We start from the raw sequence: 144,179 nt of genomic DNA on the forward strand, positions 1-144,179 counted from the left end.
TACTAATTTTTTTGATTCGTTTGGTTTTGTTTTTGCCACAGGAAGAGCTAAGCATCTCCCTTGTGTCTTCTGGCTGTGGTGTCACAGGGGGAACAGCAGTGTCTACCCTGAGATTATGCACAGAGTTACTAAAAGGGCTTCATTTTGTGCATCACATCTTTAATCCCCCTGGATATCCCCTGATAATAATAAAAATGCTGTTTCAAGTAAAAACAAACAAAAATCCTCAGCCCCAGCTTAAAACAAGTGGGCAGGGAGGAAAAAATACTTTTTTAAAATTTCATTGGCAGGGAACACCCCGTAGAGGTAAAGACACGCAAAGAGAAAGAGGACTTGGGGTTGTCAGGGCTGTGTGAGGAGGGAGGGGAGTGAGCGCTCTGGATCCAAGGCTTCACTTTGAGGAAATAAATAGTGTGAAACTAGATGGTAGTGATGGTCGCACAACATTCTGAATGCCCCTAATGCTCCTGAATTGCACAATTTAATAGGGGAAAACTCTATATTTTATTACATGAAACTCTGAAAAGAAAAATAAAGCATGTCATAAATGGTGTGAAACAAGCAAAGGAAACTAAAGAAAATGAAACAAAAACATCTCCAGCGGAAGTGATGTGAAGTTTGAGAGGGAAGGGGACTGATGATGGGATTTTGGAGAACATTTTGGAGAAGAAGGTGTGGGTGGGTGCAGAGGGGGCTCTTCCCCAGGTGGTGGTGATGCCTGAACTGGTTCTCCATTGCCCAGCAGTCCAGGTGCAGATGCAGGTTCAGGAGGAGCTGCAGGAGCGGCAGGAGGGAGCTCGGGGTCTCCGGCTGGATCCAGTTCGTCCTATTTTTGGTCTCTGACATCTTCCCCTGCCCCTGCCTCCTCTGTAACTATTGGATGTGGAGAGAGTTTTATGTCTTGTGGAAGAGCTCATGCTTTGAGAGAGGAAAAATTTACGCACCTGCCTCCCTTTCCATGTGCCTCTACAAGGACAGAAATCTTCCCAGAGCTTTCCAGACAGCTCCCACCCAGAAAGTGCCCACAGGATGTGTTCTGTGACTGAATTTTTCCAGACAGGTGGTCTGAGGCCATTCTTTTCTCTGGTCCCAACAGTAGCCTCTAGGGACACCTCCCTGTGTGGCCCAGCCCTCGCCCCTCCCTCACCTACACACATACACCAGCCCTGCCTTTCTGATCTTTGGTCTCTGCTTCGGGGGCTCCTGGTCCTCCACCTGACTTGCAGCGAGGTGGGCACGGTGCTCCAGGTCAGAGCCTGGTGTGCTGAGCTACCCGTCAGCACCGGGCAGCTCCCTGGGGAGAGCCCTGGGTGAAGTCTGGGTCGGAGGCCTGCCCCACTGATCTGTGGGCCATGGTGGTGGGGACACCTCCATATCCAGACACACCTGGAGCCAGTGCTGGCCCTCAGAAGAGTGGCACATCAGCCCTTCAATTTGGGAGGGGGCGTTGGTGTTCTTATTCATCAGCTTCTGTTCAATATGTGGTATCTGACTCTGCAATGATAGTGACCAGCAGCTGACCCAGCATGGAAGTCTCAGAGCCCTGCCCAGCCAGGAACACTCCTGATTCTGTTGACGCTACCCTCTGCTGCTAGATCAGACCGGGACCTTGTTCAGCTCAGACACCCGGGAGAGAAAAGACATACCCAGAGAGCATGGGCTCCACCTCAGGCAGCAGGACCCTTCCCCGGCTCTCCACATACCAGCCAGCCAGCTTTGACCTGGGCTGTCTATGTGACCGGCCCCCCAGGCCTCTGACCTGCTCTTTCTTGAGGCAGAAACCCATCCCCAACATGACTGCTCCACCTCCATCAGCCAGGACGGGGCCGTGTGGCTACCTGAGTGGGATCTGAGCAGTGGCCCAGCCGGGGCGGGCCTGCCCTGGGCCTCCCTGAGTTACCTTTGGGTCTCTGTGGCCAAAAAGCCTGAAGCGCCTTGGGTGAGACCTGACCCAGCGCCGGCAGCGTTGGTACAGCCCCTCGCTGCGGGCTTTCCGGCGGCTGCGGCCTCGGGACATTGGGATGCAGCAGAACATGCCTCTGTCTCCAACCAGGTGAGCTGAGTAGGGGCTTCTCTACAGAGTGGGTGCCTGGTGACTTCGGTTCCAAGTTCTGTTGGGCTCTATTGCCAGGGAAGTGAGGTCACTTCCTGGGGTCCACTTCTCCAAGCTTCCACCTGACACAAAGCTCCTCAAGGGCCTTTCTGGGCTGCCAATCTCTCATTTCTCACTCCATGCCATGTCCACACACAGTGACACCAACTCAGCCCCCCCATAGCCCTGGGGATGCCTGGATGTAGCCAGCACCGTAGCTCTGAAGACACAGCTGGGTTCAGACCTGGCTCCCCCTAGTCAGCAGTGCTATCACCCTGGACAAGCCACGTGCCTCTCAGGGTCTCCCCAATCCCCCATCGGCACAGTGGGGGTCATTCTGGCCCCTGCTTCCTAAAGAAGCCACCCTGTCTCTAGATCTAGAAACACCTACTGCATCTGTCACCCCCACGGGCTGGCATCACAGGGAGCTCGTGCACAGACTCAGCATGGAAGGACCCAACTGAGGGCTGGTGGAGCGCACAGCACATGCCACACATGCCTGGGTCTACCCTGAGGTCTGGAGAAAATCACTTTCCTTGCTGTTTGCTTCCCAGCTCCCAGTCGTGCGACTGAAATTAAATAAAACTCTGACATCGTCCGCTCTGGCATACAACCTCCTAGGTCATTCTGTCATGTTGACATACAGGCCCAGTGTCCCATCTCGGCCTCTGTGGTGGGCTGCGGCACAATGGCTTCCTATTTTTTGCCTTCTGTTCCCACGCCCTTGTGTGGTCCCCACACCCTCCCCTGGAGGGTGGATGGACTTTGAGACCGGGTTCTGACATGCAGACTGACTTGTGAAAACGTGCGTGAGTTCGACTCCTTCCCAGCTCCAGTGTTCCTTCTCTCTGTCCCTGTCTCTCAGTGCCTCTCTCTCTGACTTGTCTCTCTCTCTGTTTCTCTGTCTCCCCCTGCTTCTCTGTGTTTCAGTCTGTCTGTCTCTTTTCCTGTATGTATGTGTGTATATATTTATGTTTATATGTGTGTATTTATGTTTGTGTATTGTTCGGGTCGAGGGCAGGTCACTTCTGAAAATCCCTTGATGACATATTGATTATTTTGAATTCATGTTACTGAAGAAAAATTATCTTTGAAAATTGTGCAAGCACTTTGGTGGGATCTTCTCTAAGGATCAGCAATGCTAGGGAAGGGATGCACCTGTGGTATTTTGATGTATCCTGCACCTTGTTCTGCTGGGAGGAGCGTTCATTTGCTCTTCCCTCCAGGGGACCTCCTGGGGCCTCTGCCTGTTCACGTTGTCACCAGGGCTGGTTGTCACCGGGCTAAAGACCTGCCAGGGTGATGGTGGCCAATGCTGTCTCTGCAGTCTGTCCGTCTGCCTATGTCCTCACCTTACAGGTCGAGCATCTCTAGCGCACACTGGCCACCTGCACTGCCTCTCGTTGGAACTGCCTGTGTGTGTTTTGTTTCTTTTCAGAACACTGGGCGTCAAGACGTTTTTTGGACCACAGGGATGTGAAGCTTTTCTCTGACCTTGGGTCATGAGGAAAGCTTTCTCCAGGCTGTGGTTTGTCTTTCCAGCTGTCTTTCTTGGCCTTTGTTTTCTGCTTTAGTTTGGTTTTATTTTGCCACAGGAAGAGCTAAGCATCTCCCTTCTGGCTCTGCTTTCACACTTAGAAGAGCAGTGCCTACCCCGAGATTATGCACAGAGTTACTTAAAGGGCTTCATTTGGTACGTCTCATCATTAATCCATCTGGATTTTCCTCTCAAAATACAAAAATGCTAATTCACGTGAAAACAAACAAACAAAAAATTCACCCATCGCTACTTAAGATATGTGGGTAGAGAGAAAGAAAAGCCAACTTTTATATGATTTCATTGATAGGGAACCTCCAGGATAGGTAAAGACATAGAGAGAGAAAGGGGATTAGGGCTTCTCATGGGCTGGAGGAGGTAGGATGTGGGGTGCGCTTTGTATATAAGCTTTTAGTTTGAGGAAGGCAATTGTCTAAACCAGTGGTGTTGGTCTCAAAGCATTGTGAATGCACTTAATGCTCCTTAAAATTGCACAATTTAAAATGGGAAAAGGCTAAACTTTATTCTTATTATCTTAAAACAAAAATAGAATATACTATAATAGAAAAGAAAAAAATCTGACTCCATAGAAGATCTGTCATTTTGGCTTTAACCCTGTGCCCTCTTTTCTAGGCTTAGTCTTATTAGATCTGCACCTTTTGTAAAACAATGTTGCCTTTAGCCTGAAATATACGAGAGCCTATTTTCAAGGCTCTTATCTTTAAGGATATTAACACTTTTGCACTTATATAAAGACAACAAGTTGCAGAATAGAAAATAACTTTTGTTTTGTTAGAGGTTTTACAGAGGCACTATGACCTGGTCTATGTAGACAGCTGCAGACGAAGATAATGGCAGACTAATATCTTGGAAAACCATCTTCCCCTAGTCAGACTTCAGGCTCCTTTTCTAGTAAATAGGGGAGAGCCTGTGGTTGGTTGTTGCAAACTTCTTGGTGTAGGATTTCTTTGTTTTTGGAATCCTTTGCAGCTGTCCACGTGGGTCAGATCATGGTGTTCCTGTAAAACCTGCAACAAAACAAACTTTTTCTATTATGCAACTTGTTATCTTTATAGGAGTGCAAAAGTGTTACTATCCTTAAAGGTCAGAGTTTTGAGAATAGGCTCTCCTGTTTATTTCAGGCTAAAGGTAACATTTTATTACAAATGTTGCAGAGATAGCAAGACTAAGCCTAGAAAACACGGCAGAGGGTTAAAGGAAAATGAACAAATCCAATAAGGAGTCAGATTTTTTCTTCTCTATTACAGTGACTTTGGTGAGAGCTAAGAGGATGATTCCTGGGTGGGTCCTCCACTGTCCCAGGCTGGAGTTCAGGCAGGATCCCTGCCAGATTCCCCATGACTTTGGACCTGATCTCCCGCAGAGAAAGTGACAAGTATTGGATTAAAATTACCTTTCAAATTCCCTTCTATTGCCTGGAAACTCTACCACAGCAGGGGATGTCTCATTGGCCAGTCAACTGCCAGTCTCCCTTGATGCAAGGGATCAGCGGCTCAGCGAGATCCATGGTGGCCTGGCCAGTGCACCTTCCTACATTGCTCTAAAGCGTCGGATTCTTCACTTCGAAGCTTTAAAAGCTCCCATCCCTCTTCCTTCTGTACTGGTGTGAATGAACAAGATCCCTGCACCGACCTGGGCTGAGCCCAGGCCACGCACACAGCCCCATGCACACAGCCCACCATCTGCTGTCTACCCCTGGGCTCAAGTGCACCCTCTGAACTCCCCCACCCAAAGGTCCGCGTTCCCAGTGCCTCCGCCCTAGGGGTCCAGATCACGTTCAGGACCATCAACCACCCAAGACCCAAGGCCAGTGGCTTGCAGCCTGGGATCAACCTGTCCCATCGGGTCATTTGAGGCACAGGGTGCGGGGATCAGGGTGCCAGGGCGGGAATTGGAACCGCCTTCAGCCCAGCCTGCCTCGCCCTGTAGCCTCAGACATTAACTATGAAGGTGCACACTAGGCTGCATCCCCCACTGGCGGCAGCAGTCATCATTACTGGAGCACGGATTCCCCCACCCCAACCACAGGGTGAGGGGTGAGGGAGTCAGCTCAGGGTAGGGGTGCACTCAGAGTGAAGTGGATCCCATGGTGAGGGGGTACAGGTTAAGGGGTGTGGGGCCCGCTAAGTGTGGAACTGACCTGGCTGAGAGGTGAGGGGGACAATTTCAGGATGTTGGGGGTCCCGTGCTGAGGCATGAGGGGTAAGCTTGTGGGTGTAGGGGCCATAGGTTCGGACCTAGCAGGATGGAGTGTCAGGGCAGGGACCTCGGTGTGAGGAGAAGGAGCCCTGTCTTCAAGGTCTGGTGGGAGAGTGGGCCGGGCCAGGGGTGGGAGGGCAGCAACAGGGAGGGGAAGGTGAGCAGGGGAAGTGGGGCTGGCGGCGTGTGGCCTGGCCCAAGGCAGTCGTGGTTCAAGTTCAGTGCCAGGACACAGTCGGTGGTGGGGTGAAGGCTCTGGGGATGGAGACCCGGCGGGACGAGCAGGAGGGGCCCCACTTGGCTCCTCCTGGCCCCAGTGGCCAGGGCCGGTAAAGCAGGAGACCCACCCGAGCAGTTTGCACTGCGGGCGGGAGGAGGAGGGGCGCGAACTCGCAGACGGACAAAGGCACGGACGCCGGAACCCGCCCAGAACGCGTGGAAGCTGGCGGCAGCCGGTTGTTCCTGGAAGAGGAACACGGCCTGGGGTCTGGGCCGCCGCTTGCCCGCGGCTCGGCTGCCGCTGCCGGGCTGTTAAGGGGGCGCTGGTGGGGGCGCGCTTCTCGGGAAGCCGGCGGATGACTCCTGGGCTGTGCGGCTTGAGAGGCGCACAGGGAGGGGTGCGGAGGTGAGGTCCTGGCCGCGCTTTCCTTTAGGACCCTGAGGCGGGTCCCAGTCGCCACTGTGGTTCGTGGTAACCCCGCTAATACTAGTTCCTGAACCCCCCGTTTTTGCCGCCGCTTATACCCGTGTTTAGGAGAGCAGGTAGAGCTCCGGGAGGTGGGAGGGCGCTGGACGGCTCCAGAGCATCTCCGACTGGCCCTCAGACCATGGCCTGCTCCTGGGAGGCGGGTGCGGTGCGGTCGCGGGGCCTCGGATGGAATAGGGGCTGCTCCATGAGAGCCCCTGGATTTGCTCCCATCTTCCCCGCGGCCTGACCTTGGGGGTGGCGTCTAAATCCCCAGGTTCTTGTGACTCATGTTACAGGTCAGGCTGCTCCTGGGGGGTGGGCGCAGTGCGATAAGTGTGCTGGGATGGCTGCAGCAGCAGCGGGAAATGGTTGCTACCCCTGCGCTCTCACAAGGCAGCACCAATCACGCCATTGCAGCCGCCGCTGTTCCCAGACAGCACAGCACCCGCCTTCCAGGAGCAGGCTGACCTCTAAAATGAGTTCCACAAACCTGGGGCAGCAGAGGCCAAGCTCAGGCCATGCTCTGGGGAGTTTGAAGCAAATCCACAGGCACCCATGGGCAGACCCCATAGCCAGCCACTGCCTTCGACCACACCGCGCCCTCCTCCCGGGAGCAGGCTGACCTGAGGACCGTGCCAGGAGCAGCAGAGGCCGAGGCCTGGACAGGCTGTGGGGGAAATGGCGGCAAATCGACCAGCTTGCCAGGTCGCTGCGCATCTCCCTGCCGCTGCCCCAGGTTCGTGGATCACTTGTTTTCAAGTGAGTGGGTTCTTGAGAGGCAGGCGCGGTGCAGTCAGGAGGCGGGGGCTGCGGGGAAGGGTGCTGCCCAGTGGGAGCAGGTGGACTTGCTCCCATCTCCCCCAGGCCCAGACCTGGGACGGCCTCTGCTGCCCCAGGCTTGCAGGACGCATGTCACGTCAGCCTGTCCCTGGGAGGAGGGCTTAGTGTACTCGGTGCAGCCTCAGTGGCTGACAAGGGCTTTAGAAGTGGGCTCTAGCCCAGCATAACTAACTCTGCTTTCTTCTCTTGCTTCCTCAGTTGGTGGCTGTATCAGCTTTTTCATTACAGGTTATTGCTGAATAATGAACATAGGTTTCTGTGCTATACAGAAGAAACTTTATTTAAAATCTATTTTTATATATAGTGGCTAAAATTTGTAAATCTCCCAGATTTATCCTTTCACATCCCCTTTCCCTGGTAAACTTAAGATTGTTTACTAAGTCTGCAAGTCTGTTTCTGTTTTGTAGATGAGTTCACAGTGTCTTTTTCTCTCTTTTTTTAGATTGCACATATGAGTGGTATCATTTGGTATTTTTCTGTGTCTGGCTGCTTTCACTTTGACGACCTCTAGCTCCATTCATATTGCTGCAAATGGTTATATTTTGTCCTTTTCATGGTCGAGTAGTGTTCTAGTGTATAAATATACCACAACTTCTTTATCCAGTCATCTGTTGCTACATTTAGTTTGCCTCCATATCTCGGCTATTGTATACAGTGGTGCTATGAATTCTGGGGTGCAGGTATCTTTTCACATTGGAGTTCCTTCCAGTTATATACCCAGAAGTGGGATTGCTGGGTCATAGGGTAAGTCTACTTTTAGTTTTTTGAGGGATTTCCATGCTTTCCATAATGACTACACCAAACTGGATTCCCACCAGCAGTGTAAGAGGGTACCCTACCCTCTTCAGCCTCTCTAGCATTTATCATGGATGAAATTCTGAGTGATGGGTCATTCTGACTGGTGTGAGATGATACCTCATTGTAGTTTTGGTTTGCATTTCTTGGTTTATTAGTGATGCTGAGCATTTTTTCAAGTGTCTATTGGCCATTTGTGTCTTCATTGGAGAAATGCTTGTTTAAGTCTTCTGCCTATTTTTGGATTGAGTTGTTTGTTTTTTTGTTATTAAGTTGTAGGAGCTGTTTATATATTCTGAAAATTAAGCCTTTGTTACTCGTATCATTTGCAAATATTTTCTCCCATTCGTAGGTTGATGTTTTGTTTTACTTATGGTTGCCTTTGCTGTGAGGAAAATTATGAGTTTAATTACGTCCAATTTGTTTATTTTTTTCTCTTATTTCCATTGCCTGGGTAGATTGCCCTAGGAGAACGTTGCTAAGATTTATGTCAGATTATGTTTTGCCTATGTTTTCTTCTAGGAGATTTATCATGTCTTGTCCATCTGAATCTTAAGCCTGTACTCTAGATCTGTGCTTCACTTTTGAATTTTGAGCTTCTTTGAGAACACCTACTCTTAGCTCATATGTCAGATTCAACATGTCTAAAGCTGATTTCATAATCTTTTTCTTGCAGCATCTGCACTTATTCAGTGGGATAATCATTCTTCCCGTCTTCAATACCCAAAGGCTTGGAATGGTCTTTGATTCATCTTTCTCTCACCACCCTCCACATTTTGTCAGCTTCTGGAACTGTATGTTTTTGGTTTCAAGTGTCTATTCTGATTGCTGATACTCTGATGAAGAGCTTTCATACCTGATATATGAATTTTACCTTCTGTTGAATTCTTGGATATTCTCTCCCCGCCTTTCAGTCAACCTACAGTTTTGACGCTCCAACATCTAGAGTCAAGTCAAAGACTTACCACAACCAGATCTCAGCCAGGTAGTCTCGACCCTCCAGCACTTTGGCCTTACCTTATGTGTTCCAATCATTATGTGACTTAGCATCCTAGGGTAACCTGTGCCTTATTAAAAACCAGGAGTCACCAGCCCTTTCCTATCCAGTACTCAGTTAATACAGCTTAGAATTGCCCTGAGAACTAGTTGGAGCCCCATCCCCTTCATAGAGTCTTCCCTATTTACTCCAAATACTTCTAACTCCTCTTTGTATTCCTGCAATAATTATGATCGGTAGCCTGTTATCTTGGCTTAGAGTACTGACTTGGTACCATTCCCGGGTGGTTTCCAATGTGTCTCCTCACTTAGCTCGTAACTGAAGAAGACTCCCTTTTTCAGGCTTCTTTATACCCCACACCCTGCTTAGCATGGGGCAATAGCAGGCAACCAGGCAGTGCTTACCTACTTTATTTATTTCCAGGGGTGGTGGTGTGGCGTAAATCTAATAAGTATTAATTCAGTGTTGCAATTAAAAAAGAAAGCCAAGAAAATCCATAAAACTTTATCTCCATGTTCACTTTAGCGCTTTACCTCAACAGTTATCTTAACTCTGTGTTTACATTCACATTGTGTTCAATGTTTGTACAGTTCCCTGAGGCAAGCAGGTGAGATGTCATTATGTTTGACTTTCACGTTACATTTCATATTGGATATATTTGTGCAATGACAAAACCTTCTGTTATAAGTAAACAGCCGGAAGCCCAGAGAGACTAAGAGCCTAACCCAGGGTCACCTGGGTAGTGTTTGGCACACACCAGGACCGTGGTTCATACCTTCCAGGTGATCCTCTTCCAGTGCCTTTTCATTCCAGTGCTGGGAAATGTAGCCCCATCAGCCAAATGGCCAAGTCACATTGCTGCACCTTTACCTGCCAGTGATGGCAGTGCTACAAAAAGTGGCAAAGGAAAGGTCAGAAAAAGGAGTGATAAAAGACATGGAAGTGCTGGAAATGGATCCTCAGCCGCCTCCTCCCTATATGATCGCCTCAAATGTGTCCCACTCTGACAGTGCTGTTCATTGTTTATAACATAGTCTTTAAAGTCAGACTGATCTTTTATAGGACATGCTTTTATTCTGGTCCCTTTCCTGCTAGTAGTCACCGTCATGGGCAGAAAGAGCCTGACTCTGCTCTGTTTGTCACGTAGGTGGGAGGGAATGTGGGAGAGGGAGCGGGTTGAACTGAAGCCGAGCTTTTACAGCTCTGTTGTTCTCGGACCAGAGCAGTTTCACTCTTGTTTTCATCACCTCTCCACCTCCGAGTCCCAGCCACCCACTCCTGCCTGCTTCCCCACATGCCACGTCCTGGGAAAGGACAGGGTGGTGGGCAGTGCCCCCTCCACCCTCCGCTCTGGGAGGTGCAGGAGTCTGCTTCAACTTTTGAGCTGTTTTGGTAATTGGGTTTTTCCTGCTTTTCTAAACTTCTTTCAAGCTCTGAGAAATTGGAGATGTAACTTAACCATACATGGACTATACTAATATATTCAGTGGCATTAATGTGATGTTGTCTGTAAGGTGTTCTGTGACTGGATAGAATGATTTTATCTCACAGGATACTTCATATCCAATTCTAAAGGCCTACAGGCTGCAGGTGTAATTCAAGTTCTTACATGTCTGTAAGGCAGACATAAACATTATTTGGTAATATGACCATATGTTCATAGATTACAGTTAGTCTGCCGGCTCTGTATCTAATAAAAGTTTAAATTCCAAACGCTTGAAGAAAATTTGTGGAACATATATTTTTGCCTGTAACTAGTTACAAAAACTGATATCACAAGTCTACCACAAGCAACAGTGTTTCCCAGTAGAGAAATCCCTCTACTTTTACAACCCCTAAGTAATGCGGTGGTTCTTTGGGTGAGATGAGGGATGCCAGAGTGTTTTGTTGGGACACTAGAGTGGCATGACAAGTATCCTGGGACTGGTTACAGTTGAATCTCTACTTCCTATATCCTGGACTGATTACAGAGGCAACGTTAGTGCGGTAACCTGCTTCTGAATGCAAGTGTAGCTAGGAAGATAACAGAGAAAACAGAAGGGATATCAAGTAATGGAGGGACTTCAGAGCAGTACAAATGGTGACTTTGACACCACCAGCTGCTGACATGATCTTGGCAGGAATTTGTGAGAAGTGGTGGGTGTCATTGCAAGCAGGAGAGTCCTGCAGCTCTTGGGGTGAACAGGCAAAGGGGAGAGCAGATATGGTGACCACCCGGGGGCTATTTGTGCCCTGAATGTGAAAATGGTCCCCTGTTCAATTTTGCAGCCACAACTTCACATGACTCAGGGCATTATTTCCACCAGAAAGCCATAAAAACATAAACAACCTCTGTTTTCCAAAGTGTTTGTTCTCGATCTGAGATGATTGTCATGTGGTGGGAGGTAAGAGGGTGATGGGGCGTATTACATCACCCCCTTTCACTAAAAGTCGACGTCGCTGCTTTGCAGCCTACTCCTAGAGGTGCTGTCATTCTGTTACACCTAGGCCTCTAAGACGGGCATGCCTGAATCCTCACGTGAAGAGGGACGGTTTTGTGCAATTTTAAAAAATTGCTTGGGTCATGGAATCCTATGTTCCCTCCATTGGAAATCACTGTTCCAGAGCAAATAGTAGGCATCTATAGAAACTATATTGTTGGTAAGATGTCTTCAGAAGTTTTGCAGTAGGTTTAAATATTTTCTTGGTGATGGCATCTTGATTGTTTGAAGGAGGCAACCCTCACTAGGGGCTTTGTGTGCTTTCGGTCTGAGAGTTCCTTCACTGGCAGCAGAGTGTTCGTAGGCAGAGTTAGAAAGTTACCTGGTCTGAGAAGCCGAATTTGCCCGCAGCTGGGAATTGGCAGAAGAGTCAGTTATGGAAAGAAGGCTTTAGGATTATCCGGTAGCAGAGTTCTGGGATCCAAACCCTGGGAAACCTCAGCTTTTGTAGAGTATGTTCTGTAACAATAGGCTATTGGATAATTTTAACACTTGATATGGGATGTAGAGTTGGGGAAAGACTTAAAAGTGCAAGAACCTTAAAAGAGAATCTCCAAATATTTGAAGAAGACAGTTCTCAGAATGAGAGCTTTTCTGGAAAAGACTAGCTCTTCACTTCACAGGGGAAGCAGGGAGCAGGTGTAACTGCACTTACGGTAACTTGAAAGGTAAACCTTACCCTCCCACTTAGCTGTTTCCTGGTGGACGTTCATCTCCCACATCTGTAGTTTTAGACCTGATGTGTCATTTTCTGGTACTCCATTCTGCTTCTGAGTGAGAGACTGACACAAAGTCACATAGCAATTGAAAAATTGCACAAAGGACTTTATTGTTAAAAATGTAGACCTGTGGCAGGGTGCTGCATTTGCAAGTGACTTTCAGTACAGAGAACACTGAAAAGAATGCAGTGTTATTTCTTGTTTTATTCCTTTAAGCCTTTGAATAGAAGGTTTTCTTTGCAGAGTTTCTGGAGTACATCAGAAAAAGCAGGAACCAAAAATAGCTTTAAGAAAGCACCAGTATAGATGTTGCTTATAGTATGGTATCTGTCTTAAAGTTAATTCTTTAAAGCAGGAAGTTGTAACTCTCAATTTCTTAAGCAAATATAAACATTCTTGACCCTTAATGACATTCTTTGTGGGGTGAAGCTGCTTTTTCTTCCATTCTGAGCATGGAAAGGCCTTCTATGATACTTCTGCCAGTCCTCAATATTTTATTTTCCCTCTGTTGTGAACTTGTTATTAAACTTGAAGCAGATATAAATATCATTAACTTGCTACATATGTAGATATTCAGTGTTACATAGTCAGAAAGTTTGTGTACATCTCACGTTTCTACATAATTCCCCCCTTTCCAACTGAGTTTCTGATGAAAGGATGGTGGGAAGTGGCATTATGCGGATATGTCTTACAATACACAGTGTTTCCCCTGTTCCCTCTACCAGATCTGGATGTTCTTTCGTGTTTCAGCTTCTAGACTTACTAGCTGTTTTTCTTAAACCAGGTATAACTCATCCCCTTGCTCACACACACATGTGTACACACACACACACACACACACACATTCTGCCGTAGGGAGTAGCGTGCACCATCCCATTCTTCCACTCCAGCTCTGATCCCACCCCCTGGAGGCAGTGTCTTGCACGAATTCATTTGTAAGTTACTTTTTAAAACTCGAGTGGTCGGGAAATAGGACTGATGTCCACACCTAGTAGGCAGGCTCTCAAGGACAACTTCTATGGTTAATGCCAGGTTATCTTAATGTTTGAGTACCTGGGTTTCATGTCTTCCTCTACCGCCTGTGTGACCCATGATTCCCACATATCTGTCTCCCACTAAACTTTTTCTCTCCAACTCTGGACTCTTACAATCTTCTGCTGATTTGACATCTTCACTTGGAAATCTGGTATCTCAAAACCTACATGTGTAAAAACTGATATCTTGGTCCTCCTACTCACCAAGCTGGTTCTTTCTCAGCCTCCCCCATTCAGTTAGTGAAAACTTAATCCTTCCAGCTGCTTGGGTCAAAAAACTTGGAGTTATTCTGACTTTCACTGACATACCACATGAATTCTGTCAATAGATCTGGTTTAACACTGCCTTTAAACATATCCAGAGCCCAGCCACTTCTCACCATGGCTCCTGCCTCCACTGCTGCTTCCCTGCCCTGAGCCACTGTCCTCTCCTCCTGCAAAGCCCTTCTCAGTGGCTTCCCTCCTTTCATCTCTGACCCGTTTCGACTATTATCACCTGGCAGTCAAGTGAGCCTTGAAAACCTAAGTTAGATTGTGTCGTCCTTCTGCAGTGCCTCCCCATTTCACTCCGGGTAAAAGCCACAGTCCTTACAACGTCCTCCAAGGCCATACAGGATCTGCACTGACCCTTCTACACAGCTCCAGCCGTGCCCCCATTCTGGAACATGCGAGGTGCGCGCTGGCCTTAGTGATGTTTATTCCGTCCACCTGGGACTTCTCACTTCCTAGTCCTAGTGTTAACCTCAGTCCTCAGTGTGGCCTGCTCTGGTATTTAATACAACATCACCCTCATCCCATACCCTCAACTCTCTTTACCTTGCCCTTTTATCTTTTTTCCATGGTTCCTCTTTCCTAGCATTCCACCTCCTCTGCTGCTCTGTTGTGTGACTTGTCATCTCCACCCCCATCCCAGCTAGACTCCAACCAAGCTCCGTGAGGACAGGACTTTTGTTTTGTTTATTGATCTGTTTCAAGTGCCTAGACTAGTCCTGGGTACATAGTAGGAAGTCAAAAATTATTTGCTGAATTAATTAAAAGACTATTTTAAAAATGAATCATCCTTTCAGGAAAGGGTGAGGAAAGGAAGCTGCATGAAGGAAAATGGTGCAGTAAATAATGATATATGCCTCTTGTTCTTTGTGTGATATATATATGTGTGTTTTAGTCTTAATTTGGTATCCCAGTTTCTTAATTTAATAGCTATATGAAGGTGTAATTTACAGTCCATAAAATTCACACATTATAATTGTACAAGTCAGCCATTTTAGCAATTTCTAGAGTTGTGCAACTGTATCCTCAAAAAGTCCCCTTGTGTCTGTCCATATGCAGTTTGCCCTCCCCTCAGTGGCATCCTGATTTTATTTGTTTTAGTTTTTTGGCAATCACATCTCAAAAGAATAATTTACACAGCAGTACTAATATAGCTTTGCACTTTTAGAAATTACACTTAAATATGAAATCAACGATCATTGCTGAATGTAGGTAGCAGTATCAGACATCGGTGAGAAGAATGGGCTTGAGTGTCAGACTGGCTGCAGTCTTACCCAGCTCCACCATTTACCAAGTTACCCAAATTATTTTCTGCCTCAAGCTCTTTATCTGTTATATGGAGGTAATAATAGCAGCTTACAGTTTTGTGAGGATTAAAAAACTGGGAAACAAAATTTAGTACAGTGGCCAGCTTCTGTTATTACCTAAAAAATAGCCTTGCATTTAGAGAGCAAAATTCAAATCAGTTTGTAAAGTATGTCCAAAATATGATCCAGTTCCTGCCTGGTTTGTAAACACATCTGCCTAGTGCAGAATGTAAAAGCAGGCTAATTTCCAGCAGAAAAGATCATTTCTCAGCATTTTTTCAAAGGTAGTTGCAAAATCGTTTTTACTAAATCTTCTGTGCACATCTGTGACAGAGCTTTGACACCAGGGAGGTAATTATCTACTTTTTTGTTAAAATCATACTGACCATCAGAAAGTGTTCTGAATTATATTTTAGCATTTATGTTGGGAAATACTGTGAGACTTTTTCTAAATTAATGGAGGGGCATTCATTGTAGCTCTTGTAGCCTGATAAGCCTGCACTAAATTATGTTTTTTAAACTTTTTATTAAAGTAATTAATTTTTTACAGGGGGTGGTAATTAGGTTTTTATTTATTTTATTTTTAGAAGAAGTACTGGGTATTGTACCCAGGCCCCTGTGCATGTTTAGAATATCATCTTTCACTTGAGCTATACCCTCCCCCCTAAATTATCTTCAATAGGTATTTTTCTCTGTTTTGTTATTTTCTTTTATGTAGAGATGCACAAAGCAGGGTCATCAGAAGCCTCTCAATTCCAAAGATTAAAATAGTGAAAAACATTGCGCAGTGACAGTGAATCCTTGGCATATTTAGAAAGATTGTAAAGTCCTGAATGAATTAAGAAGGTATTGTTACATTAACATACATGTAACCATGGCTCTCTTACCTTTATTTTTCACTTTATAATGAAGATACTCCCCACCCATCAAGGTTGATTTGTTTGATATAGGGAATATCTAAAACCTTTTCTGCAAGATTTTTAAATAAGTAAGAGCAGGTAATTTATCAGAAGTGTGAATGGTGTAATCTGCTCTGTCAAGTATGGTAGCCACCAGCCACATGTGGCTATTGTGATTTGAGATGTTTTATAAGTGGAAAATACGTAATAGATTTTCAAGACTTTGTACAACAAAAATAATGTAAAATATTTATTTATAAGTTTTAAAAGTGTTGATCACACTTTTGAAATTATAGTATATTGGATATTTTCGAATAAAATAATTATTACTGGAATTAATTTCACTTGTTCTTTTTATTTTCTAAATGGGATTACTGGAAAATTGTGACTTGCTCTATGTTTCTATTGGCAGTACTGGCTTCTAAATTATTGCAAATAATAAGAAAAGAAAACGTTGATTAAAACTTTTGTAATTGAGTAGTTGATTTACATCATAGTAGTTTCAGGTGTACAACACAGAGGCTCAAAAGTTTTATAGATTGTATTCCATTTAAAGTCACCATAAAATAATGGCTATATTTCCCTGTGCTGTATGATACAGCCCTATAACCTATCCATTTTATATGTAGTACTTTTTACCTCTCAATCCCCTATCCCCTTCCTGCCTCCCCTCTCCTCCTTCTCCCCATCCATTGGTAACCACCAGTCTGATCTGTGTACCTGTGAGTCTATTTCTGTTTCTTATAGTCATTAATTTGTTTTATTTTTAAGATATACATATAAGTTAATACATAGAATATTTGTTTTTCTTTCTCTGACTTATTTTACTTAGCATAATACACTGTAGGTCCATCCATGTTATTGCAAATGGCATTAATTTATCTTTTATGGCTGAGCAGCATTCCATTGTGTGTGTGTGTGTGTGTGCGTGTGTATATTTGTGTGTGTATATATATGTATATATGTATATATATATATGTATATATGTATATATATACCACACCTTCTTTATCCAGTCATCTGTCAGTGAACATTTGGGTTGTTTCAGTGTCTTGGCTATTGTAAATAGTGCTGCTGTGAACATTGTGGTGCATGTGTCTTTCTGAATTATATTTTTTTCCAGACATATACCCATGAATGGGATTGCTGTATCACACGGAAAACTATTTTTAGTTTTTTAAGGAACCTCTATACTGTCCTCCATAGTGGCTGCACCAATGTACATTCCCACCAACCGAGTAGGAGGGTTCCTTTTTCTCTTAAAAGGTCAAAAATTTTCTGCATTTATATATTTACAGTTTAGGACACAATTTAACAAAAGCCAGATAGACTTTAATAGCAGTTAATACAGTATATTTTTTAACTGGCCATGCATTATGGACAGATATGTTATTGATGAGTTGGTTGTCTATTTTTATAGATGCAGAAGTTTTTATAGCTTCACAGATATTTCAGTGTTGCAGAGAGAAAAATTTCTTTGCCTTTTGCTGAACTTGTCCAGGTGGCTTTATCGAATTTGGTCCAGGCCTCCAGAGGTGAATACACATCCAAACCTGAACCATTTGAATGTCTGCAAGAATTTAAGAGTCTAGAATGTCAGATCTGGACTACAACTCTGGTAAATGACATCAGTGAGTGGACTCAAGAAAACTCCATTTGAGTGCAAAACATTTCATAAGCCAAAAAAGGCCTTGAAATTGTGGCAAAGCCAGAGACTTTTGTGTGCCACATATGGCCACAAACCCATGGGGACAACCACAGGCCTTCTGGAGTGCCAAGGGAATTCCATGTGAGGAGTCCAGCACTCACGGGAATCCAACAAGTCCCTGCCAGCCAGAGCAACTTCATTGCTACTGTGCTGTTTTGAGCAAATGTCTTTTCATCAGGTTCAAATTGGTTTGTTGCTATTTTTTTTGCATAAAAAAATCAAACAACTTCTTGTTCCCTTGGTGAAAGTAAAAGCCTAACATTTTCTGATTTCTTTTGACAGAGAAAACATGAGCCTTTGAATCTGATCTCATCTGTGATGGTCTGCAGCTGGAAGCAACCAGATCAGTGTCAGTCCCTTTGCAGCCACTGGCTGGGAGCCTGCATGTTACCTGGAATGATATTTGAAACATGTCACACTAGCCGTGCCTTCTCTGTGGGCTGGGAGGCGAGTCAGTCAGAATCTGCATTATGGAATGTATGTTTCAGATCCAAAGCTAGGAGATCCTTTTTAATAGCCAGAGAATTCACTCATAAATATATCGATTAATGTATTTATGCAAGAACATTTTTAAAGATTTTTTATTATAAAAATTTACCCCCGAATATTGAGAATGAAAGAACAGTGGAATTAAGAACATCTGTATCTTAATTATACATAAAGAATCTTAAAATCCTTCTAAACATTTTTTTGTTCAAATGGAGATATTTTTCCCTTCCAAAAAGGAAAATTACTATTTCACTTTTTTTGCATTTTCCTTTTAGTATATATTCCATATAAATAAATATAATTCTTTTAAATCCCTTTTAATGGCAGTATAACACTATATTGAACAGATATGTAAATAGTCCTAGGTTTCACCAATTTAAAAAATTGCCATTACAATACCACTGCAAAGAATATTTTGGTGTTTCTATTTTTAGTTACTAATTTGGAGTAAAAACTAACAAGTTTGCATTTCTTCATCTAAAAGATTGATTATTTTATGAATGAACTGTAAGGATTTTAAATAACTTTTCAGTAATTTCTACAAAGAAATTATCTTTAAGGCAAAAATGTATGATGGTTTGTAAATCTATTTTTATTATAACTTCACTTTTACCAGTGTCATATGTGTGTGTGTTTGCCCAAGTGCTTTAACTACCAGCAACATAAGAAAAATCTGAATACTAAAATGTGAAAATAGTTTCCTGGTTTGTGTTTTCATTCTCCCAATATAGGTTTTGGATGACAAGTTTGTATTTGAAAAGTACACACCCTGTTGGAGGTGCTCTGTACATACACTGAGATACTGCACATAAAATTGCCCCTGAAGCCCAATTATCTGAAAACCCGGTCCTCACCCTTTGATAATTTCAGCTGTTTTATGAAAGTCCTCCAAGTGGATGAAAGTATCATCAAGCCGGAGCAAGAGTTTTTCATTGCCCTATTTGAGAAGAGCTGCGTGAATGACTTTTATATTCAGGATAGAGATACATTCTTCAATCCAGCCACCAGAAGCTGCATTGTAAGTCTAAACCGAGTTTAGCTGCTGTCTTGGGGGTGATTTAGAACCTGCTGTTGAATTATCAGTGATTTGGTTTGGGTGGTTTGGTTTGGTTTTTAAAAGATGCCCATAAAAAGGATAAAAGAGAAAGAAAAGAAATATGCCTACAGATTCCTGTTAGGATAGTAAACAGTGACTGGTTAGTTACCCTGTATAAACCACACACTCTCTTAGAATCTTTTTAGGTTTACTTCATCCTTTCTCAGATCAAGTATCAAGTAAGGTACAGTGTTAAAATATTTCGGGATTAACAGGCTTGTGAGCTTCGGGATCTTCAAGGCAGCTTTCCCTCCCCATGGTGTAATCAAATGGCAGAAATGAAATAAAGCACCTCATGTGTCCTCTGGTGTTAACAGGAAAAGGCTAATCTTCTTGACCTTGTTTCTTCCTGGGTAAAATGAAGATAATATGTCAGGAGGCAACAAGCTCATTTAGGGCAGGAACCATGTTGTCTTGTTCACTGCGGAATCACAGGCACCGGGAAGGCTGAGTTTAACGAGTGAATGAATGAACTGTAGTTCCCCCAGAGTTACAATGTGGGACAGTGACGATTAGCAGCTAAGAGCATAGACTCTAGAGGGGAGGGTACAGGTCAAGTGATGGGGCGCATGCTTAGCAAGTATAAGGTCCTGGGTTCAGCCCCCATCTCGTCCTCTAAAATAGACAAATAACCCTAATTACCTCCCCACCCCCCACCAGAATTACCTTATTATCTCCCCACCACCAAAAAAAAAAAAAAAAAAAAGAGAAGAGGCCAAGAGCGTAGACTCAGGCTGGAACACCTGTGCTGGTTTCTCACTGTCGGTCTTGTAAAAGTCATTTAGCCTCTGTGTTTATCAAGTTCCTCCTCAATAAAATGGGGATAACAATAGTGCCCACCTCGTAGAGTTGCTGTGGGGATTAATGAATCTGTGTCAGTGTTAGAACTGCCCTGGCTAATAGTAAGTACTATGCATCTGTCAGCTCTTTTCATAATTACTGACAGATGTTATTATCAACCAAAGGAGTATTAGTTCTTTGTAAGGGAAATACATGTTAGACCATTTCATTTATCATTTTCTGTAATTCAGGCATTCTCCCTCTGAAATACCATTTTCTGTCTGTGCACTAGGAAGCCACAGGGCTTTCCAAATTTCATCTGTCTGGGTTCTTGTCATGATGGCAATACTGCAGAGTGTTGACATTTTTTAAGGACTTCGTCTGAGATGACAGCAACCTCTCAAATTTGGGAGAGCTTCTCTAACTGACAACATCTCGCTTGAAATGAGGTGTTTAAAATATAACAGCTTCAGACGCTTAAAGATGCCATAAATGCAAGGATGTTATATCTAAGCTCTTTAAATAAATCCTGTCATTGAAATAAAGGAAATACTATATTATAGCACTCTATGACTTTGTTATATTTGCTATCCATTTATCTGACTCTCTAAGACCAAAGAAAGCAAAGACTGAGATTGATCATTACTACTGTGTGGTACACGTATTTGTGGATGGAGACAATAATGAAATGCACTGTTTAAGATATTAAAATGAACACTAAACAGCTGCTTGATGCACATGCATGAACAGAAGAGGGAGCTAGGTGCAGGGAGCAGACACTGAGCTTCCTGGATCAGAGACCCAGCATAGCAGTCCAGCTCAGCAGTCCACATGTTTTATATTTATGTCCCAGCAAAATTAACAGTGAGAGACTGAAATGAACTTTGGGGAAGCTTGCAAACAGCTGTCATGATTACTAATGTGGGACATCAGGATTCTACAGTGTTTAGTTGGCATCTGCACACAACCAGTACTTTTCCACTAAAGTCTATTGTAATTGCTGGTCCCACATCCAGGCTGAGGAATCATCTCATGTGGTGTTTGGGAGGGAGTTAAGTAGAGTCAGGACTCATGTTAAGGCTGGGTGGGTAATAATCTGGTTCTAGTACAGGAGAATGGAAAGTAGGTCAGGTGGGAAGGAGAATTACTGGATTTAAATGATGTTTCTTAAGTAAGCTAAATGTATAACATCATGTGAAGTTTCTTGGTTGTTTATATTCCATGTGCTGTCACTGAATAACTACTGAATTGTGGGGACAAAAAAACCTGGGTTTTAGAATTGACACTGTCCCTAACCTGCCAGAGTCCAGGTTCCTCTGGTTGTCCAAGGAGGGGGCTGGACCGTCAGGTGTCCCTCCACTGCATCAGTTTGGGCCCTTGGGTGGCCTAGTTTTTTTGCTGTGGAAGACTGGCCCGATTGTAGGACATTAAGCATCTGCAAAGCTCTCCCCAGGTACCCACGGTGGCCCCAGGACTGTAACATCCAAGCGTTCCTTTCCACCCATATTTGAATATGACCCTCAATGTGTTAGTATTAATTCTGGGTGAGAATTATGAAAAATTATATGGTACCTCCATACATTCTGGCAAGTAAAGGCCCCTTATTTACAAATGACCACAAAGTGATAGCACCACATATTATCAACAGAACATGGGATCACGTGGTGACAGTGACGCTCACCTGTTTGCTTCTGCTTCCCAGTGCAACTTCAGCCTCCGTCAGAGGACCTCAGCTGCCCCCGCGAACAGGGCGTTCTGTACAGGGAATGGGCTCCTCCTCGAAGCATAGACAAGAATCAGCCATTAGATCTCATCAGGTGAGCTGTTGTGGAGAGCACTCCAGTGGGAAGGGCTCAGGGTTGCCCTCATGGCATCTGATGGTGACAGTCCTCCAAGAGTGTTACCAACCAGGAAGCTCACAGGAGCTCTGAGCTTTGTTGCCCCAAGTTTTTACTGGAGGCTTTATTACAAAGACATGGTTTATTGGGTCACTACCGACATGGCGAACCCAAACCCTAACTGTAAGTCAAACCTTTCCTTAGCCCTAACTGCTGAGCCCCTTCCTCTCCTGGTGGTCACTCATTTGTCACAAAGCTCAAAGCCCCACTCCTCTAATCACATGGTTGGTGTCTCTGGCTGGCCAGTCCCCATCCTGAGTCATCTCATGAACACAAGCCATCCAAAGTTCCACCATGAATAGCAAAGTCACTCCTATCTTGGGAAATTTCAAGGCTTTAGGGGTTGCCGTCCAGGAAATGGGACCAAAGTCCTACCAAATTCTTCATTAAACAGGAGTAAATGTTAGATTTCACTTAAATTATAAAATAAGAGAGAAATTCTCACTGCTTTGCTGTATCTGCTGTTCGACACCTGTTCACTACACCACGTGACTATAATGTCGCATTCAGCATGTGTCTTCTCAGAGCACCAGCGCCGCCGGCTGCTCCCCGGGAGTTTATGCTGTTTGGGCAAGGCTGCTGGGGGGAGGGAGGCCAAGGACAACCGAGCAAACAAAAATCATCGGGTGAATAAGAAACAATGTCAGATTGAAAAGAAGGAAATAACACAGTGTTGTGATGGGAGACTTGGGGGGAAATGAATCAATAAAGCTATCTCTGAGTAGGTTACATGTGAGCTGAAATGGAGATAAGGAGGCTGAACTTTGAGGATCTGTGAAAAGTCACCCCAGGAATTGAGGCAGCTTGTCCATTGGCCCCGAGGCACAAATGTGCTCAGCAGGTTTTAAGTGATACTGGAGCCAGCGCTGGTGAGAGGGATGAGACGCGAGATTTAGAAGGGCATCAGGAGCATGGAAAGGAGTGTAGACTCTAAGTGCAGTGAGAAGCAGTCATGACAGTTTAAGCACTATGGTAATTTTCTGTCACTCACATTTTGCAAAGATAATGTGGAGAATGAATGGCAGGGACCCAGGAAGCAGTGAGGCCGGGTCGGAGGCTCTTGGAGTGGGCCAGATGAGAGATGGTGGGAGCCAGGGAGGAATGCGTTTGTGGAGTGGAGCTGACAGGATGCAGTTATGGGCTGGCTGTGGATGGTGAGGAGAAGAGGAGGGTCAAGGTAGCCCCAGGTCGGCCTGGAGCCAGATGCGTGTTCTTTCTCATCACAGTGCCTCATGCAGGTGCCCACCTACTTGGGCAAACATCTTAACCTTCAAAGTGAGGGTTTTAAAACACAGAGGTCTTTTTGTTTGTTTCACATTTTATGGAAAATTTCAAACATGTACAGAAGTAGAGAGAAGACCACAGCCAGCCTGCCGGTATCAGTCAACCAGCTCCAGAATTATATACTCAGAATCACTGCTGTTGCCTCTTTCATCTCCACCTGCTCCCCTCCCTCACTACGGGATCATTTTGAAGACAATCCTACATAGCTTAACCTTTCATTAGTGAAATGACAAGGTCTCTTTCAAATACAATTGGAATATTCCTTTTTTTTTTAGGGTTACAAAATAATTCCCTGATTGTCACAAAAATACACTTTTAAGTAGTTTTGGGGTTGAAATCAGGATCCAGACTTGGTTCAGACATTGCATCTAGCATATCTCTCAAGTGGGTTCTAATCTATAATTTTCCAGTTTCTCATTTTCCTTGAAATTCCTGAGGGGTTTCTCTATTTCCTGTTTGGCTGAATTCTTTCTCCCCTTTGGTGTTAGACTTGTTTCTCCATCCTATGTATTTGCTTTAGCTAAGTGATTTAATCCTCCCCTAAAAGCTTAATCTGATTGAGGTTCAACTTTGTTCAGGAATACTTGTTATGTGAAGTTTTGTACTCCTGTCATAAGGTACATAATGTCCAGTTGGCTCTCTTTTTTTGATGACCGCAGCCAATAATGATTGTCACCCAGGATCATTATTTCATAAGGGATTTTATTTCATGTGGTCGTACTCTAATTTCCTACGTCAATTATCAGCAGGATCACAGTCATGAAGAGGCACTTTCTCATTAACCTGGGTTATCGTGTAGAACATAGTTTTAAAAGAGGATGTTTGTACATATGTAAATATTCAAAGCTGATACATTTTTCTTTTATTTTTAATTTTTTTTTCTAATGGAGGTAGTCAAGAATGAATCTAGGACCTTATGCATGCTGGGCACACACTGTGCCACTGACTGTACCCCATCCCCCTTGAGATTCATATTTATATGATATTTTCCTTATGTTATTTTTGTTTTATGTTATACAGTTTTTGATGGCAGGGCTATGGCTCTTTAATCATTCCTTGTGGGTTTTGGGGTTTGTGTGTGTGTTTGTGTTTGTAAAGAATACATTTTCCCCACTATTTTAAGTATGTTTTGCTAAGGAAAATATGTTGATCTGTTCCCTGCTCCTGGTCCATGTATTCCCATTGTTGCTTCCCACTAGTGGCCCCTTGAGCTCTGTGACAAGAGTAGCATGTCATTAATCCAGGTTGAAGGAGATCTGAAGAGATTTATTCAAGGAGATGAAATTTGTAGACAATGTATTGGAAAGTATTGAGAAAGTTATTCATTCGGAGAAGGCCTGGGGTTGAATTTTTAAGTGCACAGAAATCTAAGCTATGAACCACCAGGACTCCAGGAAAAACAAAGTAGGGAAGGAAAATGTAAGTCTAGCAGACAACTTGCTACAGCTGTGAACAGTCTGTACAGAGTCCTAATAATGTAAAGCAAGGATACTGAGTTGATCAAAATTATAATGTGATTATATCAAAAGGTTGGAAGAATGAAGGTTTGGATGTGTATATGAGATGGGGTTTGAAACAGAGCTTAATCCTCATTTTCCATAATAGATAGTTAAATAGGTGACACATAAAGCTGAAAAAGTCAGTAGGCTGCGTTACAAGGATATTAGTCAGTGATAGGGAGTAATTATTCCAGGAGTCAGCAGTAGGAGCTGAACGTGGTTGCTTCTGGCCAGGAAATGGGGCGTTTGTTGGGAACTGCTCCTTTTTACAATCGATGTTCGAGAACTGTTTGACTCTTTAATGAATGTATGGTATAACTTTGATAAAAAGAAATCAAAGATGAATTTTGAAAAATTCATGTTAAGAATTGGGGTGTTTTTGACAGAGAGAGATAACAATCAGACAAACTACATTTGAAGGGATCCTCATTATTCCTAGCCTTTCAGCAAGGACTAGGAGGCAGACATTTGTTTAAGGTTCAAAAATTCTGTCTGACCTTCTTACCGACATGTAACCTTTGTAAATAATGAACTCCCCGTCACTGTAAATATCCAGGCAGGGGCTGCCTGACCAGCTCTCTAACTAGCAGGGTGTGTTTACCACTGGCCAGTTGGAGCAGGAAACTTCTAACATTCTTTCAGTTTTGAATGTGGCATTGTTTGGATGGACAGTTGATAAGAATGTATTACAAAAAGCTTAACAAGAAAGAGTCCAAGACATCTCAAATCCATTGCCAGGTTTTTCTCTGCCAGACACCATCCTGAGCCTGCCATCTGTGAGCCAGGCCACAAAGCCCAGTCACATGAGAATGAACACACTTTGTCCCTCCTATCTGATTTGGCATCGGGCTCAGCCCTGTTCCCCATGGTCTCTGAACCATGGTCTCTGACTATGGAGCTGGTCTCACAGCAGCCTTGTGAGTGCTGGTCCAGCCGAAGGGGGTTCCTGCGTGAAGTTTCCCAGGACTGCAGGCTGTTCTCAGAGCTGAGTCCCCACTAAGCTAAGCCCACCGAGCTCATCTCAGCTCCAGACTGAGCTAGAAGCCTCAGAGTGAACTCAGAGCTGAGGAAATCCACAGGTTTTACCCAGCACTGCCGAGTCAGCAGTGAGCCAGTTGAGGGAACTATCAGCAACAGCAAGACACAACTGAGCTAACACTCATTTTTCCGCCTCATCCCTAAACCCTCTGTGTCTGCCTGTCTGTGTCTGTCTCCCTTTCAGCACCAGCCTGGCACCGCTTAATGCCCTGCCTCCTTTCTTCTAATCTTGCCTCCCTGGCCTGTTCCATCTACTCCAGATTAACTGAGAAACATTGAAGAGTTTTTAAAACCTAGGGACAACAGACGTGCTAGATACAAACAATACAGGGCATTGCCTTTCTCAGTCACTTCCCTCCTGCCCTCTCCCATTCCCACAATGAATGTTATAAATATTTTGTCAGAGAGACATTGCACTCCCAGTTTTTATCATTATCAGCCATTTCCTTATTATGTGTGATTTATGATGCATTTGCTCCTAGGAAGTTCCCGAGATAAGGCAGGAGCAGATGACTGAGCCAGTTGTTGATGTCCACTTGTGTCAAGCCTGTTAAGAATGATCTTTGGGGGGATTTGTTGAATGTGCCAGACTGTCCAGTGGGTGGTGAAGATCCCCTACATCTGCTCCGGAGTCGAGCTCATCCCCTCCTTTGCTCTGTTCTCATTTATCTCTCTTCAGCAGGTGAACCAGTCATCTGTACTTCTATGATACGTAACATACTTCTTATTTCACGGTACAATATGGGGGCTGCTATGAAAACGCATATGTTTTAAGTGTGAATTGAGTCAGAGGTTTAAACTTAAAGCCCCCTTTATTTAGAATCAGAAATTAATATGATGGAGGGAGGGTGTAGCTCAGTGGTAGAGTGCATGTCTAGCATGCATGAGGTCCTGGGTTCAATCCCCAATGATTCCATTTAAAAAACAAATAAATAAACCTAATTATGACCCCAAAAAACAAAGAAAAAATAAATTAACATGAGGATGAAGCTACAGTGATTGTGTGTCTTCTGAATCTACCTTCTGTCTTTCTGCAGGAAATTCTATGGAGAGACGGTTGGAATCTACTTTGCTTGGCTGGGCTATTACACTCAGACGCTCCTCCTGGCAGCAGTCGTGGGGGTGACTTGCTTTCTGTATGGATATTTTAATCAAAATTACTGTACCTGGAGGTAACTTCTCTTTATTCCTTGTTACCATGCTTAACTTAGAATGGCATTCTCCAGGAACATCCATGTTGCTGCAAATGGCCCTATATTGTCCGTATTTATGGCCGAGTAGTATTCCATTGTATTAATATACCTCTGCCTTAATCAGTCATCCGTTTATGCACATTTAGGCTGTCTCCATATCTTGGCTATTGTAAATAGTGCTGCTATGAATATTGGGGTGCAGGTGTCATCCTAAAGTAGGGTTCCTTCAGGATATGTGCCCAGGAGCTGGATTCCTGGGTCACATGGCAAGTCTTTTCCTAGTCTTTTCAGGAAACTCAATATTGTTTTCCACAGTGGCTGAACCAAATTGCATTCCCACCAGAAGTGTAGGAGGTTCCCCTTTCTCCACAGCCTCCGCAGCATCTGTCATTTGTGGATTTTTGAATGATGGCCATTCTGACTGGTTTGAGTTGATACCTCATTGTAGTTTTGATTTGCATTTCTCTGATAATTAGTGATATTGAGCATTTTTTCTTGTGCCCATTGATCATTTGTATGTCTTCCTTGGAGAATTGCTTTTTTAGGTCTTCTGCCCATTTTTGGATTAGGTTATTTGGTTGTTTCTTATTAAGTCATTTGAGCTGCTTAAATATTCTGGAGATCAAGCCTTCATCAGTTTCATTTGCAAAAATGTTCTCCCATTCTGTAGATTGTCTTTTTGTTTTACTTATGGTGTCCTTTGCTGTGCAGAAGCCTGTAAGTTCATTTGGTCCCGTTTGTTTATTCTTGCTTTTATTTCTATTGCTTGTGTAGACTGCCCTAGGGGAACATTTCTGAGATGTATGTCAGATATTTTGCCTGTATTTTCTTCTAGGAGTTTTATTGTATCTTGTTTTATGTGTAACTTGCTGAAGAGACTGTCTTTATTCCATTGTATATTCTTGCCTCCTTTGTCTAAGACTGGTTGACCAAAAGTTTGTGGGTTTATTTCTGGGCTCTCTATTCTGTTCCGTTGGTCTATATGTCTGTTTTTGTACCAATACCATGCTGTCTTGATGACTGTACCTCTATAGTATTGTCTGAAGTCTGGGAAAGTTATTCCTCCAGCGTCTTTCTTTTTTCTTCAGTAATGCCCTGGAAATTCTATGCCTTTGATGGTTCCATATAAATTTTATTGTGATTTGTTCTAGTTCTATGAAATATGTCAGGGGCAATTTGATAGGGATTGCATTAAATCTCTAGGTTGCCTTGGGCAGTGTGACCATTTTAACAATATTGATTCTTACAATCCAAGAGCATGGGATACCTTTCTATTTCTTAAAATCTTCTTTAATTTCCTTCACCAATGGTTTATAGTTTTCTGTGTATAATTCTCTCACCTTCTTGGTTAGATTTATTCCCAGATATTTTATTACTTTGGGTGCTATTTTAAAGGGGATTGTTTCATTACTTTCTTTTTCTGTTGATTCATCATTAGTGTAAAGAAATGCAACTGATTTTTGAACATTAATCTTGTAACCTGCAACTTTGCTAAATTCTTCGATCAGCTTTAGAAGGTTTGTGTGGACCTTTTAGGGTTTTCTATATTAAGTATCGTGTCATCTGCATATAATGACACTTTTACCCCTTCTTTTCCAATTTAGACCCCTTTTACTTCTCTTACTTGCCTGATTGTTGTGGACAGGATTTCCAAGACTATGTTGAATAGGAGTGGTGATAGTGGGCATCCTTGTCTTGTCCCAGATTTTAGTGGGAATCTTTGGGTTTTTCACTGTTGAGTGCTATGCTGGCTGTAGGTTTGCCATATATAGCTTTTATGATGTTGAGTTATGTTCCCTCAATATCCACATTGGTGAGATTTTTATCATAAATGGGTGTTGAATTTTATCAAAAGCTTTTCTGCATCTTTTGAGATGATCATGTGGTTTTTGTCCTTTTTCTTGTTGATGTGAAGTATTACATTGATTGATTTGCATATGTTGAACCACACTTATGTCCCTGAGATGAACCCCATTTGAGCATGATATATAATCTTTTTTATGTGCTGTTGGATTCTATTTGCTAGTATTTTGGTAAGGACTTTTTGCATCTGTGTTCATCAGTGATATTGGTCTGTAATTCCCTTTTTTGGTGGTGTCTTTGCCTGGTTTGGATATCAGGGTGATTTTGGCTTCATAGAATGAGTTTGGGAATATTCCTGCTTTTCAATCTTCTGGAAGAGTTTGAGAAGGACTTGTATGAGTTCTTCTTTGTATGTGTGGTCGAATTCCCTGGTGAAGCTGTCCAATCCCGGACTTTTATTCCTAGGGAGGTTTTTTTTTTTATTGTTAATTCAATTTCAATCCTAGTGATTGGTTTGTTCAAGTGTCAGTTTCTTCTTGATTCAGTCTTGGTGGACTGTATGTTTGCAGAAACTTGTCCATCTCCTCTAGGTTATCCATTTTTTTTCCATGTAGTTTTCCATGATATCCTCATATGATATTCTGTATTTCTATGTTATTTGTTGTAATTTCTCCATATTCCTTTCTTATTTTGCAAATTTGTGTTCTCTTTTTTCTTCTTTGTGATTTTGCCAGAGGTTTGTCAATCTAGCTTTTGGTTTGATTGATTATTTTCTTAATTTTTTTTTTTTAGTCTCTATTTTATTTATTTCCTCCCTGATCTTTTTTATTTCCTTCCTTCTGCTGACTTTTGGGTGTTTTTGTTCTTCTGTTTCTAGTTCTTTTATTTGGTGGGTTAGATTGTTTATTTGATATTGTTCTTCTTTTTTGAGGAAAGCCTGTATCGCCCTAAACTTTCCTCTTAGCACTGCTTTTGCTGCATCCCATAAGCTTTGTTTGGTTGTGTTTTCATTTCCCTTTGTCTCAAGGTATTCTTTAATTTCAACTTTGATTTCATCATTGACCCATTGGTTTTTTAATAGCATGTTGCTTAATCTCTATGCTTTCCTTTTTTTCTCCTTTGTTTCTCTGTAGTTGATTTCCAGGTTTAATTGCATTGTGGTCAGTAAAGATGCTTGAGATAATTTCTATCTTCTTAAAATTGTTGAGGCTTCTTTTGTGACCAAGTACATGATCAATCCTAGAAAATGTTCGATGCGCACTTGAAAAGAATGTGTATCCTATTTTGGGGGGTTGTAATGCTCTGAAAACATCCACTAGATCTAATTTTTCTATTATATCATGTAATTTCTCTGTTATCATATTTGTTTTCTGTCTGGAAGATCAGTCTAGTGATGTTATTGTGGTGTTAAAATTTCTGACAATGATTGTATTCCCATCAATTTCCACCTTTATCTCTGTTAGTAGTTGTTTCATGTACTTAGGTTCTCATGTTGGGTGCATATACATTATTGATTGTAATATCCTCATCTTGTATTGCTCCTTTAATCATTATAAAATGTCTTTATTTATCTTTCTTTATGGCCCTTGTTTTAAAGTCTATTTTGTCTCAAATCAGTACTGCTACACCTGCTTTTTTGGCATTTCCATTTGTATGGAATATCCTTTTCCATCCATTCACTCTCAATCTATATGTGTCCTTCTCCCTAAAGTGTGCCTCTTGTATGCAGTGTATTGAGGGTTCTTGCTTTATTATCCAATATGCCATTCTGTCTTTTGACTGGAGCATTTAGTCCATTAATATTTACAGTACTTAATGATAAATGAGTGTTTATTGCTATTTTGAACTTATTTTTGCAGTTGATTTGGTATTTCTTCTTTGTTCCTTTCTTCCTCCTTTTGTGGTATGGTAATTTTCCTTTGATTATCTTGGATTGTATTTAGTTTTGTGACTCACTTGTAAGTTTTTGGCTTGTAGTTACACTTTTTTGTAAGTCTGTTAACCAATTACTCTAACTGTGTGTACTAAACAGATTGAAATGTAATCTCAAACCCATCCTACCGAGAACAAAAAATTTAAAAAAAAGAAGAAAGAAAATAATACTCTATATTTTCTTGCTTCCCTCTCCCACTCAATGATTTAGATGTCTTCTTTTACAATTTCATGTTTATTCTATTTGTACTTCATGGTAGTTATCAGCTTTCCAGTTATTAGTTCTCATTTTTGTAGCATCGTGCTTCTTTTCTCTTTAGAATAGACCTTTCAATATTTCTTTTAGCATGGGTTTAATGTTGCTAAAGTCTTTTAGTTTTTGCTTCTCTGTGAAATTCTTTTTTTTTTTTACATTTTTATTGATTCATAATCATTTTACAGTGTTGTGTCAAATTCCAGTGTTCAGTACAATTTTTCAGTCATACATGGACATATACACACTCATTGTCAGGTTTTTTTCTCTGTGATTTATCATAACATTTTGTGTATATTTCCCTGTGCTATACAGTGTAATCTTGTTTATCTGTTCTACAATTTTGAAATCCCAGTCTATCCCTTCCCACCCTCTACCCCGCCCGCCCCGGTAACCACAAGTCTGTATTCTCTGTCCATGAGTCTATTTCTGTCCTGTATTTATGCTTTGTTTTTGTTTGTTTGTTTGTTTTTGTTTTTGTTTTTATTTGATTCCAAATATGAATGATCTCATATGGCATTTTTCTTTCTCTTTCTGGCTTACTTCACTTAGAATGACATTCTCTAGGAGCATCCATGTTGCTGCAAATGGCATTATGTTGTCGGTTTTTATGGCTGAGTAGTATTCCATTGTACAAATATACAACATCTTCTTTATCCAGTCACCTGTTGATGGACATTTAGGTTGTTTGCATGTTTTGGCTATTGTAAATAGTGCTGCTATGAACATTGGGGTGCAGGTGTCATCCTGAAGTAGATTTCCTTCTGGGTACAAGCCCAGGAGTGGGATTCCTGGGTCATATGGTAAGTCTATTCCTAGTCTTTTGAGGAATCGCCACACTGTTTTCCATAGTGGCTGCACCAAACTGCATTCCCACCAGCAGTGTAGGAGGGTTCCCCTTTCTCCACAGCCTCTCCAGCATTTGTCATTTTTGGATTTTTGAATGACGGCCATTCTGACTGGTGTGAGGTGATACCTCATTGTAGTTTTGATTTGCATTTCTCTGATAATTAGTGATATTGAACATTTTTTCATGTGTTTTTTGATCATTTGTATGTCTTCCTTGGAGAATTGGTTGTTTAGGTCTTCTGCCCATTTTTGGATTGGGTTGTTTATTTTTTTCTTATTGAGTCATATGAGCTGCTTATATATTTTGGAGATCAAGCTTTGACGGTTTCGCTTGCAAAAATTTTCTCCCATTCCGTAGGTTTTCTTCTTGTTTTATTTCTGGTTTCCTTTGCTCTGCAGAAGCTTGTAAGTTTCATTAGGTCCCATTTGTTTATTCTTGCTTTTATTTCTTCTAGGAGAAAATTATTGAAATGTATGTCAGATAATGTTTTGCCTATGTTTTCCTCTAGGAGGTTTATTGTATCTTGTCTTATGTTTAAGTCTTTAATACATTTTGAGTTGATTTTTGTATATGGTGTAAGGGTGTGTTCTAGCTTCATTGTTTTACATGCTGCTGTCCAGTTTTCCCAACACCATTTACTGAAGAGACTGTCTTTATTCCATTGTATATTCTTACCTCCTTTGTCGAAGATGAGTTGATCAAAAGTTTGTGGGTTCATTTCTGGGCTCTCTATTCTGTCCCATTGGTCTATATGTCTGTTTTGGTACCAATACCATGCTGTCTTGGTGACTGTAGCTCTATAGTATTGTCTGAAGTCTGGGAGAGTTATTCCTCCAGCCTCTTTCTTTCTCTTCAGTAATGCTTTAGCAATTCTAGGTCTTTGATGGTTCCATATAAATTTTATTATGATTTGTTCTAGTTCTGTGAAATATGTCCTGGGTAATTGGATAGGGATTGCAATAATCTGTAGATTGCCTTGGGCAGTGTGACCATTTTAACAATATTGATTCTTCCAATCCAAGAGCATGGAATATCTTTCCATTTTTTAAAGTCTTCTATAATTTCCTTCATCAATGGTTTATAGTTTTCTGTGTATAATTCTTTCGCCTCCTTGGTTAGATTTATTCCCAGATATTTTATTACTTTGGGTGCTATTTTAAAGGGGATTGTTTCTTTACTTTCTTTTTCTGTTGATTTATCGTTAGTGTAAAGAAAGGCAACTGATTTTTGTACATTAATTTTGTAACCTGCTACCTTGCTGAATTCTTCGATCAGCTCTAGTAGCTTTTTTGTGGACCTTTTAGGGTTTTCTATATATAGTAACATGTCGTCAGCATATAATGACACTTTTACCTATTCTTTTCCAATTTGGATCCCTTTTATTTCTTTCTCTTGCCTGATTGCTGTGGCTAGGACTTCCAGGACTATATTGAATAGGAGTGGTGATAGTGGGCATCCTTGTCCCAGATTTTAGTGGGAAGCTTTTGAGTTTTTCACCGTTGAGAACTATGCTGGCTATAGGTTTGTCATATATAGCTTTTATTATGTTGAGATATGTTCCCTCTATACCCACTTTGGGGAGAGTTTTTATCATAAATGGGTGTTGAATTTTATCAAATGATTTTTCTGCATCGATTGAGATGATCATGTGGTTTTTGTCCTTTCTCTTGTTGATGTGATATATTACATTGCTTGATTTGCGTATGTTGAACCAGCCTTGTGTCCCTGGGTTGAACCCCACTTGGTCATGATGTATAATCTTTTTTATGTGTTGTTGGATTCTATTTGCTAAAATTTTGGTGAGGATTTTGGCGTCTATGTTCATCAGTGATATTGGCCTATAATTCTCTTTTTTTGTAGTGTCTTTGCCTGGTTTTGGTATCAGGGTGATGGTGGCTTCATAGAATGAGTTTGGGAGTATTCCCTCCTTTTCAATCGTCTGGAAGAGTTTGAGAAGGACTGGTATGAGTTCTTTGTATGTTTGGTAGAATTCCACAGTGAAGCTGTCCGGTCCTGGACTTTTATTTGTAGGGAGGTTTTTTAATTGCTATTTGTATTTCCTTTCTAGTGATCGGATTTTTCAAGTGTTCACTTTCTTCTTGATTCAGTTTTGGTGGACAGTATGTTTCCAGAAACTTGTCCATCTCCTCTAGGTTATCCAGTTTGGTTCCATATAGTTTTTCATAAAATTCTCGTATGATATTATGTATTTCTATTTGTTTGTTGTAATTTCTCCATTTTCCTTTCTTATTTTGCTAATTTGTGCTCTCTCTTTTTTCTTCTTTGTGAGTTTGGCCAGAGGTTTGTCGATTTTATTTACTTTTTCAAAAAACCAACTTTTGGTTTGGTTGATTTTTTCTATGGTCTTGTTAATCTCTATTGTATTTAATTCCTCTCTGATCTTTATTATTTCCTTCCTTCTCCTGCTTTTTGGGGCTTTTTGTTCTTCTTTTTCTAATTGATTTAGGTGGTGGGTTAACTTGTTTATTTGAGATTGTTCTTCTTTTTTGAGAAAGGCCTGTATTGCTATAAACTTCCCTCTTAGCACTGCCTTTGCTGTGTCCCATAGGTTTTGAGTGGTTGTGCTTTCATTATCATTTGTCTCAAGGTATTTTTTAATTTCAGCTTTGATTTCCTCATTGATCCATTGTTTTTTCAATAACATATTGTTTAATCTCCATGCTTTTCTTTTATTCTCCTTTGTTTCTCTGTTGTTGATTTCCAGTTTCATGGCATTGTGGTCAGTAAAGATGCTTGAGATAATTTGTATCTTCTTATATTTCTTGAGGTTTCTTTTGTGTCCAAGTACATGATTGATCCTGGAAAATGTTCCATGTGCACTTGAAAAGAATGTATATTCTACTTTTGGGGGTGTAAAGCTCTGAAAATATCCACCAAATCTAGTTTTTCTATTGTAGTATTTAATTTCTCTGTTGCCTTGTTTATTTTCTGTCTGGAAGATCTGTCTAGTGATGTTAATGCAGTGTTAAAATCTCCAACTATGATTGTATTCCCATCAATATCCCCCTTTATCTCTGTTAGTAATTCTTGTATGTACTTAGGTGCTCCTATATTTGGTGCATATATATTAACGAGTGTAATATCTTCATCTTGTATCACTCCTTTAATCATTATAAAATGTCCCTCTTTATCTTTCTTTATGGCCTTTGTTTTAAAGTCTATTTTGTCTGAAATCAGTACTGCAACACCTGCTTTTTTGGCTTTTCCATTTGCATGGAATATCCTTTTCCATCCTTTCACTCTCAATCTATATGTGTCCTTCTCCCTAAAGTGGGTCTCTTGTATGCAGCATATTGAAGGTTCTTGCTTTATTATCCACTCTGCCACTCTATGTCTTTTGACTGGAGCATTTAGTCCATTAACATTTACAGTAATTAATGATAGATGTACATTTATTGCCATTTTGAACTTATCTTTGCAGTTGAATTGGTATATCCTCTTAGTTCCTTTCTTCTTCCTTTTGTGGTTTGGTAATTTTCCTTTGTATTATCATGGATTTTGTTTAATTTTTGTGACTCCCTTGTAAATTTTTGACTTGTGATTACCCTTTTTTGTAAATCTATTTACCTATACCCGTTTCTAATAAACTGATAATAACATGATCTCAAACCCATCCTAATATTAAAAAAATTTAGAAAAGAAAGAAAAAATATTCTATATTTCCCTGCCTCCCTCTCCCACTCTCAGTGATTTGTATGTCTTCTTTTATAATTTCGTGTTTTCTTTATTTGTAATTCATGATTTATCACCTTTCCAGTTGTACGTTTCTCATTTCTGTAGCATCCTGCTGCTTTTCTATTTAGAATAGCATTTTCAATATTTCTTTTAGCATGGGTTTAGTGTTACTAAACTCCTGCAGCTTTTTTTTGGTCTGTGAAACTCTTTTATTTCTCCTTCTATCCTAAAGGATAGCCTTGCTGGATAAAGTATCCTAGGCTGCATCTTTTTTTCATTCAGGGCTTTGAATATATCTTGCCACTCCCTTCTGGCCTGTAGTGTTTGTGTAGAGAAATCAGCTGAGAGCCTTATGGGGGTTCCCTTGTAGTTCACTCTTTGCTTTTCTCTTGCTGCCTTTAGAATCATTTCTTTATCCTTGACTCTGGCCATCTTGATTATGATATGTCTTGGTGTGGGTCTATTTGGGTTCTTCCTGTTTGGGACCCTCTGAGCTTCCTGTACTTGTATATCTGATTCTTTCTTTAAGTTTGGGAAGTTTTCAGTCATGATTTCTTCAAAAACCTTTTCAATTCCCTTTGATCCTTCTTCCCCTTCTGGGACCCCTATTATGCGAAGATTGGGACGCTTTATATTATCCCATAGGTCCCTTATGCTATTATCATTATTTTTTATTTGCTTATCTTGTAGTTCTTCTGAATGGGTGCTTTCTGTTGCCCTGTCTTCTAGATCACTAATTCGTTCCTCTGCATTAACTAGTCGGTTTTGCTCAGCTATTAGATCATTCCTCATCTCTGTCATTGAGTTTTCCCATTTTGCTTGGCTCTTCTTTATATCTTCAATTTCATTTTTGACATATTTTATTTCTCTAAGCATTATCTCTTTTAATTCCTTCAGCAATTTGATCACTCCTTTTTTGAAATCTTGATCTAGTAGGCTATCGATGTCTATTTCATTGAGGTTTCTTTCAGGGGATTCCTCTTGTTCTTTTAATTGGGAAAGGTTTCTCTGCTTCTTCATCTTGCTCATACCTCTCTGGCACTGTGGTTTATGGAGTATCAGTTGTCTATTTTGGATCTTAAGGATTTTATCTACCTAATGTCTATTTAGGAATAGAACTTAGGAAAAAAAAAGAAAAAAGAAAAAAGAAAAAAAAGAGAAAAGAATAAGAGAGAGAGAGAAAGATTTTTAAAAGAAGGGAGAAAGAGGGTTTGAAAACAATGTATAATGAATAATAGATGAGCGGGTTGAAGCAGAGTATTAATCGGGTGGAGACGTCCTTTTAAAACCCTTAAAAAAGATAAAGGGGGGTGGGGAGATGAATATATGTGTTTGAAGCCTGTGTCTAATCAATAACAGGACATCAAAACCCAGGAGAAATAGAAATGAATTAAGAAGTAAAAATTAAAAGAGTAATTGAAAATAGAACAGGTAAAAACAGATTAAAACAAAACAAAACAAAACCAAAAACAGAAAAGAAAAAAACAAAACAAAGCAAAACAAAAACCATAAACCAAAAAATATAAAGGGGGTTGTCGGTGTTCTCCTGGAGTGTGTATGCTTTTAATGTGAAGTCCTTCTGTCTTCGTCTTGTTTTGGAAGCTCAGCTTGTTTTCATAGGCCCTCCGTTGGCGCCCTCTTCTGTGCTGCTCCCAGCACCTGTCGGCAAGCAGATCGCGCCTCCTCCTATCACGGGGTCAGATGCAGCTCTCCTCTGCTGCGGGTGGGCGGGTCACTGCCCCTCCGGATGCCGCAGTCAGATGTTGCAGACTGGCCAGGCAGGAGGCCGGGTCGTGCCCCTTCCCAGCACCTCGGTCAGGGGTTGTGTTCCTGCCCGACAGGCGAGGGGGCAGCTCTCCCCCCGCCTGCGCCGCCGGTAGCTCCGCTGCTCTGTGCGGCTGCGCGCTCTGCGCCGGCGCTCCGCCCTGGTCGCGCTCCGCGGGTGGGCTCGGGGAAGACCTAGGGGCAGCCTCGTCCCTGCTCTGAGCCAAGACCCAGCTGCTTGTTTGTCTCTGTGGAGCAAGTTCTCTGAGGGACCAGGATGGAAGGATCCTATCTGCCCAGGGCTGTAGGCCCGTCTCAGTCTGGCCCTTGAGGCTGCCAAGCCCTTCGGTGCGGACGCAGGTTTCGCCTCTGCCCCCGCCTGGATGCTCAGCGCCGGAGAATATGGCGGCTCTGCCTGGGCCCCGCCCCTCTTCCCCTGAAAAGTTTCCGCGGGTTTTCAGAGATGGGGGTATGCACCCTTCCCCCGAGAGCACATCAACCTTGCTGTTTTATGGAGGGCCCAGGTTGTTCTGTCCTGTACACCCACAGCCACGGCGCGCAGCCCCTTGCAGTCCCCCGGAGCTGCCTCCGTGCAGCCGCCCCCGTCCTACGCCCGGCTTGTGCAGCCTGGCCCTGCACGCCACTGCCGGCCCGCGTCTCAGGCTGGGCGTCGGGGGGACGCTCTGTGCCCGTTTAACTAGTTCTGTCAGACAAGGGCTGCTCTGTACAGATCCGAGCCTCGGAGGCTCCCCCTCCGTCCCGCTGGCCTCTCAGTTGGAGAGGGGAGACCCAGCGAGCGAGCGCCAGTCCTCCTTTGCCGCTCCCTCCCTGCGGGACCCGTCCCGCGCTGCTTTGCCTTTTGTCCTTTCTTTTTTCCTTTTCTCCTACCAGATTTTTGGCGTCTTTATCTTTTGAATAGGGCGATGATCTGTTGGAGTTCCGCAGGTGCTCTGGTTGGCTGAGTGGGTCTGTAGATGTGGGTCTTGGTGTATTTGTGGGAGAGGGTGGCTTACAAGCGTCCTTCTACTCCGCCATCTTGCCCGGAACTTCTCTGTGAAATTCTTTATCTCTCCTTCTACTCTAAAGGATAGCCTTGCTGGAGAAAGTGTCCTAGGCTGCATCTTTTTTTTTATTCAGGACTTTGAATATATCTTGCCACTCCCTTCTGGCCTGTAGTGTTTCTGTAGAGAAATCAGCTGAGAGCCTTCTCTTGTAAATCACTCTTTGTTTTTCTTTTGCTGCCTTTAGGATCATTTCTTTATCCTTCAGTCTGGCCATCTTGATTATGATATGTCTTGGTGTGGGTCTTTTTGGGCTCTTCCGGTTTGGGAACCTCTGAGCCTCCTGTACTTGGGTGTCTGATTCCTCCTTTATGTTTGGGAAGTTTTCAGTCATGATTTCTTTAAATACCATTTCCATCCCCTTTGTTCTATCTTCCCCTTCTGGAACCCCTATTATACATAGATTGACATGATTTATATTGTCCCATAGGTTCCTTGTATTGTTTTCATTGTTTTTCTCTCAGCTGTTCTGATTGGGTGCTTTCTGTTATCCTGTCTTCTAGGTCACTTATTCGTTCCTCTGCACTATCTAGCCTGCTTTGTACAGCCTTTAGGTCAGATCTCATTTCAGCCAATGAATTTACCAATTTTACTTGGCTCTTCTTTGTAGCTTCTATTTTGTTTTTGACATATTTTATGTCTCTAAACACTATCTCTTTTAGTTCCTTCAGTAATTTGATCACTTCTTTTTTGAAATCTTGATCTAGTAGGCCATCAATGTCTATTTCATTGATCATTCTTTCAGGGGATTTCTCTTGCTCTTTTAATTGGTAGTACTGCCTCTGTTTCTTCATACTGCTCATATCTCTCTGGCAGTATGGCTTAAGGAGTATCTCTTATGTATTGTGGTCCTTAAAGTAGTTTATTTGTTTATCTATCTAAAGCCTATCTGGAAATAAAACTTAAAAACGAGACAGAGAGAGAGAATTTTAAAAGAATGGAGGAAAAGGAGGTTTGAAAACAGTGTACAATCAATAATAGAAGAGCAAGTTGAAGCAGATTAGGAATCGAGTTGAGATGTCTTTTAAAAACCTTAATAAAAAGAAGAAAAAAACAAAACACAATATTTGAAACCTGTGAATAATCAATAAAAGATCAAAACCAAGAGAATTAAAAATGAAATGAGAACTGTAAACATATAGAACTGTTTAAAAAGTAAAGATTGAAAAGGTAATAGAAAACAAAACAGATTTAAGAGATTTAGAAAACAAAGATGTGTTCTCCTAGAGACTGTGCGCTCTTAATGGTTTTATTGAGAGGTCTTTGTGTCTTCGCCCTGTTTCACGAACTCAGCTTGCTCTGTTGGCCCCCTCATCTGTTCTGCTCACAGTGTCCACCAGCAAGAATATCATGCCCCTCCAACACTGGGTCAGGTGTTGCTCTCCTTTGTGGTGGGCGGGTGGGTCCCTCCCCCTCCAGATGCCACAGTCAGTGCTGTACCAATTGCTCCATAGGTGGGCTCAGCTTCAAGAATAACAGCTTTATGGAGATATACTTCACATACCATAAAATGCAGCCTTTTAAATTGTGCATTAGTGTTTTAAGAACATTTCAAGGTTCTGTAGCCATCACCCCCAAAAGGAACCAGTACCCTTTAGTAAGTCACACCCTAACCTTCCTTTCCCTTAGCCCCCAGCAGCCACCACTCTACTTTCTGTCTCTACGGATTTGCCTGTTCTGGGCATTTCATATAAGTAGAACCATACAGTATGCTGCCTTTTTGATTGTCATCTTTCATTTAGTGTGATGTTGTCAAGGCTCATCCATGGTGTAGCTTATATCAGTACCCAAATTCCTTTTTGCTTTCAAATAATATGCCATTGTTATAAGTACGCCACATTGCTTATCCATCCATCAGTTAATGATGAATAATTCTGCTGTAAGTGCTCATGGACAAGTTTTTGTGTGAACCCATATTTTCAGTTCTCTTGGGGATATATCAAAAATGGAATTGCTGGGATGTATTCTGCTTTTAACATTTTGAGGAATTGCTGAAGTTGCTTTTAAAGTGACTGCACCATTTTATATTTCCAGTAGTAATGTATGAGGAGTCCAGTTTCTCCACATCTTCATCAACACTTTTTATTACCAGGTTTATAGATACATATTTATATATCATATATCATATATCTTTGTCATCCTAGTTGGTATGATGTGGCATGTCATTATGCTTTTGATTTCTGTTTCCCTAATGCCTACTGATGTTGAACATCTTTTTATGTGCTTATTTTCCATTCGTATGTCTTCTTTGGAGAAACATGTATTCAAATTCTTTGCCCATTTTAATTGTATTTGTCTTTGTATTGTCATGTTTTAAGTCGTCTTTTTCTATTCTGGATAAATGTCCCTTATCAGGGAAAATATTGGAAATATTTTAACCCATTCTGTGGACTGTCTTCTTACTTTCTTGATAAAGTCCTTTGAAGCACAGAAGTTTTTAATTTTACTGAAGTCCAGTTTACTTGATTTTTTTCTTTTGTTTTTTGTGCCTTTAGTGTCGTATCTTAGAAGTATTGGTAATCCATAGTCCTGAAGATTTTCTCATTGTTCATTTTCTAAAAGTTTTATAGTTTCAGGCCTGTGATTTATCGTGAGTTAATTTTCATAAATGGTGTTAAGATAAAAGTTCAGTTTTCTTTCTTTCCAGGTGTATGTTCAGGTGTCCCAGCATCATTTTTGTAAAGATTATTTTTTCCCCATTGGAGTGTAATGGCACCTTTGTCAAAAATTAACTGGCTCCGTGTAAGAGTTTGTTTATGGACTCTCAGTTCTTTTCTCTCAATATATTTGTCTGTCCTTTATGCAAGTACCACACTGTATGGATTACAGTTTTGTTAGTGAGTTTTGAATTTGGAAACTTCAAAACTTTGTTCTTTTTGAAGACTGTTTTGACTATTCTGGGTATCTTGCATTTCCATATTAGTTTTAGGATCAGCTTGTTCATTTCTGCCCAAAAGCCAGAGTTGCATTGAATCTATAGGTCATTTTGAGGACAATGGCCATACTAACAATAATAAGGCTTCTGATCCATGAACACAGAAGAGCTTTCCATTTATTTTAGGTCATTTTTAATTTCTATCAGCAGTATTTTAGTTTTCAATATCCAAGTTTCAGACATTTTTCTCAGTATTTCACATATTGTTCTTAATATTCCTAAGTATTTTATTCTTTTTGATGCTATTGTAAATGAAAATGTTTCCTTCTTTTTATTTTTAGATTATTCACTGCTGTTGTATAGACATATAATTACTTTTTATATATTGATTTGTGTCTTACAATTTTGGTCTGACTGGGTTATTAATTCTAATAGGTTTTTTTTTCTTTTCTATCTCTTTATTTTCTTTGTGGATTCCTTGTGATTTCAATATATAATATCATGTCATCTGGAATGGAAATAGTTTTATTTCTTTCTTTCTAAACTAAAGGCTTTATTTTCTTTGGTTGCTTTGACTAGAACCTCTAGTACAATGTGGATTTTGGGAGGAGTTAATTCAGTCTTTCACCATTATGTATGATCTTTGCTCCAGGTTTTTCATAGATGTTCTCTGTCAAATTGAGGACGTTCTCTTCTATTCCTAGTTTTTATCCATTATTCTATTAATATGGCATATTACATGAATTGACTTTTGTATGTTGAACTGCCTTTGCATACCTGGATACATCCCACTTAGTTGTGGTCTATTTTATATGTTACTGGATTGGATTTGCTTGTCTTCTGTTGGGGATTTTTGCATTTATATTCATAAGAGATTGTCTTTAGTTTTCTTGTGATGCCTTTGTCTGGTTATGGTAACAGTGTGATACTAGTCTCATTGAATGAATTGAAAACTGTGCCCAACTCTTTATTTTCAGATGAATTTGTGAAGGATTTTTTTGTTTGTTTTTATTTTTGTTTTTTCTTTAAGTAGTTGATGGAATTCACCAGCAATGCCATACTGGCCAAGCATTTCCATGTGGGAATGTTTTGGATTACTATTTCAGACACTACTTATTGTAGGATTATTTGAGTTTTCTATTTCTCCTTGAATTAGCTTCAGTCATTTATGTCCTTCTAGGAATTTATTCACTTCACCTAGATTATTTCATTTATTGGCTATATAATTATTCATGATATTCCCTTATATTCCTTGTTATTTTTGTAAGGGCAGTAGTGATATCCTACCTTTCATTTCTCATTTTAGTAATTTGAATCTTCTCTCTTTTTTCTTCAGTACTAGGTTAAAATTTGTCAATTTTGTTGATCTTTTCAAAGAACCAGCTTTTCTTTTTGTTGATTATTCTCTGTTGTTCATCTATTCTCTATTCCATTTACTTCTGCATTTAGTATTTTGATTAGAATGTTTAATTCATTTACATTAATGTAATTTCTTACCAGGTTGAAGTTACATCTGCTATCTGCTTTCTATATGTCTTTTACTTTTCCCATTTCCCCTATTACTACACTTTTTTTATACAAAGTAGGCATTTTGAAGTGTGCCATTTTAATTTGTTCTTTATTTTATCTTTTTCTCCTCCTCCTCCTCCATTGCCCTGGAGATTATATTTAACATCTTGTTTTAAAGCAATCGAGTTCACATGAATGCCAACTTAATTTCAATTGTATACAAAAACTTTGCTTTGGTATCGGTCTTTTCCCTCCCCCTCCTCGTGCTGTCACTGTCATACAAATTACACCTTCATGCATATATAAGTGCATCTACACAGTTTCATAAGTATTGTTTCATGCAGTTGTCTTTTGCATCAAATAGAAGAAAACATTTACATGTAATACTCTATACTGTTTTATATTTTTACTCATGTAGTTACCTCTACTAGTGTTCTTTATTTTTCAGGTGAGTGTCCATTCATTTACAGCTGCTGGACTATCCTTAGCATTTCTTGTAGGGCAGGCCTGCTAGCAATGGATTCTTTCAGATTTTGTTTTTGTAGGTGTGTCTTAAATTCTCCTTTAATTTTTTTGAAGAATCATTTTGCTGGCTATAAAATACTTGGTGACAGTCTTTTCCTTTTATAACTTTGACAATACCATCCCAATGCCTTCTGGTCTCCATGGTTTTTGATGAGAAATCAACTGTCTTACTGAGGAGCCTTTGTATATGTTGAGCCACTTTTCTCTTTCTGCTGTCAGGATTCTTTGTTCTTGTCTTTTGATACACTGTGTCTGATGTGCCTATTTTAGATATCTCTACGTTTATACCACGTGGAGTTTGTTGAGCTGCTGGGATGTACAAATTAATGTTTTCATCAAATTTGGGAAGTTTTCAGACATTATTTCTTTATATATTCTTCTACCCCTTTTTTTCTCTCCTTCCTTCTGGCGCTCCCAGTATGTGTGTATTGGTATTGTTGATGGAGTCCCACCTATCTCTGACACAGTGTTCATTTTTTTCATTCATTTTTCTTTCTGTTCCACAGACTGTATAATCTCATTAGTTTTAAGTTAACTGACATTTTCTTCAACAAGTTCATATCTACAGAGAAACTTCTTATTGAAGTTTTCATTTTAGTCATTATATTTGTATCTCTAGAATTTCTAGTTGCTTTTTAATATAAATTTTATCTATTGATATTCTCTGTACAAAGAGATGTTTACATAATTTTATTCTTTAGGCATGGTTTCTGTTAGCTCTTTGAACATATGTGTAATTGCTTATTTATGTCTTTGTTTAGTAAGTCCAGTGTCTGGGCTTCCTCAGGGAGTTTCTATTGACTACTTTTTCCCCCCTGTTATGGCCAAACTTTTCTGATTCTTTGTACATCTTGTAATTTTCTGTTGAAAACTGGACATTTAAAATATTACAATGTGGCAGATCTGAAAGCCAGATTTTCTGCATCTCCAGGGTTGATTGTTGCTTCCATTGTCATTGCTGCTGCAGCTATTTATTTAGTTACTTTCCTGAACAAATTCTGTAAATTGTCTATTCTGTATCATGCATGGCCATGAGATCAGTGTGTGTGCAGAAAGCCTAGTTGTCATCACTGTAATAATGATCAGACAGTGATATTCATCAATGCCTGGTGCCAATCGTTTGAGCTGTTGCCAGGTGGCTGTGTGTCCACGTGCTGAGGGATGCCCTCAGCACCAGCAGGCAGTCTGCAGCTCTTCCGTAGCCTTTAGTTCTTGCTTATGCAGAACCTCAAGTTCTGCCAGAGTTGAAGGCTTAAGGTTTTCTCAGATCTTTCCTTGCCATGTGCCACACATGTGTACGGCCTTCTAAATTCTCAGAATTCTTTGGAGCTTTTTAACCATACCTCCACCCCCAGAACGTCTCATTACTCAATTTTGCCTTCTAAGATTCCTAGTCAGCATCTAATTAGCCTCTACCGGTACCACTGCCTCAGGCAGTTGTAATGTTAAATACTCACTGCTGATTGATTCCGACACACACTCGGGACAGGCTGTTTGCACAGCATGAGTTTGAAATAAATCAAATAGTGACAGCTCTCTGGGGACGGATTTTTTGGGTAACTTCAAATCAATTCTGCCCCTACCTTGATTGTGAGACTGTTGCTTTTAAAGGCCACCATTTAAGGAGAGGATACGGGAATGGGGGTAGATCAAGTTACAATGCCACAAAACTCAGTATCTTTATGGAAATTTAGCTGTTTTTTTTTCTCAAATAAACACGCCCCTCATTGCTGAAAGCCTTGGTTTAATTTCCAGAGTTCTGCAGAGGTTAATTTTGACAAATTTTGCCACTGTCATTGCTTCATAGAGGAGTAAGTTTCCAAGAATTTCACTCAGATATTCTAGAAGTGTATCCCATTTGCATTTGTTTTTAAGTGAGTTACTTGGAAGACTAACTAATTCTACAGCTCCAGCCCCATTCACATAAGAGTCCATCTGCATGGCTTCTCCCACAGGGAGCTGTGTGCAACCTGTTGTCAGTTTGTTGTTTTTCTTATTAAAGTGTGGGGGTTTTAAAAAATATGCTCATGAATAGCCCTTTGTCATTTTTACACGTTACAAAACTTCCACTAGTCTGTGCCTAATTTTTTCCCTCACTTTTCGTTGCTTTAATGAAGTTCTCACTTTTAACGATTTTCAGTATAGCAATATGTGGATGCTGATCACACGGGTGAGGCATTTAACTACTGTCTAAACCTCAGTCTTTGCTTTGATTCACTATCTTGAATATCTGAACATATCTACTGAACCCCGTATACCAAAGGATGCTGACAGCCCTAATTAAAAACTGCTTTTTAAGTAAAGCAAAAAATATTAACTTTCACACTTGAAAAGACAAATCTCAAATTTCCTAGATGATCTTGGTTTCTGTGATCATTAGAAAGATGTTTATAGAGCCGGCAGGCATATTGAGATACTGATTTTATTTCATCGGATTTCAGAATGCAGAACACATTTCAGGACCACTTATACCACCATATGTGTGTCTCTATGGATATATACATATGATAATGACTTTATTATAAGTACCTTGTTTTATTTTATGTACCAACTGCTGTTAACCTCATTAAGGAAATCTTGGAACTGCAGAATTGAAATTTTTCATACCACCATCATCTCTTTTGCACTTAGATGTTGTGTGGTAGAGTATTTTTCTGTTCCCTAGAAATGATCAATGTTGAAGGGGAAAAAATACCTTCCTCTAATAAACATAGTCCAAATCATGCACTTATCTGAACAATGGCCACCATTTTAGTCCACACCAATCCATCTACTCATACTGACTCAGAGTCCTCAACACAGACAATCCACCCCTGTAGTCAGGGTCCTCAGCACACTTTCTATCCCCTCCCCATTCCTTGTTGATTCTGACCTACTTTTGTCCAACACGTCCTGCCAGTCTCTTCGCTGCCTGACTGCAGTTTTTAATTTTTACTTTTGAGTTCCAGGCTGCGCCTAGTGATTTCCAGAGAAACACCAGACACCTGGCTCATCAGGAGGGGCGGGGAGGATTTCAGGAAGCTGTTATCCTAACTCACTTGCAGATCAGTGAGTGGCTGTTGTGAGCATTCCTTCTAGATCTCTGCCATGACGGCTGCATCCACCCCAGCAAAATAACGTAGCTCCTCCAACCACCTCTGCCTCCATTCATCTGAGTTTCTGCCTTCAGTGACACTCAGATGCTGCTGATGGGCATTATATATGTATATATATGTTTTAATTGAAGTATTGTCAGTTACAATGTGTCAATTTCTGATGCACAGCACAATGTTCCAGTCATTCATATACACGTATATATGTATGTATTCCTTTTAATATTCTTTTTCATTAAAGGTTATTACAAGATATTAAATATGGTTCCCTGTGCTATACAGAAGAAATTTAGTTTCTTTAGCTATATTTATATATAGTAGTTAATATTTGCAAATCTCAATCTCTGATGGGCATTTTTAAAGCCACATCTGGAACCCTTGCAGCAGAAGAGTCTGAGAAATATATTTTCAACCTCACAGCCTTTTGGTTAGGAAGTTGGAATAGAGGCTGAGCTGGCTCACCTAACTTGTCTGCCTTTGTGAGTAAAGAGGTCTGGAGTTTCAAGGCCCAATGAAATTTCCCAGCCCTTCAGTAGCAAACTTAAAGAAACCAAAATGCTCCCACCTGCCAGAGCATGACTTGTCCTTAGACACAGATGGACATAACCACCAATGCTGTCTAAGGCATCGTCTTCATCTGATGCACACTTTTTTAAGATGTCTAATATCCTGATTAACAGGACAAGCTGGTCTGGATTCCCAAGGTCACAGGCATCCTTCTGCCTGACTTTGGTGTATATATGATCAATGAAGAGTCCTCTCTCAGATCAGCTGGAGCTGCCTGGTGTGTGTTTTGCCAGAGAATGTGGGTGCAGTGCTCCCCACCAGAGCCCTACCAGTTGTTTTATTGCAGGAAGAGAGAGAGCAAAAGAGGCAGAACAGGAAGTCCTTGTCCAGCCTCAAACACAGTCACCCCCGCCCAGGGCTTCTGCTCTGGGACACACAGCAGTGCAGGTCAGCAGCGACGTGGCCCCGGTGTACTCTGAAACATGGTGTAGTTGTACTGGGCTATCTGTGTCTTTCACGTGCCCTGCAAAGTTCTCGGCTTTGTGAAATGGGGAACTAAGGAACTCCCACCCATGCCTGTGGCTCCCAGGGTCTGCACCCTTACGGGTTTTGAGGATTTGCTGGCAACTCATTATTTTTCACCAGGTCATTTCTCAGCAGACCTGTGACTTCCTTATCAGAACTGCTCCTTAAGTTCGGGATTTAGTGAAAGATGCCATTTTAAGCTTACATTCATGTTCAGGTAGGAGGAGGAAGACAGCACAGATCAGAATTGCTGTTTTGCTTTTTTTTGTTGTTGTTTTCATAAGCCGTCTCCTGTTGTCAAATAAACACTGAGCAAATGAATGACTGTTACACTCCCATTTGAAGGATGAGGAAAGTGACACTCAGGGGGAGGAGGTAAACTTCCTGAGGTTCCAAAGACAAAAAGGGATGAGCACAGAATAAGATCCCTGCAAATTTCTTGGCTGTCATCAGCCTTTAGGTCAGTGACAGAGTGTCGCGTGTAGTAGTAAAGTTGTAGCGTGCTTTCAAAAGGGTGCAGATGTTCTTGTTTTTGTTGATACAATCACATTGTTTTGTCTGGGACTCTGAAAAAGAGAAATGGGTACGAAAATGTTGGTTTCTCATCCTTGGTCCTTCCTCACCCTCACAGATATGGACCCTTCCATCTGTAGCAGGAATAAAACAGCCCCAGCCTTCCCGTCTCATGAGATCAGTACTCATTCATTTCATTCCTGCCCACCTGTAGGTGATAAAGCACAGCATGATTTTCATGTCCTGCTTCACTGATTCTTGTGAAATTAAGTGTTTGAAGATAGAAACACATGAAAGGAAGCTGCTTTTTTTATATAAAGTGCAGTAATTTTCTTAGCCGAGAAGGAAATTGAGGATTTTCTTCATTGAAAATCAATAGAGATTTCAAGAGCATCTGTATTTCTGATACGTAGATTAAAATGAAAAAATCTAGAGGGATTATAGAAACACAAGGAAGACACCAAAATTGTCTTTAAGGAGCTTTTCTAAGACTGGGCTTGTAAAGAGACTGTTAGTTGACAGAGACCCTCTTCTCACCCATAGTCCCTCTCCTTAGGTTGGAAAGGGCCAGCGTTTCCCCTGTGTGCAGTCCTGGTGCTTCAAGTGAGTTGTGGCGTAGGGTGGTGCACATGGGGCTGCCTTCAGTTTCTCCATCCTAAGTAACCCCTGGCAGTCAAAGGCCGAGTGTGTTGCAACGACATGAACCATTCGCCATCATCTCAGGGGTGTGTGCTCATCTCAGCTCATCCTGGCTCAGGTGATGGCAGAGCAGGGAGTGGTGGCAAGAGGTCAGCCATGAGTAGCAGGGAACACCTGGAGTCAGCTGGGTCCCAAGTGGCTAGGAGTTGCAGGTGGAATTCCCAGGACTTCCCACAGCTCATTCATTCAGCTACTACTACTCCAGCACCTGTGATGTGCTGGTGCTTCCTTTGTGAACAGAACCAATTCCCTGTCCTCATGAAGATGATGTTCTAGTGGACATAAGAATTGATACATGCAGAAGCAGATCCAGGTCAGGACACATGAGTGCTGTCTACTATGGAGTGCACAAGGTGAGGTCCTTTGTGAAGGAATGTATGATACAGGAAAATGTGGGGGAGAGGATGGCTGTATTCCAGGTCTGATTTGGGCCCATGAGATGCACCTCGTGAAGTGTGGGTCCTTGGTTTGCACAGGAACGAATTCAAGAGACAGCCACAGTTCAGTAAATGTAGATTTATTCAGAGAGATATATACTCCACAGACAGAGTGGGCTGTTTCAGAAGGCAAGAGAAAAGCCATGAGGCGTGGGGTTTGGGTGCTCCAGTTTAAAGTAAAAGTAGATACACACTCCACAGATAGAGTGTGGGCTGTCTCCCTCAGCAGAGAGAGCAGCCACGAGGTGGGGGGTTGTTAATTTTTATGCACTCGGTATCTTCATATGCTAATAAGTGGGAGGAATATTCCAACCGCTTTGCCGAAGGTGTTGGGGCTCCCAGAAATTGGGCCACCCCTCACACTTTGACCTTTTATGGTCAGCCTTGAACCTGTCCTGGCACCTGTGAGCTTGCCATCTAGCATCCTGCTGTATGTTCGTGAGTCTGTATTGAAGCTCAAGTTCTACTGGGTGTTGAATTTTCCACCGTCTTTGTGCTAATGTTTGTGCCATTCTTTTAATGGCTGTGCCCGGGCCCCTTCCCTCCTGTCTCATGAAGGAGCTCTGGATTGATTGCACAACTGCAGAGCAGGGGACAGAGTGGAAAGAACTTCATAAGTGGAAGGTGGAAGGCAGTTTTGGCCGTAGAATTTTCAAGTCAATTATAAAGTAAGTGTCTTCTGTTTGCTGGGGGTACCTGGTGTCACATTAGGGAGCTGTGAGCCTTGGGGACTTCAGTGAGTGGATGGATCACTGTGCATACTGTGTTGCTTCTTAGGTGGCTTGAGGACAGTTGGCTTATAGGTGACCCTTTCACTCAAGCAGGGGTCTCTTTGGGGATTTTCTGCATGTGAGGCTAACATGGGTCACATGGGGGGCAGGACTGGCCAGTCACAGCTTGGTCCACAGTAACCTAGTGCCCTCAAGGCTTTCATCCCATGGATGCATCACCTCCCCCTGGATGGGGACAAGGGCACAAGTGGTGGGGCAGCTTCTCAGTGGTGGAGGCATTGCTTTCAAGACCCAACTCTCAACAGCATGGACTCCTGGTTTTTGCCACCGTCTTGGCTAGATGAGGCTGTTGGGTATCTGAGCTCATGAGACGTGGGTGCCATGCTTCCACTCTCACCAAGAGCTCTACTTTTGAAGGTTCTGCTCAGAGAGCCACAAATACTCCCTAGCCCATAAACAGAGAACAGTCTCTTTCCCTCGGGTAAGGTCACACAGAAGAAGAACGGAACATCCCGAGAGCAGGAGAGACCAAATCAGTCCTGCCATCAGGGATCTGACAGACAAGCCAGCTCAGTTCCTCTTACTAGTTGTTTACTTGGAGGATCTGGGATATTTGAGTGACCTGCAAGTGTCAGGAAATAGTACACAAGGGCTTTGTAGATTTTCTGGTCCGGTGTTAACTCACCCCATTGTAGCTGTCGTGCAAGGAAAGAAAACGTGGTGGACAACAGGCCATGGCCTCTGCTCCCTGGTGGAGCCAGGAGGTTACAATTTTAAGTACGACTTCAGGGACATCATTTCTATGTTGAGAGGCCAGATGCCCTTACTTATCTCTCATGCTGGATGTCTAAGTTGCAGAGGGAAACTGGATTCCATTCAGCTCTCCAGCCAAGGAGGAGACCACAAGTGGCCTCCCCCACCAACTGTGAGCTCCTTGCCTCCACTGACAGCAGCATCTATACCATAAAGCTTGGGTACCACCTGCGTTTCCGTGTAAACTTCCGACAAGCCACAGCAATGGCCTCGTGAGGGTTGGTGTGCCCAAGGAAGGGCTGTGTGGGACGGAGGGAGGAATGCCAGGGTCAGACACCGGGCGGGCAGGCAGGCAGTGACGACATCTGTGCAGCGCAGGCGCCATGGAACTGAGCCAAAGGGAGGCGGGTTTTGGAGCAGGGAACCTGGGCAGTGCCATGTTGTTCATAAGAAGATCCTGGGCTCTAGATCCACGAAGTCATTGGCTTGATTCCTGACCCCAACCCTCATCTTGGGCTAATGTTTGAAGCTTTCTGTGCCTCTGTTTCTTGGTGTCCCAAATGGGGACAATAGTAGCAATTACCTCTGAGAATCCGGAGGGCCCTTATAGATGTCATTTCATTACGCTCACAGCAGCCCACGAGCACGGTGCTAGGTCCCCCATTTTACACGTGGCAGACGAGTAACTTTTAATCAGTAATCACGCAGCTAAGAATGGTCAGAACCACCATTTGAATATGATCCCTGTGTCCAGATAATTTCTATTCTCATTCAGTATTACTGGAAAACTAGTAAAGTCAGAACAAACACTGCTGGGAAGTGGGAGCTTAAAACATTTTTTCATCTTCGCCATTGGGGAGTGCTGAGCTCACGTTCCTCACAGCCTGTCCGAGGCTCCCTGCGTCTCTGGCTGCCCCTGGTGGGGTCTGCAGGGCTCTGGGCAGCTTCTCCTTGATCTCTACCCCAAGGCTCTCTGCTCTCTGCAGGTTGATTCTCAACCCTGACTGCTCAGTATAGCTAATGTCTAAAAGCAAAAAAAGGTGGGGAGGGTACGGCTCAGTGGTAGAGCACGTGCTTAGCATGCAAGAGGTCCTGGGTTCAATTCCCAGTACCTCCATTAAAGCAAATAAAGCTAACTACCCCCCACAAAAAGGAAAGAAGTATTTAAAAAACAATAAAAAGTACAAAGGCCCCACTCCAGTCTGGGACGCAATATGTTTTAAAGGCTCCCAGATGCTTCCCATGTGCAGGAGGGTGAGAGCTACCCCTCCACACCTGTTCTCCTGACTTGTCCACTCAAACTCATTAGCCTCTTGAAACAGGAAAACTACTTGGCTCAGCCTAGAACTTTCTCTCGATTTCTAGACGTTTATTTGCCTGCTGGACATCTCTCCTGGAGCCCACAGGCACCCAGCCAGAACTGAATCAGTTGTCTCCTCTCATGACCTGCCCCTCTTCCTGCCCTTCTTATTTCAGGGAAAGGCACTATAATTTAGGACACTGCCAAAGCCAGAAAGCTGGCCGGCATCTTTGACCTCTTCCTGCCCTTCCATCACACCTGTGGCCAATCCGTCCACCTGCTGAAATGTTTTCTTCTCTCTCCTCCTGGCGGGGCCTCATCAGGCCTTCACATAAACCTGCCAATATGTCTCCCTGCCTCTATCTTGTCTCTTCCTAGATCACTTTGCATGTCTCCTCTACCTTGGAGGCACACAGGGTCCTGTGTGATGTGCACCTGCGATCTCTCCACCTGGTTGCCTCACCTGCCTCCCACAACCTGTGCTCGCTTCTAGACTATTTGCAGTTCCTGGAAGGGACCTGGCTCTCCTTGGCCTCCCTCCTTTGCATGCGCAGCTCCCCAGGGAGAAATAGCCTTAACATTATACCTTCACCTGATCACTTCTAGGGCATCTCAGAACTCACCGCAGTACTTCCCTCCTCTGGGAGAGCCTTGGCTACAGTTCCGGCTCTCTGCTCTGAGCACCCTCTGCTGACTTTAATCCAAGCCCTCTTAACACGCCTCCTCAGCCACCTAGGAGCTCCTGGAAGCAGGGACTGTGTCTTTTATCTCTTTATTCTCAGAGCATGGTAGAGACTCAGGTTCAATGGTGGAGGGCACAGTGGTTATTCTGCAATTTCTCTAGACTTGGGGCCTAGGGGTAATAGTCTGGTTGGAAGAAGGGCTTAGGGGATTTACCCTGAAGCCACATTTTCAATTAACATTTCATGTTGTTTTTGTCTGCTTTTGAAGTTACGAGTCTTGAAACAGAATGACGATTTCTAAGAATTACTTTAGCGAAGATTGGGGAAAATGGCAGTTTTCCTTATTTAAGAATATTATTTTAATTTTGTGTGACTGGGGTGGTGGAAAATAGAAATGCAGGGGCCAATAAAGCATTCTCATCCCCTTCCCCACCCTCAGGCCCTTCGGAGGGAAGAGACAGAGGGATGCGAGGGGAAGATATGGAGGGTGGGCCGTGCACTGCTTTTAAATTATGACAGTTACTTGTGCCTTCTTTTTAACTTTCTTTTCAAAGGAGGTACTGGGTCTTGAACCCAGGACCTTGTACATGCTAAGCACGTGCTCTACCACTGAGCTATACCCACCCTTCCTCCCGATATTTGTGTTTTTAGTGGGCATAATGTGCTGGTAGCAGGTACTTTAGCGTCAGACACATTCACCTGTCTCTGACCATCACGTTAATACCTTTCCCCTGAGCTAGAGAGCTAGATAGTCTGTTTTCACAAGTTCAATAAATTGTCTACATTTTCTTTTTTCTAAAAAAAAAGGCATTAACTCATGTTTCTCTTTGGTATCGCCTATAAATAAAATGTGAGTTTATTAACCATTTACCAAAGTGTTAAGGGTAATAAATATTAAGTACAGATTTCTGAAGCATCAGTCATCAGTGAAGATCAACATTCTGCTCTTCTCTCTCTCTGTTAGTCACCTTACTTCTGGAGTTCTGGAAGCAGCGCCAGGCAGAACTTGAGTACAAATGGGACACGGTTGAGCAGGGAGAATAATTCCGGCCAGAATAGGAGGCGCGGTGCCCCACGTGGAGATAAATGAGATTACCCCGGAAAAGCGGGCGCTGTTTTGATGCACTTTAGTCTTTACTTCTGAACTTGTCAGCCCTGGCTGCATGTTGGAATCACCAGGGGACCTTAAAAAATGTTGGTGCCTGGATTCCATCACTGCAAACTCTGATGGTACTTAGTGGCATGGGGTGCATTCTGGCATAGGGAAGTTTTTAAAGCTCCTCTGGTTATTCTAATGTGCAGCCAAGGTGATGGAGCACTGCCTGGAATGGTGAACACAGAAGAGAAGTGAGGTCCTTCCTTCATAATTACAGTAAAAATGGGGAAAAGGAAAAGACTGGTATAAGTGTATAAGGAAAGAGGCATTGATTTGTATCCTTTCATAACACCAATGAAAAAATGCAAAAATAAATTAGCCGCTATGACATGGATGTAGAAGGAAAGACACATTGGTATCATAGTTGACTCCCATTTTTCACATGTGCCTTCATTATTGCGGCCTCCTTTTCATCGTAGACTAGGTGCCCCTTTGTCTTGAACTAAGTCCCATTCACTGCTCCCCCTTCCGTTTGGGATGTGCACAAAGCAGCGTGGCTGTCATCCTAAAGTCAGAGAAAGGTTGGAAGAAGCAGGGAAACCTTTGTTGAGGTGCCATCAGTGTTTGACTGTGTTTGAGATAGGCACTTTTTGTAATTGGAAATGTAAATTTATTGCTGCCATTCCTGCTGCAAAAGTAAAAAAATAAAACTATATATCTTTGTATCAACATCCCAGAGCTATGAAAAGATGATTTTTGAGTCATCTGTATTATTGCTTCTTTCCATCAGCTGAGATAATTTGGAGCTGATTGTACTTGCAGTCAGCAGCAGCAGGACAGTAGGTTGTGAGCATGAATAAGGCTTGGAATGAAGACGCTTCTACTAGGAGCATCTGAAAATGTCTCCAACTATAGCTTTTATAAATTGAATCTGATCTACAGAATGTTGGCACTGAAAAGGTATGGAGGGAGCAGGTCAAACTCCTCTTTTTATAAATGGAAAAAAATGAGGTTCAGCTACCAATAGAAAGTGACATTTCTCTTTTACAATGTAATAAGCTTCTAATAATCCCCATTATGAATAGTTCCCATTGTTTACGACTGAAGATGGGGTCAAAGCTTATGTTGGTGAAAGACTGTACATTCAGAGATGAAAGCTGAAACTTAGACAAAATTAGATCTTCATAATGCTTTTGAGTCCTGAAAAAGAAAAACGTATCGTATTGACAGCATACAAAAAATACTGAAGAAAAGTTTTTGGTAATTTAAACTGACAATTTTAAATTTAAAATTGCCAACTAATAAGTAAATTTTCATTGGAACATTCTTGTTGAAAAATTGAAGATGAAGACTCATTTCACTTGATCGTTCTTCCTTATTTAAAATTTTTTAATTTTTTTTTTTTTAGTTTTTTAATTGAAGCGTTTAACTTTAATTGTGAATGCATGCTCCATTGTTTAGAGAGGCCAGCATTGTGGTAGTGAGAGGTTGGGAATGAAGTTGCCTAAATTCATATTTGAAGACAGCAGCTTGCTTCCTGAGTGATCTTGGACAACTTAATTCTCTGTGCCATAGTTTCCTATAAAATAAGAATAAGAGAGTTGCTTCTTCGTGACTGTGGTAAGGACGTGTCGAACTAATGTGCAGAATCTACTTGGAAGACATCCTGGCACAGAGGAATGGCCATGTACTTAGTTACAGCTATTATTATACTATATCTGCTTTTATGATCCAGGTAAATCTTGAGTGTTACTGATTTCATCTCTAAAAATAAAATCTAAATATGCACTCTAAAATGGAAACTCTAAAACTTCATAGTTGTAGCTAATTAACACATAAAGCTCAACCAAGATACACACAGTGGAGACCAGTTAGCTGCACACATCTCTGAAACTTCCTGTCCTGCACGGACTCTAAGCTGTCACTACCGTCACTTCTGAAATCTATGGCAAGCTCATGAATAGAGCTTTACAGCTTCGCCTCATCAGGTACCCAGACTCCTAAGCTCAGACCATGGCAGGGAAACAGTTTACTGTTCACATGTGCATTTTCAAAAAATAGTATTAAAATGGACACTGTAGGTATTTTGTTGTATGTTTAACATCGTTAACAGAAAAGAAAAAAAAAAAAAGGAAAAAAAACCCCATGCAGTTATAAATAAGGAGGCTATGTCTGAAAATTATTATTTTTTAAAATTATGTCTAGGATTTAGTGATACGTTAGGAGAAAAATCATTTCAGTAGTGTAAACCCTTGGTTGATTAAACTTGTTTTTTTAATTAGGAAGAAGATCGTGTTCCATTTACCACCTGGGGAAAGTGTATACATATAACCCTTAGTGCAAGTGCTCTTTTTCTGGGTAAGAGCCTGCCACAGACTTTTTCAAATCTAATGTGAAATGCTGAGAAAACTGAAAGTGAAGCTGGGAACTCAGTAGTCTCATAGAGAAAACTTTTTCCAGAGAACTTCTGAGCCAAAGCTGGGCGCCACTCTGGAGATACCACAGTCTCTTCTGATCACAATGCTTCCCCCAATTCTTTTCACCTCATTTGTTCAAATCAGATCAGTGGTTTAGGATTCTCCAGGGTCTGATTAAGAGATCAGATGGAGACATTAAGGATTCTAAAATTTTCCAAGGATAACAACCAAGGTAAAATATCTAAGAGTAGCCTAACAAAAGGATAGTAGGAACTATCAAATAAATAAAAATAAAAACTCCTGAAAGATATAAAAGTTGCTTCAATCACATGATTCTAGATTAAAAGATCATATCTCCAAAATATTAGAAGTTACAAAAATTGATTTGGGGTTTATTGTGAATAAAATCATATTAGTAATACAGTTATTAATAAGATAATGAGAGTTTTACTAGTTCAAGAATAGCCAGATTAGAAAATAGGACAGGAAGTCTAGATATAGGCTCTGATATTGATAATAAATTAATATAAGAGATGGAAGGCATTACAAATCAGGGAGATAAATGAAGGTTTTTCAGTAAATGGAAAACTTGTTAGCTACTTGGGGGGAAAAGAAAAGATTGATATCATACAGTGAACCATATATTGTGATAAATTCCAGAAACATTTAAGAAAGTAACACAATTACAAAAAAACTAGAAATAAATATGGATGAATATACAACCTCTAGATGAGCAGTAGGTTTCAGAGGAAAATATATACAGAGTTCCATGCATCAGAAGCATCCTAATTTTAAAAAAAACACCAGAGGATGTTATTTGTTTACAAATCCGACATGGGGCTAATTCCTTCAATACATAGAGAGTTCAGATCACTACAAAGGTAACATCAAAAAATCTCAGGAGCATAGAAGGCAGAGAATATGAACACACAATTCACAAAGAAAAAATAGATGTCATACTCCATTGGTAATTCACTCAGTGCACATCAAAATGAAATAGTTTTCCACCTCTCAAGTGACACAGCTCTGTTTATGAGGATGAAGTGCCAGTGATCATCCATCCCATGCCTAGATCACTGGATATTTTTTGTGAAGTATGGTTGATTTATAATACTGTGTTAATTTCTGGTGTACTCCTCCAGCCTTCTTAGAAAGAAGTCTGGCAGTTCATATCAAGAGTCAAAAATATTCATATGCTTTAATCCACTAATTCAGCTTTGAAAAACTTTTAATCAGGAAGGATTTCAAAATGGAAGGGAAAAGGCAGTATGGATGCAAGTCACAGACATACTTTTATATATATATATATATATATATATATATAAAGTCTCAGCCAAAATATTCTTCCAACCCTTCATATAGTAGAACATTATGCGGCCATGAAAAAGTGTGTCCATGAAAATATTTTATGACATGTCAAAGTGTTATGCTTATGATAGGCTTGAGAATAATATTAATATATAAAATGATTTGTAATATACAAACAATGCACAGTTCTGAAGGAATTATATCTATAGGTAGAAGCATTTTTCTTATTTTATTTTTTATTCATTTTCAGAGTTGGAGTCTTTTGATTGTAGGTGACAAAATCAATCTCCAATGGATTTAAACAACAACCAAAATATGGGGATGCATGGGATTTATTGGTTCCTGTAAATGAAAACCTCAGGTCTGAGGTCTGGCTTCAGTCAAGGAGAGATACTGTAGCCCAGATGATATCAAGAGCTGGTTTTGACCTGTCTTCATACTGTGTCCAAGGAAGTCTCAGCATGCTGCTTCTAGGCACTCAGCATCCCAGATCACACACCCATCCAAACCAAGAGAGGTCTCTTTTGGCAGCTTCCTCTCTTGCCAGAGGAAGCTTACCATTCACATGGGCACCAGCAAGTATCTCCTCACATAATAGTTGCTCTTACTGGGTTATTTGCCAATTCTGAAATCATGTGCGAGGCCAATAGAATGAGGGATATTATTTGTCTTAAACTAACTGAGATCTACCTCTGGTGCTTCAGAAAGAGTGGGTCAATCGAGCTTAAACCACAGGATTAAAAACAGAAGGGAGGTTATTTATCCTAAAGCAAAATCTGGGTCCTCTTCCAAGACTGGGGACAGATCCAGGACAGCAGTTCTGTCCACTACTGTGTACTTTCAAATTTTCTTTTATGAGCAAATATTAAAGTTATGATCAGAAAATATGATAAGAAGAAACTTGAGGAAAGAGAATGGAAAACTTTCCTGTTTCTTAAGAAATATTGAACCCACTAAGTGCTTGGAAGAAAAATGGAAATGTGTCAAGTTTGTAAAAGTTCTGAAATGAACTAGAATTGATTTCACAGACCATCTAGGAGACAGTGCTATATAGTTAGTGTGTCTTTGGTCTCTTTCAGTATTTCAGTTCTTTCACTTAATAGTTGCTTCATTTGGGGCAAATTGCATCATCTCCACGTGGCTCTATTTCCTCATCTATAAAAGAGATATAATATTACCTTCCCCACAGGGTGATTGTGAGGATTTAGAAAAATAGATGTGTGCTGAAGCATTAGTAAGCATTTAAAGAATCTTAAGTATTATGATTACTTAATACATAATTAAAAAATTATTATGCAGACTTTTAAAAAATGCTTACTATTTAAATGGCCTATATGTGCCGTACGAGAGAGCAAGGCTTAATATACATTCTATAGTACATTTTTCTGAATATTAAATAATTTTCACATTTAATCACACACACACCAAAAAGTTATTCCTTTCACAAGCATGAATATTTAGCTGTGAAGAAAAGGATGATGAAAGAGATTAGAGGAGGAAATAAAATGCTTTCTCTACAAACTGATGGCTTAAAAACTAAGAAAAACACCTTTTTAAGACTTTTGTCATCATATTCATAGCTAATACTTAGGTAGAGTTTTTCACATGCCTGTGGTTAATGTTCCAAATTTTTTCACAATTAGTAAATCATTGACTCATCACAATAGTCCTATAAATTGCTATTATTATCCCCCCATTATATGGGTGAGGAGATGGAAGCCCCTAGAGGTTAAGAAATTTGCACAAGGCCCCACAGCTAGCATCGGAGCTGGGATCCAGATGCAGGAGTGTGGCTCCAGGAGGGGCTTGTAAACACTCCCTCTGCTCTCCCCTGCAGGTGCAAGCCAGCCGCCCGCTGTTACTGTAAATAACATGATGTGGTTCACTTAGTCTTGAAATTCACATTCGTTGTAGCTTTCTCTCTGGGGCAGCCATCAGGAGCAGCCATTGACACTGAATACATGCTTCTGGACTATGATCAAGAAGGTAGATGGAAGGAAAACAGTTTAAAAATGGGATCTTTAATGTGCATTCTTCATTGGCCAGAAAAAAACCTGCCTAGTGAGGAACTGAAACCCTATCAGCCACGTGCAATTTATGCTTCAGACACCCCCGCTGCCCTTGGGTCCACACAGTCAGAACTACAATGGATCAGGGACATGAATCTTGTGCAAATGCATGAAGCATGAATACCTGCCATTTTAAGATCTCAAGGAGTATGAAAAACATGTGAAGCTTTCATCAGCAGAGACCTGCTGTCACTTCCACTTTTTCCCCCAGGGCATGTCCACAGCCTCACTGGTCCTATTCAGAATGAAGACGAAAGCTAGCACCTGCTGACCCCTGAATCAGTGATAGGTTCTCCCTTGAAAGGAAGCATATCCCCTTCATGGGTTACACCTAGTTCATAACCTAAGTAATTCTATAGATGTAGAAGGGATATTTTCATTGGTTCTGCTATCAAAGACTTGTCTCCAAAAGAACATGCCACCAGTTAATCCATTTTCACCCATTTAAAGATGTACTTAACAGGCTTCCTTCTTTAGTGCAGTTTTATTTTTACGGAAAAATTCACAGAAAGTGGAGTTCCCATATATTCCCTATGCCCTGCACACAGCTGCTCCTGCTGTCAGCATGTTACATTAGTGGATGCCTTCATCCTTTTTGACATCCTTCATTCCTCCTCCCCTAAAGTTTAACATGCCTGATATTCATGACTCTTGTGGCATTTATGTGCGATTTACATCACTTCTCACGTTTATGTGAGGTATACAGCACATGCATGTTTCTGTTTAAGCGTGGGCTGTGGGAAAGTTTTCTATGTAAAAATACGATCATTAGTGAGTCTTATGCTGCTGGGTTTTTGGGTTGTCAGGTCCTGATGACCATTGCTTCCGTCATTGGGATCACTGTCTATGGACTTTCAGTGTTTATTGTATTTTCTGTAAAACTTCCCAAGAACCTGAATGGAAGAGACCCAATCCAGAAGTACCTGACTGTGCAGGTGGGCCACGCCCATCACTGCTTCCGTCATCAGTTTTATCATCGTGACCCTGAACGCCATATATGAGAAAGTGGCAATCATGATGACTGACTCTGGTAAGCTCCTCCTGCAGCTCAGGTCATTTCTACACCAGTTTTAGAACCAAGTCAAAACAGAGACTGTAAGTTTTAGGCACTTCAGTTCCAGTACATTACAGTCTTTAGAAAACTTCAAGTGGAAACCTATTTTCTCTAGCCTGTGTGAGAAGTGGATTAGCTCCAGGTTTGCATTAGTAAAAGGTACAAAGGAAGCATTAGAATGTCCAAGCTCTGTGTAAACAGGTCAGTGCTTATTAATAATTTCAGTTACATTAGATCATGTACCCTATTGTTGAAAGTAAATATTCTCTGTATTGCAAATAAGTGGAAGAGGGTCTTGGTTCCAGTGGCAGATTTGCTTGTGCGTTACGGAGAGGACAAGTAATCACAGTGTTATGTGTCTTCCCCCCATGCTGTTCGAGTTAGTGTAGCTCCATTCTCATCAGCTGTGGCTTCTTTAATAAATGTTTTTTCTCTCTGGCTTGTATCCCAGCCAGCGGCTTAGCTGCCACACGCTGCATGTGGCTGGGTGGTTCTCCCAGTTGTCTGCTCAGAGGTCATCTTCTGAAAACACTAAGACAACTCAAATAAAAACTCTCGCCAAAGTGGATATAGAGGGAACATATCTCAACATAATAAAAGCTATATATGACAAACCTACAGCCAGCATAGTTCTCAATGGTGAAAAACTCAAAAGCTTCCCAGTAAAACCTGGGACAAGACAAGGATGCCCACTCTCACCACTCCTATTTAATATAGTCCTGGAAGTCCTAGCCACAGCAATCAGGCAAGAGAAAGAAATAAAAGGGATCCAAATTTGAAAAGAAGAGGTAAAAGTGTCATTATATGCTGATGACATGTTACTATAAATATAGAAAACCCTAAAAGGTCCACACAAAAGCTGCTAGAGCTGATTGAAGAATTCAGCAAGGTAGCAGGTTACAAAATTAATGTTCAAAAATCAGTTGTGTTTCTTTACACTAACCATTAATCAACAGAAAAAGAAAGTAAAGAAACAATCCCCTTTAAAACAGCACCCAAAGTAATAAAATATCTGGGAATAAATCTAACCAAGGAGGTGAAAGAATTATACACAGAAAACTATAAACCATTGATGAAGGAAATTAAAGAAGACTAAAAAATGGAAAGATATTCCATGCTCATGGATTGGAAGAATCAATATTGTTAAAATGGTCACACTGCCCATGGCAATCTACAGATTTAATGCAATCCCTATCCAATTAACCAGGGCATATTTCACAGAACTAGAACAAACCATAATAAAATTTATATGGAACCATCAAAGACCTAGAATTGCTAAAGCATTACTGAAGAGAAAGAAAGAGGCTGGAGGAATAACTCTCCCAGTCTTCAGACAATACTATAGAGCTACAGTCATCAAGAGAGCATGGTATTGGTACCAAAACAGACATATAGATCAATGGAACAGAATAGAGAGCCCAGAAATGAAACCACAAACTTTTGGTCAACTAATCTTCGACAAAGGGGGAAGAATATACAATGGAGTAAAGACAGCCTCTTCAGCAAATGCTGTTGGGAAAACTGGACAGCAGCATGTAAAACAATGAAGCTAGAACACACCCTTACACCATATACAAAAATCAACTCAAGATGTATTAAAGACTTAAACATAAGACAAGATACAATAAACCTCCTAGAGGAAAACATAGGCAAAACATTATCTGACATACATTTCAAAAATTTTCTCCTAGAAGAAATAAAAGCAAGAATAAACAAATGGGACCTAATGAAACTTACAAGCTTCTGCAGAGCAAAGGAAACCAGAAATAAAACAAGAAGAAAACCTACGGAATGGGAGAAAATTTTTGCAAGTGAAACTGACAAAGGCTTGATCTCCAAAATATATAAGCAGCTAATACAACTCAATAAGAAAAAAAATAAACAACCCAATCCAAAAATGGGCAGAAGACCTAAACAAGCAATTCTCCAAGGAAGACATACAAATGATCAAAAAGCACATGAAAAAATGTTCAATATCACTAATTATCAGAGAAATGCAAATCAAAACTACAATGAGGTATCACCTCACACCAGTCAGAATGGCCGTCATTCAAAAATCCAAAAATGACAAATGCTGGAGAGGCTGTGGAGAAAGGGGAACCCTCCTACACTGCTGGTGGGAATGCAGTTTGGTGCAGCCACTATGGAAAACAGTGTGGAGATTCCTCAAAAGACTAGGAATAGACTTACCATATGACCCAGGAATCCCACTCCTGGGATTGTACCCAGAAGGAAATCTACTTCAGGATGACACCTGCACTCCAATGTTCATAGCAGCACTATTTACAATAGCCAAAACATGGAAACAGCCTAAATGTCCATCAACCGGTGACTGGATAAAGAAGATGTGGTATATTTAACAATGGAATACTACTCAGCCATAAAAACCGACAACATAACGCCATTTGCAGCGACATGGATGCTCCTAGAGGATGTCATTCTAAGTGAAGTAAGCCAGAAAGAGAAAGAAAAATGCCATATGAGATCATTCATATTTGGAATCAAAAAAACAAAAACAAAAACAAAGAAACAAAAACAAAGCATAAATACAGGACAGAAATAGACACATGGACAGAGAATACAGACTTGTGGTTACCAGGGGGGTAGAGGGTGGGAAGGGATAGACTGGGATTTCAAAACTGTAGAATAGATAAACAAGATTACACTGTATAGCACAGGGAAATATACACAAAATGTTATGATAAATCACAGAGAAAAAAATGTGAAAAGAAAAGAAAGTAGAGAACAAGGCTATCAATAAATGATAGAGTAATAGGCATAATATTACTTTATTAGGAATAAAAAATTACTAAGAGAAACCAATCCTTAGCAAGAGTGAATGGGGGAAAAAAGAGAATGTGCTATGAAATACAGAAGAAAAACTAGAAATAAAAAACACAAAAAAACATAATGGGAACATAGAAATATTATATTTTAATACATTTGTAAAATTGTAGAAATAAAAAATGCCAAAATTGACATTGGAAGAAAAAAAATAAAAAGTAGAAACAGTTGAAAATACTTTTAATAATAATTTAACAGAAATATCCCAATTTCAATATGTAATCAATGGGAAAAACTTTGAGATAGTTTACATTCTTTTTTCAAATAAAGTCTTGAAATCTGAAAAAAAAAAAATTGAGGACACTGTACCAGGTCTTCCAATGATTTAGCTAATTACTCCAGTACTTGAATCCACTGATTTGAAGTGTCAGGTTTATAATATTACTAAAATCTCAAAAATATTCACGTCTATTCTTGAAATGCATTCTATTTCATTCATAATCTCAGTGCACTATTTCTGTACTGTTTCCACGACCATAGATTAATACCTCATAGAGTTGGTACTATTTTTTCCTTTTCCAGAATGTCTGTAATACTACAAATTCAAACATCCCTCCTCATTATTTTATTTGTATATTTGTGTATATTTCTGGAAGAATTTTAGGATCACCTTTCAGATTTTTTTCTTAAATCCATTTGGGATTATTAACTAAATTTGCATTCAGATTCTAAATTTATTTTGGAGAAAAATTGTGCTATGTCCCCGAAATTGAGTCTGCCCAATGAAGAGTATGGTGCATTCTACTGCTCATTCAATCATCATTTTTTTCTTTTTTTAAGTCATTTATCAGAATCATCTTAACATTTTTCATTAATTTATTTCTGAAAAGTCTGTGCCTTTGTTGTCATTATAAATGATATCTTTTCTGGGTTTTGAACTGGGTTGATTGCTAATAAAGTCTTAATTTCTGGCTTCTCTTGAATAAGAAGGAGATCTGAGAGTGTGGGGCCCTCTTTCCAATATGGTGACTATGAGCAGTGCGTTTCCTTAGGATGTCCACTTGCCAATTTGCCAGTGGCTGCACCCACTCTGCACATTCCTGCTACTTACCTGCCCCCTGTAGGCAGATGAGTTCATGTAGGGTTAGGTGGGTTTTGGACACAGATACTGACATCACTGCTGCCACACTGCTGACACTCTGGCGTCACTAACTCTGGTTCTTGCTCTCTGACCTCCCTGAATGTGACAGCTCTTTTTGGGTTATGGACCTACTGCATCTTTCCAGCACTGTCGGCTTTTCTGCAACACACCCCTGCCTCTCAGGTCAGAAGCAAGTGTCAGCTCCTCCTACACATCCACCCCATCCACGGTCTTGTTGTTCCTGGCCAGAGTGGTCCCTACCCCTTGACTGAGCAGTCACACTGAAAGGACTATAAATTTGCCTCTCATTCACTGTCTTAGTTACACACCTGTGCTAGGTAACTAAAGGTCTGCCAGTTAGGAGGGTAGGGTCCAAAATTCTTTTAGATCTCTGGCTTTATCATTTCTAACCACTACCCCACCCTGTGGAACAGCTTTCCGCAGATCTCTGCTGCCCCATCTTTAGCAATGCCCTGTAAATAACAGACAGAGAGAAAAGAACTTCTAAGCGACCACCATAACTTTGACTTCCTGTGACCACACAGACCATAGAAATATCAAGATAGAAATTCCTGAAGAAGGATATTTTGCTTATGAAGACACTTTCATTGCATACCTTTCTGTGACTTGTAATAACTTCATAGACTCTCTGAATGTGCTGTACTCACCTTCCCAGACTCAAGGGAGCTTGCTCACTTGCCTGTTTTCAGTGCATTTCCTCCAACATTCTCTATGCAGAGCTTTCCCAAAAGTACATTCCTTATTCCGATTTAAATTCTTATATACAACCACAATATTCTTTTTCTTAATCCTCAATGACAAATCATCTTCCAAGATTGTATTATTTCAACACTGAGAGTGAATAATATGCTTCAAGATTCCCAAGTTTATTACCAGCAAATAACTATGTTTGGTTGAAGATTTTTAAATATGTTACTCCTACTAAGGTTATATACGTGAAAGAAACAGGTTGTAATGAGTCTTCTACCCAGAGATTTTATATTTGCCTTTTGTTTGGATTCTTTAACTATTGAACATTATTATTACAATGAATGCCTTTTCTCTTTGGGATTTACTTCACCATTTTCCCCTCTCTTTACAGGAGTAAAAGATTTTATGTTGTCCTCCCATCCATCCACCACTCCATGTTGTGTGTCCATTCCTTCAACAGGTATTCAGTTTGGGTTCGCCACCTTATCTGTGGCCTCTTTCCAGTGGCCCCTCTCTTGGCTCTGGAGAACAATATATTGGAAATCAGAGTGGGTACGTGGAAACTTGACTACCCGGTATAGACGCATGGTGCCAGAAAAAAACCAGGACATCGCAGCATGGCAGCCCACCATGCAAGGAACAGCAATTCTGGCTGTGTTGGACCAATGTGAGTAAAAAGGCTTCAATGAGTGAAGACCTAGAAAAGTCCAAAAATGCATTGGCGTTGCTTCCTAAGGATTCCAGTGTTGGTTATTGTTTAATATGAGAGGGAGCTGCTAACACTATTATTGTTATAAATGGCATAGTTGTTGGAACTGTAATTGTTATTATTTTAAATATATTTTCTTTATAATTATTATTTGTTCCTTATGAGACCCTTACAGAGGCAGTTGTTAAGAAACGTGGCTATTATACTGTTACTGAAGTGTTAATTCAGTAGAAGCGTGGTAATAGTATTAATAAGTACTCACTCGTTTGATCCTCACATGACTATAAAGGTCACCCAGCAGTGCTTATATAATGGAGATGGAAATCTATCCATTTAAGAGATTGTAGAACCTAAAATAAGAGCAGTAATTCCACCGTATTTGACCATATATTCCAGACTATCAGGTTAAAGTAGAAACTACCTTATGAGGCCATACAAACCCTTTGTGCATCCCCAATCATTCATTACTTTCCTGGTCCCCTGGGGCAGAGGTTCTTCCAGGAGGTGGCCCCATCCCTCCTCCCCACCCCACTCTTGGCCTTTGCTACCCACTGTTGGTCATTAGCTAAGCATCTTCATATCCTGCATGTGTCTGAGCTGTGAGGGAACAGAACTCAGCTGTTTACAAACTGTAGTGACTATGACCAGTATGAACAGCCTATCTCCTTCCCTGACCACACCCCCACAGGGCAACAGGGGGCTCACAACCACAGCGATTCCCATGCCAGGCCAACAGAGAACCATCTTCCCTAGAAATATTCTTACAACCAGGGCTGTTTCCTCCCTTACTTCACTGCCAGTTTCACTCCCAGATTACAGACCCCAATAAAAGGCTATCCCAGTTTGAATTTCTTAATCAAGTCACATTGACACTGAGTCCCTGGCATTTTCCTATGAGCACTCACAGAAGCAGAACAGGGCCTGGCAGTGGCTGTGGGCCAGGTTTCTGGGTGAGGGGACTTGCTGGGCCCTTCAGGTTCTGTAGTCTGGCCCGAGCTCAGCTCCCAACACGGCGTCTCCCCATCTGCATGATTTCGGGCCAGGCTTCAAAAGTTCAGAGCTTCATTTTATCACCTGCAGACAGAATAATTCCCTGCTGCATATTTTAAGACTGTTATGTACCACAAAGGGTACTTAGGGAATTCAGTGGGTCAATGCATGGAAGTCACACAACCTGGTCCTCAGGGAACGATATTTATCTTCATTATGCACCATAGATAAAATTGGCTGCACAGACTTGGCCAGGAACCAAAGCTAAAGGCACAAGAATTTGACAATGTGTCACTCTCTGGATCATAGTCACAAAATTACACAGTAAAACAAGCTACCTGGGACCACCCAGCTGTCAGACCACCCGACTCCCCACCCCAAGATCCCTCAATTTATCTGATTTGCTTGCTACCCGTACTTTTTGGAGAAAGTTGGCAAATGACACACAGTCATTGACTGCTAGCTTATGTCCATTCCCATTCACTCAAATTGCCCCATTTTCAGTACCCACTGTGCTGCAAAACATATACTAATATTCAGAAAATGACAGCAAGTCCTTTCCCGTTCCACAGTCAGGGAAGCATGAATCTGTCATGTTTAATATGCCATATGACACTAAGCAAGCCAGGAAAACAGGCTCCTGTGCTTTAAGAAAGTTTTTAGCAATGACGTTTGAAAGTAAAAGTGTTTTTGTTTGACCGTCAGCTAACCAGAAAGTTCAATTGACTCCTATTCCCCATTAATCAGGTGTCCTGGTTTGATTGTATTAGGTACTTTTTCCTCATCTCCCCAGCATGATTTTGCTCCATCAGCACAGATGAAGTGTCTCCAAGGCTGCTCCTTGTGCATGGGCGTGTGTGTGCACACATGTGCCCCCAATGATTGGTGCCACTGATTCATATCCAGGGGTTGTTCTGTCTTATCACTCAAGCATTGCTTTATTATATCCTAGAAAACTGCTTTTAGGTCATTGAACAATAGACCATCCTCTTGCCAACATTAGGAAGTGACATCTTCTAAGACACAGGTCCTCTGTGCTTGTATATATGTATAAGTAAGAATTAAATATGTATGTCATCCCCCCACATATTTAACTTGTGTCTTCCCAATTAAATGTGCACAGTAAAGGCTAACTTCCCATAACAGGAGAACTTTAGGAAGAAAGAAGAAGAAATCAGCCACCAGGGAAAAGACAGGAAATCAAGCAGGAGTTTGGTATAACGTCATTTATTCTAAAGCTGCACTGGCTCAATAAATAAGTCGAATTGACATTGTTGTATCATGCCAGAGAATCTGCTATTGAAGAACGATTTTAATTTACTTTGATATAAGTGGAAAATTGTGTTGGAACAGCATGGGAAACGAAGCACACTGCATCTATCTGTACTCCTGAAGTGTGTCTGAGAGCTGCTCAGATTTGAGGAAAAGTATCTTGTCTGGAGACAATAGAATTTTTTCATTGTTGGAATTTTTGTAGCTTCCAGAAGCACATCTGCAGGTGATTCTGTAAAAGTCTAGAGTTGACTTAAATAGCAGGAAATTTTAGCCTATTGAAAACCTGAGAAGTGAAATATTTTTGCCCACCAGCACCACCACCACCACCGCCAGCAGCAGGCAAGCACGTGTACACCCAGAGAGATTTCACATCAGAGGGAATGACAACGCTGGTTATGTTACCGAGGCCAAACTTGTTCTGCTCACTGTACAGCAGTGATAAATAAATAAATCAGGAGACAGGATTTTGGGGAAAGGAATAGTAACTTTATTCAGAAAACTTGCAGACCAAAAAGATGAGGTACTAATGTCCTGGAGAATCATCTTGCCCGAGTCAGAATTCAGGCTTCTTTTAAGCTAAAAAGGGGAGGGGGTGTGGTTGGTTGTGCAAACTTCTTGCTGCAGGCATTCCTTGTTCCTGCAGCCATCCATGTGGGTCAGACTATGATGTCCCTGTAAACCTCCAACAAAACAAAGGCTATTCTCTATTTTGCAACTTGCCATCTCTGCATAAGTGCAGAAGTGCTAACATCCTTAAAGGTCAGAGCCCCGAGAATAGGCTTTCCTGCAGGTTTTAGGCTAAGGACAACGTTTTACAAAAGGTGCAGAGACAGCAAGATTAAGCCTGGAAAACCGGGCACAGTGCTTCAAACTCAAGGAACAGTTCCAATATGGCATATGATTTGTTCTCTATTACAGTTTTATTTAGGGGAAGTTTTGTAGCAGAAAATTCCCTCAGTTGTTTTTCTTGCTTTGCCTGAGATCTTGTTTGTTGGATTGTGGTCTCATGGTGTCTAAACCGTATGTTCAGATGAATACTATTGAAATCATATGGTGCAGAAAACATACCTGTTCTGCTTCAAAAAATGACTGAAACATTTAGCTTTGTTTATTCCCATAGAATTTGGATTGAATCTATTCTCGATTCTCTTCTTCCTTCAAACCAGTTTTTTACTGCAGGGTTTAAAGCCCAAATTAAAGAATTTTGGAGAAGACTCATGTAATTCATAAGAGCTTTACATCCGAGTTTAAGACTGACCCATATTTACACCTTTAATCAAGGAACACAATAAACTTTGTGAGTCGATCATTTATGACGTGTTTAACTGTGTCCATGTAATCTTTTGGAAGTTGAGAGGCTTAGACACCTGATCTAACAAAACAGGTATCATTGCTTGACTCTGTGAATGAAAGAATCCCATTATACTTTCCTGCAAGTATATTTTATTAAAAACAATAAAGAATTCTTGCTCTCTAATAAAGCAACAGATAAAAGCACATACTGAGTGTTTAAAATAAATAACACTATGGGAAATATTATCTTAAAAACTCAAGGTACTATAGAGAAAATAGTATGAACTTGAAGGAAAATACATATTGTGCAATTAATATCCTATTTTTAAGAAGCAAATGATAAAAAATCCTATTTTTAAAAGATTTATCAAAAAAGGAGTTATATAAAGCCAAGTTATTTTCATAAGTTTTACATAAAAAAGAGCTATCTAAATCTATATTATTGAAGAAAAAAATATACTAAATATATCTCCAAGGTTAATTGATTTTAATGATATTTATAATTTTTGAAAATATAACTTCCATATACATATCCAAGCAGCTCTTGAGATAATCACAATACCCTAGTGTACAGTTATTTCTATTCAACATAAAAAATGATAAGGCAAGGATCAGGCCCTTGCTTTGGAACTGCCACTGGACATCTGGATATTCCCTTAGGTTAAAGACCAAAAGCAAATTAACTATTCTAATTTGAAGCAGTCGCTCAAAACTTTGAGACATTCACTATCTATATCCAGTTACATTAAATACAAGTTTTCTGAAGTTTGAAAAAAAGAAATCAACTGCTGAAGATGAAACTCTTTAATGTCTCCTGACCATAACTATAAAGGCCCTAAATTAATGCTCTCTTTACTGTTTTCCTACAAGCACTGGTCATGATCATCAGTTTCACATTCCATTTATGCGAGATGAATGAACGTCTCTCCACATGCTCAATTTTGAGAGTTAAGTGTGTGTGAAAGCCATCAGTCACCTACCTTGTTGGGAAAACACAGTTTCATTTAAGTCGGAAACAACACTACATACATATATATGGGGAGGAACAAATTCCAACTGGGAATTTCAGTGAAAATTGCATGAACTTAAAACTGGCAGAGGAAACATACTGATAATCGAGAATAAGTGTTTTAACTGCAACCCATTTCCTTTAAGCTAGATGAATGAACATCTCTCCACATGTTCAATTCTGAGATTTAAGTGTGTGTGAAAACCGTCAATCTCCTAGTTTGTTGGGAACACACAGCTTCTTTTCAGTGGGAAATTAAATGACATACATATATGTGAGGAGGTTCTAGCTCCAAATCTGTTTTACAGTAAAAATTGCATGAAATTCCAACAGGCACTAGGAAAAATACTGAGAATCCGGAGTAAGTGTTTCTAGTGCAACCCATTCCATTTAAGCTAGATGAACGAACGTCTATACACATGCTCAATTCTAGGAGTTAAGTGTCTGTAAAACCGTCAAGAAGCTTGTTGGGAACACACAGTTTCTTTACAGAGGGAAACTACGTTACATACATATATATGGGGAGGTACAAGCTCCAACTCGGTTTTACAGTGAAAACTACATGAAGTTCAAACAGGCACTGTGAAAAAGACTGAGATCAGAGTAACTGTTTCTACTGAAACCCACTCCCTTTAAGCTAGATGAACGAACGTCACTCCACATGCTCAATTCTGAGAGTTATGTATGGGTGAAAGCCGTCAATCACCTTGTGTGTTGGGAACACATAGTGTCTTTTAAGTGGAAAACTACACAACATAAATATATATGGGGAGGTAGTAGCTCCAACTAGGTATTACAGTGAAAACGGCATGATTGTCAGACCGGAAGTTGGAAACAGTTGTAGAAACCAGAGTAATGATTCCTAATGCAACCCACTCCCTTTAAGCTAGAAGAAAGTAGGTTTCTCCACATGCTCAGATGTGAGAGCTAAATGTGTGTGAAAGCTGAAAATCACATTACTTGTTGGGAACACACACTTTCTCTTCAGTGGGAAACGACAATACATAAATGTATCTGGGGAGGTACAAGCTCCAACTCGTTTTTACACTGAAAATTGCATAAAACTGCAACCAGCACTAGGGAACAGACTGAGAAACCAGAGTAAGCATTTCCCATGCAAAGCATTCACTTTAAGCTAGATGATAAAACGTCTCTGCACACGCTCAATTCTGAGAGTTAAGTGCGAGTTATAGTCTTAAATGACATAGATTGTTGGGAACACACAGCTAATTTTCAGTGGAAAACTACACTACATATATATAAATGGGGAGGTACTAGCTCCAAATAGGGTGTACAGTGAAAAATGCATTAACTTAAAACCAGCGCAAAGAAACATACAGGAACCAGAGTAACTGTTTCTACTGCAACCCAGTTCATTTCGGCTAGATGAACGAATGTCTCTCAACATGTTCAGGTCTGAGATATAAGTGTGTGTGAGAGCTGAAATTCACTTAGCTGGTTGGGAACACAAAATTTCTTTTCAGTTCGATTCTACACTATGTAAATATATATTCATTGGAACAACTCAGAAGTCGGTTTTACAGTGAAAACTGCAGGAACAAAAAACCGGCATTTAGAAACACACTGAGAAACCAGAGTAAGTGTTTCTACAGCAACCAAATCCTTTTGTGCAAGATGAACGAACGTCTCTCCACATGCTCAGTTCTCAGAGATAAGTAAGAGTCAAAGCCGTCCTTCACCAAGCTTGTTGGGAATACAAAGTTTCTTTTCAGTTGGAAAATATTCTACATAAGTATATAAGGGGAGATACTAGCTCCAACACGGTATTACAGTGAAATCTGCAGGAACTTCAAACCGGCACTAGGAAACAGACTGAGAAACCAGAGTAAGTGTTTCTCCTGCAACACGTTCCGTTTGTGCTAGATGAACGAACGTCTCCCCACATGCTCAGTTTGGAGAGATAAGTGTCTGTGAAAGGTGTCCATCACCTAGCTTGTTAGGAACACATAGATTCTTTTCTGTTGGGAAGTACACTACATAGATATACATGTGGATGTACTAGCTCCAACTCAGTTTTACAGTGAAAACTGCAGGAACTTCAAACCGGCACTAGAAAAGACTGAGAAACAGGAGTAATTTTTTCTCCTGCAACCCGTTCCTTTCGTGCTAGATGAACGAACGTCTCTCCAAATGCTCAGTTTTGAGAGATAAATGTGTGTGAAAGCCGTCCTTCACCTAGCTTGTTGGGAGCACAAAGTTTCTTTTCACTTGGAAAATACAGTACATACATGTATATGGGGAGGTAGTAGTTCCAACTCGGTTTTACTTTGAAAACTGCTGGATCTTCAAACCGGCACTAAGAAACAGACAGTGAAACCAGAGAAAGCGTTTCTCCTGCAACCCGTTCCCTTTGTGCTGGATGAACGAACGTCTCTCCGCATGCTCAGTTCTGATAGATAAGTGTGTGTGAAAGCCGTCCTTCACCTAGCTTGTTGGGAACACAAAGTTTCTTTTCAGTTGGAAACTCCACTACTTATATTTATATGGGGAGTTACAAGCTCCATATCGGTTTTTTGTGAACACTGCAGGAAGTTCAAAGAGGCACTAGGGAACAGACTGAGAAACCAAACTGTTTCTCCTGAAATCTTTCCATTTGTGAGAGATGAACGAACGTCTCTCCACATACTCACTTCTGAGAGATAAGGATGTGTGAATGCCATCCTTCATCTAGCTTGTAGGGAACACAAATTTTCTTTTCAGTTGGAAACTACACTACATCCATTTATTTGGGGAAGTAATTGCTCCACTCGGTTTTACAGTGAATAATAGGGTAACTTCAAAGCGCCACTAGAAAACATGCTGAGAATCCAGAGTAAGTGTTTCTGGCGTAACCCGTTCCTTTTGAGCTAGATCAACGAACGTCTCTCCACATGCTAAGTTCTGAGAAATAAGTGTGTGTGAAAGCCGTCCTTTACCTAGCTTGCTGGGAACACAAAGTTTCTAGTTGGTAACTACACTACATACATATATATGGGAAGGTGTTAGCTCAAACTCGGTTTTAAAGCGCTAACTGCAGGAAATTCAAATCGGCACTAGGACACAGACTGAAACACCAGACATATTGTTTCTCGTGCAACCCGATCCCTTAATTCTAGGTGAAAGAGCGCCTCTCCACATGCTCAGTTCTGGGTGATAATTGGGTTTGAAAGTCGTCCTTCACGCATCTTCTTGGGAACATAAAGTTTCTTTCAGTTGGAAAGTACACTACTTACACATATATTGGGAGGTGCTAGCTCCAACTCGGTTTTACAGTGAAAACTGCGGGAACATCTAACCAGCACTAGGAAACACACTGAGAAACGATTGTAAATATTTCTACTACAACCCATTCCCTTTCTACTAGATCAACGTACGTCTCTACACATGATCAATTCTGAGATTTAATTCTGTTACAGCTCCTTCGATCAGTTAGCTTGTTGGGAACACACAGTTTCTTTTCAGTGGGAAACTGCACTTCTTACAGTGGTTTCTCAGTATGTTTAATACTGCTGGTTTGAAGCTCATGTAGTTTTCACTGTAAAATCGATTTGGAGCTTGTAACTCCCCCTGTATATTTATGTAGTATTATTCCTCACTGAAAACAAAGTATGTGATACCGAGGACCTTTTCGAATTATGGCTGTCACACTCATTCAATTCTAGGAACTAAGAATGTAGGGAGGGTTTCGTTTATTTAACATAAAGAGAATGTTTGGCTGTAGATACACTTTGGTTTCTCAGTATGTTTCCAAGCGCCGTTTTGAAGTTAGTGAAAATTTCACTGTAAAAGCGAATTTGAGCTTGTACCTCTCCATATATATGTATGTAGTGTAGTTTCCCACTCAAAAGAATCTGAGTTCCCAACAAGCCAAGTGATCCATGACATTGACAAAGAATTAACTCTCAGAATTGAGCATGTGGAGAGACTTTCGTTCATCTAGCATAAAGGGAATGAGTTGCAGTAGAAACAGTTATTCTAGTTTCTCAGTATATTTCCTAGTTCCTGTTTGAATTTAATGCAATTTTCTCTGTAAAACCGAGTTTTAGCTCGTACCTCCCTTCATATATGTACGTAATGTTATTGTCCACTGAATTGAAACTTGTGTCCCCAACAAGCTAAGTGATTGACGGCTTTCACACACAGTGAACTCTCAGAATTGAGCATGTGGGAGACGTTCGTTCACCCAGCATAAAGGGAATGGGTTGCAGTAGAAACACTTACTCTGGTTTCTCAGTTTGTTTCTTAGTGCCGGTTAGAAGTTAATAAAGTTTTCACTGTAAAAGGTTGTTGGAGAGAGAACCTCCCAATATATATGTATGTAGTGTTGTTACACACTGAAAACAATCTGTGTGTTTCCAACAAGGTAATTGTTTGACGGCTTTCACACACAATTATCACTCAGAATTGAGCGTGCGGAGAGACTTCCGTTCACATAGCTTAAATGAAATGGATTGAAGAAGAAACACTTACTCTCTCTTTCCTAGAGCCATTTAAAATTCATGCAGATTTCACTGTAAAAGGAATTTGGAGCTAGAACCTCCCCATATATATATATATGTATGTAGTGTAATTTCCCACTGAAAAGAAATTGTGTTTTCCCACCCAGCTAGGTGAATGACGGCATTTACACACACATAAATCTCAGAATTGAGCATGAGTAGAGACGTTCGTTCATCTACCATAAAGTGAATGGGTTGCAGTAGAAACACTTACTCTGGTTTCTCAGTGTTTTTCTTAGTACCATTTTGGAGTTCATGCATTTTCACTTTAAAATCGATTTGGGCTCGACCCCCCCCCATATATATGTATGTAGTGTAGTATAGCATTGAAAAAGAATTCTGTGTTTCCAACAAGCTAGGAGAATGACCGCATTCATGCACACTTAACACACAGAATTCGGAATGTGGATACACGTTCGTTCATCAAGTATAAACTGTAAGGGTAGCATTAGAAACACTTACTCTGGTTTCTCAGTATGTTTCTGAGTGCCGGTTTGAAGTTCATGTAGTTTTCACTGTAAAACCGAGTTGGAGCTAGTACCCCCCCCATATACATGTATGTAGATTAGTTTCTCACTGAAAGGAACTGTGTGTTCCCGACAAGCTAAATTATTGACGGCTTTTACACACATTTATCTCTCAGAATTGAGCATATATGGAGGCATTCGTTCATCTATCTTAAAGGGAATGGCGAGCAGTAGAAAGTATTACTCTGGTTTCTCAGTATGTTTCTTTGTGCTGGTTTGAATTTCATGCAGTGCTCATTGTATGACCGAGTTGGAACTTGTACCTCCCCATATATATGTATGTTTTGTGTTTCCCCACTCTAATGAAAATGAGTTTTCCTTACAAATTAAGTGATAGATGGCTTTTGCACACATTCAACACTCAGAACTGAGCATTTAGAGTGGCATTCTTTCAACTAGCATAAAAGGAATGATTTGCAGTAGAAACTCTTACTGTGTTTTCTCAGTATGTTTCCTAGTTCGGGTTTGAATTTCATGCTGTTTTCACTGTAAAACCGAGTTGGAGCTTGTACTTCCCCATATATATGTATGTAGTGTAGTTTCCCACTGCAAAGAAACTGTGTGTTCCCAACAGGCTCGGTGATTGACGGCTTTCACACACACTTAAATCTCAAAATTGAGCTTGTGGAGAGATGACCGTTCATTTAGCATAAACGGAATGGTTTGCAGTAGAAATACTTACTTGGGTTTCTCAGTATGTTTCCTAATTCCGGTTTGTAGTTCTTGCATTTTTCACTGTAAAACAGAGTTGGAGCTCGTACCTACCAATATTTATTAGATTTTCCCACTGAAAAGAAGCTGTTTTTCCCAAAAAGCTAAGGGATTGTTGGCTTTCACACACACTTAACTCTCAGAATTGAGCATATGTATTGTCGTTCTTTCACCTAGAATTAAGTGAATTGTTGGCAGTAAAAACACTTACTCTTCTTTCTCAATATGTTTCCTAGAGCCCCTTTGAAGTTCATGCAGTTTTCAATGTAAAACCCTGTTCGGGCTAGTACCTCCCAATATATATGTATGTAGTGTTGTTTTCCAGTAGAAAGAATCTATGTGTTCCCAACATGCTAGGTGATTCACGGATTTCACACAAACTTTAGTCTCAGTGTTCAGCATGTGGACAGACGTCCATTCCTCTAGCAGAAAATGAATGGGTTGCAGTAGAAACACTTACTCTGGTTTCTCAGTATGTTTCCTAGTGCCTGTTTGAAGTTCATGCAGTTTTCACTGTAAATCCCTTTTGAGCAATACCCCCCATATATATGTATGTACAGTAGATTCCCACTGAAAGAAACTGTGTTCCCTACAAGCTAGGTGATTGACGGCTTCCACACACACTTAACTCTCAGATCTGAGCAAGTGGAGAGACGATTTTTCATGTAGCATAAAGAGAATAGATAGCACTAGAAACACTCTGGTTTCACTGTATGTTTAATACTGTCAGTTTGAAGTTCATTATGTTTTCACTGTAAAACCGAGTTGGAGCTAGTAACTCCCCATATATAGGTATTTAGTGTTGTTTCCCACTGAAAAGAATTTGTGTGTTCCCCAAAAGTTAGCTGACTAACGGCTTTCACACACATTTAACTCGCAGAATTGCACACGTGTAGAGACGTTCATTCATATAGCATAAAGGGAATAGTTAGCAATAGAAACACTTACTCAGGTTTCTCAGTATATTTACTAGTGCCTGTCTGAACATCATGAAGTTTCCACTTTTGAACCCACTTGGAACAAGTACCTCCCAATATATGTGTATGTAGTGTATTTCCCCAATCAAAAGTAACAGTGTTTTCCCTACAAGTTAAGTGATAGATGGCCTTCGCACAGAGTCAGCTCTCAGTACTGAGCATAGGGTGAAGCATTAGTTCATCTAGGATGAAGGGGATGGGTTGCAGTTGAAACACTTACCTGGTTCCTCAGTATGTTTCTTAGTGCTGGTTTCAAATCCATGCAGTTATCACTGTAAAACCCAGCTGGAGCTAGTAATTCCACATGTATATGTATGTAGTGTAGTTGCCCACTCAAAAGAAACTGTGTGTTCCCTACAAGCTAATTAAAAGATGGCTTTTGCACACATACAACTCTCAGAACTGAGCATGGAGAGAAGCGTTAGGTTCATCAAGGATGAAAGAAAGGGGTTGAAGTAGAAACACTTAGTCTGGTTTCTCATTATTTTTCCTTGGTCCGGTTTGAAGTTCATGCAGTTTTCACTGTAAAACCAGGTTGGTGCTAGTATCTAGCCATATAGATAAAATTTAGATTCCAGTTGAAAAGAAACTGTGTGTTCCCAGCAAGGTAGGTAATTTTCCGATTACACGCACATTCAACTCTCAGAATTGAGCATGTGGAGACTCGTTCGTTAATGTAGCATTAACCACTCAGTATGTTTCTTAGTGTTAGTTTGAAGTTCATGCAGTTTTCTCTGTAAAACCGAGTTGGAGCTAGTACCTCCCCATATATATATATATGTCGTGTATTTTCCCACTGAAAAGAAACTGTGCGTTACCAACAAGCTAGGTGATTGACGGCTTTCACACACATTCAACTGTCAAAATTGAACATGTGGAGAGGCCTTCATTCATCAAGCGTAAATGGAATTTGAAATTGATGATCATGAACTATGTTGGTTGGGAAACAGTAAAGGGAACATTAACTTAGAGCCTTTATAGTTATGGTCAGCATACATGACAGAATTTCATTTTCAGCAGTAGATTTCATTTTTTTAAGGTTCAGAAAACTTAATTCTTTCTTGTAACTGGATATAGATAGTGAATGCCTTAAAGTCTTTGAGCAACTGCTTTAAAGCAGAAATGTTATTTTGCTTTTGGTCTTTAACCTAAGGGAATATCCAGAATTCCAGTGACAGTTCAAAAGCAAGAGCCTGAACCTTGCTATTACTTGTTTTAAGTACAGTAAGAATAACTGTAGCCTAGGGTACTGTGGATAACTGAAGAGCTGCTTGGATATGTTATATGTAAGTTATTTTTTCAAAAATTATAGTTATCATGAAAATCAATCAACCTTGGAGATATATTTGGTATCATTTAATCTTTAATAATGTAGATTTAGATAGCCCTTTTGTTTATGTAACTCTTATGAAAATAAGTTGGCTGTATATAACTCCTTTGTAGATAAATGATAAATTATTGGGTTTTTTATCATTTGCTTCTTAAAAATAAGATATTAATTGCACAATATGTATTTTCCTTCAGTTCATACTTTTTTCCCTAAACTATCTTGACTTGTTTAGATAAGTTTACGCATAGTCTGATTTATTTTAAACACTCAGTATGTGCTTCTGTCTGTTGCTTTATTAGAGAGCAAGAATTCTTTATTGTTTTTAATAAAATATACTTGCAGGAAAGTATAATGGGATTCTTTCATTCACAGAGTCAAGCAATGATACCTGTTTTGTTAGATCAGGTGTCTAAGCCTCTCAACTTCCAAAAGATTACATGGACACAGTTAAACACGTCATAAATGATCGACTCACAAAGTTTATTGTGTTCCTTGATTAAAGGTGTATATATGGGTCAGTCTTAAACTCGGATGTAAAGCTCTTATGAATTACATGAGTCTTCTCCAAAATTCTTTAATTTGGGCTTTAAACCCTGCAGTAAAAAACTGGTTTGAAGGAAGAAGAGAATCGAGAATAGATTCAATCCAAATTCTATGGGAATAAACAAAGCTAAATGTTTCAGTCATTTTTTGAAGCAGAACAGGTATGTTTTCTGCACCATATGATTTCAATAGTATTCATCTGAACATACGGTTTAGACACCATGAGACCACAATCCAACAAACAAGATCTCAGGCAAAGCAAAAAAAACAACTGAGGGGATTTTCTGTTGCAAAACTTCCCCTAAATAGAACTGTAATAGAGAACAAATCTGACACCATATTGGATCTGTTCCTTGAGTTTGAAGCACTGCGCCCTGTTTTCCGGGCCTAACCTTGCTGGCTCTGCACCTTTTGTAAAACAACGTTGTCCTTAGCCTAAAACCTGCAGGAAAGCCTATTCTCGGGGCTCTGACCTTTAAGGATGTTAGCACTTCTGCACTTATGCAGGGATGGCAAGTTGCAAAATAGAGAATAGCCTTTGTTTTGTTGGAGGTTTACAGGGACACCATGGCCTGACCCACATGGATGGCTGCAAGAACAAGGAATGCCTGCAGCAAGAAGTTTGCACAACCAGCCAAACCCCTCCCCTTTTTAGCTTAAAAGAAGCCTGAATTCTGACTCGGGCAAGATGATTCTCCAGGACATCTGTCCCTCATCTTGGTCTGCCAGCTTTCTGAATAAAGTTACGATTCCTTGCCCCAAAACATTGACCCCTGATTTATTTGTTTATCACAGTTGTGCAGCAAGAACAAGGTTGGCCTCGGTAACATAACCAGCGTTGTCATTCCCTCTGATGTGAAATCTCTCTGGGTGTACACGTGCTTGCCTGCTGCTGGCGGTGGTGGTGGTGGTGCTGGTGGGCAAAAATATTTCACTTCTCCGGTTTTCAATAGGCTAAAATTTCCTGCTATTTAAGTCAACTCTAGACATTTACAGAATCACCTGCAGATGTGCTTCTGGAAGCTACAAAAATTCCAACAATGAAAAAAATTCTATTGTCTCCAGACAAGATACTTTTCCTCAAAAGTGAGCATCTCTCAGACACACTTCAGGAGTACAGATAGATGCAGTGTGTTTCATTTCCCATGGTGATCCGACACAATTTTCCACTTATATCAAAGTAAATTAAAATCGTTCTTCAATAGCAGATTCTCTGGCATGATACAACAATGTCAATTCGACTTATTTATTGAGCCAGAGCAGCTTTAGAATAAATGACTTTATACCAAACTCCTGCTTGATTTCCTGTCTTTTCCCTGGTGGCTGATTTCTTCTTCTTTCTTCCTAAAGTTCTCCTGTTATGGGAAGTTAGCTTTTACTGTGCACATTCAATTGGGAAGGCACAAATTAAATATGTGGGGGGATGACATACATATTTAATTCTTACTTATACATATATACAAGCACAGAGGACCTGTGTCTTAGAAGATGTCACTTCCTAATGTGGGCAAGAGGATGGTCTATTGTTCAATCAATGACCTAAAAGCAGTTTTCTAGGATATAATAAAGCAATGCTTGAGTGATAAGACAGAACAACCCCTGGATATGAATCAGTGGCACCAATCATTGGGGGCACATGTGTTCACGGACACGCCCGTGCCCACGCAGCAGCCTTGGAGACACTTCATCTGTGCTGATGGAGCAAAGTCATGCTGGGGAGATGAGGAAAAAGTGCCTAATACAATCAAACCAGGACACCTGATTAATGGGGAATACGAGTCAATTGAACTTTCTGGTTAGCTGAAGGTCAAAGAAAAACAGTTTAAGTTTCAAACGTCATTGCTAAAAATTTCCTTAAAGGACAGGAGCCTGTTTTCCTGCCTTGCTAAGAGTCATATGGCATATTAAACATGACAGATTCATACTTCTCTGACTGTGGAACGGGAAAGGCTTTACTGTCATATTTCTGAACATTAGTCTATGTTTTGCAGCACAGTGGGTACTGAAAATGGGGCAATTTGAGTGAATGGGAATGGACATAAGCTAGCAGTCAGTGACTGTGTGTCATTTGCCAACTTTCTCCAAAAAGTAAGAGTAGCAAGCAAATCAGATAAATTGAGGGTTCTTTAGGTGGGGAGTCGGGTGGTCTGACAGCTGGGTGGTCCCAGGTAGCTTGTTTTACTGTGTAATTTTGTGACTATGATCCAGACAGTGACACATTGTCAAATTCTTGTGCCTGTAGCTGTGATTCCTGGCCAAGTCTGTGTAGCCAATTTTATCGATGGTGCATAATGATGTTAACTAACATTCCCTGAGGACCAGGTTGTGTGACTTCCATGCATTGACTCACTGAATTCCCTTTGTGGTACATAACAGTCTTAAAATATGAAGGAGGGAATTATTCTGTCTGAAGGTGATAAAATGAAGCTCTGAAGTGTTGAAGCCTTGCCCGAAATCATGCAGATGGGAAGACGCCGTGTTGGGAGCTGAGCTCGGGCCAGACTACAGAACCTGAAGGGCCCAGCAAGTCCCCTCACCCAGAAACCTGGCCCACAGCCACTGCCAGGCCCTGTTCTGCTTCTGTGAGTGCTCATAGGAAAATGCCAGGGACTCAGGGTCAATGTGACTTGATTAAGAAATTCAAACTGGGATAGCCTTTTGTTGGGGACTGTAATCTGGGAGTGAAACTGGCAGTGAAGTAAGGGAGGAAACAGCCCTGGTTGTAAGAATATTTCTAGGGAAGATGGTTCCCTGTTGGGCTGGCATGGGAATCGCTGTGGTTGCGAGCCCCCTGTTGCCCTGGGGGTGTGTGGTCAGGGAAGGAGAGTGGCTGTTCATACTGGTCATAGTCACTACAGTTTTTAAACTGCTGAGTTCTGTTCCCTCACAGCTCAGACACAGGCAGGACATGAGGATGCTTTGCTAATGACCAACAGTGGGTAGCAAAGGCCAAAGGTGGGGTGGGGAGGAGAGATGGGGCCACCTTCTGGAAGAACCTCTGCCCCAGGGGACCAGGAAGGTAATGAATGATTGGGGATGCACAGAGGGTCTCTATGGCCTCATCAGGTAGATCCTACTTTAAACTGTCTGGAATATATGGTTAAATACAGTGGAATGACTGCTCTTATTTTACTTTCTACAATCTCTTAAACGGATAGATTTCCATCTCCATTACACAAGCACTGCTGGGTAACTTTTACAGTCATGTGAGGATCAAGCGAGTGAGTACTTATTAATACTATTACCACGCTTCTACTGAATTAATACTTCAGCAACAGTATAATGGCCACGCTTCTTAACAACTGCCTGTGTAACAGCTCTTGTAAGTCACAAATAATAATTATAAAGAAAATATATGAAAAATAATAACACTTACAGTTACAACAACTATGCTGTTTATAACGATGATAGTTTTAGCATCTCCCTCTCATATTATACAGTACCCAACACTGGATTCCTCAGGAAGTAACGTCAATGCATTTTTGGACTATTCAAGGTCTTCACCCCATGAAGCCTGTTTACTCATATTGGTCCAACACAGCCAGAATTGCTGTTCCTTGCATGGTGGGCTGCCACGCTGCGATGTCATGGGCTTTTTAGGCACCATGCGTCTATACAGTGTAGTCAAGTTTCCATATACCCACTCTGATTTCCAATATATTGTTCTCCAGAGCCAAGAGAGGGGCCACTGGAAACAGGCCAGAGATAAGATGGTGAACCCAAACTGAATACCTGTTGAAGGAATGGACACACAACTTGGAGTGGTGGATGGATGGAAGGACAACATATATTCCTTTACTCCTGTAAAATGGAGGTGCAAATGATGAACCAAATCCCAAAGAGAAAAGACATTCATGGTAATAATAGTTTTCAAAATTGAAAGAATCCATGCCAAAGGCAAATAAAAAATCTCTGGGAAGAAGATTAATTACAACCTGTTTCTTTCACATATATAACCTTAGTAGGAATAACATACTTAAAAATCTTCAACCAGCCATAGTTATTTGCTGGTAATAAACTTGGGAATCTTGAAACATATTATTCACTCTCAGTGTTGAAATAATTCAATCTTGGAAGATGATTTGTAATTCAGGATTAAAAAAAGAATATTTTGGATGTATCTAACAATTTAAATAGAAATAAGAAATGTACCTTTGGGGAAGCTCTGCATAGAGAATGTTGGAGGAAATGCACTGAAAATAGGCAAGTGAGCAAGCTCCCTTGAGTCTGGGAAGGTGAGTGCAGCACATTCAGAGAGTCTACGAAGTTATTAGAAGTCACTGATAGGTATGAAATTATAGTGTCTTCTTAAGCTAAATATCCTTCTTCAGGAATATTTATCTTTATATTTCTATGGTCTTTGTGTTCACAGGAAGTCAAAGTTGTGGTGGTGGCTTAGAAGTTCTTTTCTCTCTGTCTGTAATTTACAGGAAATTGCTACAGGTGGGGCAGCAGAGATCTGCGGTAAGCTGTACCATGGGGTGGGTGAGTGGTTCGAAATGATAAGGCCAGAGATCTAAAAGACTTTTAGACCCTAACTGGCAGACTTTTAAGTAAACTAGCACAGGTATGAAACTAAGACAGTCGATGAGAAGCAAGTTTGTAGTCCCTTTACGTTTACTGCTCAGTCAAGGGTTAGGGACCACTCTGGCCAGGAACGGCAAGAGATTCCATGGGGTAAATGGGTAGGAGGAGCTGAAATTTGCTTCTGACCTGAGAGGCAGGTGTGTGTTGCAGAAAAGTAGACTGTGCTGGAAAGATGCAACATGTCCACAGCCCAAAATGAGCTGTCATATTTAGGGAAGTCAGAGAGCAAGAACCAGAGTTTGTGACGCCACAGTGTCAGCAGCGTGGCAGCAGGGATGTCAGTATCTGTGTCCATAACCCACCTAACCCTACATGAACTCATCTGCCTACAGGGGGCAGGTAAGAAGCAGAAATGTGTGGAGTGGGTGCAGCCACTGGCAAATTGGTAAGTGGACATCCTAAGGAAACGCACTGCTCACAGTCACCATATTGAAAGAGGGCCCCACACTGTCATATCTTCTTCTTATTCAAGAGAAGCCAGAAATCAAGACTTTATTAGCTATCAACCGAGTTCAAAACCCAGAAAAGTTATCATTTATTATGACAACAAAGGCACAGACTATTCAGATATAAATTAATGAAAACTGTTAAGATGATTCTGATAAATGACTTAAAAAAGAAAAAAATGATCATTGAATGAGCAGTAAAATGCACCATACTCTTCATTGGGCAGACTCAAGTTTAGGGGACATAGAACATTTTTTCTCCAAAATAAATTTAGAATCTGAATGCAAATTTAGTTAATAATCCCAAATGGATTTAAGAAAAAATCTGAAACGTGATCCTAAATTTCTTCCAGAAATATACACAAATACACAAATAAAATAATGAGGAGGGATGTTTGAATTGGTAACATTAGGGACATCCTGGAAAAGGATAAAATAGGACCAACTTAAGGAGGTATTAATCTATGGTCATGGAAACAGTATAGAAATACTACACTGAGAGTATGAATGAACTAGAATACATTTCAATAATAGACGTGGTTATTTATGAGATTTTAGTAATATTATAAAACTGACACTTCAATTCAGTGGATTCAAGTACTGGAGTAAATAGCTAAATCATTGGAAGACCTGGTACAGTGTCCTCACTTTTGATATTAAAATAAATTCCAGAAAATTTTTTAATTAAAAAATAAAACACCAGAAATAACCCAACATGGTTTAATCTTTTCAGATATTCAAGCGAGAAGAACATTCTTAAAAGCTTTTGGAACAAAGACCAACAACAGCAGAGGCCTAGCAACTCAGCAAGGCCAGCAACGCCCCCTGTAAACCAAAACTAACCCTCGCCCAACCCTCTCTCACCGATCTGTGTTTCTCTATGATTATTTCTACACTTGCTTCTTCCCATTAAAGTCCAGTTTCTTGGAGAAGTGCCTGCGCTGGTGACTCCTCCAGGGCTCAGAGCCCTGCATCCCCCACGGCCCTCACTGCGGGTGGTGAGACAGGAGCTGCACTGTCGGTGGCTGCGTGTTTCAAACCAGTGGGCATTTTCAGCTCCTGTTTATTTGATTACCAGGTAGCTTTTTCCGTGGAGAAATATTTTCCTCTCAGTGGAATGTTTTCCCCCATTAATTTTTGTTTTACTTAAATAAATTAAAAAACCCCAGTCAGAAAAGTGTGTGTGCACATATGCACACACACAGATACACACAGATTTGTTTTTTAAAGGCTACCGAAGTGTAGTCCTCCTCCTCCTTTTCCCCAGGCTAGTCAATTAAAGGTGGGCTTTATCCCTTGCTTTTTTGCCCCACACACCCCCGTTTCTCACTATGCTCCTTTTAGTCAGTGTTCAAATCCCTCTTAAGCCAGGTTACAGCCTTCTCTGTGTTGCCTCAACTAGCTTCTCCCAACTGCTCTGCTATTCTTCTTTCTCTTGGTGGACCTCTCTTCCCCATTTGCCATGTACATGGCCCTTTTCCCCAGGGCCTCGTCTTCAATCCTCCGCCTGGCAGGACTGAATCGCCCCCACGGCCTCACCCACAGCTCCTCTGAGCTCCTGACTGGTGAATCCAGCTTAACAACGGACATCACCCCTCAGATGTCCCATAGACACTTCACAATCAAAATTCCACACACAGAACCATCTCCTCGAAACCAGCTCTTCCACTTACACTCCCCCTGCAGATCCGCTCTCCAGATGGGTCACTGGAAAGTCACCTCAGAAGCTCCGGCCCTGCAGTCCCCTCTGCAACAGCCACCACTTCTACCGCCCATGTCTCTATCCCTCTGCCCAGGGCCTCTCTGCAGGCGTGTGCCACTTGTTGTCTGAGTTACCTGGGGTGGTCCCCGAAATATCCTTTCCCCCCAAAACATGGGCCTCCCCCCAAAAATTGTATCTTCCATTCTGCTGCCAGAATAACCAGATCTTCTTCAATGTAAACATGCAATTCTGTTGCTTACAAATATACCAATATATCCCTGTTTCTTTAAGGATACATTCAACTCTAAGCACACAAGGCCCATCGTGACAGAGGCCTTGTGCACCTGATATTCCCACCTATGGATCCTTTGTTCTAGCCCTACTTGTTGTTCTTCAGTCTGGCCAAGCCGCTTCATGCCGTGTACTCTTATATGTCTCTACCTCTCTGCATGAAGTGTCCACTCCCTCTACCACACGTTAGAGAGCTAACTTCCTTTCACCTTTCAAAATTCAGTTCAAATATCCCCAGCTCTAGGAAGTCCAATTAGTGTTCACCTGCTTAGCAATCCATCAACTACTCGCCAAGTCTCGCCTGGCCTGGGGAGTTCAGACACCAAGTCTTACCTGTCTTGGTATCCCCAGCAGTTGATACAGTGTTTGTCATAGCAGGTGCTCAGTGTTTGTTGGTTGGATAAACGAATGAATCAGTAAAGAGATGAGAGGTCTACAATCCCCCCCAGTTACTCAGCTGCCATTTTGGAAAATTCATTCTGTGGATTTAAAGAAATGTCAGTGCGGGTGGTGGGCAGACATTGCTGTGGGTGCTCTAAGTACAAAACGGTACCTTATGGTTTCCAGATTTTAAGACTGATAGATTATTTCTCTTATGTCCCATGTCTGAGTTCTCAGACAGCAGGATCATTCACTGGGGGGAGAGAGATATTGTGGTTAATAACTCAGGGTTACTCTAATAATCTCATAGGTTGGTGGGGAATTCACTAAAACAAATAAAAGAGAAATTTCACTCAGAAAAAAAAATATGCCCTATAGAACCTTGTGGGGGCCTTGGGGGCAATGTTACCGCCAACTCATCTAACAGTTGTGTGTGAGTGTGTTGAAACTCCAAGCTCAAGTCACTTAAACACGTATGAGAACCAAGGTTCAGGCTGTGGTGCTACAGACGTGGACGGGAATATGAAAAGCCTAACTACTGCCTCCGACAGGATCAGTCCAGCTGGGGAGCACAATGGACACGGACACGATTACGCACCATCAAGACAAGAATCAAGTGCAATTCATGCCTAGAGAGGAGAGCAGAAAATCTCTAAAAAGTGGAGGGTTCACTGCCAAGGCTTGGCAAGAGTCCTTCCAGGCAGAAAAGCAGAGAAAGGTGCTTCAGGCGAAGGAGACTAGTGTTGGTGGCTGGGTGCGACGCCTAACGAAGCACGGGTGGAGGGCTCCAGGGTCATCTGTCAGTAGCTGTTCCCCATCAGCAGCTAAGAGGCATAACTAAAAAGGCAGGTGGTGTGTCATTAATGATCATGGGGAAAACTGGTAGGAGGAAACTGAGGTCAGGAAATCACCATCAAAGGCACTTTATTTTAGAGGAACAAAAATAATTCAAAAAGCACATGAAAATTCTATCTCCCGTGAACGAAAAGAACACAAAATAAGTTTACCTCCAGCATTGAATACAGAATAACAGACTGCCTACTCTCAGAAATGGATTGAATTTTCTAATTCGTTATGGATTATTTAGATAATAGGAAAACGAATAAATCTGAACAATCTCTCTAGAATAATTGTTACTCTATCCTGTTTTACAGGGTAGGGGGAGGCTGAATTATTTAATTGGTATTTTAATGAGACTATAATGGTCTAAAATTCGTATTAATTTCTCCCAAAAGCGTACAACTTTTCCTTTCAATGACATTTATTTGACATACCTAGAACAATAACTATTTTCCAAGGCTTTTTTCGTGTGTGTTAAAATGCCAAATGATATGCTGCCCCCAGAATGTTGTTGTTATTATTAATGCTGATAATAGCCCCAATAAGACATATTTACCATTATGACTCATTTTGGAATAACAGGTCATTGGCTTATAGTCCTTTTGAAAATAAGCAGAATAAATGAACATAACTTCTACACCAGGGACTGCAGCTGCACCCTTAGTGGAACCTGGTCACGAAACACAGCAAAAGCAAAGATGAAACTCAAATGAGACACCAGGCCACAAAGCATAGCTGACTGAAGATGCCACAAAATGACCTTTCACTCACTGAGGGAACCAGATGTGTTTCCATATATAATATATATTTTTTAAAACAATTATTTTATATATAGAATGTAATTTAGGAAAAAAAAAAACCTCCCTCTAACTGTAGACTTATAAACAGGAAGCACAAAGGGGTGCCTTTGCAGACATGAACCCGCATGCAAAAATGCAAAGCCTATTGACCAAAATCCTTTCATGTCTCCTAAACTTAAAAAAATAAACTAATTCAAGGCAGTGGTGAGCTGAAATGGCTCAGATACAAAACGTTCACATCATCAGCCTTCAGGTAGATAAAAGTGTGCCATGCTTAATAGAAAAAATGACGTTTCCTATGGAAGTTAATTTTGAGATGCATCCATTTAAAGGCAACCGAGAGCTCAAAACCAAGATCAACCATAGAGAAACAGAGCCCAAGCAAAGGTACAGATATGTACAAAGACATTGGAGAAGGAAGACATCTGTGCTCAACCGATATTCCAGATCAGCAAATTCATCCTGAATTTCAATCCAGTGTTGTGCCATGAGGTCACTCAAGGAACCAGGCAGAAACCATCAGCCAGAAGATATTGGAACAATGTCAAAGGCAGGTATGAGATGTGGAAGGGGTGACCCTGTGAACCTTGCTGCCATGAGGCAGGATGCTCTTGCGGGCTTTCTGCATAGGGTGGCTGGCTCACATGACTCCGTTTAGAAGGATATCAGCCAACAGCTTTGCCACACGGGCTACAGCCCGAGCTGAGTCACATCTAGTAACAGATCTGAGTTCATCCTTAGACGACATGACCAGAAGGATCTGAGAATCAATGGTGGAGACGTACCTGAATGAATATTCCATTTCATTCCTTGGCAGTAAATCTTCAGCTTTGTACAACATAAATAATGACAAAGATTCACACTGGCACCTTATTTGAAAGACTGACTGTATAATTGCCTCCAATGGAGAAAAGCGGGCTCGGTTTCGGTATGCTAGGTCATTGTTTGGCTCGGTAACCGATGCTTCTGAGACCCAAAACATGCTCTAGTATAACCGACAGTTCCAAAACATCCACTGATGACTTGCTCATTTCAAGGTATTCATAAAATAACCCCAGTTTGTCCATGGGATACAGATGGTTGTCCTGTTTCCAACATGGGGTGGTCTGTTTGGCTCCCGAAACTATGGCACCATTAGATTCATGACCCAGCTGCCAAACAGATCAAATTATAAGGCAGGATATTATCAGACCAAGGTCATAAAAGTATTACTGACATTTCAAGCTGTACACATCATCTTCCCATGAATTTAATTTCTTGTTTTTAGGATAAATTTCTTTTTATTGCTGCCTCCCTACCACCAAATATTGTGAAAACTAGTCCTGACTACGTACCTGGGTTTACAAAAATTTTAACGACTACTAGTTTATATCCTACCTCCTTTTCAGGTGGGCATTTAAGCTTTTAGAAGATACCTTCCCTCATTTGTCTTTTTTCCCCCCATTTCTCTGCTATTATCCACCGTGGCCTCTCCAGTCTGAAAATCGTCAGAGAAAATAAGGTTAAAAGAAAGAAATACGGGGTCTGTGAGCTGGTGATAAGCGCTGCGAGGAAAATAAAGGAGGGCGAGGAATGTGTGTTAGGGAGGATTGGGGATGGGGCAGTGACCTTTGAATAAGGCAAAGACGGAGGCAAAGGAGTGGGCAGAGGAGGGGCAGAGGGAACAGTGATCACAGGCCTGGAGGTCCCTCATGCTGGACAGACAGCATGGAGACTGGTGTGGGCCAGATTTAATAGCAAATAAGTAGTGGTTTTGGGGGTGGAGCCTAAGAGACCTCAGTGAGGATGTGAGCATTTTTCCCTCGGAAGGAATTGCGGAGCCATGGAGGGTCACCAAGCAGAAAAGTAATACTCTAATGTTGGATCAAACCGGTCCAGGATCCTAATTTAAGCTGAACAAATCGAGGGCCAAAGAAGTGACATACCGCCTCAAAGTCAGTGCAGAGCTTGAAAGAAACACAGCCTCGACTCGCAGCCCAGTGCTCTGCCCCTCCTGGATGCTGTCCCACAGAGCTCTCTCTAACATTGTCTTTTTCCTCACTCAGAGGCTTGTGGGCAAACTGAATGCTTCCCCCTTTTTCAAATGGCAATTTGCCCTGAAATAAAATCGGAGTTGGCAGTAAAACAAGGCATGGACCTGTAGCCTACAGAGCTGTTTTCCCTGAAAGCAACAGCTGGCACGTGGCTTACTTGTGGAGTTCAGCAGAAGAGACAGAGCAACAACAGACAACTTAGCGTCTGGCTGAGCTTCGGCTGACTGCACTGCACGTTTGGATGGATTTCAAATTTGGACAGTGAGGCGGCTTCACACGAAAGGCAGGTGTATACCTCATACATGCCCACACGTCTGTATGCACACACACATGGACACACACAGAGTACATGATGTGACTTGTAAAGAGCTGTCCCTGCTAGGTTTCCCACTGCCACTGATCTCAGCGTTAACCATTTAGTGGCCATGCTCCCAGGTTTGCTATGAGATTTCTTTGCAATGGAACATGCCCTTCGCTTCAGAAACTTTCCCCACTTCTTTCAATGATATTAGGGGAAGAGCAGGGAGCTCTGGGAAGTAGTGGGGATATGGACTCGAGATACCCCTGAATCTGAATCCACACTTCATGGCTTATTTGTTATTTAACTTTATTTACATTCCAAATGCAATTGTTGGGGATCTCAGGAGATGATTTACACTCACTGTTATGGCAGAACGTTGTGGTTAATAGACCCACCACTGGATCGTCTTATTCAACACGTTCTTCCAATAATTCAGATTTTACTGTATCACAAATGCCCATTTCTATCTTTTGATATCTGCTTTTCAGTATAATTATCTTCCTTCTTTATTCTCTAAATCTTATGATTTTAAAACATTTTTCTGAGAAGTGGTCCACAGGCTCTTTACATATGATAAGATGATAAAGAGATCCTGGAGATCAAAACCACATATAAATCCTGAGATAAACTCAACTCTGTCATATACATGGCTAGGTTTAGTCTGAAAATACTTTGTTTAGTAATTTTTGCATCAAACATCAAGGTCTTACTGTATAGCACATGGAACTATATTCAATAACTTTTAATAGCCTATAGTGAAAAAGAATATGACAAGGAATATATATATATATATATGTAAGTATAACTGAATCGCTATGCTGTACACCAAGAATTAACACAATATTGTAAACCAACTATACTTTCAACAAAGAAAGTTGAAATAAAATTGGGAGACGAAACTTCCACCGCCCAGGCTGCTGTCAGGATGAAAAGATTCAAAGCAGGCCAGGTATTAGCAACTCCCCTAACACATTAAAACCTCATATGGGGTCTTCCTTTTGAGCAGCACAGGCTAACCGGCTGTGGCCACCTGTAAATAGGGTTGAAGTCACTTAGACCCTTGGCTTGGGAACACCGTGGCCACAGGGCTGTGGGTCACTGCAGCACCTACGAGAATGACGGGGCCAGCCTGCTGCTGAAGCCGCTCCCCAGGCCGCAGCCCGGAGCGCTGAAGGCAGGTCTGTGGTCCGGCCGGGGGCGCACAGCTCCACAGCCACTCGGAGCCCTGCGGTATGGGTGGCGCTGGGAACGCGCTCGTCCATCACCCTCCCTGGCACCCAGTCTCGGGAGTCTCCTGGGGGAATATTTCTCTGCCTCATACTTCCTGTCTCAGCCTCTTGTGGAATCCGGTCCATGCCCCAGGGAAGCAGGGCTTTTACTCCCCTGGACCCAAATCCATCACGGTTTGGATCCAGGATGAAACTTCCATGTTCACTCACCTGGCGCTCCCTTCTTGTGCTGAACTGCCCTCCCCCGTCGATGGCATTAGGTCGTATTAGAAGTCCTGACTTGCTTGTCCTTAGCTAAGACTCTGAGCCTCTTGCTCAGTCTTCCTGAGTGGAACCACTCATCTGTGGCAGAAAAGCTTGGGCTTGCGTCTACCCATCATTGTCCTCGGTCTTTTGGGTTTTCTGTTGGGTTATGGTTCTCGTGCAGGGATATCAATTTGCACATGAGAAGCACCTGTAGACATTTTTAAAATTACAGACACTGGATCCTCCCCCCTCTCCAGCCAAGGCTGGAAGCTTTCTCCCTCTAGCAGGGGTTGCACAATCATTTGCTTGGGAAGTGACCCCACATATTGGCATAATCACAGTAAATTCCCCTTTACTCAGTGCTTGCCACGCGGCATTTTCTACTTCATGTTGTCTTCGTACCTTCATTATCACATTTAATCCCTGCGTTATAGATTGTCACCATTTCTGTAGAGGACACTCCCACTTGTTAATATTGAATACAAGCATCTTTGACTGTCTTAATGTATTTCATTCCTGAGTTTCCTGTTCCTGAATTAAAAGAGTGAATTATGGACACATGTATTTAAGATTCTCTTATTATATGTGCCTGACTCATCGTCTAACAAAATCATATCTGGAAAAGAGAGATTTTCTATTTTAAACATTTGCTTTTTCTTATTTTATAGTAGTGCATAGACACGGTGGAAAATGTGGAAAACATATAAAGTAAGTAAATTACAGCCATAATTATCTAAACACCAAAGGACAATGCTATGTCATTTTGGCCATTTAAGTATTTTTCTTAATATTTTATCATAAAATTTCCCAGGGCAAGTTGCTTAAGCCTGGAATTGTACTAGCTTTTTGTCAAGAACAGAATAACATTCCCAGAAATGACCCCAATATCAAAAGAGTATGTGAAGCTGTGAAAGCCACAGGTCTCTCAGCTTATTCTCTGAGTCCTACAAAGAATGCTGATAATTCACTGATGTTACGCATTCGATGCCTGTGAGTCGCTCACTCACTCAGCTGGCTCGGACTGAGACCTACTTTATACCAGGTGACGATCCAAGTACTGGGGAGATCCCAGCGGGAGCCTGGATCACAGCATCACTGTACTTCATTTGCTCCCAGAATCCTTCTCAAGAACCCAGCATGGAATTGGGGGGTGGAGCCAGGTGAGTTATGGTGAAATTCATTTCATTATGTTCCTTTAGACATATTTAAATAGCATGAAAATAGTCGCTAACTTAGATAAGTTTTCTTTTCCCTTCCTATGTATTTTTGAGGATGGGTATAGTTTTGGTGCAGCAAGAGTAATTGATAGATCTTTGGTATGTTAGGATTTTATATGCAAATTTAAGATGGAAACTGGCACCTTATACAAAGTGAATAGGCAGTGAGGAAAAGACAAGCCATCCTCGAACTTGGCTACCATTCAGCTTTCCTGGTTTTCAAACAAGGGAAACATAATTTAAAATATATTCCTTAAATATTTTAACACTTAGTAGAAATACATGGAGGCAAAGTTCAGCTCACTGGAACCTACAGCAATGTGCTTATTTAAGCGATGGTATAAACAGACCACAGATACTATAATTCACCCTTTACTTTAGCTCATGTGAGCAAGTTTCATTTCACATGAATTGCTCAGTACCAATTTAGGGAATATATCCTTCTCCTTGATTGGTAAAAATAGCTCACTGATAACTAGATTCAACCAAACATAGTGTTAAATAATTAACCTATTTCCTTAAGGAAACACTTTTGAGTAATCTGAGTTAAGTATTTCCTCTATCTGTTCTATTTCTTTTCACAGAGAAAAATAGTATTATTTGCACATGAGCTACTTTTACTCCTCTGGAAAAATCTGACTGTGAGATCAGGATAAGAGCTGTCTACTACACAGTAGGGAAAAAGAAAGATTCATTTCACAGCGAAGATCAGAATCTTTTTTTTTTTTTTTGAGGGGCGTGGTGAGCTGGGGGACAAGGGAAATGCCTTTGTTTCGAGACAGACCCCAGGAATCCATACTGAAGCTGGAAGGTGAAGCCCTTGTGAAGAAACTTGGAAGGACACACTGACACCCAAAGGCGGGTTCACTCTGCAAAAACAGAAAGAAAGAAAGAAAAAATAATTTAAGTGCCCTATAATGAGAATGGACAGAAACTTGGTAATAAGGGAGAGAGAAGGAAGGTTAGGGAAGGGAGGAGAAACAGTGAAAGGGAACTTGGATGCGGTGGGCAGAATAGCAGGTTTCTGGAGCCTACAATGAAGGATGATAAGAAAAAAAGTAACAAAGTTTAAAACAGTTTAAAAATTAAAAAACGAAGTTAAAAAATAAATTTTTTTAGACTGGCATGGAAGATGTTAAAATGATGGAATTTTTTATTTCAAAATTCAAGTTGTTTGAGTTTCTCCTCCATGCTCCAAAAAAACAGTAAGGCCTGCTTGTGTATGTGGTTTTGGGGGACACCACAGAGAGGGGTGAGCTCTGCAGTTAGGTTGGCCAGGAGCAGAATTTTGGTGTGGAATTCAAGACAGAAGAGAGATCAACAGTTTCATGAGAACAGAAACTCAAAGCCAGAAATTATCTTAAAAAGGTTAGTGTGGTAGGCAGAAAAATGATCCCTCCCAAGATGTCTATGTCCTATTCCCCAGAACATATGATGAGGTCAGGTTCCCTGGCAAATGGAGCCTATGATTACAGATGCGGTTAAAGTTGCTAACCAGCCGACTCTAAGAGAGACTAGCTGGATTATAGAGGTGGGCCCAGTGTAATCACCAGGGTCGTTAAAGGAGGAAGAGGGAGGAAGAAGAGGGGAGAGAGGAGAGGTGATGTGACCACAGGATCAGAGTCAGAGGCACACAACCAAGCTGACCTTCAGAGAGAGAAAAGAAGTCACAGGCCAAGAGACACAGGTGGCCTCTGTAAGCCAGAAAAGTCAAAGATACAGGTTCCCCTGAGGCCTTCAGAAACATCCCTGCAAATACTTTGACTTCAGCAGGCTTCTGCGTTCAAGAACCCTACAAGGTTAAATTTGTGTTGTTTAGTGGAGACTTTTTCTTTTTTCTTTCTACTACCATGTCGTTTGTGGATACTTGTTACAGCAACAACAGAAAGCGAATACAGTAATCTCCTTGAAATGTTCAGAAATTGCAGATAACACTGAACTGTCCACCTTGATGTGGGATTAGGGTTATGTGAAAATCAAAAGGACAGTGTGACCTTTGCTAACATCTGCTTTTCTCATTTTTAGGAAGAGAACATTAAGTCAAAACCTCTGTAGTTATTATTTTAGACAAGTGTCTCTTAAAACATTATGTAACCCTGTGCCTTAGGACCCCAAGAAAGTCTCTGTTCTTAGAAGAACAAGGATTCACAGAGATAGGGTCTTACACCTGAGTCCCAGAGTGTTCTCTTATCGGCAATGAGATCTGGGAATATCATTTACCCTCTTTAAGCTACAGGATCTTCATTTGCAAAAGGAAGATAAGAATAAGGATTATTTGGGTAATTAAATTCTGCACACACATGCACACGCACACACACATTTAATACAGTGACTAGCACATACTAGGCACTCAACAAATTCCTGTTATGGATATTTAAATGCATGTATAAAAGGAGGAGAAAGTTGTGGGAAGTTTTGGGAAAACGTAGTTCACGACCCCAAAAAGGGCCATCTCTCAAAAGGCTCTGATTAGTCACTCCCCAGTTATGGGCTAATAAGCAGAAACTATAGCACTTGGGGGTTTAAGTTAAACATAAAAAGGAAGGTATTTAAGCATAATTATTAAACAGCAGGTACGTTTACACTGTTGGCTGGATCATCTTATCTGGAGAACATTACTAAGCAGAGAGTCTCCCCAGTATTAGAGATGGCACGCAGGAAAATGATGTGGATGGGTGGGCCGTTCTCACCCCAGGATCACATGACTGAGTACTCACGGAAGTAACACCTCTTGTATGTTATTCCAGATGTACTGTCCTCCCATGATTATTGTCAGCTGTGTCATCAATTCAAGGAGACAGCCACCTGGGTCACACTGGAATATTACAAAGAAAGTCTCATTAAATTTTAGATAGCTCTAACATGAAATAAAGTAATTATTTTATGTGTGAAAATGTCTAAGGAACAGAGAGTAAAGACACTCTTCATTAGGCAACTAAAAGAAAACATGAAACAGGTTAGACTGTCAGAACACAAAGCTGTATTCACACCTCTTCATTTCTGTATTTTTACAGCCAATACACCAGATCTCACAGATAAGTCACAAATCTGCCCTTAAAGAATGTGTTGTAGAAACACGGGGATTAGTAGTTGACAAACTGGAACAAGAACACCTTCATGGCTGGGTTGTTCTCATAGTCAGTCTGGTCGTTGGGAGCTCTGCAGATAGAATAAAGAAAAGTTAAATCTATAAAACTGTTAACGGCTTTGAGACCCTAATCAAAGCCATGGACACATGAGTTAACACGTTAATATGTATATATATATACACAATTCACACTGTTTTCATTTAAGCTGTTTTGAATTCATTAACATAGCTACTATGTTAATTTCAAGTGTACACACTGTTGTAAGAGTTTCTCCCACTACCAACGCAATATCCCACAAGGCAAAAAAAAAAAAAGTCAGCCGTTCCTTAAAATTTATAAGCACAACAGTATCCAATGGGCAAGAACTGTCCTCTGTCAGGTGTAAGTTGACAGAAAGCTACTTTAAACATCCTGCTAAATGATATTCTCTTATCTCCCTGAACGGCAGTAAGGTAGGACTATTGAAGACAACAAACAAAACACGGGGCAAATTGCCAGAAGCATTGGGGGAACATAAAATGGGTCATCCTCCTAGTTCAGAATTTGAATTGTCTTAGTGTTTTCAGAAGATGACCTCTGAGCAGACAACTGGGAGAACCACCCAGCCACATGCAGCGTGTGGGAAGCACTTAACTTGGGCCGCTAAGCCGCTGGCTGGGATACAAGCCAGAGAGAAGAAACATTTATTATAGAAGCCACAGCTGATGAGAATGGAGCTACACTAACATGAACAGCATGGGGGGAACACACATAACAGTGTGATTACTTGTCCTCTCCATAACACACAAGCAAATCTGCCTCTGGAACCACGACCCTCTTCCACTTATTTGCAATACAGAGACTATTTACTTTCAACAATAGGGTACATGATCCAATGTAATTGAAATTATTATTAAGCACTGGCCTGTTTACACAGAGCTTGGACATTCTAATGCTTCCTTTGTAACTTTTACTAATGCAAAGCTGGAGCTAATTCACTTCTCAAACAGGCTAGAGAAAATAGGTTTCCACTTGAAGTTTTCTAAAGACTGTAATGTACTGGAATTGAAGTGCCTAAAAGATAGTCTCTGTTTTGACTTGGTTCTAAAACTGGTGTAGAAATGACCTCAGCTGCAGGAGGAGCTTACCAGAGTCAGGCATCATGATTGCCACTTTCTCATATATGGCGTTCAGGGTCATGAAGATGATAAAACTGATGATAAAGTGATGGGCGTGGCCCACCTGCACAGTCAGGTAATTCTGGATTGGGTCTCTTCCATTCAGGTTCTTGGGAAGTTTTGCAGAAAATAAAATGAACACTGAAAGTCCGTAGACAGTGATCCCAATGACGGAAGCAATGGTCATCAGGACCTGACAACCCAAAAACCCAGCAGCATGAGACTCACTAATGATCGTAGCTTTACACAGAAAACTTGCCCCCAATTCATGCTTACACAGACAACATGCATGTGCTGTATCCCTCACATAAACGTGAGAAGTGATGTAAATCGCACATAAATGCCACAAGAGATGTGAATACCAGGCATGATAAACTTTAGTGGAGGAGGAATGAAGGATGTCAAAAAGGATGAGGGCATCCACTAATGTAACATGCTGACAGCAGGAGCAGCTGTGTGCAGGGCATAGGGAATATATGGGAACTCCACTTTCTGTGAATTTTTCTGTAAACCTAAAACTGCACTAAAGAAGGAAGCCTGTTAAGTACATCTTTAAATGGGTGAAAATGGAGTAACTGGTGGCATGTTCTTTTGGAGACAAGTCTTTGATAACAGAACCAATGAAAATACCCCTTCTACATCTATAGAATTACTTAGGTTATGAACTAGTTGTAACCCATGAAAGGGATACGCTTCCTTTCAAGGGAGAACCTATCACTGATTCAGGGGTCAGCAGGTGCTAGCTGTCGTCTTCATTCTGAATAGGACCAGTGAAGCTGTGGACATGCCATGAGGGAAAGAGTGGAAGTGACAGCAGGTCTCTGCTAATGGAAGCTTCACATGTTTTTCATACTCCTTGAGATCTTAAAATGGCAGGTATTCATGCTCCCTGCAGTTGCACAAGATTCATGTCCCTGATCCATTGTAGTTCTGACTGTGTGGACCCAAGGGCAGCGGGGGTGTCTGAAGCATAAATTGCACGTGGCTGATAGGGTTTCAGTTCCTCACTAGGCAGGTTTTTTCTGGCCAATGAAAGATGCACATTAAAGATCCCATTTTTAAACTGTTTTCCTTCCATCTACCACTTTGGTCATAGTCCAGAAGCATGTACTCAGTGTCAATGGCTGCTCCTGATGGCTGCCCCAGAGAGAAAGCTACAACGAATGTGAATTTCAAGACTAAGTGAACCACATCATGTTGTTTACAGCAACAGCGGGCGGCTGGCTTGCACCTGCAGGAGAGAGCAGGAGTGTTTGCAAGCCCCACCTGGAGCCACACTGCTTCATCTGGATCCCAGCTCCGATGCTAACTGTGGGGCCTTGTGCAAATTTCTTAACCTCTAGGGGCTTCCATCTCCACACCCATATAATGGGGGGATAATAATAGCAATTTATAGGACTATTGTGATGAGTCAATGATTTACTAAATGTGAAAACAATAGGAACATTAACCACAGGCATGTGAAAAACTCTACCTAAGTATTAGCTATGAATATGTTGACTAAAGTTTTAAAAAGGTGTTTTTCTTAGTTTTTAAGCCATCAGTTTGTAGAGAAAGCATTTTATTTCCTCCTCTAGTATCTTTCGTTATCCTTTTCTTCGCAATTAAGGCTTCATGCTTGTGAAAGGAATAACTTTTTGGTGTGTGTGTGATTAAATGTGAAAATTAGTTAAGGCTGAGAAAAATGTATTATAGAAGGTATATTAAGCCTTCCTCTCTTGTACGGCACATATAGGCCATTTAAATAGTATACATTTTTAAAAAGTCTGCATACATTTTTTAATTATGTATTAAGTAATCATAATAGTTAAGATTCCTTAAATGCTTACTATTGCTTCAGCACACATCTATTTTTCTAAATCCTCACAATCACCCTGTGGGGAAGGTAATATTATATCTCTTTTACAGATGAGGGAATAGAGCCACATGGAAATGATGCAATTTGCCCCAAATGAAACAACTATTATGTGAAAGGACTGAAATACTCAAAGAGCCCAAAGACACACTAACTGTAGAACACTGTCTCCTACATGGTCTGTGAAATCAATTCTAATTCACTTCAGATCTTTTACAAACTTGACGCATTTCCATTTTTTTTCCAAGCACTTAATGAGTTCAATATTTCTTAAGAAACAGAAAAGTTTTCAGTTCCCTTTCCTCAAGTTTCTTCTTCTTTATCATCTTTTCTGATGATAAATTTAACGTTTGCTCATTAAAGAAAATTTGAAAGTACTCAGCAGTGGACAGAACTGCTGTCCTGGATCTGTCCCCAGTCTTAGAAGAGGACCCAGAATTTGCTTTAGGATAAATAACCTCCCTTTTGTTTTTAATCCTGTGACTTAAGCTCGATTGACCCACTCTTTCTGAAGCACCAGAGGTAGGTCTGTTAGTTTAAGACAAATAATACCCGTCATTGTATTGGCCTCACACGTGATTGGAGAATTGGCAAATAACCCAGGAAGAGCCACTATTATGTGAGGAGATACTTGCTGGTGCCCATGTGAATGGTAAGTTTCCTCAATCAAGAGAGGAAACTGCCAAAAGAGACCTCTCTTGGTTTGGATGGATGATCTGGGATGCTGAGTGCCTAGAAGCAGTATGCTGAGACATATTTGGACACAGAATGAAGACAGGGAAATACCAGCCCTTGACATCATCTAGGCTAAAGTATCTCTCCTTGACTGAAGCCAGACCTCAGACCTGAGGTTTTCATTTACAGAAACCAATAAATCCCATGCTTCCCCATTTCTTGGTTGTTGTTTAAACACATTGGAAGTTGATTTTGTCACCTACAGTCAAAAGACTCCAACTCTGAAAATGAATAAAAAATAAAATAAGAAAAATTCTTCTACCTATAGACATAATTCCTTCAGAAGGGTATATTGTTTGTATATTGGAAATCATTTTATATATCAATTTTATTCTCAAGCCTATTTTAAGCATAACACTTTGACATGTCATAAAATATTTTCATGGACACACCTTTTCACAGCTGCATACTATTCTACTTTGTGAAGGGTTGGAAATATATTTTGGCTGAGATTTTATATATATCTATGTATATATATATACATCTAAAAGCATGTCTGTGACTTGCATCCATACTGAATTTTCCCTGCCATTTTGAAATAATTCCTGATTAAAAGTTTTTCAAAGCTGAATTAGTGGATTAAAGCATATGAATATTTTTGACTCTTGATATCAACTGCCAGACTGCTTTCTAAGAAGGCTGGAGGAGTACACCAGAAATTAACACAGCATTGTAAATCAATCATACTTCTCAAAAAATATCCAGTAACCTAGGCATGAGATTGGTGATCACTGGCATTTCATCTTCATAAACAGAGCTGTGTCACTTGAGAGGTGGAAAACTATTTCATTTTGATGTGCACTGACTGAATTACCATTGGAGTGTGACATCTATTTTTTCCTTTGTGAATGTGTGTTCATCTTTTCTGCCTTCTACTCTCCTGAGATTTTTTGATGTTACCTTTCAGTGATTTGAACTCTCTATGTATTGAAGGAATTAGCCCCTTGTCGGATTTGTAAACAAATAACATCCTCTGGTGTTTTGTTTAAAATTAGGATGCTTCTGATGCATGGAATTCTTTGTATACTTTCCTCTGAAACTTACTGTTCATCTAGAGGTTGTATACTCATCCATATTTATTTCTAGTTTTTTTTGTAATTGTGTTACTTTCTTTAATGTTTCTGGAATTTATCACAATATATGGTTCACTGTATGATTTCAATCTTTTCTTTTCCCCCCAAGTAGCTAACAAGTGTTCCATTCACTGAATAACCTTTATTTATCTCCCTGATTTGTAGTGCTTTCCATCTCTTATATTAAATTATTATTGATATCAGAGCCCATATCTGGACTTCCTGTCCTATTTTCTAATCTGGCTATTCTTGAACTAGTAAAACTCTCATTATCTTATTGATTATTTTATTACTAATATGATTTTTTTCACAGTAAACCCCAAATGAACTTTATAACTTCTGATATTTTGGAGATATGATCTTTTAATCTAGAATCATGTGATTAAAGCATCTTTTATATCTTTCATTAGTTTTTACTTTTATTTTTTGATAGTTACTACTATCCTTTTGTTAGGCTATTCTTAGACATTTTACCTTGGTTGTTACTCTTGGAAAAGTTTAGAAATCTTAATGCCTCCATCTGGTCTGTTAATCAGACCCTGGAGAATCCTAAACCACTGATCTGATTTGAACAAATGAGGTGAAAAGAACTGGGGGAAGAACTGTGAGCAGAAGAGACTGTGGAACCTCCAGAGTGGCGCCCTGCATTGGCTCACATGTTCTCTGGATAAAGTTTTCTCTATGAGACTACATAGTTCCCCGCTTGACTTTCAATTTTTTCAACATTTCAGATTAGATTTTAACAGTCTGTGGCAGGTTCTTGCGCAGAAATAGGGCACTTGCACTAAGGGTTATATGTATACACTTTCCCCAGGTGGTAAATGGAACACGCTCTTCTTCCTAATTAAAAAAAAAGTTTAGTCAATCAAGGGATTACACCAATGAAATGATTTTTCTCCTAACTGGTCACTCAATCCTAAACATAATTTAAAAAAAAATAATATTCAGACATAGCCCCCTTATTTGTAAATGCATGGTTTTTTTTTCTGTTTTTTTCTTTTCTTTTCTGTTAACGATGTCAAACACACAACAAAATACGTACAGTTTTCATTTTAATACTATGTTTTGAAAATGCACATGTGAACAGTGAACTGTATCCATGCCATTGTCTGAGCACCTGACGAGGCCAAGCTTTAAAGCTCAATTCCTTAGCTTGCCTTTGATTTCAGAAGTGACGGTAGTGACAGCCTAGAGTCTGTGCAGGACAGAAAGTATCACAGGGGTCTGCAGCTAACTGGTCTCCACTGTGTGTTTCTTGGTTGAGCTTTATGTGTTAATTAGCTACAACTATGAAGTTTTAGTTTCCATTTCAGAGTATAGATTTAGAATATTTTTAAGAGATGAAATCAGTAAGACTCAAGATTTACCTGGATTATAAAACCAGATATAGTATAAAAATAGCTGTAACTAAGTACATGGCCCTTCCTCTGTGCCAGGAACACTTCCAAGTTGATTCTGTACATTACTTCGACCCGTCCTTCCCACAGTCATTAAGAAGCAACTTTCTTATTCTTATTTTATAGGAAACTATGGCACAGAGAAGTTAAGTTGTCCAAGATCACTCAGGAAGCAAGCTGCTGTGTTCAAATATGAATTTAGGCAACTTCATTCCCAAGCTCTCACTCCCACAACGCTGGCCTCTTTAAACAATGTAGCATGCTTTTGCAAGTAAAGTAAAATGCTTCAACAAAAAAACTAAAAAAATAAATAAATTAGGCAATTTTTTAAATAAGGAAGAACGATCAAGTGAAATGAGTCTTCATCTTCAATTTTTCAACAAGCATGTTCCAATGAAAATTTAAACTTATTAGCTGGCAATTTTAACTTTAAACTTGGCAGTTTAAATGTCCAGAAAACTTTCTTCAGTATTTTTTCTATACTGCCAATATGATAAGTTTTTGTTTTTCAAGACTCAAAAGCATTATGAACTTCTAATTTTGTCTAAGTTTTAGCTTTCATCTCTGAATGTACAGTCTTTCAACAACATAGGCTTTTACCCCCATCTTCAGTTGTAAACAATGGGAACTATTCATAATGGGGACTATTAGAAGCTTATTACATTGTAAAAGACAAATGTCACTTTCTATTTGTAGCTGAATCTCATTTTTTTCCATTTATAAAAATAGGAGTTTGACCTGCTCCCTCCATACCTTTTCAGTGCCAACATTCTGTAGATCTGTGATTCATTTTATTAAATCTATATTTGGAGACATTTTCAGGTGCTTCTAATAAAAGTATTTTCTTTCCAAGCGTTATTCATGCTCACAAACTACTGTCTTGCTGGCTGCTGACTGCAAGTACCATCAGCTCTAAATTATCTCAACTGACGGAAAGAAGCAATATTACAGATGACTCAAAAATTCATCTTTTCATAGCTCTGGAATGTTGATACAAAGATATACAGTTTTATTTTTTAATTTTGCAGTAGAAGTGGCAGCAATAAATTTACATTTCCAATTATATAAAATACCTAGCTCAAACACAGTCAAACACTGTTGGCCCCTCAACAAAGGTTTCCCTGCTTCTTCTACCCTTTCTCTGACTTTAGGATGAGAGCCATGCTGCTTTGTGCACATCCCAACCGGAAAGGGGAGCAGTGAGCGGGGCTTAGTTCAAGACAAAGGGGCACCTAGTCTATGATGAAAAGGAGGCCGCAATAATGAAGGCACATGTGAAAAAATGGGAGTGAACTGTAAAAACGAATGTGTCTTTCCTTCTACATCTATGTCATAGCAGCTAATTTATATTTTGCATTTATTTTTTGGTGTTATGAAAGGATACAAATCAATGCCTCATACACTTATACCAGTCTTTTTTTCCCCCCAGTTTTACTGTTATTATGAAGGAAGGACCTCACTTCTCTTCTGTGTCCACCATTCCAGGCAGTGCTCCTTCACCTTGGCTGCACATTAGAATAACCAGAGGAGGTTTATAAACTTCCCTATGCCAGAATGCACCCCAGGCCACTAAGTACCATCAGAGTTTGCAGTGATGGAATCCAGGCACCAACATTTTTTAAGGTCCCCTGGTGATTCCAACATGCAGTCAAGGCTGACAAGTCCAGAAGTAATCAGACTAAAGTGCATCTAAACAGCGCCCGCTTTTCCTGGGTAATCTCATCTATCTCCACGTGGGGACACCGCGCCTCCTATTCTGGCCGGACTTGTTCTTCCTTCTCAGCCGTGTCCCATTTGTACTCAAGTTCTGCCTGGCGCCGCTTCCAGAACTCCAGAAGTATGGTGACTAACAGAGAGAGAGAACAGCAGAATGTGGATCTTCAGTGATGACTGATGCTTCAGAAATCTGTACTTAATATTTATCACACTTAACACTTTGGTAAATGGTTAATAAAATCACATTTTATTTATAGGCGATACCAAAGAGAAACATGAGTTAATGCCTTTTTTTTAAGAAAAAAGAAAGTGTAGATAATTTATTGAACTTTTGGAAACAGACTAGCTCTCTAGCTCAGGGGAAAGATATTAATGTGATGGTCAGAGGCGGGTGACTGTGTGTGATACTAAAGTACCTGCTACCAGCACATTATGCCCATTAAAAACACAAATATCGGGTGGAAGGGTGGGTATAGCTCAGTGGTAGAGCACGTGCTAAGCATGTACAAGGTCCTGGGTTGAAGCCCCATTACCTCCATTAAAAATGAAAGTTAAAAAAAAAAGCACAATTAACTGTCACAATTTAAAGCACTGCACGGTCCACGCTCCAAGCCTTCTCCTCACATCCCTCTGTCTCTTCTGTCCGAAGGGCCTGAGGGTGTGGAAGGGGATGAGAATGCTTTAGCAACCCCTGCATTTCTATTTTCAACCACCCCAGTCACACAAAATTAAAATAATATTCTTAAATATGGGAAACTGCCATTTTCCTCAATCTTCGGTAAAGTAATTTTTAGAAATCATCATCCTGTTATAAGACTCGTAACTTCAAATAGTAGACAAAAACAACATGAAATGTTAATTGAAAATGTGGCTTCAGGGTAAATCCCCTAAGCCCTTCTTCCAACCAGATTGTTATCCCTAGGCCCCAACTCTAGAGAAATTGCAGAATAACCACTGTGCCCTCCACCATTATACCTGAGTCTCTACCATGCTCTGAGAATAAAGAGATAAAAGACACAGTCCCTGCTTCCAGGAGCTCCTGGGTTCACAGGAGTCATCGGAAATGATGGCTGAGGAGGCGTGTTAAGAGACCTTGGATAAAAGTCAGCAGAGGGTGCTCGGGGCAGAGAGCCGGAACTGTAGCCAAGGCTCTCCCAGAGGAGGGAAGCACTGCAGTGAGTTCTGAGATGCCCTAGAAGTGATCAGGGGAAGGTATAATATTAAGGCCATTTCTCCCTCGGGAGCTGCACATGCAAAGGAGGGAGGCCAAGGAGAGCCAGGTCCCTTCCAGGAACTGCAAATAGTCTAGAAGCGAGCACAGGTTGTGGGAGGCAGGTGAGGCAACCAGGTGGAGAGATCACAGGTGCACATCACACAGGACTCTGTGTGCCTCCAAGGTAGAGGAGACATGCAAAGTGATCTAGAAAGAGACAAGATAGAGGCAGGGAGACATATTGGCAGGTTCTTGTGAAGGCCTGATGAGTCCCCACCAGGAGGAGAGAAGAAAACATTTCAGCAGGTGGACGGATTGGCCACAGGTGTGATGGAAGGGCAGGAAGAGGTCAAAGATGCCGGCCAGCTTTCTGGCTTTGGCAGTGTCCTAAATTATAGTGCCTTTCCCTGAAATAAGAAGGGCAGGAAGAGGGGCAAGTCATGAGAGGAGACAACTGATTCAGTTCTGGCTGGGTGCCTGTGGGCTCCAGGAGAGATGTCCAGTAGGCAAATAAAAGTCTAGAAATCGGGAGAAAGTTCTAGGCTGAGCCAAGTAATTTTCCTGTTTCAAGAGGCTAATGGGTGTGAGGGGACAAGCTCACGAGAAGAGGTGTATAGGGATAGCTCTCACCATTCTGCACATGGGAAGCATCTGGGAGCCTTTAAAACATATTGCGTCCCAGACTGGAGTGGGGCCTTTGTACTGTTTATTGTTTTTTAAATACTTCTTTCCTTTTTGTGGGGGGTAGTTAGCTTTATTTACTTTAATGGAGGTACTGGGAATTGAACCCAGGACCTCTTGCATGCTAAGCACGTGCTCTACCACTGAGCCGTACCCTCCCCACCTTTTTTTGCTTTTAGACATTAGCTATACTGAGCAGTCAGGGTTGAGAATCAACCTGCAGAGAGCAGAGAGCCTTGGGGTAGAGATCAAGGAGAAGCTGCCCAGAGCCCTGCAGACCCCACCAGGGGCAGCCAGAGACGCAGGGGGCCTCGGACGGGCTGTGAGGAACGTGAACTCAACACTCCCCAAAGGCGAAGACGAAAAGCATCTTTCAAGCTCCCACTTCCCAGCAGCGTTAGTTCTGACTTTACTAGTTTTCTGGTAATTCTGAGTGAGATTAGAAATTACCTGGACATAGGGATCATATTCAAATGGTGGTTCTGACCATTCTTAGCTGCATGATTACTGATTAAAAGGTTACCCGTCTGCCACGTGTAAAATGGGGGACCTAGCACCGTGCTTGTGGGCTGCTGTGAGTGTAATGAAATGACATCAGTATAGGCCCTCCTGACTCTCAGAGGTAATTGCTACTAATGTTCCCATTTAGGACACCAAGAAACAGAGGCACAGAAAGCGTCAAACATTTGCCCAAGATGATAGTTGGGGTCAGGAATCAAGCCAATGACTTCGTGGATCCAGAGCCCAGGATTTTCTTATAAACAACAATGCACTGCCCAGGCTCCCTGCTCCAAAACCTGGCTTCCTTTGGCTCAGATCCATGGTGACTCCATGGCACAGATGTCATCACTGCCTGCCTGCCTGCCCGGTGTCTGACCCCGGCACTCTTTCCTCCGTCCCACACAGCGCTTCCTTGGGCACACCAACCCTCACGAGGCCATTGCTGTGGCTACTCGGATGTTTACACGGAAACGCAGGTGGCAGCCCAGCTTTTTGCTATAGATGCTGCTGTCAGTGGAGGCAAGGAGCTCACAGTTGGTGGGGGAGGCCACTTCTGGTCTCCTCCTTGGCTGGAGAGCTGGATGAAATCCAGTTTCCCTCTGCAACTTAGACATCCATCATGAGAGCTATGGAAGGCCGTCTGGCCTATCAACATAGAAATGATGCCCCCGCAGTCGTACTTATCATTGTAATCTCCTGGCTCCACCAGGGAGCAGAGGCCATGGCCTGTTGTCCACCAAGTTTTCTTTCCTTGCACGACAGCTACAATGGGGTGAGTTAACACCAGACCAGAAAATCTACAAAGCCCTCGTGTACAATTTCCTGACACTTGCAGGTCACTCAAATATCCCAGATCCTCCAAGTAAACAACTAGTAAGAGGAACTGAGCTGGCTTGTCTGTCAGATCCCTGATGGCAGGACTGATTTGGTCTCTCCTGCTCTCGGGATGATCCGTTCTCCTTCTGTGTGACCTTACCCGAGGGAAAGAGACTGTTCATTGTTTATGGGCTAGGGAGTATTTGTGGCTGTCTGACCAGAACCTTCAAAAGTAAAACTCTTGGTGAGAATCGAAGCATGTCACCCGCGTCTCATGAGCTCAGCTACCCAACAGCCTCATCTAGCCAAGACTGTGGCCAACACCAGGGGTCCATGCTGTTGAGAGTTGGGTCTGGAGAGCAATGCTTCCACCACTGAGAAGCTGCCCCACCACTTGTGCCCTTGTCCCCATCGAGGGGGAGGTGACGCATCCATGGGATGAAAGCCTTGAGGGCACTAGGTGACTGTGGAGCAAGCTGTGACTGCCCGGTCCTGTCCCCCATGAGACCCATGTTAGCCTCACATGCAGAAAATCACTAAAGAGACTCCTGCTTGAGTGAATGGGTCACTTATAAGCCAACTCTCTTCAGGCCGCCTAAGAAGCAACACAGTATACACAGTGAGCCACACACTCACTGATGTCCCCAAGGCTCACAGCTCCCTAATGTGACACCAGTTACCCCCAGCAAACAGAAGACCCTTACTTTATAATTGAGTTGAGAATTCTACTGCCAACAATGCCTTCCATTTTCCACTTATGAAGTTTTTTCTACTCTGTCCCCTGCTCTGCAATTGTGCAATCAGTCCAGAGCTCCTTCATGAGACAGGAGGGAAGGGGGCCGGGCACAGCCATTAAAAGAATGGCACAGCCATTAGCACCAAGATGGTGGAAAAGTCAACTCCCAGTAGATCTTGAGCTTCAATACACACTCTCCGAAATACAGCAGGATGCTAAATGGCACTCCCACAGGTGCCAGGACAGGTTCAAGGCTGACCATAAAAGGTTAAAGGATGAGTGGTGGCCCAATTTCTGGGAATCCCAATACCTTCCCCACAGCAGTTGGAATATTCCTCCCACTTATAAGCATATGAAGATACTGAGTGCATAAAAACTAACAACCCCACACCTCATGGCTGCTCTCTCTGCTAAGGGAGACAGCCGACACTATGTCTGTGAAGTGTGTATCTACTTTTACTTTAAACTGGAGCACCCAAACCCCACGCCTCATGGCTTTTCTCTTGCCTTTTGAAACAGCCCACTCTGTCTGTGGAGTATATATCTCTCTGAATAAATCTACATTTACTGAACTGTGGCTCTCTCTTGAATTCGTTCCTGTGCAAACCAAGGACCCACACTTCACGAGGTGCATCTCAGGGGCCCAAATCAGACCTGGAATACGGCCGTCCTCTCCCCCACATTTTCCTGTATCATACATTCCTTCCCAAAGTATATCACCTTGTTCACCCCAAAGTAGACAGCACTCATGTGACCTACCCTGGATCTGCTTCTGCGTGTATCATTTCTTATGTCCACTAGAACATCATCTTCATGAGGACAGGGAATTGGTTCTGTTCACAAAGGAAGCACCAGCACATCACAGGTGCAGAAGAAGTATTAGCTGAATGAATGAGCTGTGGGAAGTCCTGGGAATTCCACCTGCAACTCCTAGCCACTTGGGACCAAGCTGACTCCAGGTGCTCCCTGCTACTCATGGCTGACCTCTTGCCACCACTCCCTGCTCTGCTATCACCTGAGCCAGGATGAGCTGAGATGAGCACACACCCCTGAGATGATGGCGAATGGTTCATGTCGTTGCAACACACTCGGCCTTTGACTGCCAGGGGTTACTTAGGATGGACAAACTGAAGGCAGCCCCATGTGCACCGCCCTACGCCACAACTCACTTGAAGCACCAGGACTGCACACAGAGGAAACGCTGGTCCTTTCCAACCTTAGGAGAGGGACTATGCGTGAGAAGAGTGTCTCTGTCAACTAACAGTCTCTTTACAAGCCCAGTCTTAGAAAAGCTCTTCAAAGACATTTTTGGTATCTTCCTTGTGTTTCTGTAATCCATCTAGATTTTGTCATTTTAATCTACACATCAGAAATACAGATGCTCTTGAAATCTCTATTGATTTTCAATGAGGAAAATCCTCAATTTCCTTCTCTGCTAAGAAAATTACTGCACTTTATATAAAAAAAAGCAGCTTCCTTTCATAAGTTTCCATCTTCAAACACTTAATTTCACAAGAATCAGTGAAGCAGGACATGAAAATCATGCTGTGCTTTATCACCTACAGGTGGGCAGGGATGAAATAAATGAGTACTGATCTCATGAGACGGGAAAGCTGGGGCTGTCTTATTCCCGCTACAGATGGAAGGGTCCATATCTGTGAGGGGGAGGAAGGACCAAGAATGAGAAACCAACATTTTCTAACCCATTTCTCTTTTTCAGAGTCCCAGAAAAAACACTGTGATTTTATCAACAAAAACAAGAACATCTGCACCCTTCTCAAAGCACCCCCACAACTTTACTACTACACACGACACTCTGTCACTGACCTAAAGGTTGATGACAGCCAAGAAATTTGCAGGGATCTTATTCTGTGCTCATCCCTTTTTGTCTTTGGAACCTTATGAAATTTACCTCCTTTCCCTGAGTGTCATTTTGCTCATGCTTCAAAGGGGAGTGTAACAGTCATTCATTTGCTCAGTGTCTATTCGACAACAGGAAATGGCTTATGAAAACAACAACAAAAGCAAAACAGCAATTCTGATCTGTCCTGTCTTCCTCCTCCTCCCTGAACATGAACTTACAGGGTAAAATGGCATCTTTCACTAAATCCCGAACTTAAGGAGCAGTTCTGAAAAGGAAGTCACATGACTGCCGTGTAACTGAGAAAAGACTTGGTGAAAAAGAATGAGTTGCCAGCAAATCCTCAAAACACGTAAGTGTGCAAACCCTGGGAGCTACAGGCATGGGTGGGAGTTCCTTAGTTCCCCATTTCACAAAGCAGAGAACTTTGCAGGGTCCATGAAAGACACAGATAGCCCAGTACAACCACACCATGTTTTGGAGTATACCGAGGTCACATCGCTGCTGACCTGCACTTCTGTGTGTTCCAGAGCAAGAGCCCTGGGCGGGGGTGACTGTGTTTGAGGCTGGACAAGAACTTCCTGTTCTGTCTCTTTTGGTCTCTCTCTTCCTGCAATAAAACAACTGGTAGGACTCTGGTAAGGATCACTGCACCCACATTCTCTGGCAAAACACACACCAGGCAGCTCCAGCTGATCTGAGATAGGACTCTTCATTGATCATATATACACCAAAGTCAGGCAGAAGGCTGCCTGTGACCTTGGGAATCCAAACCAGCTTGTCCTGTTAATCAGGATATTAGACATCTAAAGAAATTGTGCACCAGATGAAGACGATACCTTTGACAGAGTTGGTGGTTATGTCCAGCAGTGTCTAAGGACAATTCATGCTCTGGCAGATGGGAGCATTTTGGTTGCTTTGAGAGTCTGCTACTGAAGCGCTGGGACATTATATTGGGCCTTGAATCTCCAGACCTCTTTATTCACAAAGGCAGAGAGTTAGGTGAGCCAGCTCAGCCTTTATTCCAACTCCCTAACCAAAAATCTTTGAGGTTGAAAATACATTTCTCAGACTCTTCTGCAGCAAGTGTTCCAGAAGTGGCTTTAAAAATGCCCATCAGAGATTGAGATTTGCAAATATTAACTACTATATATAAAAATAGCTAAAAAAACTAAATTTCTTCTGTATAGCACAGGGAACTATATTTAATATCTTGTAAAAACATTTAATGAAAAAGAATATGAAAAGGAATTCATACATATATATGTGTATATGAATGACTGGAACATTGTGCTGTGCATCAGAAATTGACACATTGTAACTGACTATACTTCAACTAAAAAAATACAGATAAATATAATGCCCATCAGCAGCATCTGAGTGTCACTGAAGGCAGAAACTCAGATGAATGGAGGCGGGGTGGTTGGAGGAGCTACGTTATTTTGCTGGGATGGATGAAGCCGGCATGACAGAGATCTAGAAAGAATGCTCACAACAGCCACTCACTTATCTGCAAGTGAGTTAGGGTAACAGCTTCCTGAAATCTTCCCCACCCGTCCTGATGGGCTAGGTGTTTGGCGTTTCTCTGGATATCACTAGGCGCAGCCTGGAACTCAAAGGTAAAAATTAAAAACTGCAGTCAGGCAGCGAAGAGTCTGGCAGGACGCGTTGGACAAAAGTAGGTCAGAATCAACAAAGAATGGGGAGGGGATAGAAAGTGTGCTGAGGACCCTGACTACAGGGGTGGATTGTCTGTGTTGAGGACTCTGAGTCAGTATGAGTAGATGGATTGGTGTGGACTAAAATGGTGGCCATTGTTCAGATAAGTGCATGATTTGGACTATGTTTATTAGAGGAAGGTATTTTTTCCCCTTCAACATTGATCATTTCTACGGAACAGAAAAATACTCTACCACACAACATCTAAGTGCAAAAGAGATGCTACGGGATGATGGTGGTATGAAAAATTTCAATTCTGCAGTTCCAAGATTTCCTTAATGAGGTTAACAGCAGTTGGTACATAAAATAAAACAAGGTACTTATAATAAAGACATTATCATATGTATATATACTTAGAGACACACATATGGTGGTATAAGTGGGCCTGAAATGTGTTCTGCATTCTGAAATCCGATGAAATAAAATCAGTATCTCAATATGCCTGCCGGCTCTATAAACATCTTTCTAATGATCACAGAAACCAAGATCATCTAGGAAATTTGAGATTTGTCTTTTCCAGTGTGAAAGTTAATATTTTTTGCTTTACTTAAAAAGCATTTTTTAATTAGGGCTGTCAGCATCCTTTGGTATATGGGGTTCAGTAGATATGTTCAGATATTCAAGATAGTGAATCAAAGCAAAGACTGAGGTTTAGACAGTAGTTAAATGCCTCACCCGTCTGATCAGCATCCACATATTACTATACTGAAAAATCTTAAAAGTGAGAACTTCATTAGAGCAACGAAAAGAGACGGAAAAAAATAGCCACAAAGTAGTGGAAGTTTTGTAACGTGTAAAAATGACAAAGGGCTATTCATGAGCATATTTTTAAAAACCCCTACACTATAATAAGAAAAATAACAAACTGACAACAGGTTGCACACTGCTCCCTGTAGGAGAATCCATGCAGATGGACTCTTATGTGAATGGGGCTGGAGCTGTAGAATTAGTTAGTCTTGCAAGTAACTCACTTAAAAACAAATGCAAATGGGATACAATTCTAGAATATCTGAGTAAAAGTCTTGGAAAACTTACTCCTCTATGAAGCAATGACAATGGCAAAATTTGTCAAAATTAACCTCTGTAGAACTCTGGAAATTAAACCAAGGCTTCCATCAATCCGGGGTATGTTTATTTGAGAAAAAAAACAAACAGCTAAATCTCCATAAAGATAGAGAGTTTTGTGGCACTGTAACTTGATCTACCCCATCCCTATATCCTCACCTAAATGGTGGCCTTTAAAAGCAATAGTCTCACAATCAAGGTAGGGGTCGAATTGATTTGAAGTTACCCATAAAATCCGTCCCCAGAGAGCTGTCACTATTTGACCTATCACAAACTCATGCTGTACAAACAGCCTGTCTCCAGTGTGTGTGTGTGGAAAACAATCAGCAGTGAGTATTTAACGTTACAACTGCCTGAGGCAGTGGTATCAGTAGAGGCTAACTAGATGTTGACTAGGAAACTTAGAAGGCAAAATTGAGTAATGAGACGTTCTGTGGGTGGAGGTAGGGTTAAAAAGCTCCAAAAAATTCTGAGAATTGTAGAAGGCCGCACACATGTGTGGCACATGGCAAGGAAAGATCTGAGGAAATCTTCAGCTTTCAACTCTGGCTGAACATGAGGTTCTGCATAAGCAAGAACTAAAGGCTACGGAAGTGCTGCAGACTGCCTGCCGGTGCTGAGGGCATCCTTCAGCACGTGGACACACAGCCACCTGGCAACAGCTCAAACGATTGGCTCCAGGCATTCAAAGAAATCACTGTCCGATCATTATTACAGTGATGACAACTAGGCTTTCTGCACACACACTGATCTCATGGCCATGCGTGATAAAGAATAGAGGCTTAACAGAATTTGTTCGGGAAAGTAAATAAATAGCTGCAGCAGCAATGACAATTGAAGCAACGATAAACCCTGGAGATGTGGAAAATCTGGCTTTCAGATCTGCCACATTGTAATATTTTAAATGTCCAGTTTTCAACAGAAAATTACAAGGTGTACAAAGAAACAGAAAAGTTTGGCCATAACAGGGGGGAAAAGTAGTCAATAGAAACTCCCTGAGGAAGCCCAGACACTGTTCTTACTAGACAAAGACATAAACAAGCAATTACACATATGTTCAAAGAGCTAACAGAAACCATGCCTGAAGAATTAAATTATGTGAACATCTCATTGTACAGAGAATATCAATAAAAAAATTTATATTAAAAACCAACTAGAAATTCTAGAGATACAAATATAATGACTAAAATGAAAACTTCAATAAGAGGTTTCTCTGTAGATATGAACTTGTAGAAGAAAAAGTCAGTTAACTTAAAACTACTGAGATTATCCAGTCTGTGGAACAGAAAGGAAAAGGAATGGAAAAAAAAATGAACACTGTGTCAGAGATAGGTGGGACACCATCAACTATACCAATACACACATAATGGGAGCGCCAGAAGGAAGGAGAGAAAAAAAGGGGCAGAAATAATATATAAAGAAATAATGGTTGAAACCTTCCCAAATTTGATGAAAACATTAATTTGTACATCCCAGCAGCTCAACAAACTTCAAGTGGTATAAACGTAGAGACATCTAAAATAGGCACATCAGACTCAGTGTGTCAAAAGGCAAGGACAAAGGATCTTGTCGGCAGAAAGAGAAAAGTGGCTCAACATATACAAATGCTCCTCAGTAAGTCAGTTGATTTCTCATCAAAAACCATGGAGACCAGAAAGCATTGGGATGGTAACGTCAAAGTGATAAAAGGAAAAGACTGTCACCAAGTATTTTATAGCCAGCAAAATGATCCTTCAAAAAAATTAAAGGAGAAATTAAGACACCCCTACAAAACAAAATCTGAAAGAATCCATTGCTAGCAGGCCTGCCCTATAAGAAATACAAAGGATAATCCAGCAGGTGTAAATGAAAGGACACTAGCCTGAAAAATATAAAGCAATAATACATGAGCAAAAAAAATAAAACAATATAAATAGAGTATTACATGTAAATGTTTTGCTCTATTTGATGTAAAGGACAACTGCATAAAACAATACTTATGAAACTGTGTAGATGTGCTTATAAATACATAAAGGTGTAATTTGTATGACAGTGACAGCATGAGGAGGTGGAGGGAAAAGATTGATACCAAAGCAAAGTTTTGATGTACAATTGAAATTAAATTGGCATTCATGTGAACTAGATTGCTTTAAAACAAGATGTTAATTATTATCTCCAGGGCAATGGAGGAGAAGTAAGGAGGAGGAAGAGGAGGAGGAGGAGGAGAAAAAAGATTATTTTATAAAATAAACAACAAATTAAAATGGCACACTTGAAAATGCCTACTTTGTACAAAAAAGTGTAGTAATAGAGGAATGGGGGGAAAAAGGACAAATAGAAAGCAGATAGCAGATGTAACTTCAACCTGATAAGAAATTACATTAATGTAAATGAATTAAACATTCTAATCAAAATACTAAATGCAGAAGTAAATGGAATAGAGAATACATGAACAACAGAGAAAAACCAACAAAAAGAAAAGTTGGTTCTTTGAAAAGATCAACAAAATTGACAAATTTTTAGCTAGTATTAAAAAAAAAGAGAGAAGATTCAAATTACTAAAATGAGAAATGTAAGGAAGGATGTCACTACTGCCCTTAGAAAAATAACAAGGAATATAAGGGAATACTATGGATAATTATATAGCCAATAAATGAGATAATCTAGATGAAATGGATAAATTCCTAGAAGGACATAAATGACTGAAGCCAATTCAAGGACAAATGGAAAACTCAAATAATCCTACAGTAAGTCGTGACGGAAATAGTAATCCAAAACATTCCCACTAGGAAATGCTAGGCCCGTATGGCTTTGCTGGTGAATTCCATCAACTACTTAAAGAAAAAACAAAAACAAAAACAAACAAAAAAAGAAAACAATGCTTCACAAACTCGTCTAAAAATAAAGAGGAGGGAACACTTCCCAATTCATTCAATGAGACTAGTATCACACTGATACCAAAAACAGACAAAGGCATCACAAGAAAACTAAAGACTATCTCTTATGAATTATAAATGCAAAAATCCTCAACAGAATACAAGCAAATCCAATCCAGTAACATATAAAATAGACCACAATTAAGTGGGATGTATCCAGGTATGCAGAGACAGTTCAACATACAAAATTCAATTCATGTAATACACCATATTAATAGAAAAATGGATAGAAACTAGGAATAGAAGAGAACTTCCTCAACTTGACAGAGAACATCGGTGAAAAACCTGGAGCAAAGATCATACATAATGTTGAAAGACTGAATTATTTCCTCCCACAATCAACACTGTACTAGAGGTTCTAGTCAAAGCAACAAGACAAAGAAAATAAAGACTCTAGATTAGAAAGAAAGAAATAAAACTGTTTCAATTTCAGATGACATGATATTATATATTGAAATCACAAGGAATCCACAAAGAAAAAATTAGAGAAAAGAAAAAAAATCCTATTAAAATTAATAACCCATTCTGACCAAAATTGTAAGACACAAATCAATATATATAAAGTAATTATATTTCCATACAACAGCAGTGAATAATCTAAAAATAAAATGAAGGAATCATTTTCATTTACAATAGCATCAAAAAGAATAAAATACTTAGGAATATTAAGAACAATATGTGAAATACTGAGGAAAATGTCTGAAACTTGGATATTGAAAACTAAAATACTGCTGATAGAAATTAAAAATGACCTAAAATAAATGGAAAGCTCTTCTGTGTTCATGGATCAGAAGCCTTATTATTGTTAGTATGGCCATTGTCCTCAAAATGACCTATAGATTCAATGCAACTCTGGCTTTTGGGCAGAAATGAACAAGCTGATCCTAAAACTAATATGGAAATGAAAGATACCCAGAATAGTCAAAACAGTCTTCAAAAAGAACAAAGTTTTGAAGTTTCCAATTTCAAAACTCACTAACAAACTGTAATCCATACAGTGTGGTACTTGCATAAATGACACACAAGTAGATTGAGAGAAAAGAATTGAGAGTCCATAAACAAACCCTTACACGTAGCCATTTAATTTTTGACAAAGGTGCCATGACAATCCAATGGGGAAAAGATAACCTTTACAAAAATGATGCTGGGACACCTGAACATACACCTGGAAAGAAAGAAAACTGAACTTTTATCTTAACACCATTTATGAAAGTTAACTGAAAATAAATCACCGACCTGAAACTACAAAACTTTTAGAAAATGAACAATGAGAAAATCTTCAGGACTTTGGATTACAAATACTTGTAATAAATGACACCAAAAGCACAAACAACAAAAGAAAAAAAATCAAGTAAACTGGACTTCAGTAAAATTAAAAACTTCTGTGCTTCAAAGGACTTCATCAAGAAAGTAAGAAGACAATCCACAGGATGGATGAAATTATTTCCAATATTTTCCCTGATAAGGGACTTTTATCCAGAATAGACAACGAAGACTTAAGACATCACAATACAAAGACAAATACAATTAAAATGGGCAAAGTATTTGAATTGATGTTTCTCCAAAGAAGACATACAAAAGGGAAATAAGCACATAAAAAGATGTTCAACATCAGTAGGCATTAGGGAAACAGAAATCAAAAGCACAATGGCATGCCAATTCATACCAACTAGGATGACAAATATATATGATATATGATATATAAATATGTATCTATAAACCCGATAATGAAAAGTGTTGAGGTTGTGGAGAAACTGGACTCCTCATACATTACTACTGGAAATATAAATGGTGCAGTCACTTTAAAAATTACTTCAGCAATTCCTCAAAATATTAAAAGTAGAATACATCCCAGCAATTCCATTTTTTGATACTTCCTGAAGAAAACTGAAAACATGTGCTCACACAAAAACTTGTCCATGAGCATTTACGGCAGAATTATTCATCATCAACTGATGGATGGATAAGCAATGTGGAGTATTTATAACAATGGCATATTACTTGAACACAAAAAGGAATTTGGGGACTGATATATGCTACACCATGGATGAGCCTTGACAATGTCACACTAAATGAAAGATGACAATCAAAAAAGGCAGCATACTGTATGGTTCTACTTATATGAAATGCCCAGAACAGGCAAATCCGTAGAGGCAGAAAGTAGAATGGTGGCTGCTTGGGGCTAAGGGAAAGGAAGGTTAGGGACTGACTTACTAAAAGGTACCGGTTCCTTTTGGGGTTGATGGCTACAAAGCACTGAAATGTACTTAAAACCCTAATGCACACTTTCGAAGGCTGCATTTTATGGTATGTGAATTATATCTCCATAAAGTTGTTATTCTTGAAGCTGAGCCCACCTATGCAGCAACTGGCACAGCACTGACTGCGGCAACCTGAGGGTATGATATTCTTGCTGATGGACACTGTGAATAACACAGACGAGGGGGCCAACAGGGCAAGCTGAGTTCGTGAAACAGGACAAAGACACAAAGACCTCTCAATAAAACCATTGAGTGCACAGTCTCTAGGAGAACACATCATTGCTTTTTAAATCTTTTTGTATCTGTTTTATTTTCTATTACCTATTTAATCTTTACTTTTTAAACAGTTGTATATTTTTACAGTTCTCATTTCATTTTTAATTCTCTTGGTTTTGATCTGTTATTGATTATTCACAGGTTTCAAATATTGTGTTCTGATTTTTTTCTTCTTTTTATTAAGGCTTTTAAAAGACATCACAACTTGACTGCTATTCTGTTTCAACTTGCTCTTCTATTATTGATTATACACAGTTTTCAAACCTCCTTTTCCTCCATTCTTTTAAAATTCTCTCTCTCTCTCATTTTTAAATTTTATTCCCACATAGGCTTTCGATAGATAAACAAATAAACTCCTTTAAGGACCACAATAGATAACTGATACTCCTTAAGCCACAGTGCCAGATATATATGAGCAGTATGAAAAAGCAGAGGAAGTATTCCCAATTAAAAGAGCAAGAGAAATCCCCTGAAAGAACGATCAATGAAATAGACATTGATGGCCTACTAGATCAACATTTCAAAAAAGAAGTGATCAAGTTACTGAAGGAACTAAAAGAGATAGTGTTTAGAGACATAAAATATGTCAAAAACAAAATAGAAGCTGTAAAAAAGAGCCAAGTAAAATTGGTAAATTCATTGGCTGAAATGAGATCTGACCTAAAGGCTGTAAATAATCAGGCTAGATAATGCAGAGGAACGAATAAGTGACCTAGAAGACAGGACAACAGAAAGCACCCAATCAGAACAGCTGAGAGAAAAACAAATATAAAACAATGAAAACAATATAAGGAACCTATTGGATAATATAAAGCATGCCAATCTATGGAAAATAGGGGTTCTAGAATGGGAAGAAAGAACAAAGGGGATGAAAAAGGTATTTAAAGAAATCATGACTGAAAACTTCCCAAACCTAAAGAAGGAATCAGACACCAAAGCAGAGGAGGCTCAGAGGTTCCCAAACAGGAAGAGCCTAAAGAGACCCACACCAAGACATATCATAATCAAGATGGCCAGATTGAAGGATAAAGAAATGATCCTAAAGGCAGCAAGAGAAAAACAAAGAGTGATTTACAAGAGAAGGCTCTCAGCTGATTTCTCTACAGAAACACTACAGGCCAGAAGGGAGTGGCAAGATATATTCAAAGTCCTGAATGAAAAAACAGATGCAGCCTACGATACTTTCTGCAGCAAGTCTATCCTTTAGAATAGAAGGAGAGATATAGATTTTCACAGAGAAGCAAAAACTAAAAGACTTTAGCAACACTAAACCCATGCTAAAAGGAATATTGGAAGGTCTACTCTAAATAGAAAAGAAGAAGGATGCTACAGAAATGAGAACTCATAACTGGAAAGGTGATAACTACCATGAAGTACAAATAGAATAAACATGAAATTGTAAAAGAAGACATCTAAATCATTGAGTGGGAGAGGGAAGCAAGAAAATATAGAGTATTTTTTCTTTCTTCTTTTTTTTTTAAAATTTTTGTTGTCAGTAGGATGGGTTTGAGATTACATTACTATCTGTTTAGTACACATAGTTAGAGTAATTGGTTAACAGACTTACAAAAAAGTGTAACTACAAGCCAAAAACTTACAAGTGAGTCAGAAAAACTAAATACAATCCAAGATAATACAAAGGAAAATAACCATACCACAAAAGGAAGAAGAAAGGAACAGAGAAGAACTACCAAATCAACTGCAAAAGTAAATTCAAAATAGCAATAAACACTCATCTATCATTAATTACTGTAAATGTTAATGGACTAAATGCTCCAGTCAAAAGACAGAGTGGCAGACTGGATAATAAAGCAAGAACATTCAATACACTGCATTGAAGGGACACACTTTAGGGAGAAGGACACATATAGTTTGAGAGTGATTAGATGGAAAAGGATAGTCCATGAAAATCGAAACACCAAAAAAAGCAGGTAAAGCAGTACTGATTTCAGACAAAATACACTTTAAAACAAAGGCCATAAAGAAAGATAAATAAAGACATTTTATGATTAAAGGAGCAATACAAGATGAGGATATTATTATCATTAATATATATGCACCCAACATGAGCACCTAAATACATAAAACAAAAAACTACTAACAGAGATAAAGGGGGAAATTGATGGGAATACAATCATTGTCAGAAAATTTAGCACCACATTAACATCACTAGACAGATCTTCCAGACAGAAAATAAATAAGGCAACAGAGAAATTAAATGATACAAGAGAAAAATTAGATTTAGTGGATATTTTTAGAGCATTACAAACCCCCAAAATAGGACATACATTATTTTCAAGTGCATGTGGAACATTTTCTAAGATTGGTCATGTACTTGGTCACAAAAGAAGCCTCAACAATTTTAAGAAGATAGAAATTATCTCAAGCATCTTTATTGACCACAAAGCCATTGAAACCAGAAATCAACTACAGAGAAACAAAGGAGAAATAAAGGGAAGCACAAAGATTAAACAACATGGTATTTAAAAAAACCATTAGGTCAATGATGAAATCAAAGTTGAAATTAAAGAATACCTTGAGACAAATGAAAATTAAAACACAACCACACAAAACTTATGTGACGCAGCATAACAGTGCTAAGAGGAATGTTTAGGGCGATACAGGCCTTCCTCAAAAAAGAAGAACAATATCAAATAAACAATCTAACCCACCAGCTAAAAGAACTAGAAACAGAAGAGCAAAAACACCCAAAAGTCAGCAGAAGGAAGGAAATAGTAAGGATCAGGGAGGAAATAAATAAAATAGAGTTTAAAAAAATAAAGAAAATAATCAATCAAACCAAAAGCTAGATTTTTTAAAGAGCAAATTAAATCAAAAAACGTCTGGCCAAACTCACAAAGAAGAAAAAAGAGAGAGCACAAATTTGCAAAATAAGAAAGGAAAATGGAGAAATTACAACAAATAACATAGAAATACAGAATATCATATGACAATATCATGAAAAACTACATGGACAAAAATGAATAGCCTAGAGGAGATGGACAAGTTTCTGGAAACATACAGCCCATCAAGACTGAATCAAGAAGATACTGACCACTTGAACAAACCAATCACTAGGACTGAAATCGAAGTAACAATAAAAAACCTCCCTACAAATAAAAGTCCAGACTGGACAGCTTCACCGGGGAATTCTGCCGCACATACAAAGAAGAACTCATACCAGTCCTTCTCAAACTCTTCCAGAAGATTGAAAAGAAGTAATATTCCCAAACTCATTCTATGAAGCCACCATCACCCTGATACCAAAACCAGGTAAAAACACCACCAAAGAAGAGAATTACAGACCAATATCACTGATGAACACAGATGCAAAAAGTCCTTACCAAAATACTAGCAAATAGAATCAAACAGCACATAAAAAAGATTATATATCATGCTCAAATGGGGTTCATCTCAGGGACATAAGTGTGGTTCAACATATGCAAATCAATCAATGTAATACTTCACATCAACAAGAAAAAGGACAAAAACCACATGATCATCTCAAAAGATGCAGAAAAGCATTTGATAAAATTCAACACCCATTTATGATAAAAATCTCACCAATGTGGATATTGAGGGAACATAACTCAACATCATAAAAGCTATATATGGCAAACCTACAGCCAGCATAGCACTCAACAGTGAAAAACCCAAAGATTCCCACTAAAATCTGGGACAAGACAAGGATGCCCACTATCACCACTCCTATTCAACATAGACTTTGAAGCCCTGGATAGAGCAATCAGGCAAGTAAGAAAAGTAACAGGGGTCTAAATTGGATAAGAAGTGGTAAAAGGTGACACGATACTGTATCTTAAAAACCCTAAAAGGTCCACACAAAAACTACTAGAGCTGATCGAAGGATTTATCAAGGTAGCAGGTTACAAGATTAATGTTCCAAAATCAGTTGCATTTCCTTACACTAATGATGAATCAACAGAAAAAGAAGTAAAGAAACAATCCCCTTTAAAATAGCACCCAAAGTAATAAAATATCTAGGAATAAATCTAACCACAGAGGTTAGAGAATTATACACAGAAAACTATAAACCATTGGTGTAGGACATTAAAGAAGACTTTAAAAAATGGAAAGGTATCCCATTCTCTTGGATTGCAAAGATCAATATTGTTAAAATGGTCACACTGCCCAAGGCAATCTACAGATTTAATGCAATCCCTATCAAATTACCCCTGACATATTTCATAGAACTGGAACAAATCACAATAAAATTTATATGGAACCATCAAAGACCTAGAATTGCTAAAGCATTACTGAAGAGAAAGAAAGAGCCTGGAGGAATAACTCTCCCAGACTTCAGACAATACTACAGAGTTACAGTCACTAAGACAGCATGGTATTGGTACAAAAACAGACATATAGACCAATGGAACAGAATAGAGAGCCCAGAAATAAACCCACAAATTTTGGTCAACTAATCTTCGACAAAGAAGGCAAGAATATACAATGGAATAAAGACAGTCTCTTCAGCAAGATAAACATAAAAGATAAGATACAATAAACCTCCTAGAAGAAAATACAGGCAAAATATCTGACATACATCTCAGAAATGTTCCCCTAGGGCAGTCTACACAAGCAATAGATATAAAAGCAAGAATAAACAAATAGGACCTAAAGAAACTTACAAGCTTCTGCACAGCAAAGGACACCATAAGTAAAACAAAAAGACAACCTACAGAATGGGAGAACATTTTTGCAAATGAAACTGACAAAGGTTTGATCTCCAGAATATATAAGCAGCTCATATGACTTAATAAGAAACAACCAAATAACCCAATCCAAAAATCGGCAGAAGACCTAAACAAGCAATTCTCCAAAGAAGACATACAAATGATCAATGGGCACAGAAAAAAAGGCTCAGTATCACTAATTATCAGAGAAATGCAAATCAAAACTACAATGAGGTATCACCTCAAACCAGTCAGAATGGCCATCATTCAAAAATCCACAAATGACAAATGCTAGAGAGGCTGTGGAGAAAGGGGAAACTCCTACACTTCTGGTGGGAATGCAGTTTGGTGCACCCGCTGTGGAAAACAGTATTGAGTTTCCTCAAAAGACTAGGAATACACTTGCCATATGACACAGGAATCCCTCTCCTGGGCATATATCCTGAAGGAACCCTACATCAGGATGACACCTGCACCCCAATGTTCATAGCAGCACTATTTACAATAGCAAAGACATGGAGACAGCCTAAATGTCCATCAACAGATGACTGGCTAAAGAAGTGATATATTTATACAATGGAATACTACTTGGCCATAAACACTGAAAATATAGGGCCACTTCCAACAACATGGATGCTCCTGGAGAATGTTATTCTAAGTTAAGTAAGCACGGTAACAAGGAATAAAGAGAAGTTACCTCCAGGTACAGTTATTTTGATTAAAATATACATACAGAAAGTAAGTCACCCCCACGACTGCTGCCAGGAGGAGCATCTGAGTGTAATAGCCCAGCCAAGCAAAGTAGATTCCGACCTTCTCTCCGTAAAATTTCCTGCAGAAAGACAAAAGGTAGTTTCAGAAGACACACATAATCTCTTTGTAACTTCATCCTCATGTTAATTTCTTTTTTCTTTTTTTTTGTGGAGGGGGCATAATTAGGTTTATTTATTTGTTTTTAAATGGAGGCATTGGGGATTGAACCCTGGACCTTATGCATGCTAGGCATGCACTCTACCACTGAGCTATACCCTCCCTCCATCATATTAATTTCTGATTGTAAACCAAGGGGGCTTTAAGTTTAAACCTCTGAGTCCATTCACGCTTAAAACATGTGTTTTCATAGCATCCCCCAAATTCTACCGTGAAATAAGAAGTATTTTACATATCATAGGAGTACAGATCACTGGTTCACCTGCTGAAGAGAGATAAATGAGAACAGAGCAAAGGAGGGGACGAGGTTGACTCTGGAGCAGATGCAGGGGATCATCACCACTCACTGGACAGTCTGGCACATTCAACAAATCCCCCCAAAGATCATTCTTAACAGGCTTGACACAAGTGGACATCAACAAGTGGCTCAGTCATCTGCTCCTGCCTTATCTCGGGAACTTCCCTGAAGCAAATGCATCGTAAACCACAGATAATAAGGAAATGTCTGATAATAATAACAACTGGGAGTGCAATTTCCCTCTGAAAAAATATTTATAAAACTCATTGTGGGAATGGGAGAGGGCAGGAGGGATGTGACTGAGGAAGGTACTGCCCTGTATTCTTTGTATCTAGCACGTCTGTTGTCCCTAGGTTTTAAAAACTGTTCAATGTTTCTCAGTTAATCTTGAGTAGATGGAACAGGCCAGGGAGGCAAGATTAGAAGAAATGAGGCAGGGCACGGAGCGGTGCCAGGCTGGCCCTGAAAGGGAGACAGACACAGAGGGTTTAGGAATGAGGCGGAACAATGAGACGGCTGCTCAGGTGTGTCTTGCTGTTGCTGATACTTCCCTCAAATGGCTCATTACTGACTCGGCAGTTCTTGGTAAAACCTGTGGATTTCTTCAGCTCTGAGTTCTCTCTGAGGCTTCCGGCTCAGTCTGGAGCTCACCCCTAGGGGGGACTCAGCTCTGAGAACAGCCTGCAGTCCTGGGAAACTTCACGCAGGAAACCCCTTGGGGTGGACCAGCGCTCACAGGGCTGCTATGAGACCAGCTCCATCGTCAGAGACCTGGGCGTGGACCATTCCATGGGGAAAAGGGCTGAGCCCGATGCCAAATCAGATAGGAGGGACAAAGTGTGTTCATTCTCATGTGACTAGGCTTTGTGGCCTGGCTCACAGATGGAAGGCTCAGGATGGTGTCTCGCAGAGAAAACCCTGGCAATGGGTTTGAGATGTCTTGGACTCTTTCTTGTTAAGCTTTTTGTAATAAATTCTTATCAAATATCCGTCCTGAAAATGCCACATTCAAAACTGAAAGAATGTTAGAAGTTGCCTGCTCCAACTGCCCAATGGTAAACACACCCTGCTACAGTTAGAGCAGGTCAGGCAGCCTCTGCCTGGATTTTAACAGTGACGGGGAGTTCATTATTTACAAAGGTTACATGTCGGTAAGAAGGTCAGAGTTTTTGAACTTTAAAAAGATGTCGCCCCCTAGTCCTTGCTGAAACGCTAGGAATAATGAGGATCCCTTCAAATGTATTTTGTCTGATTGTTATCCCTCTCTGTCAAAAACACCCCAATTCTTAATATCAAATTTTCAAAATTCATCTTTAATTTCTTTTTATCAAAATTATACCATATATTCCTTAAAGAGTCAAACAGTTCTCGAACACCAATTGGAAAAAGGAGCAGTTCCCAACAACCGCCCCATTTCCTGGCCAGAAGCAACCACGTTCAGCTCCTACTGCTGACTCCTGGAATAATTACTCCCTATCTCTGACTAGTATCCTTGTAACGCAGCCTACTGACTTTTTCAGCTTTATGTATCACCTATTTAACTTTGTATTTTGGAAAATGAGGATTAAGCTCTCTTTCAAACCCCATCTCATCTACACACCCAAAACTTCATTTTTCCAACCTTTTGATACAATTACATTATAATTTTGATCAGATCAGTAGCCTTGCTTTACATTATTAGCTCTCTGTACAGACTGTTCACAGCTGTAGCAAGTTGGCTGCTAGGCTAACTTTTTTCTTCCCTACGTTGTTTTCCCTGGAGTTAATAATTGTGTTGGTGGTTCATAGCTTAGATTTCTGTGCACTTAACAATTCAACCCCAGACCTTCCCCTGATGAATAACTTTCTCAATACTTTCCAATACATTGTCTACAAATTTCATCTCCTTGAATAAATCTCTTCAGATCTCCTTCAATCTTGATTAACGACATGCTAGTCTTGTCACAGACCTCAAGGGGCCACTAATGGGAAGAAACAAAGGGAACACATGGACCAGGAGCAGGGAACAGATCAACATATTTCCCTTAGCAAAACATACTTAAAATAGTGGGAAAATTGTTTTCTTTACAAACACAGACACAAACCCCAAAACCCCATAAAGAATGATTAAAGAGCCGTAAAACCCATTGCCCTGCCATCAAATTCTGTATAACAAAACAAAAATAACAGAAGGAAAATATCATATAAATATGAATCTCAAGGGGGATGGGGTACACTCAGTGACAGAGTGTGTGCTCAGCATGCATAAGGTCCTAGATCAATCTTCAGTACCTCCATCAGAAAAAAAATTAAAAAGAAAAGAAAAATGTTTTAACTTTAAATATTTACATATGTACAAACATCCTCTTTTAAAACTGTGTTCTACCGAATAACCCGATTTAAGGAGAAAGTGCCTCTTCATGACTGTGATCCTGCTGAAAATTGAGGGAGGAAATTAGAGTATGACCACATGAAATAAAATCCCTTATGAAACAATGATCCCGGGTGACAATCATTATTGGCTGCTGTCATCAAAAAATGAAAGTCAACTGGAAATTATGTACCTTATGACAGGAGTACAAAACTTCACATAACAAGTATTCTTGCACAAAGTTGAACCTCAATCAGATCAAGCTTTTAGGGAAGGATCAAATCACTTAGCTAAAGCAAATACATAGGATGGAGAAACAAGTCTAACACCACAGGGGAGAATGAATTCAGCCAAACAGGTAATAGAGAACCCCTCAGTAATTTCAAGGAAAATGAGAAACAGGAAAATTTTCGATTAGAACCCACTTGAGACATATACCAGCTGCAATGTCTGAACCTAGTCTGGATCCCGATTTCAATCCCAAAACTACTTAAAAGTGTATTTTTGTGACAATTAGGGAATTACTTTGTAACCCTAAATAAAACAGGAATATTTCAATTGTATTTGAAAGAGATCTTGTCATTTCACTAATGAAAGGTTAAGCTATGTAGGATTGTCTTCAAAATGATCCGGTAGTGGGGGAGGGGAGGAGGTGGAGATGAAAGATGCAACGGCAGTGACTCTGAGTTTATAATTCTGGAGCTGGGTGACTGATACCGGCAGGCTGGCTGTGGTCTTCTCTCTACTTCTGTACATGTTTGAATCTTTCCATAAAATGTGAAACAAACAAAAAGACTTCAGTGTTTTAAAACCCTCACTTTGAAGGTTAAGAGGTTTGCCCAAGTAGGTGGGCACCTGCATGGGGCACTGAGATTAGGAAGATCAGGCACCTGGCTCCAGGCCGACCTGGGCCTACCTTGACCCTCCTCTTCTCCTCAGCATCCACAGCCAGCCAATGACTGTATCCTGTCAGGTCCACTCCCCAAACGAATTTCTCCCTGGCTCCCACCATCTCTCATCTGGCCCACTCCAAGAGCCTCCTATGGGGCCTCCTTGCTTCCTGGGTCCCTGCAATTCATTCTCCACATTATCTTTGCAAATTGTGGGTGAGAGAAAATTACTTTAGTGCTTAAACTACCATGACTGCTTCTCACTGCGCTTAGAGTCTACACTCCTTTCCATGCTCCTGATGCCCTTCTAAGCCTCGCGTCTCATCCCTCTCACCAGCGCTGGCTCCAGTATCTCCTCAAACCTGCTGAGCACATTTGTGCCTCGGGGCCAATGGACAAGCTGCCTCTATTCCTGGGGTGACTTTTCCCAGATCCTCAAAGTCCAGCCTCCTTATCACCATCTCAGCTCACATGTAACCTACGCAAATATAGCTTTCTTGACTCACTTCCCCCCAAGTCACCAATCTCAACAGTGTTATTTCCTTCATTTCAATCTGACATTGTTTCCTTATTCACCCGATGATTTTTGTTTGCTCGGTTGTCCTTGGCCTCCCTCCCCCCAGCAGCCTTGCCCAAACAGCATAAGCTCCCGGGGAGCAGCCGGCACTGCTGCTCTGAGAAGACACATGCGGAGCGCGACATTACAGTCACATGGTGTAGTGAATCGTTGTCGAAAATCAGATATAGCAAAGCAGTGAGAATTTCTCTCTTATTTTATAATTTAAGTGAAATCTAACATTTACTCCTGTTTAATGAAGAATTTGGTAGGTCTTTATTCCCAGTTCCTGGACAGCAACCCCTAAAGCCTTGAAATTTCCCAAGATAGGAGTGTCTTTGCTATTCATGGTGGACCCCTGTTTGGCTTGTGTTCATGGGATAACTCAGGATGGGGACTGGCCAGCCAGAGACACCAACCATGTGTTTAGAGGAGTGGGGCTTTGAGCTTTGTGACAAGTGAGTGACCACCAGGAGAGGAAGGGTCTCAATGGTTAGGGCTAAGGAAAGGTTTGAGTTACAGTTAGGGTTTGGGTTAGCCATGTCGGTAGTGATCCAATAAATCATGTCTTTGTAATAAAGCCTCCAGTAAAAACTTGGGGCAACAAAGCTCAGAGGTCCTGTGAGCTTCCTGGTTGGTAACACTGTTGGAGGACTGTCACCCTCAGATGCCATGAGGACAAACCTGAGCCCTTCCCACTGGAGTGCTCTCCACAACAGCTCACCTGAGGAGATCTAAGGGCTGCTTCTTGTCTATGCTTCGAGGAGGAGCCCATTCCCTGTACAGAACGCCCTGTTCGCTGGGGCAGCTGAGGTCCTCTGACGGAGGCTGAAGATGCCCTGGGAAGCAGAAGCAAACAGGTGAGCGTCACTGTCACCACGTGATCCCATGTTCTGTTGATAATACGTGGTGCTATCACTTTGTGGTCATTTGTAAATAAGGGGCCCTCACTTGCCAGAATGTATGGAGGTACCATATAATTTTTCATAATTCTCACCCAGGATTAATACTAACACCTTGAGGGTCATTTGCAAACGTGGGTAGAAAGGAACGCTTGGATGTTACAGTCCTGGAACCACAGTGGGAACCTGGTGAGAGACTTGCAGGTGCTTAACGTCCTACAACCGGGCCAGTCTTCCACAGCAAAAAACTAGGCCACCCAAGGGCCCAAACTGCTGCAGTGGAGGGACACCTGACGGTCCAGCCCCCTCCTTGGACAACCAGAGGAACCTGGACTCTGGCTGATAAGGGGCAGGGTCAATTCTAAAACCCAGGTTTTTTTGTCCACACAATTCAGTAGTTATTTGGTGACAGCGCATGGAATATAAACAACCAAGAAACTTCACATGATGTTATACATTTAGCTTACTTAAGAAACATCATTTAAATCCAGTAATTCTCCTTCCCACCTGACCTACTTTCCATTCTCCTGTACTAGAACCAGATTATTACCCACCCAGCCTTAACATGAGTCCTGACTCTACTTAACTCCCTCCCAAACACCACATGAGATGATTCCTCAGCCTGGATGTGGGACCAGCAATTACAACAGGCTTTAGTGGAAAAGAACTGGTTGTGTGCAGATGCCAACGAAACACTGTAGAATCCTGGTGTCCAACATTATTAATCATGACAGCTGTTTGCAAGTGTCCCCAAAGTTCATGTCAGACTCTCACTGCTAATTTTGCTGGGACATAAATATGAAACATGTGGACTGCTGGGCTGGACTGCTATGTTGGGTCTCTGATCCAGGAAGCTCAGTGTCTGCTCCCTGCACCCAGCTCCCTGTTCTGTTCATGCATGTGCATCAAGCAGCTGTTTAGTGTCCATTTTAATATCTTAAACAGTGCATTTCAGTATTGTCTTCATCCACACATACGTGTACCACAGAGTACTAATGATCAATCTCAGTCTTTGCTTTCTTTGGTCGTAGAGAGTCAGATAAATGGATAGCAAAGATAACAAAGTCATAGAGCACTATAATATAGTATTTCCTTTATTTCAATGTCAGGATTTATTTAAAGAGCTTAGATATAACATCCTTGCAGTTATGGCATCATTCATCGTCTGAAGCTCTTACATTTTAAAAATGTCATTTCATGCAAGATGTTTTCAGTTAGAGAAATGCTCCTGAATTTGAGGGGTTGCTGTCATCTCAGACGGAGTCCCTAAAAAATGTCAACACTCTGCAGTATTGCCATCATGACAAGAACCCAGAGAGATGAAATTTGGAAAGCCCTGTGGCTTCCTACTGCACAGACAGAAAATGATATTTCAGAGGGAAAAATCCTGAATTACAGAAAATGATAAATGAAATGGTCTAACATGCATTTCCCTTACAAAGAACTAATACTCCTTTGGTTGATAATAACATCTGTCAGTAATTATGAAAAGAGCTGACTGATGCATAGTACTTACTATTAGCCAGGGCAGTTCTAACATTGACACAGAAATTTTAACCCCCATAGCAACTCTACCAGGTAGGTATTATTATTATCCCCATTTTATTGATGAGGAACTTGATAAACACAGAGGCTAAATGACTTTTACAAGGTCGACAGCGAGAGACCAGCACAGGTGTTCCAGCCTGAGTCTACGCTCTTGGCCTCTTTTCTTTCTTTTTTTTTTTTTTTTTTGGTGGTGGGGAGATAATAAGGTAATTCTGGTGGGGGTGGGGAGGAAATTAGGGTTATCTGTCTATTTTAGAGGAGGTGTTGGGGGCTGAACCCAGGACCTTGTGCGTGCTAAGCATGCACCCAGTTACTTAAGCTGTACCCTCCATTCTCGAGTCTATGCTCTTAGCTGCTAATCCGCACCACCCCACACGGTAACTCTGGGGGAACTACAGTTCATTCATTCACTCACTCGTTAAACTCAGCCTTCCCGGTGCCTGGGATTCCACAGTGAACAAGACAACATGTTTCCTGCCCTAAATGAGCTTGTCGCCTCCTGACATATTATCTTCATTTTACCCAGGAAGAAACAAGGTCAAGAGGATTAGTCTTTTCCTGTTAACACCTGAGGAGACATGAGGTGCTTTATTTAATTTCTGCCATTTGACTTACACATGGGGAGGGAAAGCTGCCTTGCAGATCCCGGAGCTCACTAGCCTGTTAATCCAGAAATTTTTAACACTGTCCCTTACTTGATACTTGATCTGGGAAAGGATGAAGTAAACCTAAAAATATTCTAAGAGAGTGTGTGGTTTATACAGGATAACAAACCAGCCACTGTTTACTATCCTAACAGGAATCTGAAGGTATATTTCTTTTCTTTCTATTTTTTCATTTTTATGGGCAGCTTTTAAAAACCAAATCAAACCAACCCAACCAAATCACTGATAATTCAACAGCAGGTTCTAAATCACCCCCAAGACAGCAGCTAAACTCGGTTTAGACTTACAATGCGGCTTCTGGTGGCTGGATTGAAGAATGTATCTCTATCCTGAATATATTAGTCATTCATGCAGCTCTTCACAAATAGGGCAACGAAAAATTCTTGCTCTGTCTTAATGATACTTTCATCTACTTGGAGGACTTCCATAAAACTTCTGAAATTATCAAAGGCTGAGGACCAGGTTTTCAGATCATTGGGCTTCAGAGGCAATTTGATGTGCAGTGTCTCAGCGTATGTACAGAGCACCTCCCACAGGGTGTGTACTTTTCAATTACAAGCTTGTAATCCAAAACCTATATTGGGAGAATGAAAACACAAACAAGGAAATTATTTTCTCATTTTTAGTACACAGATTTTTCTTACATTGCTGGTAGTTAAAGCCCTTGTGCAAGCACACACACATATGACACTGGTAAAAGTGAAGATATAATAAAAATAGATTTGCAAACCATCATAAATTTTTGCCTTAAAGATAATTTCTTTGTTGAAATTACTGAAAATTTATTTAAAATCCTTAGAGTTTATTCATAAAAAAACAGTTTTACATGAAGAAAAGCAAACTTGTTAATTTTTAGTCCAAATTAGTAACTAAAAATTGAAACACCATAATATTCTTTGCAGTGGTATTGTAATGACAATTTTTTAAATTTCTGAAACCTAGGACTATTTATATATCTGTTCAATATAGTGTTAAACAGCAATTAAAAGGGATTTAAAAGAATTTTATTACTGATATGGAATATATAATAAAAGGAAAAAGCAAAAACATGTGAAATAATAATTTTCCTTTTGGAAGGGAAAAATATCTACATTTGAACAAAAAAAGTTTAGAAGGATTTTAAGTTTCTTTATGTATAATTAAGGTACAGATGATTTTTAATTCCACTTTTCTTTCATTTTCAAACTTGGGGGGTAAATTTTTATAATAAAAATATCTTTAAAAAGGTTCTTGCATTAAAACATTAATAGATATATTTATGACTACATTCTCTGGCTATTAAAAAAGATCTCCTAGCTTTGGATCTGAAACATACATTCCATAATGCAGATTCTGACTGACTCACCTCCCAGCCCACAGGGAAGGTACCGCTAGGGTGACATGTTTCAATTACCATTCCAGGTAACATGCAGGCTTCTAGCCAATGGCTGCAAAGGGACTGACACTGATCAGGTTGCTCCCAGCTGCAGACCATCACAGATGAGGTTAGATTTATAGGCTCACGCTTTCTCTGTCAAAAGAAATGAGAAAATGTTAGGCTTTTACTTTCACCAAGGGAACAAGTAGTTGTTTGACTTTTTTTATGTAAAAAAATAACAACAAACCAATTTGAACCTGATGAAAAGGCATTTGCTCAAAACAGCACAGTAGCAATGAAGGTGCTCTGGCTGGCAGGGACTTGTTGGATTCCTGTGAGTACTGGACTCCTCACATGGAATTCCCTTGGCACTCCAGAAGGCCTGTGGTTGTCCCCATGGGTTTGTGGCCATATATGATACACAAAAGTCTCTGGCTTTGCCACAATTTCAAAGACTTTTTTAGCTTATGAAAGGCTTTGCACTCAAATGGAGTTTTCTTGAGTCCACTCACTGATGTCATTCACCAGAGTTATAGACCAGATCTGATTTTCTAGATTCTTAAAATCTTGCAGACATTCAAATGTTTCAGGTTTGGATGTGTATTCACCTCTGCAGGCCTGGACAAAATTCGATAAAGCCACCCGGACAAGTTCAGCAAAATGCAAAGACATTTTTCTCTCTGCAAGACTGAAATGTCTGTGAAGCTCTAAAAACTTCTGCATCTACAAATATAGGGAACCAACTCATCAATAACATATCTATCCATAATGCATGGACATTTAAAAAAAATTCTGTATTTGCTGCTATTAAATTCTATCTGGCTTTTGCCAGATTGTGTCCTAAACTGTAAGGAAAGTATATAAATGTAGAGAATTTTTGACCTTTTAAGAGAAAAAGGAACCCTCCTACTAGGTTGGTGGGAATGTAAATTGGTGCAGCCACTATGGAGGACATTATAGAGATTCCTTAGAAAACTAAAAATAGACTTCCGTGTGATCAAGCAATCACATTCATGTTTATATGTCTAGAGAAAATTGTAATTCAAAAAGACACATGCACCCCAATGTTCACAGCAGCACTATTTACAATAGCCAAGACACTGAAACAACCCAAATGTTGACAGATGACTGGATAAAGAAGGTGTTGTATATTTTATATATATATATATATACACACACACACACACACACACACATACACACACACACACATATATACACATGAACACACACACACAATGGAATACTGTTCAGCCATTAAAAAATAAAATAATGTCATTTGCAATAACATGGATGGACCTGCAGGGTATTATGCTGAGTGAAATAAGTCAGAGAAAGAAAAACAAATATTCTATGTATTAACTTATATGTATATCTAAAAAATAAAACAAATTAATGAGTATAATAAAACAGAAATAGACTCACAGGTACACAGAACAGACTGGTGGTTACCAATTGGTAGAAGGAAGAGAGGGGAGGCAGGAAGGGCGTAGGGGATTGAGAGGTAAAAAGTGCTACATATAAAATAGATAGGTAACAGGGCTGCATCATACAGCACAGGGAAATATAGCCATTATTTTATGGTGACTTTAAATGGAATATAATCTATAAAAATGTTGAGCCTCTGTGTTGCACACCTGAAACTAATATGATGTAAATCAACTACTCAATTACAAAATTCTTAATCAAAGTTTTCTTTTCATATTATTTGCAATAAGTTAGAAGCCAGGACTGTCAATAGAAACATAGTGCAAGTCACAATTTTCCAGTAATCCCATTTAGACAATAAAAGGAACAAGTGAAATTAATTCCAGTAATAATTATATTTATCCCAAAATATCCAATATACTATCATTTCAAAAGTGTTATTAACACTTTTAAAACTTATTAATAAATATTTTACATTATTTTTGTTGTACGAAGTCTTGAAAATCTATTATGTATTTCCCACATATAGAACATCTCAATTCACAATAGCCACATGTGGCTGGTGGCTACCATACTGGAAAGAGTAGATTACACCATTCACACTTCTGATAAATTACCTGCTCTTAGTTATTTAAAAAACTTGCAGAAAAGGCTTTAGATATTCCCTATATCAAACAAAGCAAACTTGACGGGTGATGAGTATCTTCATTATAAAGTGAAGAATAAAGGTACCAGAGCCATGGTTACTTGTATGTTAATGTAACAATACCTTCTTAATTCATTCAGGACTTTACAGTCTTTCTTCATATGTCAATGATTCACTGTCACTGCACAATGTTTTTCACTATTATCATTTTTGGAATTGAGAGGCTTCTGATCACCCTGCTTTGTGCATCTCTACATAAAAGAAAACAACAAAACAGAGAAAAATACCTTATTAAAGATAATTTAGGGGGGAAGGTATAGCTCAAGTGAAAGATCATATTCTTAGCATGCACAAGGGCCTGGGTTCCATCCCCAGTACTTCTAAAAATAAAATAAATAAATAAAAACCTAATTACCACCCCCTGTAAAAAATTAATTTATTACTTTAGTTAAAAGTTTAAAAAAGCTAATTTAGTGCAGGCGTATCAGGCTACAAGAGCTACAATGAATGCTCCTCCCCCCATTAATTTAGAAGAAGTCTCACAGTATTTCCCAACATAAAGGCTAAAATATAATTCAGAACACTTTCAGAGGGTCAGCATGATTTTAACAAAACAGTAGATAATTACCTCCCTGGTGTCAAAGCTCTGTCAGAGATGGGTAAAGAAAATTTAGTAAAAACGATTTTGCAACTACCTTTGAAAAAATGCTGAGAAATGATCTTTTCTTTTGGAAATTAGTCTGCTTTTACATTCTGCAGTAGGCATACGTGTTTACAAACCAGGCAGGAACGGGATCATATTTTAGACTATTTTAGACATACTTTAGAAACTGATTTGAATTTTGCTGTCTACCTGAAAGGCTATTTTTTGGGTAATAACATAAGCTGGCCACTGTACTAAATTTTGTTTCCCTGTTTGCTTAATCCTCACAACAACTCTGTAAGCTGCTTTTATTACCCCCATTTAACAGATAAAGAGCTTGAGGCAGGAAATGATTTTGGAAACTTGGTAAATGGTGGAGCTGGGTAAGACGGCCGCCAGTCTGACACTCAAGTCCATTCTTCTCACCGATGTCTGATACTGCTAACTACATTCAGCAATGACCGCTGATTTCATATTTAAGTGTGTCATTTCTAAAAGTGCAAAGCTATATTAGTACTGCTGTGTAAATTATTCTTTTGAGATGTGATTGCCAAAAAACAAAATCAAATAAAATCAGGTTGCCATCGGGGGGAAGCCGAATTATATATGGACGGAAACAAGGGGACTTTTTGAGGACACAGTTGCACAACTGTAGAAATAGCTAAAATGGCTGACTTGTACAATTACAATGTGTGAATTTTATGCACTGTAATTTACACCTTAATACAGCTATTAAATTAAGAATCTGAGGTACCAAATTAAGACTAAAACACATATATATATATCACACAAAGAACAACAGGCAAATATCATTATTTACTGAACCATTTTCCTTCATGCAGCTTCCTTTCCTCACCCATTCCTTAAAGGATGAATCATTTTTAAAATAGTCTTTTAATCTCTTCAGCAAATAAATTTTGACTTCCTACTATGTACCCAGGACTAGTCTAGGCACTTGGAATAGATCAAAAAACAAAACAAAAGTCCCGTGCTCACGGAGCATGGTTGGAGTCTAGCTGGGGTGAGGGGTGTTGATGACAATTCACACAACAGAGCAGCAGAGGAGGTGGAATGCTAGGAAAGAGGAATCATGGAAAAAAGAAAAAAAGGCAAGGTAAATAAGGTTGAGGGTATTGGATGAGGATGTTGTTGTATTAAATTCCAGAGCAGGCCACACTGAGGACTGAGGTTAGAACTAGGACTAGGAGGTGAGAAGTCCCATGTGGACGGAATAACCATCACCAAGGCCAGCGTGCACCTCGCATGTTCCAGAATGGGGGCACGGCTGGAGCTGCGGAGAAGGGTCAGTGCAGATCCTGTACGGCCTTGGAGGACTTTGTAAGGACTGTGGCTTTTACCCGGAGTGAAAAGGGGAGGCACTGCAGAAAGACGACACAATCTAACAGGTTTTCAAGGCTCATTTGACAGTCGGGTGAGAATAGTCGAAACGGGTCAGAGATGAAAGGAGGGAAGCCTCTGAGAAGGGCTGTGCAGGAGGAGAGGACAGTGGCTCAGTGCAAAGAAGCAGCAAAGGAGGCAGGAGCCATGGTGAGAAGTGGCTGGGCTCTGGGTATGTTCTAAAGGCAGTGTTAAACCAGATCTATTGACAGAATTCATGTGGTATGTCAGTGAAAGTCAGAATAACTCCAAGTTTTTTGACCCAAGCAGCTGGAAGGATTAAGTTTTCACTAACTGAATGGAGGAGGCAGCAGAAAGAACCAGTTTGTGGTGTAGGAGGACCAAGAGCTCTGTTTTTACACATGTAGGTTTTAAGTTATCAGAGATCCAAGTGAAGATGTCAAATCAGCAGAAGATTGTAAGAGCCCAGAGTTGGAGAGAAAAAGTCTAGCTGGAGACAGAAATGTGGGAATTATGGGTCACAGAGGTGGTACACGAAGACATGAAACCCAGGTACTCAAACATTAAGATAACCTGGCATTAACCATAGAAGTTGTCCTTGAGGGCCTGCCTACTAGGTGTGGATATCAGTCCTATTTCCCGACCACTCGAGTTTTAAAAAGGTACTTAGAAATGAATTCGTGCAAGACACTGCCTCCAGTGGGCAGGATCAGAGCTGGAGTGGGAAAATGGGATGGTGCACACTACTCCCTACGGTAGAATGTGTGTATGTGTGTGTGTGTCTGTGTGTACGCATGTGTGTGTGAGCAAGGGGATGAGTTACACCTGGCTTAATAAAAAGAGCTAGTAAATTTAGAAGCCAAAAGATGAAAGAACATCCAGATCTGGTAGAGGGAACAAGGGAAACATGGTGTACTGTAAGACATTTCCCCATAATGCCACTTCCCACCATCCTTTCATCAGGAACACAGTTGGAAAAGGGGGAATTATGTACATACGTGTGATGTACACAAACTTTCTGACTATGTAACACTGAATATCTACATATGTAGCAAGTTAATGATATTTATATCTGCTTCAAGTTTAATAACAAGTTCACAACAGAGGGAAAATAAAATATTGAGGACTGAGAAAAGTACCATAGAAGGCCTTTCAATGCTCAGAATGGAAGCAAAAGCAGCTTCACCCCACAAAGAATGTCATTATTGGTCAGGAATGTTTATATTTGCTTAAGAAATTGAGAGTTACAGCTTCCTGCTTTAAAGAATTAACTTTAAGACAGATACTACAGTATAAGCAACGTCTATACTGGTGCTTTCTTAAAGCTATTTTCAGTTCCTGCTTTTTCTGATGTACTCCAGAAACTCTGCAAAGAAAACCTTCTATTCAAAGGCTTAAAGGAATAAAACAAGAAACAACACTGCATTCTGTTAAGTGTTCTCTGTACCGAAAGTCACTTGCAAATGCAGCACTCTGCCACAGGGCTACATTTTTAACAATAAAGTCCTTTGAGCAATTTTTCATTCGCTATGTGACTTTATGTCAGTCTCTCACTAAGAAGCAGAATGGAGTACCAGAAAATGACACATCATGTCTAAAACTTCAGATGTGGGAGATGAACGTCCACCAGGAAACAGCTAAGTGGGAGGGTAAGGTTTACCTTTGAAGTTACCGTAAGTGCAGTTACACCTGCTCCCTGCTTCCCCTGTGAAGTGAAGAGCTAGTCTTTTCCAGAAAAGCTCTCATTCTGAGAACTGTCTTCTTTAAAATATTCGGAGATTCTCTTTTAAGGTTCTTTCACTTTTAAGTCTTTCCCCAACTCTACATCCCATAACAAGTGTTAAAATTATCCAATAGCCTATTGTTACAGAACATGCTCTACAAAAGCTGAGGTTTCCCAGGGTTTGGATCCCAGAACTCTGCTACCGGATAATCCTAAAGCCTTCCTTCCATAACTGACTCTTCTGCCAATTCCCAGCTGCGGGCAAATTCGGCTTCTCAGACCAGGTAACTTTCTAACTCTGCCTACGAACACTCTGCTACCAGTAAAGGAACTCTCAGACCGAAAGCACACAATGCCCCTAGTGAGGGTTGCCTCCTTCAATCAATCAAGATGCCATCACCAAGCAAATATTTAAACCTACTGCAAAACTTCTGAAGACATCTTGCAAACAATACAGTTTCTATGGATGCATACTATTTGCTCTGGAACAGTGATTTCCAATGGAGGGAACATAGGACCCCATGACCCAAGCAATTTTTTAAAACTGCACACAACCATCCCTCTTCACGTGAAGATTCAGTCAAGCCCGTCGTACAGGTCTAGGTGTAACAGAATGACAGCACCTCTAGGAGTAGGTTGAAAAGCAGCGAGGTAGACTTCTAGTGAAAGGGGGTGATGTAATAGGCCCCATCGCCCACTTACCTACCAGCACAGGACAGTCATCTCAGATCGAGAACACTTTGGGAAACAGAGGTTGTTTATATTTTTATGGTATTCTGGTGGAAATAATGCCCTGAGTCATGTGAAGTTGTGGCTGCAAAATTGAACAGGGGACTGGACATTTTCACATTCAGGGCAAAAATAGCCCCTGGATAGCCACCATATCTGCTCTCCCCTTTGCCTGTTCACCCCAAAAGCTGCAGGACTCTCCTGCTTGCAATGACACCCACCACTTCTCACAAATTCCTGCCAAGATCATGTCAGCAGCTGGTGGTCTCAAAGTCACCATTTGTACTGCTCTGAAGTCCCTCCATTACTTTATATCCCTTCTATTTTCTCTGTTGTCTTCCTAGCTGCACTTGCATTCAGAAGCTGGTTACCGCACTAACATTGCCTCTGTAATCAATCCAGGATATAGGAAGTAGAGATTCAACTGTAACCAGTCCCAGAATACTTGTCATGCCACTCTAGTGTCCCAACAAAATAATCTGGCATCCCTCATCTCACCCAAAGAACCACTGCATTACTTAGAGGTTGTAAAAGTAGAGGGTTTTCTCTACTGGGAAACACTGTGGCTTGTGATTAGACTTGTTATTTCAGTTTTTGCAAGTAGTTATAGGCAAAAAGACATGTTCTGCAAATTTTCTTCAAGCGTTTGCAATTTAAACTTTTATTAGATACAGAGACGTTGGACTAACCGTAATCTATGAACATATGGTCATATTACCAAATAATGTTCATGTCTGCCTTACAGACATGTAAAACTTGAATTATACTTGCATCCTGTAGGCCTTTAGAATTGGATGTGAAACATCCTGTGAGATAAAAAACCTCCTATCCAGTCACAGAACACCTTACAGACAACATCACATTAATGCCACTGAATACATTAGTAGAGTCCATGTATGGTTATGTTACATCTCCAATTTTTCAGAGCTGGAAAGGAGATGTCTAGAAAAGCTGGAAAAGCACAATTACCAAAACAGCTCAAAAGTTAAAGCAGACTCCTGCATCTGCCAGAGCGGAGGGAGGAGGGGGCATTTCCCACCACCGTGTCCACCCTCACGACGTGGCATGTGGGGAAGCAGGCAGGAGTGTGTGGCTGGGACTCGGAGGTGGAGAGGTGATGAAAACAAGAGTGAAACTGCTCTGGTCCTAGAACAACAGACCTGTAAAAAGCTCGGCTTCTGTTCAACCCGCTCCCTCTCCCACTTTCCCTCCCACCTACGTGACAAACAGAGCACAGTCAGGCACTTTCTGCCCATGACGGTGACTACTAGCAGGAAAGGGACCAGGATAAAAGCATGTCCTATAAAAGATCAGTCTGATTTTAAAGACTATGTTATAAACAATGAACAGCACGGTCAGAGTGGGACAATTGTGAGGCGCTCAAGTAGGGAGGAGGAGGCTGAGGATCCATTTTCCGCACTTCTATGTCTTTTATCACTTCTATTTCTGACCTTTGCTTTGCCACTTTTTGTAGCACTGCCAACACTGGCAAGTAAAGGGGCAGCAATGTGACTTGGCCGTTTGGCCGATGGGGCTACATTTCCCCGCACTGGAATGAAAAGGCACTGGAAGAAGATCAGGTGGAAGATGTGAACCGTGGTCTTGGCCTGTGCCAAACACTAACCAGGTGACCCTGGGTTAGGCTCTTAGTCTCTCTAGGCTTCTGGCTGTTTACTTATAAAAGAAGGTTTTGTCATTCCACAAATATATCCAATATGAAATGTAACATGAAAGTCAAACATAATGACATCTCACCTGCTTGCCTCAGGGAACTGTACAGTCACTGAACACTATGTGAATGTAAACACAGAGTTAAGAAAACTGTTGAGGCAAAGCGCTAAAGCGAACATGGAGATAAATTGTATGGATTTTCTTGGCTTTCTTTTTTAATTGCAACACTGAAGAAATAGTTATTAGCTATACGCCACACCACCACCCCTGCGAAAAAATAAAGTAGGTTAGCACTGCCTGGATGCCTGCTATTGCCCCATGCTAATCAGGGTGAGGGGTATAAAGAAGGCTGAACAAGGGAGTCTTCTCCAGTTACGAGCTACGTAAGGAGACACATTGGAAACCACCGGGAATGGTACCAAGTCAGTACTTAAAGCCAAGATAACAGGCTACCGATCATAAACATTGCAGGAATACAAAGAGGAGCTAGAAGTATTTGGAGTAAATAGGGAAGACTCTATGAAGGTGATGGGGCTCCAAGTAGTTCTCAGGGTAATTCTAAGCTGTTTTAACTGAGGACTGGTTAGGAAAAGGCTGGTGACTCCTGGTTTTTAATAAGGCACAGTTTACCCTAGGAGGCTAAGTCACATAATGATTGGAACACATAAGGTAAGGCCAAAGTGATAGAGGGTTGAGACTACGTGGCTGAGATCTGGTTGTGGTAAGGTTTGACTTGACTCTAGATGTTGGAGGGTCAAAACTCTAGGTTGACTGAAAGGAGGGGAGAGAATATCCAAGAATCCAGCAGAAGGAAAAATTCATGTATCAGGGATGAAAACTCTTCATCAGAGTATCAGCAATCAGAATAGACACTTGAAACCAAGAACATACAGTTCCAGAAGCTGACAAAATGTGGAGGGTGGTGAGAGGAAGATGAATCAAAGACCATTTGAAGCCTTTGGGTATTCAAGACCGGAAGAATGATTATCCCACTGAATAAGTGGAGACGCTGCAAGAAAAAAGATTATGAAATCAGCTTTAGACATGTTGAATCTGACATATGAGCTAAGAGTAGGTGTTCTCCAAGAAGCTGAAAATTCAAAACTGAAGCACAGATCTAGAATACAGGTTTAAGATGCAGATGGACAAGACATGATAAATCTCCTAAAAGAAAACATAGGCAAAACATTATCTGACATAAATCTTAGCAACGTTCTCCTAGGGCAATCTACCCAGGCAATGGAAATAAGAGAAAAAAATAAACAAATGGGATGTAATTAAACTCATAATTTTCTTCACAGCAAAGGCAACCATAAGTAAAACAAAGCATCAACCTACGAATGGGAGAAAATATTTGCAAATGATACAAATAACAAAGGCTTAATTTTCAGAATATATAAACAGCTCATACAACTTAATAACAAAAAAGCAAACAACTCAACCCAAAAATAGGCAGAAGGCTTAAACAAGCATTTCTCCAATGAAGACACAAATGGCCAATAGACACATGAAAAAATGCTCAGTATCACTAATAAACCGAGAAATGCAAATCAAAACTACAATGAGGTTTCAGCTCACACCAGTCAGAACGGCCATCACTCAGAATTTCATGAATGATAAATGCTAGAGAGGCTGAAGAGTGTAGGGTACCCTCTTACACTGCTGGTGGGAATCCTGTTTGGTGTAGTCATTATGGAAAGCATGGAAAACCCCAAAAAACTAAAAGTAGACTTACCTTATGACCCAGCAATCCCACTTCTGGGTATATAACTGGAAGGAACTCCAATGTGAAAAGATACCTATACCCCAGTATTCATAGCCCACGGTGTAGAATAGCCGAGACATGGAGGCAAGCTAAATGTAGCAACAGATGACTGGATAAAGAAGTTGTGGCATATTTATACACTGGAATACTACTCTACCATGAATAGGACAAAATAAAACCATTTGCAGCAACATGGTTGGAGCTAGAGTTCGTCATTCTAAGTGAAAGCAGCCAGAAACAGAAAAATACCAAATGATACCACTCATATGTGCAATCTAAAAAAAGAGAGAAAAAGACACTGTGAACTCATCTACAAAACAGAAACAGACTTGTAAACTTGTAAATAACCTTAAGGTTACCAGGGAAAGGGGATGGGAAGGGATAAATTTGGGAGTTCGAGATTTACAAATGTTAGCCACTATATATAAAAATAAATTTTAAATAAAGTTTCTTCTCTATAGCACAGAAACCTTTGTTCATTATCCAGCAATAACCTATAATGAAAAAGCCGATACAGCCACCAACTGAGGAAGCAAGAGAAGAAAGGAGAGTTAGTTATGCTGGGCTAGAGCCCACTTCTAAAATCCTTGTCACCCACTGAGGCTGCCCCGAGTACACTGAGCCCTCCTCCAAGGGACAGGCTGACGTGACATGCGTCTTGCAAACCTGGGGCAGCAGAGGCCGAACTCAGGTCTGGCCCTGGGGGAGATGGGAGCAAGTCCACCTGCTCACCCTGGGGCAGCACCCCTCCCCGCAGCCCCCTCCTCCTGACTGCACTGCGCCTGCCTCTCAGGAACCCACTGACTTGAAAACAAGTGATCCACGAACCTGGGGCAGCGGCAGGAAGATGGGCAGCGACCTCGCAAGCTGGTCTATTTGCCCTCATCTCCCCCATGGCCTGTCCAGAGCTCGGCCTCTGCTGCTCCAGGCAGGGTCCCTAGGTCAGCCTGCCCCCAGGAGGAGGGCGCTGTGTGGTTGAAGGCAGTGGCTGGTTATGGAGTCTGCCCATTGGTGCCTGTGGATTTGCTTCAAACTCCCCAGCGCATGGCCTGAGCTTGGCGTCTCTGCCCAAGGTTCGTGGAACTCATGTTACAGTTCTGCCTGCTCCTGGAAGGCGGGTGCTGTGCTGTCAGGGAACCGCGGCGGCTGCGATGGCGGGATTGTGGCTGCCCTGTGAGAGCGCAGGGGTTGCGACCATTTCCGCTGCTGCTGCAGCCATCTCAGCACACTGATCGCACTGCGCCCACCTCCCAGGAGCCGACTGTCCTGTAAACTGAGTCCCACGAACCTGGGGATTTAGAGGCCGCCCCCAAGGTCAGGCCACGGGGAAGATGGGAGCAAATCCAGGGGCTCTCATGGGGCAGCACCCATTTCATCCGAGGCCCACTCACAGCACCGCACCCGCCTCCCAGGAGCAGACCATGGTCTTAGGGCAAGTCGGAGATGCTCCGGAGCCGTCTGGCGCCCTCCCACCTCCCGGGGCTGTACCTGCTCTCCTAAACCCGGGTATAAGCGGCGGCAAAAACGGGGGGTTCAGGAACTACTAATAGCGGGATTACCATGAACTACAGGCCGGCTGCCACCCGTCTCATTTTCCTAACCGGACGCGCGGCCGGGACCTCAACTCCGCACCCCTCCCTGGGCGCCTCCCCAGCCGCACAGCCCAGGCGTCATCCGCCGGCTCCCCAAGCAGCGCGCCCCCACCATCGTCCCCTGAACTGCCCGGCAGCGGCAGCCGAGCCGAGGGTAAGCGACGGCCCAGACCCCAGGCCGTGTTCCTCTTCCAGGAGCTGGTCCAGGAGCAACCGGCTGCCGCCAGCTTCCACGCGTTCTGGGCGGGTTCCGGCGTCCGCGCGTCTGTCCGTCTGCGCGTGCGCGCCCCTCCTCCTCCCGCCCGCAGCGCAAACTGCTCGAGTGGGTCTCCTGCTTTACCGGCCCTGGCCGCTGGGGCCGGGAGGAGCCAGGTGGGGCCCCTCCTGCTTGTCCTGCCGGGTCTCCTTCCCCAGAGCCTTCGCCCCGCCACTGACTGGGTCCTGGCACTGAACTAGAACCATGACTGCCCTGGGCCAGGCCAC

General features: G+C 40.9%; 2 long non-coding RNA genes across 4 annotated transcripts; one reads left to right on the plus strand and one right to left on the minus strand.

The window, feature by feature from the left end:
• The first annotated feature begins 6,116 nt into the window (after positions 1-6,116).
• LOC140693148 (uncharacterized) lies at positions 6,117-65,554 on the plus strand. 3 transcript variants are annotated; one of them, XR_012068853.1, is made up of 6 exons: positions 6,117-6,178; positions 17,869-18,063; positions 18,946-19,093; positions 21,654-21,768; positions 26,708-26,842; positions 65,343-65,554. It is a non-coding gene; the product is annotated as an uncharacterized lncRNA (long non-coding RNA). The 3 variants fall into 3 exon arrangements; XR_012068852.1 differs by lacking the exons at positions 6,117-6,178; positions 17,869-18,063 and having other exon boundaries at positions 18,828-19,093; XR_012068854.1 differs by lacking the exons at positions 6,117-6,178; positions 17,869-18,063 and having other exon boundaries at positions 18,828-19,093; positions 65,412-65,554.
• Positions 65,555-103,764: 38,210 nt separating this feature from the next.
• LOC140693157 (uncharacterized) lies at positions 103,765-131,306 on the minus strand. The gene is made up of 4 exons (XR_012068865.1): positions 131,071-131,306; positions 128,393-128,507; positions 123,378-123,476; positions 103,765-104,039 (listed from the first exon to the last, which is right to left on the minus strand). It is a non-coding gene; the product is annotated as an uncharacterized lncRNA (long non-coding RNA).
• Between the last annotated feature and the right edge of the window lie 12,873 nt (positions 131,307-144,179).

Source organism: Vicugna pacos, unplaced genomic scaffold (genome assembly GCF_048564905.1).
Source record: "Vicugna pacos unplaced genomic scaffold, VicPac4 scaffold_19, whole genome shotgun sequence".
NCBI classification, from domain to species: Eukaryota; Metazoa; Chordata; class Mammalia; order Artiodactyla; family Camelidae; genus Vicugna; species Vicugna pacos.